The sequence below is a fragment of the Choloepus didactylus genome, chromosome 8, assembly GCF_015220235.1.
Source record: "Choloepus didactylus isolate mChoDid1 chromosome 8, mChoDid1.pri, whole genome shotgun sequence".
NCBI lineage: Eukaryota > Metazoa > Chordata > Mammalia > Pilosa > Megalonychidae > Choloepus > Choloepus didactylus.
In genome coordinates this window covers 18,122,736-18,244,631 of record NC_051314.1, presented here as the reverse complement: position 1 = coordinate 18,244,631, position 121,896 = coordinate 18,122,736, and the positions used below count along the sequence as shown (strand labels likewise).

Sequence of the window (121,896 nt, the reverse complement as noted above, 5' to 3'; positions counted from 1 at the left end):
CAAGGTATCCCTCGCCTCCCATTTGGGCTGCATGCAGTGTGCATCTTGGAGCAGGGAAACTGACATCAAACAGGAAGAGTCACATTAAAGCAGAGAGACAAAAGGCCCAGTGAGGATGTCAACCGCAGGACTGGGTGTGTACATAGGTCACAGGGCTGAAGGCTAAGACACTAAGAGCTCGTTGTGTAACTTCAACCAAGTCACTTTCCAGGTCTGGGACCCAGTTTTCCAAAAGTGTAAAGGGAGATGAATAGATCATGACCCCCCATTTAAAACCTTAAAAAATGTTTGAGGGCGTGGCTTTAAAAGGCCTACTCTTCCAGGCCTGCAGCTCTACGTCTGTGCGTGACGTCAGGCATGACGTCCCGCTGACGCCAAGTAAGCCGCAGTGAGGTCATCGCCTCGAGCGCTCGCGTCTCGCACGTCAGGGGCGGGGCCTATGGCCCTGCGCCCCGCCCCCCCGGCGCCTCCTCGCGGGCCGTCCGGCGCGTCACGTGGCCAGGTCGGCAGCGCTGGCGGTTGCTGTCAGCTGATTTCCCTGGGTTGATGGCAGCGGCAGCCGCGGCAATGGACTTTCTCCTGGGGAACCCGTTCAGCTCTCCGGTGGGACAGCGCATCGGTGAGTCCCAAGAGCCCCGCACTGTCCCGTCCCGGTGCTCCATACGCAGGACTGTCCCTCTGGGGCACCGCCAGGTCCCCAGTCATAGACTGGAGGGAGGGCAGGGAGGCGAACGAGGCTGGCGTGTCTCTCACAGACCTCCGCCCGCCCAGTATCCCGCCCACCCTTGATTGACAAAGGCCCTGGTCCTTTAAGAGGCCTGTGCTTGGGATGGATGTATACGGAAGCCAATAACTAAAGAGAGGGGGCGGGCCTGGGCAGCCGTGGCTCAACCTATATCCACTGGCTGGGGTCCCGAATCCAGGCAGGAAGTTTTCCGGGTTAAAGGGGCTTCTTGGTTTTGCAGTCCTTGAGCCCCTCGACTGTTTCCCTCATGGCTTGCCCAGCCTGGGCCCCACCGCCTGGCCTTCCTTCCTGGCCTTCTGGACTCTCCCGACACGGATACCTGAGAAGGGCTATAGGAGCCCTATCTCCCAGAACCTGAGAGGCTAGGGCTCGGGGTCTGGGCGGCGACTTGCGGGGTGCGGGGGAACCGGCAGCCCCACATCTTCCCGGGCTCCGAGCGCCGGCAGACTCAGAGCCTGACACACTTCCAGGCTCGGTGAAACCCGGTCGACAGGGAGGCGCGGCCTGAAAGACCAAGATTTCAGGACGCGTTTGCCTTGGCTGCTTTCACAAACCGGCGTCAGCTCGGTCCTCACGCGGTCGCAGCACCTCTGAGCGGAAAGTGATCTTAGAAACCCCCTGATTCCGCCTCCCTCACGTCTAAGTGGATGGGACAGCCGAGCCACTCGCGCCCGACTCCTGGCTGCTTGTCCATGATACTTTGCTCCCTGTTGACAGGAGATTTCCTAGTTCTGTGGCGTAACCTCTCTGTGCCCAGCTTTCCTCACCTGTAATATGCAGATAATGATGGTATCTACCTCCGTGGGGTTGTTGTGAAGATTAAATTCCTTAGTAAACATAAAGTACTTAGAAAGTGCCTGGCACGTGACCAGGCCTATATGAGGAAGTTGTTATAATTATTATCATTGTTATTGAAGTACAAGCAAGCCTGGGTCTGGAATTTCTGGAACTTGCTGGGCAGTATGTCTCCCAGGTACTTATTCCTGGGCACAGACTGGGGACCATCAGGAAGGCTCACAGGCCAGGGCCCAAACAGCTAAGGCTTCTCTCATGCAGCTAGTAGGGTGAAGTCCTCTCTTCATGTCTTTGATGTCTGTCAGCCTTAAATCCAGACTGGGAAAATTGAATCTTTTAGACAAGACATTCTTTCCATTCTCACTGTCTTGAAGCCAAACCTCACTAAAGTCAGTCAGCTCAGCTCTGTGTTGTAATCGCCCCTGTGGCTGTTTGTGGCTCTTCTGAGGTTTTGTAATCAATTCTCTCCAAGAGGGAGGTGGCAGTTGATTTACACACCAGGAAACTCCTGGACCAGGGAGGGGAAACTGCCCTCTCAGAGGACCACCACCCTCCTCTCAACACACACCCTCCACAGTGAGTCATTGTTTTGGAGCTCTCATCTTCATTTCTCCAACTGGGTACACCACTGCTTTTATCATATGCAACTTTGAGACTCCCTACTTTAAAAAAAAAAAAAAGAAAATCTGACCTTCCAAGTCAGCCATTTATTCCTAAGGCTTTCTGGAAAAGCTCACCTAGGCTATGGGCATTAGCTGGTCAAAGAAAACTTAGCTTCTCTGCATACCCTGAAGGGTTGCTTGTCTTTGGCAAGAAATACTTCTGTGGAAAGAGGATGCTAATAAATAATCATGCCGTAAGGCACAAACCAAATTTTACTACGGAAGGGGTCCTTACCTCCAGGATCGTCTCACCCAGCAATTTTCTTCAGAATTTCCTGGAGGTCTTGTTAAAGCACAGAGTGCCAAGTCCCACCCTCTGAGTGGGACCCTAGAATTGCGTTTCTAACCAGTTCCCAGGTAACAGTGATACTTGGAGGTTGGGAACCACTTATTAGAAACCTCTCTTTTCCTGCCCAACCCCTTCATTTTACACATGAGATAGGGGCCCAAAGAGGTGAAGGTGGAGACTATGACTCAACCAAGACCCCAACGAATTGAGAATAGAGCTGAAACTAACTCCCCAGAGCCTTTGAAATTTAAAATAAAGCTGAAGAGGCTCTAAAAATAGTTAAATGAAGAATATCTGTTAGTGGTTTCAGGATTCCATATTCTTTTAGATAAAGTGGTGGAGGTATCAGCCTAGATGTTGGACCTGGTATTTGCTGCTTGGTTTTCTGTAAACCAGGCCCCTCTTCACTGCAGGAGTAAAGTCATCTCTTCTCAAACCTGCCAACTCCCATCCCCTTGTTGGCTGAGAGCAGAGGCGACATCCCCAAGCACGGCGGGTTGATTCTCTCGTAGTGCTAATCAGGGATGAAGGTGACTTGTGTCTGACCGGATTCTTGAAGTTCTTGCCCACCCACACACATGCCTTTGTGCTTCCCCGTCCCTTTCTGGACTGCCTGCTCCTCTGTCCCCCACTGAGGAGTTCAGGTCATCCTTCAAGGCACAGGGCATCGTCACCTCCTCCCTGACCCCTTCAGGTCCAGCCACTGAAGCTCAGACCTTCCCTGACCCCTTCAGAGCCAACCATTGCTTTTTTGTACTCCTGTCATCCTAGTTTCTCGGGCCCCCTCACCACGTGCCTTTAGGCTCTAAGCCTGAGCCTCCTCGCCTTAGAACAGGATGATAACAGCATCCACCTCACGAGGTGGTTGTGAGAATGGAGAGAGAGAATCCCTGGAGAGTGCCTGGCCCATTGTGAGTGGGCAGTAAACATTAGCTCTCACTATCACCATCATCATCATTGTTATTATTTCCACCATATACACACGAATATAGCACTACCCCATGCTCTCAGTGGTTGTGCAGATCTGTCTCCTTAGCTATGCTAGACCCCTTGAGAGCAGTGACTATTCTTTATGCACCTAGCATGGTGCCTGGCACGTAGTAGGAGTAGATTTGAGGAAACACAATGTGCCAAGTATTATGCCAGCTAATGCTGGGTGCTATCTTTTCTAACCTTCACAGTGACCCGGTGGGGTTTAACTACCTTTTCTCATTTCACCAAAAGTAAGTCTGTGGGAAGGTTTGCACAGCCAGCCAGGGTCGGAGTCGAAATCCAGACCCAGGTTTCTCTGGTTGCAGAGCCCTGGCTTTCTTTTGCACTCACCACACCACCTCTGGCTGATCAATATCCATTGGTACGGAGCTTCCCAACGGCAACAGCCTGTGGCTGACAGGGTTCCAGACACAGTACTAGGTGATGTTGCCATGTTATACCAATAGTGTTACAATCCTCTTCTTTCAGGGATTTCAGAACCTTTTGCAGGTATCATCTGAGGACAGATCTTGCTGTTTTATAGACAGATGTCAGAGGCAACCCAAGAATCTCATCTTCCATTTCTGGCAGTCAGCTCACCCCTGGCACTTTGAGATAGAAATCCAGCTGACTCACAGAAGCAAGCTGCAAACCACAGAAACTGCAAATATGGGCAGTCACACGGGGCTAGTCCCCATTGTGGTGGGGATGCTGGTGGCTGGATGTGGGGCAGGAAGAGCTCAGTGCCTGACTAAGCCGTGAGGTGGAGGGAGAGGTGAAAAAGTCAGGGAGAGCTGTCCTTGGATCCACAGAGGAAGGAATCTTAGAGAAATGAGAGACCACCTGGGGTCATTTAGAGCATGGTGAGCTGGACATCAAACTGCAAAGTCAAGCAACACTGTTGAGAGGACACTGGCCTGGGAGGCAAGAGGCCTGCTACCAGCTCCAGTTCTACTCTGAACGGTGTCACATCCCCTCTCTATTGCCCATCCCTTATCTGTAAGTTAGAGGGAATACATTCTCTCTCTACTTCCAGAGAATTAGTGAGGAACAACTGAGGTGACAGGTGGGGACAAGGAAGGATTGATACTAGAGGGGAGAAAGAAACTGAAGGCTTTTGTGGAGCTGTGATAAAACTGATCCCACGAGGCTCCCAGAGCAGAATGTGATGTTTCAGGTAGAAAGAGTTCAATGCCAGAATAAATTGCTATCTCTAGTGCCTTTCAAAGATGGAACGGGCTGCCTTGTTTTGGTAGTGAGCTCCCCATCTCTGGAGGTGTGAAGGCGGAGGGATGCTGTAGAGAGGATTCCTGCATTGGCTGGCAGGGTGAACTAAACCAGCGGTCAGCAAACATTTTTGTTTTTTGGGTTTTTTTTGTTTTTGTTTTTGTTTTTGTTTTACTTTGCAGGCCATATGGACTGTATAACAACTGCTCAACTCTACTTTTACAGCATGAAAGCAGCCATAGACAATACATAAACAAATAGGTAGGGTTGTATTCCAATAAAACTGTATTTATGGACACTGAAATTTGAATTTCATGTAATTTTCACGTCATGAAATGTATTTTTCTTTTGATTTTTTTTCCCAACCATTTAAAATCATAAAAAACATTCTTAGCTCATGGGCCATACAAAACAGGCAGTGGGCTGAATGTGGCCCTTGAGTCCTAGTTTGCTGACCTGTGGCTCAAAGCAGCTGGCCGGAGGCAGAACGACGTAGGGCAGCATTCAGCAAAGTGGGGTCCCAGGGCACTCGGAGAAGTTGGAATCTGAGCTCTGGGCCCGCTGAGTTGGAATCCTTCCCACTTCCCAGCAGTGTGCCCTGGGGGGCCCTCACTTCCTGAAGCTTCGGTTTCCTGATCTGTATGTAAGTGCTGGAGCCAAGTTCGAGCCCAAGTCTCTGTCTTGAGGATGTCGGGGGACGATGTCTGGAAAGGGCTTTGCCGGCGCTGGAAAGGCATGAAGGGTGAGCTCTCCAGTCAGACCTGGCGGCCTGACTCCTGGGTCAGCCTTCACTGGCTTTGTTACCTGGAGCAAATTACTTAACCTGTCTGTTCCTCCGTTTCCTCGGCTGAATCAGATGGAGTTGCTGTGTTGTGAGGTGGCTGTGCTGCTGGGTGGTGAAGCACTTGGCCCTGTGCATGCAGTGTAGGAAGTATCCGTGACTGTCCGCTGGCATGGCTATTCCTTGGTGTGATCACCGTTTCCTGGGGTACAGAGTGAGTTGGCATGGGAGCCACGCCACCTGCGGCTTTGACTCCAGTGCAGTCTCTGTCGCGGGGAGTGAACAGTCCCTGGCTGGTGGCCGCCGTGTTCTCAGACAGGTCAGGTTTCAGGCTGTAGGGTGGAACCGATTCTCACTGGGGAATTAGCCCTTTGCCTGCCACTGTGGATGGAACTGGCAAACAGGTTTTGTTCTCTCACTGAGCTCAAAGAAATAAGAGTAAAGTCCCGGATTTCCGCTCTTCTGATTTTAGAGAAAAAAAAACAAAAACCCTCAGTGTCCTCTAATTAGCTCTGGGCCATCACCCTGTGAGAAGCAGGAGGGCTTAGGACACATTAACCCACTAAGAACGTCTCCATCTGTGCCAGTGTTTCCAAACTTCCGTCCTTCCCTTCCCGCACCACCTTTATGATTTTTATCTGACCACATGACACCTTTATTATTATTTTCATAGTGCTTCCCTTTAACTGGCTCACTTTTAAAAATGTGACCTCATCCTATGTAATTACTTGATGGGCTGCTTCTTCATTAAAATGAAGATGTAACTATAAAAAATGTTTCTAAGTTTGCCCACAAGCCCACCCAACAAGATCTCAGGTACCCACATTCTGGTCCCTCGGATTTAAAGCAGCCTGAAACAGGGTCAGAGCATGGACCCTGTTTCGGAAGAGCTGGGTCCCAGTGCCAGCTCTGCCCCTTCCCAGCTGTGTTCCTCAGGCACGTGAGGAAAACTCCTGGAGTCTCCGGGCCTTGCTGGACAGGAGGTGCGGCAATCTGTGGAGCACTGAGAAGTGCCATGGAGAGCGAAGCTGCTGTGTGAGCCCCAAGGAGAGGGCCTGGGCTTTGTTCCTGGGAGGGAAGGAAGGAGCCAGGGGAGAAGGAAGGGGAGAGGCTGAGACCCAGAGAGCTTAAGGAGGACAGAATTGTCTGCTATTTGATTTGAACTTGTTTGGGTTGGTGCAGTGTAAACCCCGTCTCCATTTCCACCACCCAGGCTGTCGGGAATGTCTTTTAGACTCACAAGTCAGGGGAAGAAAACAAAGTGCCAAGCACCCCTCAGCCAGCCACTTCAAGCCTCTGCTTTCTCAACCTTGCCCCCTCTTGCCTGTATAGTTTATAGTTTTTAAAAACCCTCTTCCATCCAGCCAAAATTTTCTTCAGTTAGTTGCTATAGTTAGTTAGATCAACTTTAAAATTGTGGGTTCAAGGAGTCACACCCACTGTGAAGTATTTTCGGGTTCCTCTTGTGGCCTGTGGTTAAATAATGGCTGGGTGAGGCAGCCAGGATTTTGTTCTGGGAAGAATGGTTCATTTGGAAAGTAGGCTTTAAGACAATTTGCTGGCTGCAAGATAAATGGCTTCTACATATACGTGATTTAAAATCTATTTTATGGGGGTATTTGAAATTCTCCAACAATTGAGCACCCGTTTTTCAGTTCATATTTTTGTAGTGGATAGCATTTGTTTCGGTGCTTACCATGTGCTGGGTAGGGTATGGTGTGCTTGAAATGCATCCTCTCAGTTCCTCCTCACACAGCCCTGGAAGGTGAGTATTTCCATTATCCCTTTTCTGCAGAGGAGGAGCTGAGGCACAGGGAGGTTAAGAAACTCACCCAGGGTCACACAGCCCAGGAGTACTCAAGTCAGAACTTAAACTGGGATTTGTTCATATCTGGATCACACTCTCCTAACTTCCACTCACTGCTTTCCCTAGAAATTAAAAGATGCCTACTGAATTTTGCTTTGAGTGAAAACACCAGTGTCCATTTGTGCCAGTTTGGGTGTATTATGTCCCCCAAAATGCTACTTTCTTTGATGCAGTTTTGTGGGGGCACACGTATTAGTGTCAGTTAGATTGGAATCCTTTGAATGTGTGTTTCCATGGAGATGTGACCCACCCAACTGTGATTGACACCTTTGATTAGGGTGTGACCTTGTGATTGAATGTTCCCATGGAAATGTGGCCCCGCCCATTCAGGGTGGGTCTTGATCAGTTCACTGGAGTCCTATAAAAAGAGCTCACAAACAGAGGAAACTCAGAGCAACTGACAGTGACATTTTGAAGAGGAGCTGTAGGGAAGAGAGGACTGAATGCCCCAAGAGCAACAATTTGGAGAACTCCGTATTGAAATGCAACCTGGAGGCGGGGCAAGATGGCAGACTGGTGAGCTGTATGTTTTAGTTACTCCTCCAGGAAAGTAGGTAAAAAGCCAGGAACTGCATGGACTGGACACCACAGAGCAATCTGTCTTTGGGCATACTTCATACAACACTCATGAAAACGTGGAACTGCTGAGATCAGCGAAATCTGTAAGTTTTTGCGGCCAGTGGACCCGCGCCCCTCCCTGCCAGGCTCAGTCCCGGGGGAGGAGGGGCTGTCAGCTCCAGGAAGGAGAAGGGAGAATTGCAGTGGCTGCTCTTATCGGAAACTCATTCTACTGATTCAAACTCCAACCATAGATAGACTGAGACCAGACACCAGAGACTCTGAGAGCAGCCAGCCCAGCAGAGAGGAGACAGGCATAGAAAAAAAACAACACGAAAAACTCCAGAATAAAAGCAGAGGATTTTTGGAGTTCTGGTGAACACAGAAAGGGGAAGGGCGGAGATCAGGCCTTGAGGCGCATATGCAAATCCCGAAGCAAGGCTGATCTCTCTGCCCTGTGCACCTTTCCTTAATGGCCCTGGTTGCTTTGTCTATTAGCATTTCAATAACCCATTAGATCTCTGAGGAGGGCCGTTTTTTTTTTTTTTTTTTTTTTTTAAATCCTTTTTGCTTTTTCTAAAACAATTACTCTAAGAAGCTCAATACAGAAAGCTTCAAAGAATTGAAATTTGGGCACGTCAAGTCAAGAGCAGAACTAAGAGAGCTCTGAGACAAAAGGCAATAATCCAGTGGCTGAGAAAATTCACTAAACAACACAACTTCCCAAGAAAAGGGGGGTGTCCGCTCACAGCCACCATCCTGGTGGACAGGAAACACTCCTGCCCATCGCCAGCCCCATAGCCCAGAGCTGCCCCAGACAACCCAGTGTGACGGAAGTGCTTCAAATAACAGGCACACACCACAAAACTGGGCGTGGACATTAGCCTTCCCTGCAACCTCAGCTGAATGTCCCAGAGCTGGGAAGGGGGAGCAGTGTGAATTAACAGAGCCCCATTCAGCCATCATTTGAGCAGACTGGGAGCCTCCCAACACAGCCCAGCAGCCCAGAACTGCCCTGGGGGGACGGCACTCACCTGTGACATAGCACAGTCATCCCTCAACAGAGGACCCGGGGTGCACAGCCTGGAAGAGGGGCCCACTTGCAAGTCTCAGGAGCCATACGCCAATACCAAGGACTTGTGGGTCAGTGGCAGAGACAAACTGTGGCAGGACTGAACTGAAGGATTAGACTATTGCAGTAGCTTTAAAACTCTAGGATCATCAGGGAGATTTGATTGTTAGGGCCACCCCCCCTCCCCGACTGCCCAGAAACACGCCCCACATACAGGGCAGGCAACACCAACTACACACGCAAGCTTGGGACACCAATTGGGCCCCACAAGACTCACTCCCCCACTCACCAAAAAGGCTAAGCAGGGGAGATCTGGCTTGTGGAGAACAGGTGGCTCGTGGACGCCACCTGCTGGTTAGTTAGAGAAAGTGTACTCCACGAAGCTGTAGATCTGATAAATTAGAGATAAGGACTTCAACTGGTCTACAAACCCTAAAAGAACCCTATCAAGGTCAGCAAATGCCACGAGGCCAAAAACAACAGAAAATTCTAAAGCATATGAAAAAACCAGACGATATGGATAACCCAAGCCCAAGCACCCAAATCAAAAGACCAGAAGAGACACACCTAGAGCAGCTACTCAAAGAACTAAAGATGAACAATGAGACCCTAGTACGGGATATGAAGGAAATCAAGAAGACCCTAGAAGAGCATAAAGAAGACATTGCAAGACTAAATAAAAAAATGGATGATCTTATGGAAATTAAAGAAACTGTTGACCAAATTAAAAAGATTCTGGACACTCATAGTACAAGACTAGAGGAAGTTGAACAACGAATCAGTGACCTGGAAGATGACAGAATGGAAAATGAAAACATAAAAGAAAGAATGGGGAAAAAAATTGAAAAACTCGAAATGGACCTCAGGGATATGATAGATAATATGAAACGTCCGAATATAAGACTCATTGGTGTCCCAGAAGGGGAAGAAAAGGGTAAAGGTCTAGGAAGAGTATTCAAAGAAATTGCTGGGGAAAACTTCCCAAATCTTCTAAACAACATAAATACACAAATCATAAATGCTCAGCGAACTCCAAATAGAATAAATCCAAAAAAACCCACTCCGAGACATATACTGATCACACTGTCAAACATAGAAGAGAAGGAGCAAGTTCTGAAAGCAGCAAGAGAAAAGCAATTCACCACATACAAAGGAAACAGCATAAGACTAAGTAGTGACTACTCAGCAGCCACCATGGAGGCGAGAAGGCAGTGGCACGATATATTTAAAATTCTGAGTGAGAGGAATTTCCAGCCAAGAATACTTTATCCAGCAAAGCTCTCCTTCAAATTTGAGGGAGAGCTTAAATTTTCACAGACAAAGAAATGCTGAGAGAATTTGCTAACAAGAGACCTGCCCTACTGGAGATACTAAAGGGAGCCCTACAGACAGAGAAACAAAGACAGGACAGAGAGACTTGGAGAAAGGTTCAGTACTAAAGAGATTCGGTATGGGTACAATAAAGGATATTAATAGAGAGAGGGAAAAATATGGCAAACATAATCCAAAGGATAAGATGGCCGATTCAAGAAATGCCTTCACGGTTTTAACGTTGAATGTAAATGGATTAAACTCCCCAATTAAAAGATATAGATTCGCAGAATGGATCAAAAAAAATGAACCATCAATATGTTGCATACAAGAGACTCATCTTAGACACAGGGACACAAAGAAACTGAAAGTGAAAGGATGGAAAAAAATATTTCATGCAAGCTACAGCCAAAAGAAAGCAGGTGTAGCAATATTAATCTCAGATAAAATAGACTTCAAATGCAGGGATGTTTTGAGAGACAAAGAAGGCCACTACATACTAATAAAAGGGGCAATTCAGCAAGAAGAAATAACAATCGTAAATGTCTATGCACCCAATCAAGGTGCCACAAAATACATGAGAGAAACATTGGCAAAACTAAAGGAAGCAATTGATGTTTCCACAATAATTGTGGGAGACTTCAACACATCACTCTCTCCTATAGATAGATCAACCAGACAGAAGACCAATAAGGAAATTGAAAACCTAAACAATCTGATAAATGAATTAGATTTAACAGACATCTACAGGACATTACATCCCAAATCACCAGGATACACATACTTTTCTAGTGCTCACGGAACTTTCTCCAGAATAGATCATATGCTGGGACATAAAACAAGCCTCAATAAATTTAAAAAGATTGAAATTATTCAAAGCACATTCTCTGACTACAATGGAATACAATTAGAAGTCAATAACCATCAGAGACTTAGAAAATTCACAAATACCTGGAGGTTAAACAACACACTCCTAAACAATCAGTGGGTTAAAGAAGAAATAGCAAGAGAAATTGCTAAATATATAGAAACGAATGAAAATGAGAACACAACATACCAAAACCTATGGGATGCAGCAAAAGCAGTGCTAAGGGGGAAATTTATAGCACTAAACGCATATATTAAAAAGGAAGAAAGAGCCAAAATCAAAGAACTAATGGATCAACTGAAGAAGCTAGAAAATGAACAGCAAACCAATCCTAAACCAAGTGGAAGAAAAGAAATAACAAGGATTAAAGCAGAAATAAATGACATAGAGAACAAAAAAACAATAGAAAGGATAAATATCACCAAAAGTTGGTTCTTTGAGAAGATCAACAAGATTGACAAGCCCCTAGCTAGACTGACAAAATCAAAAAGAGAGAAGACCCATATAAACAAAATAATGAATGAAAAAGGTGACATAACTGCAGATCCTGAAGAAATTAAAAAAATTATAAGGGGATATTATGAACAACTGTATGGCAACAAACTGGATAATGTAGAAGAAATGGACAATTTCCTGGAAACATATGAACAACCTAGACTGACCAGAGAAGAAATAGAAGACCTCAACCAACCCATCACAAGCAAAGAGATCCAATCAGTCATCAAAAATCTTCCCACAAATAAATGCCCAGGGCCAGATGGCTTCACAGGGGAATTCTACCAAACTTTCCAGAAAGAACTGACACCAATCTTACTCAAACTCTTTCAAAACATTGAAAAAAATGGAACACTACCTAACTCATTTTATGAAGCTAACATCAATCTAATACCAAAACCAGGCAAAGATGCTACAAAAAAGGAAAACTACCGGCCAATCTCCCTAATGAATATAGATGCAAAAATCCTCAACAAAATACTTGCAAATCGAATCCAAAGACACATTAAAAAAATCATACACCATGACCAAGTGGGGTTCATTCCAGGCATGCAAGGATGGTTCAACATAAGAAAAACAATCAATGTATTACAACACATTAACAAGTCAAAAGGGAAAAATCAATTGATCATCTCAATAGATGCTGAAAAAGCATTTGACAAAATCCAACATCCGTTTTTGATAAAAACACTTCAAAAGGTAGGAATTGAAGGAAACTTCCTCAACATGATAAAGAGCATATATGAAAAACCCACAGCCAGCATAGTACTCAATGGTGAGAGACTGAAAGCCTTCCCTCTAAGATCAGGAACAAGACAAGGATGCCCGCTGTCACCACTGTTATTCAACATTGTGCTGGAAGTGCTAGCCAGGGCAATCCGGCAAGACAAAGAAATAAAAGGCATCCAAATTGGAAAAGAAGAAGTAAAACTGTCATTGTTTGCAGATGATATGATCTTATATCTAGAAAACCCTGAGAAATCAACGATACACCTACTAGAGCTAATAAACAAATTTAGCAAAGTAGCGGGATACAAGATTAATGCACATAAGTCAGTAATGTTTCTATATGCTAGAAATGAACAAACTGAAGAGACACTCAAGAAAAAGATACCATTTTCAATAGCAACTAAAAAAATCAAGTACCTAGGAATAAACTTAACCAAAGATGTAAAAGACCTATACAAAGAAAACTACGTAACTCTACTAAAAGAAATAGAAGGGGACCTTAAAAGATGGAAAAATATTCCATGTTCATGGATAGGAAGGCTAAATGTCATTAAGATGTCAATTCTACCCAAACTCATCTACAGATTCAATGCAATCCCAATCAAAATTCCAACAACCTACTTTGCAGACTTGGAAAAGCTAGTTATCAAATTTATTTGGAAAGGGAAGATGCCTCGAATTGCTAAAGACACTCTAAAAAAGAAAAACGAAGTGGGAGGACTTACACTCCCTGACTTTGAAGCTTATTATAAAGCCACAGTTGCCAAAACAGCATGGTACTGGCACAAAGATAGACATATAGATCAATGGAATCGAATTGAGAATTCAGAGATAGACCCTCAGATCTATGGCCGACTGATCTTTGATAAGGCCCCCAAAGTCACCGAACTGAGCCATAATGGTCTTTTCAACAAATGGGGCTGGGAGAGTTGGATATCCATATCCAAAAGAATGAAAGAGGACCCCTACCTCACCCCCTACACAAAAATTAACTCAAAATGGACCAAAGATCTCAATATAAAAGAAAGTACCATAAAACTCCTAGAAGATAATGTAGGAAAACATCTTCAAGACCTTGTATTAGGAGGCCACTTCCTAGACTTTACACCCAAAGCACAAGCAACAAAAGAGAAAATAGATAAATGGGAACTCCTCAAGCTTAGAAGTTTCTGCACCTCAAAGGAATTTCTCAAAAAGGTAAAGAGGCAGCCAACTCAATGGGAAAAAATTTTTGGAAACCATGTATCTGACAAAAGACTGATATCTTGCATATACAAAGAAATCCTACAACTCAATGACAATAGTACAGACAGCCCAATTATAAAATGGGCAAAAGATATGAAAAGACAGTTCTCTGAAGAGGAAATACAAATGGCCAAGAAACACATGAAAAAATGTTCAGCTTCACTAGCTATTAGAGAGATGCAAATTAAGACCACAATGAGATACCATCTAACACCGGTTAGAATGGCTGCCATTAAACAAACAGGAAACTACAAATGCTGGAGGGGATGTGGAGAAATTGGAACTCTTATTCATTGTTGGTGGGACTGTATAATGGTTCAGCCACTCTGGAAGTCAGTCTGGCAGTTCCTTAGAAAACTAGATATAGAGCTACCATTCGATCCAGCGATTGCACTTCTCGGTATATACCCGGAAGATCGGAAAGCAGTGACACGAACAGATATCTGCACGCCAATGTTCATAGCAGCATTATTCACAATCGCCAAGAGATGGAAACAACCCAAATGTCCTTCAACAGATGAGTGGATAAATAAAATGTGGTATATACACACGATGGAATACTACGCGGCAGTAAGAAGGAACGATCTGGTGAAACATATGACAACATGGATGAACCTTGAAGACATAATGCTGAGCGAAATAAGCCAGGCACAAAAAGAGAAATATTATATGCTACCACTAATGTGAACTTTGAAAAATGTAAAACAAATGGTTTATAATGTAGAATGTAGGGGAACTAGCAGTAGGGAGCAATTAAGGAAGGGGGAACAATAATCCAAGAAGAACAGATAAGCTATTTAACGTTCTGGGGATGCCCAGAAATGACTATGGTCTGTTAATTTCTGATGGATGTAGTAGGAACAAGTTCACTGAAATGTTGCTATATTATGTAACTTTCTTGGGGTAAAGTAGGAACATGTTGGAAGTTAAGCAGTTATCTTAGGTTAGTTGTCTTTTTCTTACTCCCTTGCTATGGTCTCTTTGAAATGTTCTTTTATTGTATGTTTGTTTTCATTTTAACTTTTTTTTTCATACAGTTGATTTGAAAAAAGAAGGGAAAGTTAAAAAAAAAAAAAAGAAAGAAAAAAGACAAACAAGGAAAAAAAAAAAAAAAGATGTAGTGCCCCCTTGAGGAGCCTGTGGAGAATGCAGGGGTATTCACCTACCCCACCTCCATGGTTGCTAACATGACCACAGACATAGGGGACTGGTGGTTTGATGGGTTGAGCCCTCTACCATAAGTTTTACCCTTGGGAAGACGGTTGCTGCAAAGGAGAGGCTAGGCCTCCCTGTATTTGTGCCTAAGAGTCTCCTCCTGAATGCCTCTTTGTTGCTCAGATGTGGCCCTCTCTCTCTGGCTAAGCCAACTTGAAAGGTGAAATCACTGCCCTCCCCTCTACGTGGGATCAGACACCCAGGGAAGTGAATCTCCCTGGCAACGTGGAATATGACTCCCGGGGAGGAATGTAGACCCGGCATCGTGGGATGGAGAACATCTTCTTGACCAAAAGGGGGATGTGAAAGGAAATGAAATAAGCTTCAGTGGCAGAGAGATTCCAAACGAGCCGAGAGATCACTCTGGTGGGCACTCTTACGCACACTTTAGACAACCTTTTTTAGGTTCTAAAGAATTGGGGTAGCTGGTGGTGGATACCTGAAACTATTAAACTACAACCCAGAACCCATGAATCTCGAAGACAGTTGTATAAAAATGTAGCTTATGAGGGGTGACAGTGGGATTGGGAATGCCATAAGGACCAAACTCCACTTTGTCTAGTTTATGGATGGATGTGTAGAAAAGTAGGGGAAGCAAACAAACAGACAAAGGTACCTAGTGTTCTTTTTTACTTCAATTGCTCTTTTTCACTCTAATTATTATTCTTGTTATTTTTGTGTGTGTGCTAATGAAGGTGTCAGGGATTGATTTAGGTGATGAATGTACAACTATGTAATGGTACTGTAAACAATCGAAAGTACAATTTGTTTTGTATGACTGCGTGGTATGTGAATATATCTCAATAAAATGATGATTAAAAAAAAATTAAAAGAATGCATGTCTAAAAAAAAAAAAAAAAAAAAAGATATGCAACCTGGGAGCAAGCGGACACCAGTCACATGCCTTCTGAGCTAACAGAGGTTTTCCGGACGCCAGTGGCCTTTCTCCAGTGAAGGTACCTGTTGTTGATGCCTTACCTTGGACACTTTATGGCCTTAAGACTGTAACTTTGTAACCAAATAAGCCCCTTTATAAAAGCCAATCCATTTCTGGTATTTTGTGAAAAGGCATCATTAGCAGACAGGAACACCCTTTAGAATGAATTTGTTCAGTAATGGCTCTTTCTAAATTTCTGTGCCCTTACCCTGAGTATATTGGCTTCGTCCTTATGTGGGTCACCTCTGGCAGGAAGCACAGATGAAGGCACCAGCTGCCTCTCCCTCTGTTATCAGGAGAGAAAAACGTTTCCCTGGAGCGGCCCACGAACTCCAATTTATGTCTCAGTGGCCACAGCTGGGTCACAGGCCCACCTCCAGCTGCAAGGGAGGCTAGAAAAGCTAAATTCTGTGAACCAATGAAGAGTATCTGTCACAATAACAGACTTGGCTCTGTGTGATGAAGTTAATAAAAATCTGATGCATTAACAGATTAATTATCTATCAATCACAGTCTACGTTAATAGAAATACAGTGTCCAGCACAGGCAGGTGAGTGTGGCAAGTGAGTGCCCACACTGCGTTTCCAGATGGGCATCACAGCTGGCCGGCGTCCGGAGGGGACCGGTCAGAGTGGCGAAGGCTCCGGAGATCACATCCAGAATGGAGGGTGTAAGCTCAGAGGAAAGAGTAAGGAGAGACACGGTACTTTTAAAAAATATTCAAAGAGCTGTCAATTGGAAGAAAGATTAGGACTTCCACACAACAGCTGCGAAGGGATCAGTGAGAGCCAAAGGGTGCAAATATTTCATTTAAATTAAAGGGTGATGGTGATTTATTGTCCTGGTGAATATGACCATATCCTTCATTCAGTCATTCAGCAAACATGTACTGCAGGTTTATCAGGAGCCAGGGTCTGTCTGATGTAGAGACTTTGGGAATTCATAAACTCTAATCTCTGCTCTTGAGGAGCTCCTGGCCTAACAGGAGAGACAGACATAGGAACAAGGGAATCCCTGCCATAGAGTTGTTTTAACAACTCCAGAACTTACAGCCGGATGCTGTCGGTTCAGTGAGTGGAAGGAGCTGGCCTTCCGGCAGGATCAGGCAAGCTCCACCAGGAGACCTGGCTGTGGAGCTGGGCTTAGGAGCCCAAGTCAAGGTTAGGGAGGAGGGGAGGAGCACATTCCTGGAAGAAGGACAGCATGTTCAAAAGCACAGAAGCATGAAGGAGTGTGGCAGGCTGTGGGCAAGGGCATCGAGCCCTGAGCCGGGGTGAGAGGGAGGTAGAAGCTCAGCCAGGCCAGGCTTCAGTGCCGGCATCCTGAGGACTAAGCTCAGGGACACCCCATGTCGCTCTGGTTCCAGGCAGTGGTTATCCATAGCACAGCTTTCCATGGGAAAACCAGTGTACCTGGAAAGCTGTACACAAATCAGGGATGCTCTCAGTTGCCAATAAGGAGGAATCCAACCAGCAGTGGTGTAAACACCACAACAATGTACTTTATTTACCCCCAAGAAGTCTGAAGGTCAGCAGTTTCAGGGTTGGTTTGACAGCTCGGCAATGCCTTTAAACACCCATATTCTCCCTCTCTGTCTTTAGCATGTTGGCTTTTGTTCTCAGGTTTGCCACCTCAAAGTCTCAAACTCTAGGCGCCATGTTCTAGCCTCCCAAAAGGGAGGAAGGAAGGAGTGGAGGGCTGAGGTGGGGTGGATAGAGGGCAGTTAAAAAAGCTTTCTCCTCCTTAAGCTGTGCCTCTGTTTCCCAGAAGTGGAGCCCTCTTCCCCCACCGCAGCCCCAGCAGATGTGCCCCTACTTCTTGTTGATGAGAACCAGGTCATTTGCCCACTGCTGGGCCAGGCACTGGCATAAAGGGAATGGGGAGCAGTGGCTGTTGGGTAGGCTACAGTGTCCAGCACTGGAGGCCTTGGCACACTTTTGTGGTTGATTCCCCCTGGCCGGCCTTGAGGATTCATCTGTCCTGAGCCTTTGGCATCATTTCCCTCCACCTCAGCTTGGTCTCCTTTCTCTGCTGGTTGCCTCGTTCCCTCTGGGCCCTTCAGCTCCCCTCAGGCTTCTGGATCCACCCCAGTCTTGCAGCCCTGCCTCTTCTTCCTCTGTGTCAGTCACTATTCCCCAAGCCCTAAGACTGACCATGAAGCCACTTGCCTCTCTTCAGTCATCTCTCACGATTCTGCACCTTCACACATCATCAGTTACTTCATTCAGCAAATGCTGTTCTACTGGGACTGTCCCCCCACCTCCCTCCTCCACCTGGCAACTCAGGCTTCTGTGCTCAGCTCAGATGTCACCTCCTCATGGAACCTTCCCAGTTCCTTCAGCCGTTATGCACCCCCTCCTCTTGGCTCCCACAGCACCCTGGACTGACCTCCCTCATGTCACTTGTCATTTTGCACTCGAAATGTCTGTCGAGGTGTTTTCTATTTCTACTTTAGGAGCTCCTCAGGAGCAAGGATTATATCTTCTTCATCTTTGCCTGGCACAGGGCTAGACAACTGCTCAGAGAATGCTGGTGAGAGGCAGAACAGATGGGTGGGAAGGTGTGTAGAAGGCAATGAGAAGGGTGGGTGGGTGGGCTAAGCAGGCACCTGCGTGGATAGAGATGCGGTGGATGGGGGTTAGAATGAGAGGATACTTGAGTGGATGGATGGGGTCTGGGGAGGTAAATGGAGCAGTAGTTATTACAACAATTTCCAAACTTCATGTTGTTTAATTCATAAATATTTCAGCATGTCTCTAAAAGACTCATTTAAAAATAAACCAACAAACCATAACACGATAACATTACATACTGTTTAGGGTTTCCTCACTGCTAAAACAAATACCATACAAAGGGTTGTTTTAAGAACAGGAATTGATTGGCTCATGGATTCCGAGGCTGGAAGGCTTGCCTCCTACCAGGGTCAGCGTCTTCTGGCTGGCCGACAATCTTTGGGGTTCCTTGGCTTTTCCGTCACGTGGCAGTGCTCGTGGCAGTATCTTTCTCTTCCTGGTTCTCTTGACTTGTAGCTTTCTTGCTTCTGCCTGTAGCTTCTCTCTTTGTCCAATTTCCTTTGCTTATAAGGACTTAAGCCATATTGGGTTAAGGCCGACCCTTATTCATCTTAATTAATAATATCTTCAAAAGTCCAATTTACAAATGGGTTCACACCCACAGGACCAGGGGTTGGGACCCACACATGCCTTTGTTCAATCCCCAGCACACACTAAAAAAAAAATAGTAACAGTTACGCAGATGTGTTTTTGTGTGTGTGTGATGTGATTGCAGTGGTCTTATATTTGAAACTCAAAAAGGAAACAACTATGTTCCAAAACAGCTAAATATGCAGGTCCAAAAAATGAAGGTATTTTTTTAACTGCCACATTCACTCCGAAGCCCATCATCTCTTTTAGCATCCCAAAGATTAAGCACATGTTCTGCCTAGCTATATAATAAAGTGGCAAATACGCTGCACCACTGACATCACAGGACAGTTGCCTATAAAACTAGACTTCTGATGCTGGGCTCCAGCTTCATTTTGTCACAGGTTGTCATCCTCATCTGGCAGAGCAGTCATCTGAGCAGCCTCTAAGTCCTTGTACTGTGCTGCCAAAGCTGGGTCCATGACAACCCGGGACAACCATGGGACCATGGGGCAAAAGCAGGCATGGCAACAAGCTCCGAGTCAGGGTCTGCAGTCAGTTTTCTAGCAAGCCAAAGGGCGTTTCAAAGCTGTTACTTCCGGCAGAAATGTCACGGTACTGAAGCTTCTTCTTTCAGTGGAAGATGATGAATTTTGCCTTAACTTTCCTGTACTTAATATCCGCTTTGTTGCCACACAGCACGATGGGGATGTTTTCACACACCAGTACCAGATCTCTGTGCCCATTAGGCACATTCTTGTAAGCAACCCTCGATGAGCCATCAAACGTTATGATAGGGCACAGGCTATATATAATATAATATATATAATAGCCATCTCTCAGTCCACAAAATTCCTCCTAACAGCTGTATCCCACTCTGAATTTAGGAGGCCCTCTGTTGGTGTGGTGCACCAGGGCATGGGCCTCAGCATCCGGGGTGGCTGCATACATCTCAGATTCACTAGTCAAATGACATTTCACAATTGTAGTTTTCCCGGTACCGCCATCGCCAACCAATACTAGTTTAAACTGAACTGGGGGTTCTCCATGGGCAGCCATCGCGATGGTTCTTCCAGAGGCACCTCCATCCCACATCAGATTGAGCAGATGTATTTTTTTAAAGAATGGAAATAGTAAAGACCAGAAGGAAATCTCCACAAAGATTAACTGTGGTTAATTTCAGTAGTAAAACTGTGGGCATTTTTTTTCTTCTTTCTGAACTTTATGCATTTTCTAAAGGGTCAGTTATGTTTGTAATGAGTAGGTCACTTTTGTAATGGAATATCGTGTTAAGTAAGTTTGGTCTCAAAAGAAAATTGCTGTCATGAGCCGTTGCTGGGGTGCCGTGCCGACAGGAGGAGAGGCTCAAGGGAGGTTCTCAGAGGAGGTCCCAGGGGGCCACTCAGAGCGTCTGCCCTGGCTTCTGTTCGGCCTTGTCCTTCAAGTGTCTTAGTCAACTAATTCTTGTTGTAGCTCTGTCCCCTGGATGGGGGAACCCTGCCCTTGATTTGGTCACAGGATGGGGTGGGAATAGGTTTGCTAGGGTTGGCATTGGCCTTGAAAACAGTTCCTTACTATTTACAAACATATTTCATTGGCTCTAAGACACCAGGGAATGTAAAAAGAAAAACACCAGCAACTGAATTCTGACATTTATCAGGAACATCCCAATATCAGAAGTACTTAAGAATGGAAAAGACAGTGCTTAGAATCAATGAAGTACAGTAAATGTTACCCATTTTTACTGGCAGGGAAGCCATTACTCAGCCCTGAATTGGAGCAGCTGGGCGGGCTCAAGGCTCCGTCTGCCAGTCACTGAACAAACACTGAATGAACCTCTATGCTCTTCTCACCAGAGAGTGGGTCCTAGGGGGTAGCAATGAGTAGAAAACCACCGTGCCCTCTGGGAGCTGAGTCCCCCCAAGGCAGGTAAAGTCGACCTTAGAGGGGGCAGAGTAGAGAGGAGAGCGTGCAGGTTCTAGAGTCGCGCGGGCCAGGCTTTGCATCCAGACTCCTCCACTTCAGCGTGCCTCTCTGCATGGGGCGCCCACGCACACCAGGATGAGGGTGGAGGACTGTGGGTGAAACGGGAGACGTGCACTGAACATCATGCACAAGCTGATACTTAATCGGCATTCAGTGAATGGTGGTCGTTTTGTCATCGTTATTGTTACAGTGTATACGAGGAGTGACACAACCTGCTGGAATAGGCAGCACTGAGCAGCTGACAATGGGGAAGGGCCTTAAAAGACAAGCAGGGCTTAGCAGGCCCACCTCCTCTCCTGCATGGGCACAGCCACATCTCCACACCCCCAGCCCTGGCTCAGCTCCTGGCCTTCACCTCTGGCAATGCCTGAGTGGCCTCCGCCGGACTGTAAGCTTCCTGAGGGCAGGCCTTGTCAGTTTGGCTTGCTGATGTCTCCCCGAGGCCTAGACTACAGCATGTATGGTGAGATGCACACAACATACATGGTGGTTAAGAGTATAGACTTGGGACCCAGGCCCCTTTGGGTGCAGATCCCTGTTCTGCAACGTGTGTGGCCAAAGGCAAGTCACCGACCTCTCTGTACCTTGTCATCTATCTAAGGGTTGTAGGGGAGGAGCTGAGCTGGTGACCAGTGCTTGGACCGGTGCTTTGGACCATGCTCAGTGCCAAGTAGGTACGTGTATGTCATCATCATTGTCATTGTCATTGTTCATGGAATGGATGCCTGACTGATGGAGGGAGGGATTCCAGGCAGAAGCCAAGAGGCATGAAAGAGCAAGGCATATAAAGGCATCCTGAGGAAAGTGGGGAACCGAACAGATTGTGGCTGAGGAATCTACCTTTCTGTCCCCGAGAAGTTCAGGTTTTTGACCCTAGGCAATAAGGAGCCACAGACAATTTTAGACCAAGAAGAGTAGTGGTTAGATCACTGCTTGAAGAGAAGCAGCCAAGTGTGGAGGTGATGGTCCATGCCTGGGAGTGGCAGGGCCAAGCCGGGGCTGTCACGGTGACGAGAGGGGCGGGGGAACTTTGAGCTCTGCTTCAAAGCTGGAATCCATAGGACTTGGTGACTGTCTGAGTGTGCAGGGTGGTCAGGAGAAGGCTCCAGGCTGCTTCCCAAGGGCTGACTTGTGAAGGAACGGTGTTGCTCACGTGATGCTGGCCATAGTTCCATTGAGCACCTGCAGAAGTGGCCACTTCCAGAGTGGCTGGAGAGTGAGGTTCAGGAACGGGGACTGGCTGGGGAGCAGGGCTTCCCCTGTGTCAGTGAGGACAGCCCTTGCCAGTGAGGATGGCTCCTGCCAGGGATTCTGGGTCCACCTGGGGAAGAGTGGGCAGAGACCAGGGACCCAGCTGCCTTGAGTGTGTCTTGTGGCTGCTTGTTCCAGTTTGTTAATGCTGCCCTTTTGCAAACACCAGAAATTGGTTGGCTTTTATAAAGGGGGGTTATTTGGTTACAAAGTTATAGTCATAAGGCCATAAATTGTCCAAGGTAAGGCATAAGCAAAAGGGTACCTTCACTGGAGAAAGGCCATTGGTGTCTGGAAAACCTGTGTTAGCTGTGAAGGCACATGGCTGGTGACTGCTTGCTCCCAGGTGGCATTTCAAAATGGAATTCTCCAAAATGTCAGTGTCAGCTTCCAATGGCCATCTTCAAAATGTGTCTCTCAGCCGCTCTGATCCTTCTGTCTGTGAATTCCTTTATATGACTCCAGTGATCCAATAAACACCCACCCTGAATGGGTCGGGCAACACCTACATGGAAATTATCCAATCAAAACCATTTCACTCACAGTTGATTGAGTCACATCTCCACAGAAACACTCAAAGGATTCCAGTCTAATCAACACTAATGTATTTGCCCGCAAAAGATTGCATCAGGAGGAGGCGGGGCAAGATGGCGGACTGCTGAGCTGTATGTTTTAGTTACTCCTCCAGGAAAGTAGGTAGAAAGCCAGGAACTGCGTGGACTGGGCACCACAGAGCAATCTGACTTTGGGCATACTTCATACAACACTCATGAAAGCGTGGAACTGCTGAGATCAGCGAAATCTGTAAGTTTTTGTGGCCTGGGGACCCGCACCCCTCCCTGCCAGGCTCAGTCCCGTGGGAGGAGGGGCTGTCAGCTCCGGGAAGGAGAAGGGAGAACTGCAGTGGCAGCCCTTATCAGAAACTCATTCTACTGATCCAAACTCCAACCATAGATAGACTGTGACCAGACACCAGAGAATCTGAGAGCAGCCAGCCCAGCAGAGAGGAGACAGGCATAGAAAAAAACAACACTAAAAACTCCAAAATAAAAGCGGAGGATTTTTGGAGTTCTGGTGAACATAGAAAGGGGAAGGGCAGAGCTCAGGCCCTGAGGCTCATATGCAAATCCCAAAGAAAAGCTGATCTCTCTGCGCTGTGGACCTTCCCTTAATGGCCCTAATTGCTTTGTCTCTTAGCATTTCAATAACCCATTAGATCTCTGAGGAGGGCCATTTTTTTTAATCCTTTTTTCTTTTTCTAAAACAACTACTCTAAGAAGCCCAATACAGAAAGCTTCAAAGACTTGCAATTTGGGCAAGTCAAGACAAGAGCAGAACTAAGAGAGCTCTGAGACAAAAGGCAATAATCCAGTGGCTGAGAAAATTCACTAAACACCACAACTTCCCAAGAAAAGGGGGGTGTCTGCTCACAGCCATCATCCTGGTGGACAGGAAACACTCCTGCCCTTTGCCAGCACCATAGCCCAGACCTGCCCCAGACAACCCAGTGGGACGGAAGTGCTTCAAATAACAGGCACACACCACAAAACTGGGTGTGGACATTAGCCTTCCCTGCAACCTCAGCTGATTATCCCAGAGTTGGGAAGGTGGAGCAGTGTGAATTAACAAAGCCCCATTCAGCCATCATTTCAGCAGACTGGGAGCCTCCCTACACAGCCCAGCAGCCCAGAACTGCCCTGGGGGGATGACACTCACCTGTGACATAGCACAGTCGTCCCTCAACAGACGACCTGGGGTGCACAGCCTGGAAGAGGGGCCCACTTACAAGTCTCAGGAGCCATACGCCAATACCAAGGACTTGTGGGTCAGTGGCAGAGACAAACTGTGGCAGGACTGAACTGAAGGATTAGACTATTGCAGCAGCTTTAAAACTCTAGGATCACCAGGGAGATTTTATTGTTAGAGCCACCCCCCCTCCCTGACTGCCCAGAAACACGCCCCATATACAGGGCAGGCAACACCAACTACACACGCAAGCTTGGTACACCAACTGGACCCCACAAGACTCACTCCCCCACTCACCAAAAAGGCTAAGCAGGGGAGAACTGGCTTGTGGAGAACAGGTGGCTCGTGGACGCCACCTGCTGGTTAGTTAGAGAAAGTATACTCCACGAAGCTGTAGATCTGATAAATTAGAGATAAGGACTTCAATTGGTCTACACATCCTAAAAGAACCCTATCAAGTTCAGCAAATGCCAAGAGGCCAAAAACAACAGAAAATTCTAAAGCATATGAAAAAACCAGACGATATGGATAACCCAAGCCCAAGCACCCAAATCAAAAGATCAGAAGAGACACAGCACCTAGAGCAGCTACTCAAAGAACTAAAGATGAACAATGAGACCATAGTACGGGAGACAAAGGAGATCAAGAAGACCCTAGAAGAGCATAAAGAAGACATTGCAAGACTAAATAAAAAAATGGATGATCTTATGGAAATTAAAGAAACTGTTGACCAAATTAAAAAGATTCTGGACACTCATAAGACAAGACTAGAGGAAGTTGAACAACAAATCAGTGACCTGGAAGATGACAGAATGGAAAATGAAAGCATAAAAGAAAGAATGGGGAAAAAAATTGAAAAAATCGAAACGGACCTCAGGGATATGATAGATAATATGAAACGTCCAAATATAAGACTCATTGGTGTCCCAGAAGGGGAAGAAAAGGGTAAAGGTCTAGGAAGAGTATTCAAAGAAATTGTTGGGGAAAACTTCCCAAATCTTCTAAACAACATAAATACACAAATCATAAATGCTCAGCGAACTCCAAATAGAATAAATCCAAAAAAACCCACTCCGAGACATATACTGATCACACTGTCAAACATAGAAGAGAAGGAGCAAGTTCTGAAAGCAGCAAGAGAAAAGCAATTCACCACATACAAAGGAAACAGCATAAGACTAAGTAGTGACTACTCAGCAGCCACCATGGAGGCGAGAAGGCAGTGGCACGATATATTTAAAATTCTGAGTGAGAGGAATTTCCAGCCAAGAATACTTTATCCAGCAAAGCTCTCCTTCAAATTTGAGGGAGAGCTTAAATTTTTCACAGACAAAGAAATGCTGAGAGAATTTGCTAACAAGAGACCTGCCCTACTGGAGATACTAAAGGGAGCCCTACAGACAGGACAGAGAGACTTGGAGAAAGGTTCAGTACTAAAGAGATTCGGTATGGGTACAATAAAGGATATTAATAGAGAGAGGGGAAAAATATGACAAGCATAAACCAAAGGATAGGATGGCTGATTCAAGAAATGCCTTCACGGTTATAACGTTGAATGTAAATGGATTAAACTCCCCAATTAAAAGATATAGATTCGCAGAATGGATCAAAAAAAATGAACCATCAATATGTTGCATACAAGAGACTCATCTTAGACACAGGGACACAAAGAAACTGAAAGTGAAAGGATGGAAAAAATATTTCATGCAAGCTACAGCCAAAAGAAAGCAGGTGTAGCAATATTAATCTCAGATAAAATAGACTTTAAATGCAGGGATGTTTTGAGAGACAAAGAAGGCTACTACATACTAATATAAGGGGCAATTCAACAAGAAGAAATAACAATCGTAAATGTCTATGCACCCAATCAAGGTGCCACAAAATACATGAGAGAAACACTGGCAAAACTAAAGGAAGCAATTGATGTTTTCACAATAATTGTGGGAGACTTCAACACATCACTCTCTCCTATAGATAGATCAACCAGACAGAAGACCAATAAGGAAATTGAAAACCTAAACAATCTGATAAATGAATTAGATTTAACAGACATATACAGGACATTACACCCCAAATCACCAGGATACACATACTTTTCTAGTGCTCACGGAACTTTCTCCAGAATGGATCATATGCTGGGACATAAAACAAGCCTCAATAAATTTAAAAAGATTGAAATTATTCAAAGCACATTCTTTGACCACAATGGAATACAATTAGACGTCAATAACCATCAGAGACTTAGAAAATTCACAAATACCTGGAGGTTAAACAACACACTCCTAAACAATCAGTGGGTTAACAAAGAAATAGCAAGAGAAATTGCTAAATATATAGAGACAAATGAAAATGAGAACACAACATACCAAAACCTATGGGATGCAGCAAAAGCAGTGCTAAGGGAGAAATTTATAGCACTAAACGCATATATTAAAAAGGAAGAAAGAGCCAAAATCAAAGAACTAATGGATCAACTGAAGAAGCTAGAAAATGAACAGCAAACCAATCCTAAACCAAGTGGAAGAAAAGAAATAACAAGGATTAAAGCCAAAATAAATGACATAGAGAACAAAAAAACAATAGAGAGGATAAATATCACCAAAAGTTGGTTCTTTGAGAAGATCAACAAGATTGACAAGCCCCTAGCTAGACTGACAAAATCAAAAAGAGAGAAGACCCATATAAACAAAATAATGAATGAAAAAGGTGACATAACTGCAGATCCTGAAGAAATTAAAAAAATTATAAGAGGATACTATGAACAACTGTATGCCAACAAACTGGATAATGTAGAGGAAATGGACAATTTCCTGGAAACATATGAACAACCTAGACTGACCAGAGAAGAAATAGAAGACCTCAACCAACCCATCACAAGCAAAGAGATCCAATCAGTCATCAAAAATCTTCCCACAAATAAATGCCCAGGGCCAGATGGCTTCACAGGGGAATTCTACCAAACTTTCCAGAAAGAACTGACACCAATCTTACTCAAACTCTTTCAAAACATTGAAGAAAATGGAACACTACCTAACTCATTTTATGAAGCTAACATCAATCTAATACCAAAACCAGGCAAAGATGCTACAAAAAAGGAAAACTACCGGCCAATCTCCCTAATGAATATAGATGCAGAAATCCTCAACAAAATACTTGCAAATCGAATCCAAAGACACATTAAAAAAATCATACACCATGACCAAGTGGGGTTCATTCCAGGCATGCAAGGATGGTTCAACATAAGAAAATCAATCAATGTATTACAACACATTAACAAGTCAAAAGGGAAAAATCAATTGATCATCTCAATAGATGCTGAAAAAGCATTTGACAAAATCCAACATCCGTTTTTGATAAAAACACTTCAAAAGGTAGGAATTGAAGGAAACTTCCTCAACATGATAAAGAGCATATATGAAAAACCCACAGCCAGCATAGTACTCAATGGTGAGAGACTGAAAGCCTTCCCTCTAAGATCAGGAACAAGACAAGGATGCCCGCTGTCACCACTGTTATTCAACATTGTGCTGGAAGTGCTAGCCAGGGCAATCCGGCAAGACAAAGAAATAAAAGGCATCCAAATTGGAAAAGAAGAAGTAAAACTGTCATTGTTTGCAGATGATATGATCTTATATCTAGAAAACCCTGAGAAATCAACGATACACCTACTAGAGCTAATAAACAAATTTAGCAAAGTAGCGGGATACAAGATTAATGCACATAAGTCAGTAATGTTTCTATATGCTAGAAATGAACAAACTGAAGAGACACTCAAGAAAAAGATACCATTTTCAATAGCCACTAAAAAAATCAAGTACCTAGGAATAAACGTAACCAAAGATGTAAAAGACCTATACAAAGAAAACTACGTAACTCTACTAAAAGAAATAGAAGGGGACCTTAAAAGATGGAAAAATATTCCATGTTCATGGATAGGAAGGCTAAATGTCATTAAGATGTCAATTCTACCCAAACTCATCTACAGATTCAATGCAATCCCAATCAAAATTCCAACAACCTACTTTGCAGACTTGGAAAAGCTAGTTATCAAATTTATTTGGAAAGGGAAGATGCCTCGAATTGCTAAAGACACTCTAAAAAGGAAAAACGAAGTGGGAGGACTTACACTCCCTGACTTTGAAGCTTATTATAAAGCCACAGTTGCCAAAACAGCGTGGTACTGGCACAAAGATAGACATATAGATCAATGGAATCGAATTGAGAATTCAGAGATAGACCCTCAGATCTATGGCCAACTGATCTTTGATAAGGCCCCCAAAGTCACTGAACTGAGTCATAATGGTCTTTTCAACAAATGGGGCTGGGAGAGTTGGATATCCATATCCAAAAGAATGAAAGAGGACCCCTACCTTACCCCCTACACAAAAATTAATTCAAAATGGACCAAAGATCTCAATATAAAAGAAAGTACCATAAAACTCCTAGAAGATAATGTAGGAAAACATCTTCAAGACCTTGTATTAGGCGGCCACTTCCTAGACTTTACACCCAAAGCACAAGCAACAAAAGAAAAAATAGATAAATGGGAACTCCTCAAGCTTAGAAGTTTCTGCACCTCAAAGGAATTTCTCAAAAAGTTAAAGAGGCAGCCAACTCAATGGGAAAAAAATTTTTGGAAACCATGTATCTGACAAAAGACTGATATCTTGCATATATAAAGAAATCCTACAACTCAATGACAATAGTACAGACAGCCCAATTATAAAATGGGCAAAAGATATGAAAAGACAGTTCTCTGAAGAGGAAATACAAATGGCCAAGAAACACATGAAAAAATGTTCAGCTTCACTAGCTATTAGAGAGATGCAAATTAAGACCACAATGAGATACCATCTAACACCAATTAGAATGGCTGCCATTAAACAAACAGGAAACTACAAATGCTGGAGGGGATGTGGAGAAATTGGAACTCTTATTCATTGTTGGTGGGACTGTATAATGGTTCAGCCACTCTGGAAGTCAGTCTGGCAGTTCCTTAGAAAACTAGAAATAAAGTTACCATTCGATCCAGCGATTGCACTTCTCGGTATATACCCGGAAGATCGGAAAGCAGTGACACGAACAGATATCTGCATGCCAATGTTCATAGCAGCATTATTCACAATTGCCAAGAGATGTAAACAACCCAAATGTCCTTCAACAGATGAGTGGATAAATAAAATGTGGTATATACACACGATGGAATACTACACGGCAGTAAGAAGGAACGATCTCGTGAAACATATGACAACATGGATGAACCTTGAAGACATAATGCTGAGCGAAATAAGCCAGGCACAAAAAGAGAAATATTATATGCTACCACTAATGTGAACTTTGAAAAATGTAAAACAAATGGTTTATAATGTAGAATGTAGGGGAACTAGCAATAGAGAGCAATTAAGGAAGGGGGAACAATAATCCAAGAAGAACAGATAAGCTATTTAACGTTCTGGGGATGCCCAGGAATGACTATGGTCTGTTAATTTCTGATGGATATAGTAGGAACAAGTTCACAGAAATGTTGCTATATTAGGTAACTTTCTTGGGGTAAAGTAGGAACATGTTGGAAGTTAAGCAGTTATCTTAGGTTAGTTGTCTTTTTCTTACTCCCTTGTTACGGTCTCTTTGAAATGTTCTTTTATTGTATGTTTGTTTTCTTTTTAACTTTTTTTTCATACAGTTGATTTAAAAAAGAAGGGAAAGTTAAAAAAGAAAAACAAGGAAAAAAAAAAGATGTAGTGCCCCCTTGAGGAGCCTGTGGAGAATGCAGGGGTATTCGCCTACCCCACCTCCATGGTTGCTAACATGACCACAGACATAGGGGACTGGTGGTTTGATGGGTTGAGCCCTCTACCATAGGTTTTACCCTTGGGAAGACGGTTGCTGTAAAGGAGAGGCTAGGCCTCCCTATGGTTGTGCCTAAGAGCCTCCTCCCGAATGCCTCTTTGTTGCTCAGATGTGGCCCTCTCTCTCTGGCTAAGCCAACTTGAAAGGTGAAATCACTGCCCTCCCCCCTACGTGGGATCAGACACCCAGGGGAGTGAATCTCCCTGGCAACGTGGAATATGACTCCCGGGGAGGAATGTAGACCCGGCATCATGGGACGGAGAACATCTTCTTGACCAAAAGGGGGATGTGAAAGGAAATGAAATAAGCTTCAGTGGCAGAGAGATTCCTAAAGGAGCCGAGAGGTCACTCTGGTGGGCACTCTTATGCACAATTTAGACAACCCTTTTTCGGTTCCAAAGAATTGGAGTAGCTGGTGGTAGATACCTGAAACTATCAAACTACAACCCAGAACCCATGAATCTCAAAGACAGTTGTTTAAAAATGTAGCTTATGAGGGGTGACAATGGGATTGGGAAAGCCATAAGGACCACACTCCACTTTGTCTGGTTTATGGATGGATGAGTAGAAAAATAGGGGAAGGAAACAAACAGACAAAGGTACCCAGTGTTCTTTTTTACTTCAATTGCTCTTTTTCACTCTAATTATTATTGTTGTTATTTTTGTGTGCGTGCTAAGGAAGATGTCAGGGATTGATTTAGGTGATGAATGTACAACTATGTAATGGTACTGTGAACAATCGAAAGTGCGGTTTGTTTTGTATGACTGCGTGTTATGTGAATATATCTCAATAAAATGATTAAAAAAATAGATTGGGGTGATCAATGAACAACTTTATGATGATAATGTGATCAATTGTTTCTATATTTTGAATGATTGTATGGTATGTGAACAAATCTTGATAGAAACATAAATGAACAATGGAGGAGGAGGGAAATGGGATGTTTTGGATGTTCTTTTTTATTTTAATGTTTATTTTATTCTTTGGAGTAATGAAAATGTTCAATGTTTGTGGTGATGAAAGCACAACTGTATGATGATACTGTGAACAACTGATTGTATACTTTGAATGATTGTAAAAAAAAACAAAACAAAAAAAAGATTGCATCAAAGAATATGGCTTTTGGTAAGACATAATATATCCAAACTAGCACACTGCTCTTTCCTTCTTTTGGCCCAAGTTACAGTCATAGAACCTAAGAGTTATTCATCACCTGCCCTGGTGCTGTCTCATCAAAAGTCACCCCGCCCTGTGAGGCAGGTAGCCTTATCCCGAGCTTCCAAGTGACAAAACTGAGACTCCAAGGACTCGGATCCTTGTCAGAGGTCCCCAAGTTAGGCGGTGAGGCCGGGCCTAGCTGCCTCCAAAGCCTGTGCCCCTGACCGACCCTGATTCTCAGAGGGCCAGGGGGTCTTGCCATCATGCCCGGCAGATTACCTGGAGACTTCAGAAAGCCCAGCTCCAGAGGACAAACTGCTAAACAGACAGACAGGTGCCCAAAGAGCCAGCCCCACAGAATTGCCGGCACCAGGCGCCAGTGCCACAGCTGGGTGGCAGGTGGAAGCTCGCAGGGCCTGGTTCCCCTAAGAGCTGGGGGCAAGCACACAAGGGCAGGAGGCTTTGAGGACTGCCAATTGCAGCCCAGCAGCCAGGCAGACCGTCGTCACTTGGTCACTGGTCAGTGTTTTCATTCCCCTTCTTAAAATAGCAAGCTCAGTTACTTGTGTGGTTAAAAACAAAAACAAAACAAGTAGCACCAGATTCCTGTGGAGTTAAGTTTCTTCCTTTGATGCGCCTGGCCTTCCCCTTGGAAGTCTCTCTTCAGGAAGTCTTTTCAGGCTCCCCCACCTGTCGTTTACACCCAGACCTGAAGGGAGCTGGCAGGTGATGGTGGGTGGGCGGGGCCAGTCCTCACACCTGTCTTCTCCTTGAGTGGTCACGTGGGCCTTGACTCTCTTCTGCCTCTTCCTCCTCTTCCTCTCTCTCTCCCTCCCTGTTCAGGCTTCCCACCCCCACCCACAGGGTGCTCCCTCCTCTGAAGGCCTCTGCCCGCCACTGGCCCTCGGGGCCAAAGCACTCGCCAGCTCTGCACAGGTCGGCTCACACTCACGCTCCAGGGGTCCTTCTGCGCCCACCCTGGTCACCCCTAGCAGCCTGCTTGCTCTTCCAAGGTGACCACAAGCCCCTCTGAAGAAGAAGCCCCCCAGGAGAAGAAAGAGGCCCCTCATTTTCAGGGGCTGCTGGAGATCACAAGGGGATCCCCTTGGAGAACCACCGAGAGGCCTGCTGCTGGTGGAGCCAGGGGTCCCAGTGTCCAGGAGGAGAGGGCAGGTGGCCTGAGGGTCCCAAAGGCGACTCGTGAGGCAGCGCGGGCAGTGGTTGGGAGTCTGGGTGTGTGGCCTTGTCAAGTTCCTGGCCTGTCTAAACCTCAGCTTCCTCCTTAGTCAGATGAGGGCAATAATGTACACCTTATAGGGTTGGGGTATTAAATTGCTTTCTGTATGCCAGCAGGTGTAAGTGGCATTTCACGGGTGCTTGGGAAGTTAACAGAATGTTATTGTGGAAGAGCCTGTAGCCAGGCTGGTGTTTTGACACCTCACTAAGGAGCCCGTGAAGGATTTGGGGCATAGAAGAGATATGATCATTTTCATGTTTCAGAAAGTTCACTCTGGGGCAGCACAGAGAATGAAGCAAAGGGAGGAGGAAGATGAGAGGCAGGGGAATCAGAGGCAGTAAGCTAGGAGGGAGAAGAGTGGCCTGGGCCGGGCACTGGCAGAGAGGATGGCGAGAGGAGGAAGAAAGAAGGAGGAGAAATCCAAGAGCTAGGATTGGCAGGACTTCGTGACCAATGTGATGGAGGCCAGGAGTCAGGGACAGGGCCAGCAGATTCGATCAGCCCCTGCCCCCATCCCCAGTCCTCCGAGTCAGGCAAGGCCCCCTCTGCTCAGAGAACACTTGATCCACCCCCCTGGGTCTTCCTATGGGGTTCCGTAAGTGTGCGACTCCTCAAGGGAAGGGAGTGTGGCACCACGGAGCAGCTCAGTAAATGCTTGTGGGGTGAATGAGTCCCTCTTTTACCCTGTTCTAGTAGGCCCTTCTTCTTCTCCTTCCTACTGCTGTCGTCCTCTACCCAGCCATAATCCAGGGGGTAAAGCCCCCGTTCCTTGTTGTCTCAGCTGCCTGGCATGTTTCCGAGGCCACACATCCATCTGGCTGTAGGACTCAAGGTGGGACCCAGGGTGGAACTGAAGTCAGGCCAGTTTCAAAACAAAGGTCACAGCAGCCACTGTTTAAGGAGCTGACTGTGCCGGCCCAGCCCGGGCATTGCCCAACGGGCTAGGCCTGCCTGCCTGGCAGGAAGAGGGCCTTGCCCAGTCTGGTGGAGACAGTCCTCCTCTGTCCTCTGACCTGGAGGGACAGGAGCTTGGGGGCAGGCCAGCCTGGGTTCGGAGCAACCTCCTTTGCATGCCATTGTGCAGACACCATGTCCATCTTGCCCACCTTGGTATCCCTCATGCCCAGGACAGGCCTGGCATGTAACTTGCTGGGCAGCAGGGGAGGAGCCACCTGCCCTCTCTGAGCCTCAGTTGTCTCTTATGCACAGTGGTGATGTGAGAGCCTCCCTTGCAGGAAGGCTGGGACAATTAAGTGGCATAATGAGTACTATGTGCCAAGTCCCTTAGGGGCACTTGGTGAATGGTGGATAGCTGGCTAGCATCACTGTGCCCGCCTGTCACACAGTCCGGGCAGCAGGTGTGGCTGAGACCAGCAGGATGGCCGCAGAAGCCAGGAAGGTATGTGCATGCCTGGGGTCTGAGCCGGGGCCTGGAAGCCAGAGCAGACCAGACCACTGACAGCAGCGAAGGGGGGGCCTGGCTGGTGCCCTGGGGAGGGAAAGAGACCATGTCAGGACACGGGGGTGGGCCCAAGTTGCTCACTCCCTGAAGCCCAGAATGCTGATTGTGGGCAAGTCCCATCTTATCACACAGCCATGGTTGTAGTGAAGATACGTGCATGTGCCTCACACTCAGGCAGGGGGAAACGTGTGACAACATGGGGCCCGAAAGAATTGTTCATGTGTGCTGTGGTCAAACTTATGTTAAAACCTGGTCTGCAGGAGGGTGGAATCTAGAAGGGCACAGAGGAAGATGACAACAGGTGATGTGTTTGAGTGGAAGGACAGACTTCGTGGGTTTTTTTTTAAGGAACTTTTATGAATGCCCTGGCCCTGTCTATTTCTGCATTCATCATTCACCTAGCATTGATGGGTGCCACTCATGGTCTAGTACACAAAATGCTGCCAGCCCGGTTCTGCCACCCAGCAGATCCTCAGTAAACATGCTGACCCCAGCCTTGACAGGACTTGAGGATCTTGGAGCTGACCTCTGGCCTGAAAATCTTACCCTAAGAATCACCATGACATGAAAATGTGGTGGAACTAGATAGAATCCATCGCGGATGGACTAAATGCCACTTTAAAGTGGTTAATTTTATATTATGTGGATTTCACCTCAATTTGAACAAAATAAATTGCCACCACTTATCATTTTATGCCAAATCCCATGCTCGGCACCTTCTTTGAATGACTGCTACTCCTTGGGGCAGGTCTTCAAGGTGGGTCGGTTTTGTCCAAATTTATTGGCAGACCCCATGGCTGGAAAAGGGAGAAGAGAACTGCCAGGTCATTTGTTGATAACAGAGTCTGGATTTAAACTCCACTGTGTCCTTTGCTTCATAGGTAAAGACTGTATCTGGGTGATTAGAAGACACTGCTTCCACGGGTACCTCCAGGAAGTGGGAGCTGGGCGGCCAGGGAGGAAGAGAGATTTACTTTCCATTGCAGACCACTTTGGGAATTTTTACATTTTGAACCATGTAAATGGTTACCAATTCAAGAGATAATATATCTGTGCTTCATCTGCTGCGAGAAAGACCATTCTCACCAACCAGGCTGTCGATGTTCCAGAAAATGTCAGCATCACACTGAAGGGGTGCACAGTTATGGTGAAGGGCCCCAAGGACCCCTGCAGAGGGACTTCAGTCACATCAATGTAGAAAAAGAAGAGATTCCAGTTGACATAGAAATAGAAAGGAGCTAGCTACAGGGCGCACTATCTGTTATCACATACAGAACATGCTCAAGGGTGGTATGCTGGGCTTCGTTACTACACAAGGACTGCTTTCTTCCCCATTAGTGTCATTATTCAGGCGAGTGGGTCTCTGGTTGAAATCTGAAAAATACATCCGCAGGGTTCGTTTGAGCCCAAGTGTTCCTTGTTCAGTAGTTCAAGCCCAGAAAGATGAGTTAATTCTTGAAGGAAAGGACATTGAATTTGTATCAAGTTCAGTCACTTTGGTTCAGCAAGCCACGACAGTTCAAAACAAGGATATAAGAAAATTTGGGGAAGGTATCTATGTCTCTGAAAAAGGAACAGTTCGGCAGGCTGATGAATAAGATCTACAAGTTGTGCAGCAATGGAAACAAGATGCCATACCTATTTGTGATTTTCAAAATGTGATAAAATCATCTGTTAAAAATAATAATAATATAAAGTCAAGAAGGAACATTTATTTGCAAAAATCAGACAGAATACTGTCTCTGTATTGTCATGTAAACACAGGCCCCCTGAGGCCAGGCCCACCTGGGGGCCTATCCCTGCTCGGCTGTGTAGCAGGCTCCAGGCCACGGTTTCCTCATCTGTTCAGAGGAACCTCCCTCCTCCTGCAGCTCCTCCAAACAGGATGCCGTATGCAAAAGAGCATCCACTGTCTTCCCCCTCTCCCTACTCCTCCCTGCCCTGCACCCCTTCACCCCTACTCTGCTATTTGAGTTTGTCCACCTGGTTCCTTGGTGACTTGGGGTTTCTTTTCCTCAGAGAAAGCTACAGATGGCTCCCTGCAGAGCGAGGACTGGGCCCTCAACATGGAGATCTGCGACATCATCAACGAGACGGAGGAAGGGTAAGGACTGCTCAGGAAGCGGTACAGGGCGCAGCGGGGACAACTCACAGCACATGCCCGCCCAGGAGGGGCCACAGAGGTGGTCTGAGCCACAGGTCCTGAGCCCGACTGGTCAGCCCAGTCTCCTGGCAGCTTTTAAATACGATCCCCTGGCCCCACCCCGGACTGCCGAATCTAAACCTTTCCAGGCAGGGCTAGGAAGGCAGCATTTAAGAACACGTTGCAGCCTTGATCTAGTTCATCCCTCATATCAGATGGACGAGAGGCCCAGAGTTGTAAAGTTCAAAGTAAGTCACCCGGGTGTGCAGCCAACCAACTGGTGCCTGGGTGCTGCACCTAACTCAGCCAGCTGGATCTGAAAACCCAGCCTGTGTGCAGCATCTTCTTTGGACAAGGCGAGCTGGTGACTCTTGCAGTTAGGTGTGGGCCCCAAGCACCATCCTGCCCTGACCTAGGTGGCCTAGGTTATGTTTGAGGACTCCCAGCCCTCCTCAGAGAGCAAGAACAGACTTTTGTTTCTTTAAGATTTGCAACCAGCAGGGAGGGCAGGGGGTCACTGGGAGAAAAATGAAAGTGACGTGGAGCCAAGAGGCCAAGAATAGTTCACGCTGGTTGGCATTTCTCATTCGCAGGGCACTGTGTTCTCCTGCCAGGGCATGGGGTGTGGGGCAGTGGGGTCCTGGCTCCTGATCCCTAGCTAGCTGCCACTGGCTGTCGCTTTACCTCTCTAGGTCTTTGTCCTCAAAGACAAAGCTCTTTCAGATCCATGCAGCAATAAGCCCAAGTCCCTAGAGGGGAGCAGAAAGGGAGGTGAGGTTCCCTGTCCCTCTCCGGAAGAGCCCAGCAAATGCTGGGAGGGGGCTGTGGTGAGCATGGCCAGCAGGAAGTGTGGCCAGAGAGGATCTCCTTTCCCCCTCCATGTTTAACTGGCCTGAAAGTGTCCCTCTTGGCCAGATGGAGCTTTGTGTGTAGACAGGGGCAGGCTGGAAGCAGGCAGGAGGCCGGGGACATCCAGCTCAGCCTGGAGGGAGACTGTGGGCATCTGAGTCACAGTCAGGACTGAGCAGTGGCTGCCGGGCAGCTTCCAGTCTCTTCCTCAGCACTGCCCCATGGGCTTGCCGAGGCACTTGGGAGGGGACAGTCACACCTGTGTCTGGAGACCTAAGGGTCAGGGAGGGGTGTGGAAGCGGTGGGCAGATAGTGGAGCCACCAAGAGAAAAGACAGGAGGCAGAAAACCTCACCAAGCCTCCAGAAAGGCCTGGGGCTTCATGAACATCAGCCCTGGAAGTCACTGCCATCTCCTTGGAGACAGCAAGTCCCCGTCCTCTTGTAAGCACTGGAAGAACTGGGACTCAGTTGTTCAGATAGTTGCTGTTTATTTGACCACCTGTTCTGTTCCACTGTACAAGGTGCTCTGAGGACCCAGCAGTGAGTGGAAACAGACGTGACCTGGACTTCACTGAGATTGCAGTCAAAACTTTAAAGTCACTTTACTTGTCCGTGTCCCCATTGGGTCGTGGCCTCCTTATCTCACATTTTATAGTAGGCCCTCAGAAGTGGTACACACAGCAGAACTTCTGATTCCCAGTGGGGTTCCCCTGTCTCTAGACCACACTAGAAGAAGTGGAAACAAGTCCCTTGAGAGAGCTGACGTGGCCCACAGGTCAGTGGCCAAGCCTGGAAGGAGCCAGGGAAGGGCGCGGAGCAGGCTGGGCATTTGGTTGAGTTGCACTCACGCTTCTGGAACACGGTTCCAACCCTAGGAGTCCATGGCCCCTCACCCCACCATGACCTCTCCCTCACAGCCCTGACAGGCCTTCATTGCCCTGCCCTGTGCTAGCTCTTGACAGGGGTCAGCACTCACAGGAGACAGAGGTCCAGTCAGGCCCCACAGGCCACCCACTGGCCTAGGAAATGTTTCCTGTGCTCCTGCAGGGCCCTGGGAGCTTCTTTACCCAGGGCGGGCCCCCAGGTCAGTGTCACATGGCAGGGACGCTGGGAGACTGCTGGGCCTGGGAAGGTGTCTCAGAGGAGGTGGATTTTAGCTGGGCCTGCACCAGAAAAACAGGGAGTTTGGGAGCATGTGTTAGGGGAAGCCACCTGAGCAAAGGCTTTTAAGTGAAGGCATGCAGGGCCACCTTGACTGCACATTTACAGGGCTGCGGGGCGGGGAGCAGGGGTGAGGGCTGGGGGTGGCAGTGGTGTTACAGGGAAGGCAAGCCACCACCCAGGCCTCAGGGGCTCCCACAGCCTTAAGAGGTGCCTGCCTTCCCTGCCATAACCCTCCAGGCCTCTTCAGCTCCCCTTCTCCACTACATTCACGGCAGCCTCCCTGCGGTTCCTCCAAGGCCTCCAGGCCTTTGCCCAGGCTGTGGCCTCTACCTGAGCCACTCTGGCCCCCTCCACACGTAGCAGGGCCCTTCTCATCCTGAAATGCCACCTCCTTAGAGCCATCTTCCCTAGCCACAATTCCCCCATGCCCAGTCTCTCTCACCCAGGCCCTGCTGATATCCTCCCCCAGGAATGTTTGGTTCTTGAAAGCAGGGGCCATGTGGGTCTTGCTCACTGCTGTGTCCCCAGCATCTGGCCTGGGTGGCACACAGGAGGTGCTCTTGAGAGTTGGCTGGGAGGGAGGGTGGAGGAGGAATGGAGGAGGGGCTGGGATGAGGTCTTGGGGCTCCTCCTTTAGGTTATTGGTTCTCAAGCTTCATCGTGCACAAGCAGCCCCTGGCTGCATGGCAGGCTTGCAGATTCGGGGGCCCACTCCCAGTGGTTCTAGTGGTCTAGGGTAGGGCCTGAGGGAATCTGCATTTTTAACACTCACACACACACACACACACACACACACACACACGCACATACATACACATATACACACTTCTGCAAAAGGATTCTGCAGCAGGTGGTCCAGGGACCACACATTGAGAATCCCTATGAAGCTGTCAAGGTGTACCTAAGAGATTTGGATGGGGCCTGAAGACTCCAATGTGATTAGAACCCAGATACACAAAACAGAGGTGGGGTATGGGAGGATTGGTAAATGGAAGCCATTCCTAGCCAGTGCCCCCTGATTTTCCACAAGCATCCTCCTGTGTTGGATAAGGAGGTTCCATTCCTTCCCTTTGTCCTTCTTCCCAGTCCCAAAGATGCCTTCCGAGCAGTGAAGAAGAGGATTGTGGGGAATAAGAACTTCCACGAGGTGATGCTGGCTCTCACGGTGAGTGTTCTGCCCGTCTGTCCCATGGCAGGACCACAGTCTGCTGAGGGTGGCCTCCCTGGAGTCCAGCAGTCCTTCAGGCCACCCATGCGCTCCTCGTCCAAAGGCTGGGAAGGAAAGTTCCCTGGGCAAAACGCTGTCCTGTCTCCACTGCTGGTGGACCGCGAATGGCAAGCGACGCCCTTTGAAAGGGTTCTCCCCAGCCCACGGCCTAGGGAATAGACACACTGAGGTCCACACCTCTCGGGAACCACTGGCACAAGAGCCTGAACTGAAGAACCTGCTGAGTGGCGTAGATACTGGGTGAACCCAGGCCTCAAAGGGGCAGAAAGCCTGGCAGGCTGAGTTGGGCACAGCTGGGCACTCCAACACCCAGAAAAAGCACATAAAACACAGGCTGGTGGCTGACATGAGGGCAGTCCTTGCCCCAACAGTGAACCAGTCCAGACCACAGGACAGGACAGGCCTGAGAGGCCGCAGAGTAGAGAGGAGAACGTTCTGTTCCAGCCTCCCCCACAAGCGGAATTTATATCCAGGTGACTCAGGTTGAGCTGAAAAGCAAAGGAGGCTCCCTGGGAAGGGGACAGTCTGGGCCTTGCAGGGTCACCAGCTGATTGAAAGCTCAGGTTCTTTTTGCTCTCCACTTGGAAGACCACCTCCCCTCTAGAGCACATTCAGTTCAGGGACACCATCGGGACAGAGTTGTCTGGGCACTGATGCAGTCAGCAGGTGGACTCTAGCCAGCACGCTGCCCTGCTTCTCACCCCGGCCGTTCCCCAGTAAACCAACCCCAAATCCAGGAGGAGTCCCCAGGTCTCTGTGTTCCTGGGCTCACTTCAGGAAGGCCCCTCCTCTGCTCAGCCTCCCCCTTGGAGCGTGGGGTGGGACTGGCGGGGGAGGTCCTGAAGTGGCACCTTGTGCCGCTCCAGGTGCTGGAAACCTGCGTCAAGAACTGCGGGCACCGCTTCCACGTGCTGGTGGCCAGCCAGGACTTCGTGGAGGGGGTGCTGGTGAGGACCATCCTGCCCAAGAACAACCCTCCCACCATCGTGCACGACAAGGTGCTCAACCTCATCCAGGTGAGTGTGGGGGTGGGGCCAAGGGAGGAAGGTACCCCAACCCCAAGGGTTTTTTTTCTGTTTGCCTCAGTCTCTATTTCTCAATTTTGAGGTCTTGATTATCTGCTGATTGGATGTTTTGTGTGGGGGGTGGCTGTGGAGTGGGCTGGCCGGGCTGTCTGGGTGAATGTGAAAAAGAAGCGGCCAGTCAGGGAAAGGCTTTCCGTTCTCTGTCGAGGTAACGGGCAGGGGGGCTCGGGGGGAGGAAATGAGCAGTGGTTACTGCTATGTCCCCTTGTCCTCCTCTCAGTCCTGGGCTGACGCGTTCCGCAGCTCGCCCGATTTGACAGGCGTCGTCGCTGTCTACGAGGACCTGCGGAGAAAGGGCCTGGAGTTCCCAATGACCGACCTGGACATGCTCTCGCCCATCCACACGCCCCAGAGGGTGAGGAAAACGGTTGCCCCTGGGCCCTGGGTGTCTCCCCTCTTCACCACTTTCTGGAAACAGTGGGAAGGGAAGACCAGAGCTACTTTCCGGGTTCAGCAGTTGCTTCCTGTGGGCCCCTGACTTCCTGGGGTCCTTCTCTTCCTCAGAAGTCCTTGCTGATCCTGTTTTTTGCCCTCTAGAGTGTGTTCAGCTCGGAGACACCATCAGGACAGAATTCTGTGGGCACCAACAGCAGTCAGCAAGTGGACTCCAGCCAGCACACTGCCCCTCTGCCAACCCTGGCTGCTCCCCCCGGCGACACACCCATTGCTCCAACCCCTGAGCAGGTACACGGCAGGAGGGCTGGAACCCCTCTCCACACACCGCAGAGTGGGACCACCTGCCAGTGTGGAAATTGTATGTCGCGTCTCCACTTAATCCTCACAATGGACTAAAGGAGTTCATGGTATTCTTCCTGTTTTAGAGATGAGGAAACTGAGGCTCAGAGACAGAAACTGCTGAGAGCCACTCCTCTCATCAGAGACAGAGCTGGGATCCAAGCTCAAGTCCGCCTGGCTCCAAGCAGGCTCTGTCCTGAGCCTGCAGTTGTCACACTGTTCTCTCTCGGGGCAGCACCATGGAGAGAAAATGCCAGCAGGCAGCCCCCTCAGCCAGAGCAGCTCCACTTTGTGTGTGATTTGCTTGCCTGTTCACATAAGATCTCATCTGAACAGAGGTTCTGTTTGAAAACAGTTTAAAACATCTTCACAAAAAATTAAAAGCATAGAAAAGACGAAGAAGGTTTGAGGCTTAGTATAAGATTCTAGAAGGCAGGGCCTGACTAGCTTTGAAGGACTGCCCACCCCCCCTTCCCCACTAGGTGGGACAATGACTTATTCAGGCTGTTGGTGAGTTTCTCCCTCCTGAAGCTGGAGGTGAGGTGCCTCGCCCTGGACTGTTTGTGAAGTGCTGAAGCTGCTCCACCTCCTGGGTGCCCACTTGTTTCGCACTTGGCCATTGGGGTGTGGGTGGGGGGCTGCACACTGCAGTATCTAACAAACCTCAAACCCGTCATGCCAGCTAAATGTAAAAGTGCAAGTGAAAAAGACACGGGTATATAATGGGAATAAAAGTTTAACTTAACTTTCCAAGATGTGTACCCACTGATCCCTTGGCCAGCATCATTTGGACTTAAACCCATGGTCTTTTGCACCCTAATCTATCTGAAGAGAAATTTCTGTACTTTATTATCTCACCCCCCAGAGTCACAAACATTACTGGGAAAGTTGTGCTACCTAACAAAATAAAGGTGCATAAAAAATTATCAAACTACCCTGTGATCCAAAAAATTAACCAACCAGGTTGTGATTTTAACCAATTTGCCTGATGTCTAGCATTTGTGTGGATCAAGGCTCAGATTTGCTCCTAGCGTAAGAAGATTCTTGAACAAAACTGAGTAGTCTTTGTTCAATTTCAGCGTCCCCTTTCGTCTCCTGGGACATGTTAAGACAGTTAGGAACGCACTGATGTAACTCCCAGACTCCTTTGTAATTAAGTCCCATCTGACTTGGCTATGTTAGGTTTATGATCAGTAGTTTTTCCACTCCTACCAAGAGTGTTCATTAAATAGGCCAAATATACCAAACGTTTTGCAGGTTTTGGAAAGTGTCAGTGAACTGTAGTGGACACACCACCTGTCCCTGAGCTCCCAGTTCTTTGTCTGTAAAAGCTGGGTTGACAATATCCACCCTGTATGACTGGTGAAGGTTATACCAGAGATGGAAGTTAAGTGCTCAGTACTTTCGGGGAGCTGTCACAATCATCAATCATCATGAGTTTCTTTAGTGACACTCATATTCTGAAATCGGCTATAACTCAGGCACACCATTTAGAATGTACAAGCATTTCCCAAAAAGACTTTGCAACTTTATTTACAATATTTCCTCAAGTACCAGACCTTGAAACCCCTTGATTATTGAAAACCTGTTAACATCCTTCAAAGCAATTGTTCCATGGGGTGGGATTGGGGTCTCTTCCTTGGAAGAGCCTAGGACACCAAAGCTTACCAGGGAACAAGGCAAAATACAGGTATCCTAGGAGGAGAGAGCTGGCAAAATCCCAGCCATCCTAGGGGAAGATGGGGGAGAATCCCAGCCATCCTAGGAGGAGAGAGAGGCCTGCAACTCAGGAGCAAACCAAGGCTCAGTTTCCATCACTGAGACACTAAACAATGGTAGCAACATCCAGGCAACAGAAATTGCGATTTTGGGGTAGAAGGTGTCTGCTGTGGGAAGAGGAGGCCTGCAGAGGCCAAGGGCTGGGCTGAGCTGACTAGGAGTGAACAAACAGCTGCATCAGTTTCATACAAGCAAGCCCAAAGGCGTGGTAGTCAGCAAAAATATGACCAATGAGTATGTTTGTTTTTAACAGATTTATTGAGGTATAATTGACCTAGAACAAACTGCACATGTTTAAACTGTATGGAGAGATAAGCTTTGATATGGGTATACCTCCGTGAACCATCACCATGATCAAGATAATCAGCATCCATCACCCCAAAAGTTTCCTCAACAACCACTCGATTGTAACTGCAAAATGCGTGATTGTACGCAGGTCCCCTGCTTTCTTCCCATGTGCTGTCTGGAGCCCTCTTTCTCTCCCCACCCCACCCACCTTTCTTTCTTAATGCAGTGGGGTGTCCACCCCAGGCAGGAAAAATGCCCCTTTCTTCAGAGACTCCCCCAGCCCTTCAGCCTCAGAGCAGCCTTTTCTTCAGGCCTCCCTTAGAAAGCAGGGACCAGAAGGAGCTAAGCAGACGGCTCCCAGAGGGCCTTGGTCCAGACTCGTGGAGGGGGGCTGTCCTCTGGGCCTCGTTAGCTGCCACTCTGAGCCCAGGAGATGCTGGAGTCCTTCCATCCATACTCGGTGGTTTGCTCGCCCTCAGGTTGTTTCATTTTGGCTTCTCCCTGCACCAGGCTCCCAGTTTGGAGATGGTAACGGTTGGTAACACCTCTGGGGGTGCCTGTAAGGGGGTGGGGGCAAGCCCACCACATGCCTCTTAGTGCGGAGCTGTGGCCCAGGACCAGGAGTAAGAGAAGCTGCTGGCCGGTCAGCTCCTCTGGGTGCCACCCCCAGGGCTGGTGGTGCCAGGCTCTATCCCTGGGAGGGACAGCAGCCTCCGACCCCTGACTTCCCTCACCTGGACCAACGATGTGTTTCAGATTGGGAAGCTGCGCAGCGAGCTGGAGATGGTGAGTGGGAACGTGAGAGTGATGTCGGAGATGCTGACGGAACTGGTGCCCACCCAGGCGGAGCCCGCTGATCTGGAGCTGCTCCAGGTGAGTGACACCACTCCCTCCCACAGGTGAGTTCCACACACCTTCCTTCCCAGCTCACACTACACGTTTCCATGGCTTACTTTGAATACCTTTGTCACAGTGAGAGATGTTAAAGCCAGATTGGAATTCACATCTTGGCTCTACCACTTTCTGCTTTGAACAAAATAGCCCCCTTCCCTCAGTTTCCTCATCTGTAAGATTGCTCTAATGATAGATTTTATGAATAAGGTGGATGTGAGAATTGAATAAGGCATTGCATGTAAAACACCGTGCCCTCTGCCTGGTACGGAGTAAGCTCTTAATAACTGGTCAAGGTAAAGCTGAAGGCAGGATCTCAGCAAATACGAAGCCCAGCACGTGGAACGGTGGAGTGGGGTCAGCGTCAGGGAGCAGTGCCAGCTTTGAGAGGAGGGAGCAACTGCTGGTCTTGGGAAGCTGAGCAGGTGGGGAGCTGTTGGTTTGTACTCCCACAGTCCCACCCCCTGCTGGGAGGTCCACTGGAGCAGAAGGGTCTGTGTTTGGGGAAAGACACCCACCTCATGGAGGTCAATTCAAAGAGGCAGCACTGAGGAGCAGCCACTGAGTGAGGCCCCAGGAAAGTGGAACCCTGGACAACCCAGGAATTACCAGAATCCAGCAGGGAACAGAGTGCTTGCTGTGACTGATTTTGTGTTGGTCTCCCACTGGGCCTCTGACTCCTTGAGGGCAGAGCTCGAGCCTAACTCGTCTCTGTTTCCCTGATCCTAACCAAGCTGACTCAGCGTGCTTGCTCAGGGGTCCTTACACTGTGGGTGGGTGGTGGAGCTGGAAGTAGGAGTCTTGGAGTTGAGTGAATGAATGAATGAACACAGGAAGACCAAGTGAAGGCTTCTGAGAAAAGATGAGAGGGTTGGGAGCCACAGGACTGCTATAGTGCAGCTAACTCCATGGGGCCCAACTGAGGCCATGCAGGTGTGTGCGATTTCGGGCCTGTGAATACTGGAGCTGGTGAGCCAGGTTGACACAGGACCAGCTCACATGTGTTGAGCTCTTCTGTGTGCCAGGCTCTGACGTTGACACGTGACATCCATTCACTCATTTATTTACTCCTCACCACTCCCTTGAGGTAGCAATTGATGTATCCCCATTTCCCAGATCAGGAAACCAAGGCAAAAGAAGGTAAGATAATGTGCCCAAGTTCACACGGCTGGTAAAGAGCAGAGCTGGGCTCTGGGCCAAGGGCAGGCTCCAAGAGCAGCTCTTCTGCCCTTGGGAGGGGCCAGCAAGGAAGTGGCAAGAAAGCCACAGGTGTGCTTGGTCATCAGAGGAAGAGAGAGGCCTCAGGATGTTGCAAGTCACTCAGATCTTCCCTTTCCTCAAGCCAAAGGCAGATGGATGCATCCCCGGGAGGGGGCCTGGCCCAGGAGGGGGTGAAATAGCCATCAGGGAGGTGGCTGAGTAACAGGGTCTGAAAAAGAGCCACAATGATTATCGGGCCACCCCTCGTCTTAATGCTCCTTCCAGGAGACAAGTGTGCTTGCTGGCTGAGGACCGTGACCCAGGCACCCAAAGAAAGAAACTGCCGGGCTTACAAATCAAAAACCTCTGGTGCTGTGGTTGGGCTTTCCTTTTTTTCAATAGTAGAACTTCTATTTTCCCAAATCCATTTAAATATATGACACTTAACTGATTAAAAGTCAACCTAACTTATAATGCGGTAGCCTGGACTGCATCCTGGAACAGAACAAGAACAATTAATGGGAAAACTTTGAAATCTGAATAAAGTCTATAGATTAGTTAATAGTACTGTGCTAACATTAATTTCTTAGTTTTGAGAAATGTCAGACTAAGAGGAAACTGGGCAAAGGGTATTCAGGAACTCTCTGTACTATCTGAGTAACTTTTCTCTAAATCAAAATTGCTCCAAAATAAATTAATACCTATACTTTTATTAAGTCAGTCAGTGGGAATATAAGGCAAAAATTCAAACTCAGGGGTTACGGGTGAGAGTTGGAGTCATCCAGTTCATTTTTTAGTTGCAGGAAATCCCAGCACACCTGAGAAGGGGCAGTTGGTTTGGCCAGCCCACCTCAACTTCTTCAGCTAAGCAAAGATGGCAGCAGACAATTTATTCTGAAGTCTGCACAAAGCCAAGTTAAACCAGCAGCACAAAATATAGCATGTTGGTGACCTCCAGGGCATTAAGTTTTAGAAGTGAAATTCAAACGTATGTTTGTAGAACCCCAAAAGCTCTACCATGAAACCCTGAAGTCCGGTTTGGAAACCTCTCCCTCCTCTATCACATGCCCGGGCCCGAGCTTGTCCCGAGGTGGCCTGCTCTGAGCAGCTGTGGTTTTCTCCCTTCCTTCCTGGGCAGGAGCTCCACTGCACGTGCCGAGCCATGCAGCAGCGGGTGCTAGAGCTCATCCCCCGAATCACCAACGAGCAGCTGACAGAGGAGCTGCTCATCATCAACGACCATCTCAACAATGTGTTCCTGCGCCATGAACGGTAACCTCCCCACCTCCTCCAGCCTCTGGCCAAGTGCCCCCTTCTCCCTTCCCTTCCTCCTGCTTTCCTGGTCTCCTCACATGGGCTGAGCCTTCTCTCTTCTCGCTCTGGAACACAAGGCAGGCCGTCAAGTGGATTTTCCCTCAGCTGTCTTCTTCCAGCATGCACATGATTCCCCATCCTTCCTCCCACCACGTCTCCTTTCCAGAGTAGGCCCGGCCACCTGGGCCCCTGAGTCCATCCCTGGGAGAAGGCAGTGGGTGGGGGCCAAGAGCACAGGCCCTGGCACTGACAGGCCTGGCTGTCTTTGCTGTTCCGCCATTTACTAGCTTCACAAAGGGCTTCTGGCTAACTTAAGCAGAAAAAAGAATTTATGAGAAGAATAGCTTTTATTAATTGGGTAGCTTTTGGAATCCAAAGAAGCGTACAGCCTCCCAACAGGGCAGAAAGGACAGATCCCAGGGCAGCTCAGGGGTTTGAGGGCAAAAACTCCTGGACTATGTCCCCAGGGTGCCGGCATCAGTACATGAATCAGCTCCAAATTTTTTCCCATCCTTGCATCATTCTGCTCAAGTGTCGGATCCTCAAGAAAGACTCAGATTGGCTTAGCTTCCTTGTGCCCACCACTGAGGGAGGGGGAGGACCCCTTGATGACAGTCCCACAAGGATCATGTGAAGTGGGCGGAGAGCCATTCCCCAAAGGAACACTTAGGTGCTGTTACAAAAGAAGGGCGAAGAAATGCTCACTCCTGGGAGGCAGCATGCCTACCACGAGGCTCGTTATGGTACCTACCTCCTCAGGTAGCTGAGAGAGAAGGTGAAATGATGCCTGTGGAGCACTTAGCAGCCTGGGGTGTCCGGTACAGGATCCCAGTGGTTCCAGCTCCCCCGGTGCCTTGTTCATCTTTGTAAGTGTGTCCATCAGTGGCCCTCACTGAGGTTCCACTTCAGTCGAGAATGGGGTTGAGCTGCTGTGGACCACATCCACTGGCCTCTCCTGCTCATGAGCCCAGCGTGTCCACCCCTCTACACTGGGCTGACAGGTGCCGCCAACACTCACAGTCCTCAGGTCTGGCAGTCACTGGTGCTTTCAGTTTGCCCCGTGTCTTCACTTGATCCTCACAGTGACCGTGGAGGCAGGTCTATAGTTACCCCCTTTTTATAGGCGAGGATCTTGAAGCCCAGCAGTGAAATCATCTACTCCGAATCACCTAACTAGTGAGTGACAAGGCCAGGATCCCAGACCAGGCTCTTCTTGGTCCATTTCACCAGTTTCTTGGGCTGCCTGAGGGTAGTTTAAGGCCCCATAAAGCAGTGTAAGAAATATGGATCTTTCTTACACCACTCCAGAGACGCTAGAGTGTGCACACACATACATATATAGGTGTATAAAATAGCACTTACCTTTTTTGTGCACCATGTGTTCCAGTTTTCTTATTTGTTTCAGTCTGTGCTTGCATGTTTGTTTAATGCTGGTCATGAATAAGGTGGCCATATAAATGATAATCCAAACTGGGACACTTTTGCACGTGAAAGAGGGGCACTGTTAATAGTTCCCTGGGCACAGCAGGCATAAACTGTTTGTCTGTGGCAAACCAGGGTGCACTGTCACCCTCATCGTGACCCAGCACATTGATTTGGATACCCATGGTCTGGAAAGCACTGCCTGGCTGTGCCAAAGTGGCCTCTCTTAACCGTCTCCTTGACTCAGAGGTTTTCTGTCCTGTAGGTTTGAACGGTTCCGAACAGGCCAGATCGCCAAGGTAAGAGGCTTCTCCTTTCTGGAACTACATCATGCCCACGTTGATGGGAGCAAGTAGGGTTGTTCTCACCTCCCTCCCCAGAAATCCTAGGCAGGCTATGCCTTCTTATCCAGCTCATAGGGAAGTCCCCTTCTAACTCTGTGTCACTGTCCCTTTAAGGTAAAAAAAAGGCTGCACCACCAGCCTCCCAGAGGGTCCGGCTGAGAGGCAAAGGGGAGGAAGAAAAACTCCCTGACTCCTAACCATAGTTGCTGGGGCCTTGGTGACATCCTTGGGCAAGGAGGGTGGGGCCCAGTGCTGTGGGGTAGAAGGGACCGAGGCTACAGGTGGGAAGGATGATCGTGGCATCTTGTTCCCCCCCCAGGCCCCAAGCGAGGCCGAGCCGGCAACTGACCTGATCGACATGGGCCCTGACCCGGCAACCACCAGCAACCTCTCGTCTCAGCTGGCAGGAATGAGTAAGTGGCAGCTTGTGGGACCATGCCAGGGGCACTTTATGGTGCTCTGACACCCCTGCAGCTCTGGGGATGGCCAACAGCAGAATCCCAGCCACACCTAGCTGAGGTCCCAAATGAGTCATGCTTGCTGAAGCTGGCAGCAAGGTTGGGCACTTGGAACAAAACTCCCCGCTGCACAAATTCCTGAGCCCCCTTGGACCTCAGAAATCCCGCTGTGATTGCCCACCCCCACTGTAAATTCCCCAGGGCCTACATCACCTGGGCGACCTTGCACAAGATCAACAGGGTAGCACCAGGACCCTCCTCACAGGTCGTTATGAGGACTGAAGCAGTTACTAAATGCTCGGGCTCTGAATGAGTGCTAGCAACCACTACCACCATCCCTGGGATGGTTTTCAGTGTCACTGCTTGCCTGCTTCACACCGAGCTCTAGGAAAGAATTAAGATCCCATTTTGAATCACTAATACTACAGTTCTTGAGAAATTAAATATCTAATCACTATCCTACTGCTCAGCCCTGGGAGGAGATGACTGTATCTCCCCCTCTGAGATGCGTAAACTACAGCTAGAGAGAGGAAGTGACCTGCCCCCAGCCCCACATCCCCCCTCCTGGCTGCCTCACCAGCCCCAAACCCTGGCACCAGCTCAGCATTCCGGGACAGCCGGGCAGATCCTTCACGTGAGCCTCTCTGTCCCCCCAGGCCTGGGATCCAGCAGTGTGAGAACCGGCCTGCAGTCTCTGGGTACCTCCGGCCAGCTGGAAGACGAGTTTGACATGTTTGCGCTGACGCGGGGCAGCTCGCTGGCAGACCAACGGAAAGAGTGAGTGGCCTGGTCCCCTGCAGGTCAGGTTGCTCTGTGTCAGGGGAGAGCCTTTTGGAGTCCCCAAACCTGGCTTGCTGGTGGGCATACTGTGAGAAAGCACAGAGCCCCCTGCCCATACCCCCTCAGGCTGGAAAGAGCTTCTTTTCCCTCAGTCAGCCCAGCATGGACTGGAGAGCCACCAGCTGTGGGCCAGGCTGTTCATGTGGTATTAACCTCACCTCATCTGCTCAGATGAAGAAACTGAGGCACTGGGAAGCTGGGTCATCTGCCCCAGGTCAGGCAACTGACATTTGGCAGTGTTAGGTTGGGAGCCTGGGGCTTTCTGGTTCTAAAACATAGTGTCTCTGGCCCCATCCCATCTCTCCACTGTGCCCTACACCGTGAACCAAGGCCTCCAGGGGCAGGCAAGTTCCCGGTAAATCTCCAGGGTTTCACCAAGCCATTGTTGTTGCTCCGTAGTCGCCTATAATTTCCAGAGAAGTCCTGTTGCCCCACTCGGATCTACCCACTTGGCACCAGAGCTGGGTCTCTGTCCTTCCCTGGGGACTGTCCATTTTGAGGTGGTGCTCTTGACAGTGACAGGCATGTGGCCGGGGGTGTCCATCAGAGCCCAGCCCCTTCCCTGGACATCTCAGGGATTGGCCCCATCCAGGCTTGTCAGGAGAAGCAGTTAGCTTGGTGGTTTTTTTTTTTTTTCCTTCCTTCAGCCTTTTGCTTCTGACCCCCAGTGGACCACCAGGATTCTTATAGCCAAGAAAAGCTCTGGATTAAGAGGACCTATGCTAGGAGATCCCACCCAGCCCCGTACTGGGTCATTCTGGTGTCTGAACACTCCAGGAAACACCTCAGTTTTTCTGTGGACCTCAGGAGTTCCTGGAGAACCCTTCCCAGTTGGCACATCCAGGTCAGATCTGAAAGGCTGCAGCCAGCCTGGGCCAACGAGGATTCTCCTGCCCCAACCCACCTGCCCACTGGCCCAAGCCAGCCCAGGACTCCAGCCTGTATTTTTAGTCCAGGGCCAAGTCCTTACTCCCAAGCCCAGGCGCCTCGGGGACTAGCAGCTCACGGTTGCCATGGAGCAAGGGGCACTGCCTGTGACTCCTTTGCCGATGGCAGCTAATGAGTCTGGCGGGACTTGCAGCCAGGAGGGTGGTCTGTCCACCTAGGCCCCAGCAGGCAGCACCCTGGCCACACCAGAGAGCTCCTGGCACCAGCCTGGCTCAACTGCCTGGCTACAGGTTTGCTGTCCCACCCTCACTCCTTTGGTGAGCATTCATTCTGGACCCTAGTGGAAAAGAGAAAAAGCAAACCTGAAACTTGCTCTCTCGGGCCTGCAGTCTCAAAGGGAGAGTGATGTTTCTGTGCTGTGCTAAGTGCCATCCTGGAGGCATGTGCCAGGCACTGTGGACAGCTGGAGGAGGGGGACATGGAACTCTGCAGAGGGCAGTCAGGGCAGGACTAGGGGCAGGGGCCAAACCCACATGAATAGCACATGCAAAGGCTCAGGGGCAGGCGAGGCCTGTGATGCAGGCCAAGGGGGTGCGGCTGTTGTGTTACCCCCGTGCAGAGCGTGTGTGGGAAAAGTGAGCGGGATGCTGGGGGGAGCAGCAGGGGCCAGGGGGGCCACACAAAAGTAGTTAGATTTTATCCTAATGTTAGCAGTAAGGAGCATGGGAAGGAATTTTTTTTTTAATCAAGTTTGCATCTTTGAAACTGCCTTAGGCTGGCCACAGCTGAAATGGCATCCTGTACCCTCTCAGGTCCTTGGTGTTCTCTCAGGCCTACCTTGGGGATTGGTTTCCACCCCAGCAGCAAACTTCCAGCAGGGACAGCATTTTGCCTCAGCATCAAGTTCTTCTTTCCTTTGTTATCCTGCCCTCCACTTCAGGTGGCTCTCTAGCTCTCCTGGTTGCCTTTTGTCTCTCTGCCTTGTTTGTCCCTGGGGCTCTCAAATCCTCCAGGGTTTTTTCTGTGCTCCTGGTGTCTGGCACACACCTCACTCAGCCTGCCTGGCTCCCCACTTCACTCCCATCTGCACCCTCTCAGGCTGACCAGGCTCTTCCACCAGGGAGACTGGGGAGAGTGGCTGGGGTGGCCCGGCTGGCCGAGGCAGGGACACCAGAAGGGGGGGTGCTCCTCCTCACCTGCTTCCACACGCTGTCCTGGAGGACATGCCCCACTTCCTCCTCAGGACTGCTGTGACAGCGGCCTCCCCTCCATGATGCACTTTGATGAGTGTGACCCCAAGTGGCCCAGGTCCAGCCCCTGCCCGCACACAGCCACCTCCTGAGGACCATCTGAGCAACAGTCCCCGCCCCCTGCACTGGAAGTCTGCAGCCCTGTGCAGGCTGTGTGGCTTCCTCCAGAGGGGGTGCACAGCTCCACTGCAGGCAAGGCCCCAAGGGGGCTTTCAGCCTGAGTGTGGGTACATGAGAGAAAAGCAGAGATAGTGCAAGGAATTAGGAAAGAATGTGTAATTCTTTTGATTGAAAGGGAGGCATCGGTTTCTGCATATCCCTGAGACTGGCTATGCATTGCCCTGCCTTTTTCCACAAGGCGCCTGGCACATCTTAGAGCAAGACAACCACCTGGCTGCACCCACAACCTGAATTAGCAGCTCTTCTCTGGGTCAGAATGCGTTGCTAAGTCATTGGCACACTCCTCGTTGCCAGCTCCACCCCATCTACCCCCCCATTTAGCCAGAATATTAAGCTGTTCTCCTAGAGGTTATAGCACCCCCACCCTCCAGCGCGTGCACACACACACACACACACACACACACACACATCTCTGCCAGCCCTGGCTTTAAGGTTGGCTTCAGCATGGCCCTGTTGAGACCGAGAGGGGCTGGGGTGATTACTCTTCACGCTGGGGAGCCAGTGCACACTAGCTAGTGCAAATTGGTCTTCAGCAGCAGAATGGAATTCCCTATTCAAATGCAACCTTATACAGAATCACAATTTATAAAATTATTAAATGCAAGCTGCTCCAGAAAAGGGCTGTAGATGAGACTTCTGCATGAGCATGGGGTCACTGGAGCTGTTTCTCAGTCCCCTGGGGTTTGGCCAAATCTGGTTATAGCCATTGGTGATCTTGGTCTAGGTCTTTGGCCAGTAGCACCCCCCTGACATCTCCAGCCTCTGCAGACACCTGTCACACAGGGCATAGATCTGACCCCATTGTCCAGAGGCAGAAATGAGACCCTTTCTACCATTCCCAGGCAGGCCTGGAGAGCGGGAGTCCCCAGCCCGTGCCACCTGCTACCCAGGCATGAGGCATGACCCGAGCCCACAAGGGATGTGAGCCCAACTTGTCCCCACCCACACCCCCTCCCTCCTGCATCAGCTGGCATGCCAGGTAGGACAAGGGCAGCATCTAATGGCGGCGGCTGCCTCTGTGTTTCAGAGTAAAATATGAAGCTCCCCAAGCAACAGACGGCCTGGCTGGAGCCCTCGACGCCCGGCAGCAGAGCACTGGAGCGGTAAGCAGGGGCCCTCCTGCCACCGTGGGGCCTGTCCAGAGGCAGGCAAGGGACTACTCCCCGGCTAGGTCCACTGTGGGCCAGCTCTTTGAAACTGAGGTGGTTATTCCCATTTTACAGCTGAGGAAACTGTTGGAAGGGTAAGTCATTTGCCCAGGGTCACACAGCAAATCGGGGGTTGAGCAAGGGCTGTGATCTGAGTCTAAGTGAGGGAGCTGAGTCTAGCAGCTTTGGGTTCACATCCCAGCTCTACCTGGAACCAGCTGTGTGTCCTTGGGCAAATTATTAATCTTTCCAACCCTCAGTTTCTTCCTCAACAAGTTGGGGTTTATAGTAGTATCTATTTATAATAGTTTATAATAGTGTGCATGAGGGATGCACTTAAAGTGCTTGGCACAAGAGTTAGCGGCCAGTCGCTATTCTCCCTCACGGCCTCTCTAGAGGACCGTTTGTTTTGCCGGTGTGTCGGCAGAGGGACGAGACTGGAACTAGAGCCAGCCCTCTAGTTGCTGGCTCCTGCTCCGATGCTCTCACCACTCCATCACCTTGCAGTCAGGTCCCAGGGAGGGAAAGCACACACACAACTCCAATTGCAGAAAAGCAGAAGCTGGTAAATTTTCTCTCAGTCATCTCCCATAACTTGAGAGACTGAAGCAACTCCCAGGGTATAATTTTGTTATAACCATGTCTGCAAACACCTGCTCCCAAGGTACGTAAGTCTGGCTGGGTGGTAAAAGCTTTAGTCCACTAAATCATCAGAACATGATTCCAAGCAGCAAAGGAGAAGACTGAAATAAGTGCTCTGCCAACTCTGTGGGAGCCATCGTTGCCCCACAAGTCCTGTGCTGTTGGGCCGCACAGGCCAGTTTCTACGTCATTCCCAGAGCGCCTCCTGCATGCACAGCCCAAAGGCAGTCACGGAGGGATGGGTTGGGAGTAAGGCTCCAGTCCTCCCTCCACCTCCTCTGGGACATCTCTTTAAATGCTCACCGACACATATGCGTTGGAGAAACCAATGTTTCTAGAAACCTGGGTGCTTGACAGAATCCCCTGGGAGCCACCAGGACCAGCTAACGGCTGCAGCTCTGCCACCCTAGGCTGGTGCAGGCCCACCCTCTGGGATCATTTTGGAAAGAGCTGAGAATCTTTCTTAATTTTCTCCCAGCTTGGCCCAGGCTGCTCAGGGCCCTGGAGTCCCAGGAGTATTGTGGTTCAGCTCCAGTGAGAACCCTCTGCAGCCTCCTTCACTCCCTTTTACCTGCTGCCACTCCCACCGCACACACACACAAACACACCACACATACCCCACACACACACATACACACATATATACCACACACTCTATGCACAGAAACACCACATACCATAACACACACCACATAAGTACACAGAGATGCCACACATACCACACTCACATACCACGCACACATGCACACCACATACATATTACACACTCACACACACCACATAACCACATCCACACACATACACACTACATACACCATGCACACATACACACCTCATACTTACACCATGCTCACACATACACCAACCACATAACCACATACCACATACACACACCACACACACGTACACCTACCACATGCACCACACACACTATACACATACCACAAACACACCTACCACACACATACACACCATACACATACATACTACATATATACAACACACACACCACATAACCACATACCACATACACACAGCACATACACATCACATACCTCACATGTACCACACACACATACACACCACACACACCACGTACATATACCACACACACACACACACACACACACATACACACACCCCACAGCAGCTTCCCTGGGTGGCAGCAGGCCTCCTGAGCCAAGGAGCGTCCCTGTTGGAGAAGGCTGCCGCCCTCCAGGGGCCGGCCCTCCCTGGCCACCCACCCCAGTGTGCCTCTTTCCCACCCAGATGGCAGGCAGCAGCGAGAAGAGCCTCAGTGACTGGATGGTGAGACAAGGCATGGTGAGGAGGGGCCAGGCCCCATCCACACGGAGAGCTGGGGGCTGTTGCGCACAGGGGTCCCTACTCAGGGAAAACTGGGGCTGAGGCGGTGCTGTCTGAGGGAGTGGGACCTGAAAGGAGACCTGGAGCAGAAAGGAGGTGTGTGCCTGCCTGGGCTGCTGAGGGCCCCTGCCTCGTTCCCAGCTGGCCCAGCCCTGTCAGCCCAGCACTCAGTAGGGTCCCGCTCCCTCCACTCTCGCTTCTGCGGCCTCTCAGGGCTTGTTACTGCTCGGGACTCCACAGCAAGGCCCCTGCGGCCCTTCTGGCAGCCGAGAGGTGACCTGGAGCTCACCCACCTTGGGCAGAGTGCCCATCGAGAGCTGTGGGAGCTGGTGTGGGCCTTCCGGAGTACCTCATGCTCCTGCTGCTGCTGCCGCCGCCTGGGAAATCGGCTCCGCCTTTGTCTGGGCTCTGCTGCTGCCCAGAGGGCGTCCTCAGGGGCTGGGTCTTGGAGCTTGGGGACTGAACTCGTTTGGTTGGAGATAGACTGTCCTCCCTCTTTCCCAAAGTCACACCACAGTAACTGGCATTTCTTGAGCATCTGCCCTGCCGGCATTATGCTAAGCACTGTCTATCCATTATCTCATTTAATCCTCCCAGCAACCTGGACGGTAGGTACTGCTGTTATCCTTACTCCAAAGATGGGGGAAATGAGGCTCAAAGAAGTTAACAGCCTGCCCAGAGTCTGTGCCCAGAACCTCCATCTGGATTTTCCAGCCCCCATGCAGGAGCCTTTGCGGCCGAGCCCAGTCCATGTCTGTGTGGCCCAAAGTGTAGCAGCCCCTTCCACGGGGCAGCCTGGCCCCTCTGGCCAACTCAGCACCTCCTTCCTCTGGCTCTGTATCTATGCCTTTCCATCATGAACTCTGGAGACAGAACCTGGTGGCCCCTGGCCCGCCCCAACCACGGTGGTGGATAGAATGTCCCACCCTGGGCTTCACGTTTTCACCTGTCAGATGCTCCCTGTGCACCTGCGGTGGAGTTGGGCCTTTAGAGCCCAGGCTGGGGCCGCACTGTTGGGTGGGCCCAGTCCCTGCCCTGGGCCTTTGCAGTCCCTCTCCTCTAGCCCGGAACCCTCATCCCCTGCATCTGCTGCCAGCAGCTCCCTCTCCCTCAGCCTGGCACAGTGGTCAGAGTCGTGGGAAGCAGGCAGCTGGGCAGGAACATCTTCAGATTCTCCGGGCAACCCAGGAGCCATCTTGAGGAGGAGATGTCAGGGGTCTAGAAGGGGACAGGCGGCTGGCCCTATTTCATAAGTGAGGAGACGGAGGCAATGCTGGGGCCTTCCACTTGGTCCCCTAGTGCACTGCCCCTCCCTGCCTCACCCCCTGCCCCTCCTTCCAGATCCCGGTCACCCAGGCATGCCTCATGGAGGACATCGAGCAGTGGCTGTCCACTGATGTGGTAAGTGAGGCCCGCCCAGTGCCAGAGCAAAGGCTCAGCCTGTTCCTCGTCCCCCTGGCAGGTGGGGTGCAGCGCTGGGAAGGGGAAGTTTGAGGGATGGGGCCCATTTTTCTCATGAGGCAGTGAATGGCCAGAGAGCCAGGATACAGTGGTCCAGCACCCTGAAGGGAGCAGGGTGGAGAGCGGGGAAGGAGGGGAGAGCGTTAACAGGAGCATCTCAGCAGCTGGAAGGGGCCCCTCTCCTGCCACCTGCCTGCCTCCTCCTGGGCATGTCCCTCTAGAGAAGGGCAGCTGATTGCCCTTGGCCTGAGCCCGGCTCCCTTGCAGGGGCTCGCGCTCTCCCTTTCCCAGAGCACACTCCAATTGGGAGGTCCCGGTGAGTACTGGCTCACTGTGGGCAGGATTGGAAAGGTTTAGAGTGGGTAACGGATTACCCGGATTACCTGTGATGGCGCTAAGCTCTGAAGTCCCCCAGCCACTCCCAGAGGGCAATTCCATTATCAGCCTCCTTTTACAGATAAGGAGACTGATAAGTGATCCAAATTAGGGAAGTGTCCAGGAGGAGACAGGCAGGTGGCAGGAGATGGGGACCCTGAACCCAGGCAGTCTGGCTCCAAACCCCCATGCTCTGATACCACACCCACACCCACTCACCTGCCATGAGTGCAAGGGGCAGGAATCAGAGTCAGCTACTCCCCAAGCACCCGCCCTCATGCTCAGCCCATGCATGAGGGAGGATGCCAAAGGAGGAGAGAGGATGAGAGAACCCGGGCGCCCCCAGTCCCAGAGGCCGCCTTCTCAAGCGGTCAAGACTAGTTCTACCGCAGGTCAGGCCAGGCTGGCCCACACGGCAGCCCTGTGCCTTGAGCCAGGCCAGTCTCCTCTGGCAAAGCAGCAGGTGGCACATTCCAGGCAGAGGTCAGGTGGGGGCTGCACCCCCTGAAGAGCCCCCATTCCCAGCAGGGTCTCTGGCCACTTCTGTCTGGTGGCAGAAGCCTCACCCCAGCCCCCAGCTTGAGCGTGAATTGCCCTCTGTCCCCAGCTGTCAGCCTTGCCACTGTGCGGGTGAGATGTCCAACCCCCTTGATGCTGGGGGGAGGGAAGGAATTAACGTTTATGGAGAATCTCCTGGGCACCTGTCCTGAGCTTGGCACTCTATCGTATCATCCCATCTTAGCATCCCAGCCTCCCTGTAAGTTGGTGTGTTCATTCTCATTTTACTGAGGAGAAAACTGAGGCTTAGAGATGTTAGGCGACACCAGGGCCTCACAGCTAAGGACTGCAGAACCCGATTTGGAACCACCCAGGTTGGGCAGTGCTTGAGCTGTCACGCCCACCCCACCCCACCCCACCCGCCCTGCAGTGCCAGGCTGAGTCCTCGCACCCTGGGCCCCAGCTAACCTCCACCTCCTTTCCTTCTGCCTTCCCAGGGGAATGATGCTGAAGAGCCTAAGGGCGTCACCAGTGAAGGTAGTAGTACTCTGGCCTCTGCCCACCTGCCCCCTCCCAGGCTCTCACCTGGAGCCCACCCCTGCCTCTCTCTCCTTCCTCTAGAATTTGATAAGTTCCTGGAAGAACGGGCCAAGGTTGCCGACCGGTTACCCAACCTCTCCAGCCCCTCAGCCAAGGAGCCCCCCAGTGGCACCGCCCCTCGGAAGAAGGGCCAAGAGAAAGATGATGACATGCTGTTTGCCTTATGAGGGCCAGGCCTGGCACCTGCAGCCCCGGTCCCTGCTGCTCCCACACCCCTGGGCGGGGGCCTCTCTTCCCTCCTTTGGTGTTTAGGCTGCTTCAGGGGTGGCTTGTTCCCCCCTTTCTCTCCTCCAGGATGGAGCTGCCCCAGCTGCAGCTGGGCTGTGCTGCCTGGGGGTGTGGGGAGGCGGCTGGATGAGTGGGGGGTCAGGCCATTGCTATATTGGGGTCCTGGCCCCCCTTGCCTCCGTCCCTACCCTGATAGACCACTACAACTCTGCTGAGAATGGGGGGCCCCATGACAGACTGGCAGAGGGGTTGACCTAGTGTGACTCCACTGATGCCCCCCCCAATGGGCCCACCCTAGAGGAGCCTCCCTTAGTCGACACTGCCAGGCCAGGGCTTGCTGGAAGCAGGTGACAAAAGCCCCCTGCCGCAGCCACCTGTCCATTCCACACTATGGAGCCCCAAGGTGGGGGCTCACTATCAAGGGCAGGGGTGGTGGCCCTCCATGTGGCACCCTGGCCAGGTAGGAAGCTGCACATGGTAGGACAAGACCCCAGCAGTCCCCACTGCAGGGCGCCGCTTCAGGGGGATGCCTGGAGCATCTGTGGCCCCTGCCACCACCCCCACTGCCTCCTTCCTCCATTTTTCCTCTGTTCCACCTGGACAGGCTCCACTGGGCACTGGGGCCCACATGTTGGTTGATCCCCTTGTACTGGGAGAGATGCCTTTCATATCCCCAATTAAAGGTAGAAAGAGCATGCTAGCAGCGTTGTTCAGTCTTCAGGTGGGACGTGACTCCTCAGCCCCGCCAGTGGCAAGGGCTATCTGGAGCTGGGCTGGGGCCTGCCAGGAGATGAGCACCTGCAGGTGGTGTAGCTGGAGCAGCAGCACCTGAGCAGGCACAGCCCACTCCCCCTCACAGCGTATGCTCCGGCCATGCCTTCCCCTGCCGAGAGGCTCCTCACGCTCCATCTGAGTGATGTTGTTCCCTCTGTCCTGCGGGGACCAGCTCCTGCCCCACAACAGCTGCTCATGAGTCACGAGGAGGGAGCACATGGAGACGGGATTTGTGTGTTGCAGAAATGGATCTGCAGGGAGGGTGTCTGGCACTGTACCAGGCTAGATGCCATCTCATGGAATCTCCAACCCCAGAAGTTCATTTCCCATCCCCACTTCACAGGCACTGAGGCTGGGATTCATGGGTCGTGTGAGCTGCCCCAGAGGAAGGAGGACAGGCACAATTGTTCACTATGTGTAGGCAAGTTCTCTGTACCCATTTTTCAGACGACAGCACTGAGGCTCAGTTTAGATGACTTGCCCACACAGCTGAGGCACTGAGCAACACATCAGGCACAGCAAATTCCACAGGGAGTAAGTCCTTATCTTACTGCCACTGCAGGAAGAGTGGCAGCTTGAGAGTCTTGGGGTGCCACCGTCTTCTGGGAGCATGTTGGAGCTGCCTGGCCCAGCCCTTGGTGGTAGGAGGGAAGGCGGCTGGTGTGGAGCCATGACCTGCCTGAAAGGCCAGAGCAGGAGGAGCCGAGAAGTCTGCATGCCTGGGTCCCGAGGGGCCTGGGCTTCCAGGCCTTTGGCAGGGTTTGCCTCGGAGCAGGCATCCGGCTCCCACCAGGCCTTGGGCAGGTGGCACCACTTCTGAGGTATGGTCTAGAGCTAGGAGCCGGGGGACCAGGCCCGGCACCAGCCCTCCAGGGAAAGTGGGGGCAAGGGAAGGAGCTTGAGGGCAGGCCCAGAGGAGCCTGCTACAGGGTGGGGATGCTGCTACCCAAACGGGCCTGATGGTGGGGTGGGGGCACGGCTGCCCTCGGGATGGCTCATGGCCCAGGCTGCGCTTCCGAGCTTGCAGATGGGCCTCCTGGCAGAAGGCAGTGGCTGAACCTTGACTGTCCCCAGCCTAAAAGCCTCCCTTTTTAATTTTTTGTGGGTTTTTGCCTGCCCTTCAGCTGCTTCTGGCCCTGGCATGGTGGGGGAGTAGCTTCCCCTCTATCCCCTGGGCAGCAAGCAGCCTCCTGGTCTTTTAGGAGATGGGAGCTCTTGGCATCCATAACCCAGGCATTATACCCAGCGCAGCTGGTCCAAACTTAGTGGTCTCCTGGGTCCTGCATGAATTAACCATAGAATAGCCCAGATAAGGAAGACTCTGGAGCTCACAGGGCATTACGTCTCCTGGAGGTGATCCAGCCTTGCTCAGTCACTCTGTGCTGTGAGCCCCTCTGTTGCTGGGGATCCTGGCCAGCCCTGGCGGTGTCTGTTCCACCTCAAAATTGGGAAGAAGCTGAAGTGGGTGTACAATAACGTCAGTCTGCCACGTCTGCTCCCTGCCTCCTCAGGGCACTCAGCACCCCTCCATCTTACCCTGTTGTCTCAGTTTGCCAGGGCAGCCATGACAGGTGCCACCCAGTAGCTAGCAACTGGAATCGACCTCACGGTTTGGGAGGCAAATCCAACATCAACGTCTCGTCAGGCCATTCTTTCCCCAGAGCCTGTAGCATTCTGGTGTCGGTTTGCCATCATCCTTGCGGCTCCTCAGTTTGCATCTCTGCCTCCATCACATCCAAGCTGTCCCGTTGGTCTCCTCCTGTGGCTTTCTTGACTGCTTCCGATTTTCCTCTGCCTTATGATGACTCCAGCCATATGGTTTAAGGCCTAACCAGATTCAATTTGGCCTCATCTAAATAGGATCTTTGAAGATTCTATTCACCAATGAGCCTACACCTTAACTAATAAAAGGCCCTATTTATAAGTGGGTTCACACCCACCGGAACATGGGTTAAGACTCGAACATGTCTTGATGGGGGACCTGATTCAATCCCCACCATCAGCTTTGGATGACTCAAAGGGGCCAGGTGCTGAGGACCTTTGTCCCTTCACTGAATGACCCAGACTGCTTGGTCTTGCTGGCCCAGCTGCCGCTTCCCCTGTAAGCTCTCATGACAGCAGACCTGCCTTGGAGGTCCCCTCCTTGGCAATTTCTGGCCAGCAGCCCCCAACAACACCCCAAACCCCAGTGCCTGGAACAGCAAGCTGGATTTTGTACTTGACTCCAGGTGTTGAGTGTGGGCCCTTTAAGCACCTGGGTTTTGGAACCATCTTTTTCATAACATGCACCTTTTCCAGCGGGTTCTGCATGTCTGAGGTCGGCTGAATCTGGTGGTCAGATTAGAGGACAAATGACAATAATAGGTGAGATTAGACCCCCACTCCCCACAGAACACTCACACAGCACACACACACACACACACACACACACACACGAGTGCACACACGTCAGGCTGTCCTGGTGAATTCTGAGAAAGCCTCACAAAAGGCATGGACCTTTGTCCCAAAGTCTGACCTGGGGTCCTGTGAGACTTGGGGCCACAGGACCTGCCAGCAAATCTCTGGCCCCTCTGGCCACCTCCTAGGACAAGATCTGGGCTCCCTTCCCCTACGGTCCCCAGCCACATTCAGCACACATCTGTGAACTTCTGCTGTGTGCCACACCACAGCCAGGACCTTTTCACACCTCATAACAGCTGCTGCTTACAGGTGGGGAAACTGAGGCTCAGGGAAGCAGGGACTTCCCTACTCACATGGTAAGCAATGGAAAAGTGAGACCCGCAATCCTCTGTACTTACTACTGTCTCTCCCCTACCCGAGCCTGCTGTCATTCTCTCCAGCACCGATTTACTGGGGTCCCCTTTAAAGACCAGCCCTTTCCTCTTGCACTCAACCAGGGAACTTTACCCCTGATGGTCCTGCTGATGGCTTAAGGTGAAAATTTTCCAAGTCTTAGTGCTTTCCTGTGACAACATTCCCGGATCACCACTGCACACCAAGGCATGGTTCTAGGGTATGGGATAGAGGTACGGGTGGCAGTGGGGGTGGCAGTGCGTGCCCTGGGGCTCACGTGGGGGGAAGCAGGACAGACAGAAATCCCGGGTTACAGGCTTTTAAATGAATAAAAGGATAACTGACAACCAAGTGTTTGGAACTGGGAGGCCAGGGGGCGGGGCATCCGCGATAGCAGTCACCCCAGGGCCGTGGGAGGAGCGTCTCCTCCTCAAGGAGGGGCCGAGAGAGGAGGCGGGGAGAGGGCGGGGCCGGCAGGGAGCCCCTGGTGCTGGCCCGCGCCCCGGCTCGCTCTCCTGTGTCCGGGCCGCGCGCCCTCGGCCGGGTCCCTGGACGGCGGCAGGAAGTCGCAGCCCGGCGCAAACGAGGACCAGCTGCCTGGCGGGTGAGGGACCGCGGGCCTCCACATGGCGCCGCCGCGGGGCAGGATTAAGGAGGCGCCGGCGGCTCCGGCCCGGCCCAGCTGCTGGGGAAGGCGGCCCCGGCCCTGGGCTCGGGGCGGGAGGGCTGGAGCCGGGCCCAGGGGCGGGAGAAGGGCGCCTCGGCCGCGGCCCCTGGGGCCTTCGATCCCCCTCCGTTCCCTCCCGCCTTCCCGGGGCCACCAGAAACGCCCTCCCCCACCCCCCAGCATCAGCATCCAGCTCCCTGACCGGGAACAACCTCCAGTTGGCATAAAACGCAAAGCCTGGTTTGGCCATTTCTGAGCGGCCTTAGGCAAATATCTTAATCTCTCTGTGCGTCCATCTCCTCACTGGTAAAATGGGGGTAAAACAGTAGGTTGTTGTGAAGGTCAAATGGGAGGACCTGTCACATAGAAAATGCTCCATGTGTGTTGTTATTGTCTCGGATGGTCCCCAGGCTCCCTCCCCCATTCCAGTAGCCGGGTAGGCTCAGGACTCTCCTGCCAGCGAGGGCCGTGGCCCCGGTTTAGGGTCAGTGTCCCAAGGCGGCCACGAGATGGCAGCAGCGTTGCACGTACTGGGGCCCAACACTCCAAGTCACCATACTTGCTGAGTGCCACCAGAGAGGTGGGGTTGCTGCCAGCTCCAGCACTGCCCCTGTCCACCCTTGGTGTCCCCGCGAAGGGGCCTTTGTCCCCAGGCCCAAGCCCCACCAAACTCCTTTCCCTCCTTCACCCCTTCTCAGACTGGTGGAGCTGGGTGATGGTTAAAAGGCTGGGCCCTGGCATCATGGAGCTGGCTTCAAAGCCGGCCTCTGCTGTGTGCCTGGGCAACTGACAACCTCTGGGAGGCTCAGGTCTTCATCACACCTCCCTGTCCACAGGCCTGTGGGAGGATTTGATGAGACAAGCCAGCAGGGCCCAGCAAATGGTAGCTTTGGGAGAGAAAAACCCAGCCCTGTCCCCTCTGAGCTCCCTAAAGCTGTACTTCTCCAGCACAGCCACAGGTCATATTGTAGGACATGTTTATTTACACACCTGTCCGTGGCACACACACCACTCCCCAACACAAACACAAATCAGAACTCCCTAAGGTCTGGTCCTGGGCTGCCGCTGCACACGGCAGGACTCAGCAAAGGTTGAGCTGATAGAACAATGACTCACTGACCATGAGATGGGAAGGGCCTTAGCAACCATGAGGTCAGAAGTTTGCCAGCCTGATTTTTAGCAGAGAGTCCTTTCTTCAAAACAAATCAACCACAGAACATAAAGAGAAGACAGCTGCTCTGGTTGAAATGGGGTGTGGGCTACCCACTCCTCTTCCTCCTGGCAACCCCTGAAGAATGCCCACACAAGACCAAGTGCTCCAGGAACAACTCCAAGATCCACCGATTCTAATCCTGCCCCTTTGATTTACACGGGGGGAGACTGAGGACCAGAGAGAGGAAGCAACTTCCCCGAGGATGCACAGCACAGGGGAGCAGAGCAGCCAGCACCCAGTCTGAATGGCTGCTGACAAAGGGTCTGCATCACCGGATTTGCAGTTTGCAGGAGTGACTCTGTAACCCTAAGGAAATGCTCTAGCAATGGAAATCCTGCTGGGATTGGGATCTGGATTTGTCAGACCATCCAGATTCCAAACATTCAGCCCAACACACTTTTACCAAGCACTGGACTCTGTGCCAGGTTGTGTTCTGGGAATCCAAGCTGATTGAAGAGGCAGGGTGGCAGAGTGGGTAAGGGGACATGGTGCTGGCTGTGTGGCCCTGGGCAAGCCGCTTGATGTCTCTGTGAAATGGGCATTAATACTACAGATCTGGGGGGGGGGGTTGCCATGAGGGCTAAATGATTGCACCACCTGCCATGCAGTGAGTGCTTGATAAATATCAGCTATTGATATTAGCCATCCAAATCCCCCATGTGATCAGAGGCTCAAAGATGGGAACACTGCAGGCTGAAGGGACTCATGAAGTGCGGGCGGAGGAGCAATGTCCTGGAGGAGCTGCATTCATTCACTCATTCATTCATTCATTCTACAAATATTGGTTGAGATCTCTGCTCCAGGCACTGAGGATCAACAACAGAGGATCAATAAGTGATGGAACTTTCATAGTGGGGGAGACAGAGAGACAAGGAAAATAAAAGTTCAAAGGTGAAATGCACTATGGGCAAGGATGCAAGGAGTGGGTGCAATGGAGGGGACACCGTTTCTCTTTTTTTAATCTCAAATTTCCAGAAAAGCTGCAGGGACAAGACAAAGGACTTTTCATTCTGTACAATGTTATGAAGAACTAGGAAAATTCTAATCTTTAAAAAGGAAAGATTTCTTGCAATGTTATTAATGACCCTAAGCAGGTTGTGTTTTTTTTAACATATGTGTACACTGCATTCAAGATAATCAATATTTTCATCACACTCAGAAGTTTCCTTGGGCTCCCTTGTCAAGGAACTTTACTCCCTGAACTATTGGCAAGTAAGTTCCCAGCAGGATGCCCATCAACCTCCAAGCAAGGACACAACACAGCCATCCGAATCAGGAAATTAGTAGTGCATTTCTACCTTCTAAACCTCAGGTCCCATTTGGATTCCTTTAATTGTTCTAATAATGTTCTTTCTAGCCAAGGGATCCAGTTCAGGATCACATCCAGGTTAGTTGTCATGGTTCTTCAGCCTCCTTCAGTCTTTCCTCAATGCTCAGGGCCTTGACGCTTTGGAAGATCACGGGCCCCCATGATTTTATAGACAGTCCCTCAGTTTGGCATAGTCTGGTGTTTACTCACCATCAGGTTCAAGATATGCATCTCTAGCTGGAATATCACATCCTACCCGGCATGCAATTAAAATTTTTCCCGTTAGTGATAATGTTCGCTTTCATCATTTAAGTTGGTGTCCGTCCATCTTCTCCGTAGCAAAGTTCCTTCTTGTTCCTGCATAACTAATGAGTAATTTCTGGGGAGGGACTTTGAAACTATTAAATATCCAGCTCTCATCAACTCTATTCTTTAATTGGGGTGTGCCTCAGATTGCCACTGGAACGCAGTTCCTATTTTATTCAATAATCTGTTACTATCATTTGTTTTGATGCTCAAATTGGCCCAGATTTGGCCAGTGGGAGCCCCTTCAAGCTGACTTCTGTGTTCTTATGACGTGGCCCCAACATCCTTTGAGCACTTTTTAAAAATATTTTTTGGCTCAAGATATTCTGGGCTCATCTGCTTTCCCTGTCCCAGCCCTGGAATTAGCCATTTTGCGCAAGGAGGCCTGGCCCTTCATGGAGAACGGTATTTAGCAGTCACAGTCTGGGTGCTACTGCTCATAGTTAGGGTGGCAGCCCGCCTCCACGTCATCTCGGGGACACACATGCTTAGATCCATGTTGCATTTCTATTTATAGATGTAGAACATCATGCTTTCACCCCAATAACTCCAATTAACATCCAACACCACAGGATTCCTTCTGGTTCTCCTTTCCATAGGTATAACTCTTCCTGACAGGGAGAAATGTGGCTAGCTCCATTAATCCTTAATTTATTCACTTCTCTGCTCAATCCCCATCAGTACTCAGGCCCCCGTTGCTGCTGCCGCCCTCGCCCCTGCGGTGTCCTCCTGACCTGCTTGAGTCCCGACACTCCCTCAATGGGCGCCCCAAACCTTCCACAGCCTGTTTAGACCCCTCCTCAACCCAGCTCAGGCTCCAACGCCCACTCTGGGCACTGCCGCTCCCACGCCGACTTGGTGCAGACGGCTACCCTGCTGGCCTCACCTCCTGGCTTTTGGACCAAATTTTTTCAGGACAGGAAAGGAAGAAAAAGAGGAGAAAGAGGAGTTTGCAATTTGGAACAGGGAGGTCAAGATAAGCCTCTCTGGCATGATGTCTGAGCCCCACTGTCCCCCTCATCAAATGACCCAAATGTTTGTGCATTTCTGGAATTTATACCTCTAAAACTACCCCCTGCCCACCACCTGCATCAGGAAGCGCTTAGCCAGATGCCAGTCCCTTTAGACCCTGTGGCCCTTCTCCCAGGGCACACGTGGGCTCTGCTCCAGGCACAGTCCAGGCTATATCACCCTGAACCATTACCCCTGCCCCTGGTGGGGCCTGAGAGATCCATCCATGGGCCGGCCTGGCCTTGGGAGCCTGGGAGGGATAAGATGGCGGAAAAGGGAGCCTCAGGTGCAACGGCAGGCTTAGGGGCTGCTCCCTGGGCCTCTCTACTACCCATTTGTTTTTTTTTATTGCAGATCCGAGGCAATGAGCTGGCAGGTTTCACTTCCTGTCCACCCTGGGGCAAGACCAGACTGGGGAAGCAGCCTCATTGGGCCCCATCTCTCCCCTGTCTCTGACTTAGGACTCCTGTGGCCTCTCCCTGCTCCTGCCCTTGGCCTGCCTGCACCCCTCTTCCCCCGTGGTCAAGGCTGGCTTCCTGCTGAGGCTGCACCTCCAGGCTCGGCTGACAGAGCTGAGGAGCCCAGTGGGTCAGAGTTGGCAGGGTCCCTGGAGATATTGGGGCCACAGTGATCCAGTACAGGCAGGGAGACGGAGGCCCAGGGAAGGGCCACACAGCAGGCCAGTTCTAGAAATGGGGGTGCTGCCTTCCAGCCCAGTGCAGGGCGTATGTGGCTCCTTGTTCCAGCCTGAGAGCACAGGGAGGGCAAGGCAGCCCCAGACGGGTGGGCCAGTGGTGCGGAGGCCCCAGCACTGGACTGGAAGACCGGAAACCCAGCGTCTGGCCTGTACAACCGCTGACTTACTGTCTGGTTGGGGGCAAGCCCTTTCCTCTCTCTGGGCCTCGGTTTCCCTATCTGTCAACTGAAGGGGGTGAATTAAGTGATTCTAAGACCCCTTGTCACTCTGTTCTTCTGCCCAGTCAACCCCCAAATTCCACAATCCTCCCTCCAGAAAAGAAAGAAATGCAAGGAAGAAAATCCAAGTAGCAGATATGGAGAAATAGGGCACTTGCGTACTTCTCCTGCTGGAGGGCAAACGAGCGAGGGGAATGGGGAAAACACCGGGCAATTTGATGTGAGGCCTTGAGCAAGCGTCTGCAGGGCTCTGAGCCTGGGAAGGGGATGGAGGGCAGCCTGTGCTCTGGGGTCACCATCTCCACTCCACAGCACGCCCTGCCCTGCCCTGCCCAGCCTCCTGCCCGCAGGGTGAGCAGACAGCTTCTGTACCCACCAGGCTTAGGTCTAGTAGACACACACTGGTGCATGCACACGTGCGCACACACACACACTGGCTTTTCTAGCTCCAAAGCAGCCCTAGGCATAGCTCCAGCCCCCGAATAAAATGCAGTTCACCCGGAGTCCCACAGGAACCCTTTCTCCCCAGAAAAGAGGACTCAATGACTCAAGTCTCCAGCTGTGTGACCCGGGATGAGTCAGCTGACCTTTCAAAGCCTTACTTTTCTCCTCTGTGTAAGGGAGAACTATTTTCTTTCCTACTCAGGAGTGTTCCCATTGCTCAGTGAGAGCAGGGTCTCACACCCCCTGTGTAGCCAGAGGGAGAGGGCAGGGAGGAAGGGAAGGCCGCCCTCTTGCCCTTCTCTTCAGCTCGAACCACCTGCTTCCCCTTTCTGGGGTCTGCCTGGGGGCTGGGGCTGGGGGTGGGTGTTGGGTGGGGGAGAATGCACAGAGGTTCCCAGCGTGGGTTTCACTTCCCTCCTGCCCCCACGGACACCGAGCTCCCGGCAGGGGTCAGCACCCCGCATGGCATGGAGGAGGCCACCCAGGCCTCTGTCACCCCTGCCCCGGGCCCGCGAGCCGGCACCTGGGCCTCCCACGCCTGTTCCACGGAACCCGATGGCAGGAAGGGGGTGAACCGAGGGCAGCTGGGAAGTCCCTCTGCAGAAGCGCACCCAGCACCCTCCACCCTGCTCCAGTGTCTCAGCTGCTTTGGGGCATCTGTAGACTATTAAACCCACTATCCTTGTGGGCTGGAGAACTTCTCCCACCTAGGAACACCTTTATCATGGTTTTCCCTAGGACCCTGGATTTGGAAGGTTGTTCTTTGTGTTTCTTTTTGTCCACAAAGCATTTGGCGTTGCATTGGGTAATTATTATTTGCCGCTTTTATGCATCATAATCAGACTTTGTCTCCAGCATTAGTTTCTGAGTATCTCATTCGAGCCCAAAGTGCCCCACTTGCCAGGGCAGGCTCATCCCAGGGGACTAACTGCACAACCTCCATCTGTCCAGCCCCACTGGGTCCATCAGCAGTTTGGAACAGAACCCTCACCCAAAAGGGCAGGGGCTGAGGATGGGTGCACCCGCCACGGGCTCTGCCCTCATCCTGCCAGCAGGGCCACCCGTCCCAGCATGGCCGGGGCTGGACTCTCCCGACCCCAAACCCAGCCTTAGGATGTGCTCCTCGGCTTTAGGACGGGCTCCTCGGCTCTCTGACTGGCAACCTGTTTCCCTCCCTTTTTTTCTTCTCCCCACCCCCCCCCAAGTCCTTGCTGATATTGGGCTTTAGACCCCCACTCACCCCTCCCCAGTTACTCACCAACTAGATACTGAGCCCATTTCTCATCAGCTGAGGACTGAGGTTGCTCAACTATTGCAATACAGCTTGAAAACTCCCGGGGAGGTGGAAGGCCACCAGTGCTTTCTAGCCTTCTCGTCCGTCTGTCTGGTCATCTGTCCCTCCCATCCCTTCGGCACTGGTCCCTGCACCATCCTACCATCTGTTCATTCGCCACACCTGCCCGTACACCTATCCCTTCTTCCAGCATCCCCCCAGCCAGCGCCTGCCCGGACACCCTCCACGCAGACGCCTCCAGGGTCAGCTGCGACGGCCACAGACGCGGGGGCAGCACAGAGCGGGGACCACGGTGGCACCGGCCGAGGGAGAGAAGACGCCCTTTCTGCCTCCTTCTCCCCATGACAGCAGTCAAAGAAAGACACCTGGAAGACAGGGAAAGGGGGTGACAGCACAGGTGACACCCCGACCCCCTGCGGTTCCCTCCCAGCTAAGCCCCGCAGTGCTGAAGGGGAGGGTAGCAGGTGGCTGTTAAGTTGGCTGTTGAGACTGGACTTTTTCAGACTTGAAAGTAACGAAGTTAGCAAAACTGCCCGAGATATCAAAAAAGGTGAATTAGAGCCTGGGCAATATCCAAGGCAGTGATGGGAAAAAAATGAAATTGTTACGCTCAGTTCCATTCATGGGGATTTGGAGCTGTAAGGTCGGGGAGGGCACTGGGTGAGCTGAACTGCTCTGCCTATAAGACGGAGGTGAATCTTGCCAGTCAAATGCCATCTGGGAAGAGGGAGATGAGAAGGGAGAAGGGAGAAGAGAAGGGAGGGGAGGAGAGAGGAGCCAGGAGAGGGGGCGGGACTGGACAGAGGGTTGGGGGGGAGTCTGCAGATGAACTCCTGGGGCTGGGGGGGAGGGGTAGCCCCCCCCAAAATTGGAAGAGCAGATTCACCTAGGATGCCCCTTTAAATTATTTCCTGGGTGGTACCTGGTGTCACCCATTTGCATGACCCCCAGATTTCAGTAAACGGTCTGCCCACTGTATTTGTCAGGAGGAGGGTTTTTGTGGAAATGGAGAAGAGAAGAAGTTTCATGTCTGAGTCAGCACAGTACAGAGTAAAAATCACCCAGGAAGAGGCAGGAGGGCAGGGGAAGTGGTGAAAAACGCAGGCATCCATGGCTCTCTGAAGCCTGCAAGAGGTCTTTGGGTTTCTACTGGTCATGAAGTTAGAGGTCTGAGGTGTCTCCTCTGCCTTCCCCCCAATACCTTCCTCCCATGTGGACAGAATAAATTCAAAAGGCAAATCTGACCATGTTTTACAGCACCTTCCTCCTCCCTCCATCACCCTTTCTTTTACCCTGGGGTTAAAAGACCTATCTTCTGGCTGGGGCTCCAAGGCCCGTGGGGTCCAGCCCCTGCCACCCTCTCCAGATTCCCTGTACCCTAGAACACATCTCACAAGTCCCACATCCTGACTGCAGGACCTTTGGATCTGCCGTACCTTCCCTCTGTCTAGAGCACCCGCCCCCAGCCCAGCTCACTCACTCATCCTTCAGGGCTCGGCTAAAGTGGCACTTCAGACAAGTCAGCCCTGACCTCCTGACCAGGCCACTCCTCCGTACAGGAGTCATCCCTGCCATTGCATTGGCAAAGAGGAGTGGAGTGGCCGGGGGATGGCTGAGGCTGTAGACCTATCAGGGGTCACGCCCGGCCCTGCCCCACGGCCCAGAGTCGGTTCCATCTGAATCCCCAACAAATTGGACATCTGTTGCCAAGGGGGTGGGGGACTGCCTGTTAAGTAGACAGCCACCTGTGTCCCCATTTTACCATACACTGCGCCCTCTTGCAGAGGAGGAAGCGGGCTGGAAGACATTTCTGGAAGGTGGTGGCAAGGGCAGGAGAAAGAATGAACTCACCACACCTGGGGACTGGAACCAGATTGGCCCAGTGAGACTGGGGGCTGTGCGGACTATAGCAGAGTCTCAATACTGGATGGCTTGTTCCTGTTTTTATTGTTTTTTGTTTGTTTTTTAATTTTCTTTTTGCTTAGTTCTCTTTTTTTTGTAATTTATTTATTTGATCAGCTGTTTTTAAGACAGGTAAACTGCAAGTTAGGCCATGTCATGAAAATCATGACACAAAAAACCTACATGCTATGAACTCCCTGAACAATGTAAAATCAATGTCTTATAATGTAGAATATTAGGACCTAGTGATAGAAGCTAGTGAGGGGGAATGATAATCTATTATGTTCAGATATGTTAATGATGGTGAATTCAAAGGTATAGGAATGTATAGGGGTGATGATTATTAATGGGATTATAAATATCAGAGCTGTACTGAAGGCAATTAGGTTTGAAAGGGGTCGTTTAAAGGCATGTATCTCACATATCAGCACTACAAATACAGATAGGTGTTTGCACTTCTAAGGTATGACACCAGAAAAGAGAGTTGAGAACAGAACCGTCTATGGGAAAAATCTACCTATTGCATACTAGAGAGTATAATTAATAAAAATACCATATTAGTACCACACAAATACTAGGGACAAATAATTAAGAGCTCAAAAGAGCTACGAGGTGTTTTGGATCATGAGAATTGTTTACAATGGAGAGTCATGAGGATTATACAACTAAGTGATGATAATGTGAGATATTGGTGGATTATCACGGACATAACATACACTATGTGAACTTAGGAACCCCCTACTTTATTTGTTTATTTATTTATTTATTTATTTTAATCTTCATTTTATTGAGATATATTCACATACCATGCAGTCATACAAAACAAATCGTACATTCGATTGTTCACAGTACCATTACGTAGTTGTACATTCATCACCTAAATCAATCCCTGACACCTTCATTAGCACACACACAAAAATAACTAGAATAATAATTAAAGTGAAAAAGAGCAATTGAAGTAAAAAAGAACACTGGGTACCTTTGTCTGTTTGTTTGTTTGTTTCCTTCCCCTATTTTTCTACTCATCCATCCATAAACTAGACAAAGGGGAGTGTGGTCCTTATGGTTTTCCCAATCCCATTGTCACCCCTCATAAGCTACATTTTTATACAATTGTCTTTGAGATTCATGGGTTCTGGGTTGTAGTTTGATAGTTTCAGGCATCCACCACCAGCTACCCCAATTCTTTAGAACCTAAAAAGGGTTGTCTAAATTGTGCATAAGAGTGCCCACCAGAGTGACCTCTCGGCTCCTTTTGGAATCTCTCTGCCACTGAAGCTTATTTCATTTCCTTTCACATCCCCCTTTTGGTCAAGAAGATGTTCTCCATCCCACAATGCCAGGTCTACATTCCTCCCCGGGAGTCATATTCCACGTTGCCAGGGAGATTCACTCCCCTGGGTGTCTGATCCCACGTAGGGGGGCAGGGCAGGGAACCCCCTACTTTATAAGTCAAGTGCTCGATATTGAGGCTAGCTCAGGTGAAACTTATGGTTGTAAAGGGGAGGCTGAGCCCACCTATAATTATGCCTAGGAATCACCTCCAGAGACCCTCTTTTGTTGCTCAGATGTGGACTTTCTCTCTCTTAAGCCAAACTCTGCAAATAAATTCATCACCCTCCCCCTGACATGGGACAGGACCCCCAAGATGAATGAGTCTCCCTGGTGATGTGGGACATAGATTCCAGGAATGAGCCAGACCCTGGCATCGAGGGGTTTCAGATGCCTTTGACCAAAAGGGGGAAAAGAAAGGCAACAAAATAAGGTTTCAGTGGCTAAGAGAATTGAAATAGAGTCAAGAGGCTGTCCTGGAGGTTACTCCTAGGCAAGCTTCACCTAGATAAGCCAAATAATCACAGTTAGATAAGCCCAAGTCACCAGTAATCCCCCAAACCCTAAAGAATATCTGGATCCCTATCTGAGACTTTATAGAAGTTTCACTCACTAAGTTTATTCTTCAGAAACTTAAATTCTCCAGAGAACTCCTATGCCAGCTAAGTCCCAAAACCCAGAGGCAATAGTCTCTTCAAGAACATCAATAAGATGTGTCCCCTTTTCCCATAATGTTGACACCCCTTTTCAACATGAACAAGTTAGGGTGGTCAATGCCTAGACATACCTGAAGATTAGGAAAGTGATTAAAGTAGAGGAAGGGGTAGCAACAGACAAGACAGAATTAAACAAAGGATTATGAATACTGAATGTTTATATAATTTTCTTCTTCTTAGTTGCTAGGGTATCAGAATAGTCAAAAGGGAAGAACTGAAATGGTGGAACTGTAACCCATAGCATTCTTTGAAATTTGTTCTATAGCTACTCATTAAATTGTGATTTAAAAGTTAGCATCTTTTTGTATATATGTTATATTTCACAATAAAGAAGTAACTGAAACTATGATACTGTAACTCATAACAACTTTGGAAATTTCCTATATAACTACTTGTTAAATCATACTTTGAAAGATATTACCTTTTTGCATATATGTTATATTTCATAATAAGGAAATAACTGAAACTGCTGAAACTGGAACTGTAACCCATAATATTTTTTGAAATTTGCTAAGTACTTGTTAAATTGCACTTGGAAAGTTACCATTTTTATGTATATATGTTATATTCTACAATTAAAAAATATGAAAAAAACAATAATAATAAATACAAATAAAAAAAAAACCTACCTGTGACATGTAAGGCTTTTTGTCTCAGCCTCCAAAAGAAACCTGATAAAGATCAGCCCAGGGTCATAAACCAGTGGTGCCACCCAGCCAGCCTCTCCGTGTCTCACACCTGACCTTTGCCTGCACACATCCAGTGATGGGACTCTCACTATCTCCCATGGGGGGCAGCCCAATTCAGCTGGCCAGCCCCCAGCACTGACCCATGTATTAAGCCAGAAAATCTAATTGACATTTAAGGCAAACTCTTAGACCTTTGATCCTGATTTGCTTTCACTGGGTCTCATCTCCCCAGCTCAGAAATCTGGACTCAGTACCTCCAGGTCCAAATCCTGCCCGTTTCCCGGAGGGGCTCTAGCCACTGTGGCCCTCCCCTATAATGAACTCCGTTGTGTGCTCGGCTCTGAGGATACAGCAGGGAACAAGTCCCAGCTCTTGTCCTCCCGGACACATGGAACAATCCAGGAAAAACAGATTGGAGCAGAGGACAGAAACCTACAGGACTCCAGTCCCTGGAACCTGGCCCAGCAGTTAGACTCCAGTGGGACAGGCACATGGATGGTTCCATCCCCCAAAGCCCTCACTTTGCTGGGATGATGACAACAGCACAGGGTGATGCTGGTCCCTGAGCTCTTGGCACAAACAGAATGCTTATGAAGCCTGTGGCCTTCTCGGAATGTTGGATGACACAGGGCATGGGGCTGTGCCAAAGAGGAGGCAGGAATTTTCCTCTGAAATCCCACCCGGATCAATCCACCCAACCTCCCAAGGACCACAGACCCACTAAACTATCTGAGAACCAGCCATGGAGGAGGAAGGAATGGGAAAACCCAGCTAAGGCAAAGGTCTCAAACTGGCAGCTTGAAGACCATGGCAAGTCTTAGTGGGTGATTAAAAAAAAAGAGAGTTTATTCTCAATGTTTAAAAAAAACAATAAATTTCTCATTTCTCATTTAAAAATAAATAAGAGGATCTTCCGCATGGTAACGGTCAGCTAGTGCTCAGTTCCAACTGCACTCTTTAGATGGAACATGGCGGGGGGTCTAGCTCACCACGGTCCCCACCCCGATAGCTGCATTCACTGCCTGTCAGGTCCCTGGAGGCCCCTGGGTTTGGGATTTTGGGTCTAATCCAAAGTCCTTGGGTCACAGAGGAGGTCAGTGAGGCCTGAGGAGGGTGAGTGACTCTCCCAAGGTCACACAGCCAGTAGGTAACTCATCTGAGACCAGAAAGGTCTAGAATCTCAAGGGGCCACCAGCACTCACTTAAATCCTCCCAACAACCTCCTCAGTGACTCTGCTAATGGAAGCAGGGAGCGAGGGCTCACTGGCGAAACCGGTTCAGCCTCCGTCACCCTGGTGTATGCCAGGCGTGCAGAGCTAAAGGAGTTGCAGTCCTCACCCCTCTCCACCATGTGGGGCACTCCTGCGCTTTACCCTGCCTCTAGCTCTCCTCACCAGCTCTGGGGTCTCCATCTGTGAAATGGGGGTAACTGCTGCGGTAGGATGAATCACGGACCCCCCAGGGGTCTGTTTAGGGAAAAGCTGTGCCACTTCACTGAACAAGATGTGCAAGCTGAAAGGCATTTGGGGGGTGTGGTGGGGAGGGGGAAGCTCAGTGGGGCTGAGGAAGAGGAGAGAGAGAGAAAGGAGGCAGAGACAAGGCAGCTGTCAAGAAGAAAGCAACCTGGGGAGCAGAGCAGCAATGGTGAAAGGGGGGGATTAGTCAGGATGGGCTAGGTGATGCTGAGGTAACAAATAGCCCCTCCACTCAGTGAGTCCAAAAACAAAGGCTTGTTTCTTGCTCACGCCCATGTCCACTGGCAGGGGAGGCACTTAGGGACGCAGGTCGTTGGAATAGCCGCCATCTGGCACATTGTTGGTCTCAAGCCAGAGGGAAAGGAGCTTTGGAGAATCTCACATTGGCCACCAAATGCTTAAATCAGAAAAGTGACACGAATCCTTCCACCCTCCATCCACTGGTCACAACTGATCACATGGCCTCCCCTCCCACTATAGGAGCCAGGAAGTGCTATCCCATGAGTTGTCAGGGAGGCAGCTCCAGAGTCCCACAGAAGGGTTCTGGAGGAAGTCTGCTGCACATCATATGGTGCAGCCACCTCCTTAGATGCCCAGAAAACCTTCCGTCAAAGCCATGTTACTTGTCAATGCTTGGGTTGGATGTGCCCCACCTGAGTGCAGCAACATCCTGAGTAGCTTGGAGGTGGGCCATGGGCCAGACAGAAGAAGGGCCAAGGAGGCTCAGCTGCTGATGGGTCTTAGTTTTCATTCATTCATTCATGTATCCATTTGTCTGTTCAACAATTTGGGATCCCCCATGTGCCAGGTACAGAGCAATAAAGAAGTCACTGGTCCTACTTTGAAGGAGCTTACGTTCCAGTGAGTACTTGCCACAAGGCAGTGCTGGAAGGAGAAATGAAATAAGCCTCAAATGTGCACAGCACATGCCCCCAAAACAACAACAACAACAATAGCTAATGTATATTGAGCACTTTGCATGCTGTACAGATATCAGCTCACCTAATTCTCCCAGCAGTCCTAGGAGGCAGGCATGAGAATTGCCCTCATTTTACAGAAAAGAAGCATGAGGCACAGAGAGGCCACATTTTTTTCCCAAGGTCAAACAGAGCTGGAGTCAAATCTAAGCCATCTGCCTCCAGAGTCCAAGAGTTTGGCCAGTACACCAACCTGTCCCTTTGATGTTAGCTGTTATTATGATTGCTATTTATTCAACAGGTGTCAGCACTCCCTTTGGAAAGGGGAAGGGATCCGTCTGAGCCCTTGTACCACAAGCTCAGCCAAGCTCCTATACTCATGATCTCAGTTAACCCTGAAAAGTAGAGACTGTAGCTCCCATTTTTCAGATGATGAAACCGAGTCTCCATGGAATGAATGGCACAGCCTGGCACCCAGTTCTGTCTGATGCCAAAGGCCAGGTGCTTGCACTTTCAACCTCTTTGTGTTTCTTTTTATAATTTCTAGCTCTTTATTTTGTTCAGACAATATTTTCCTAGTTTCCTTTAGTTCTTCGTATTCTGAATCCTTTAGCTTTTTTAACATATTTAAGACAGATAATCTAAAGTCTTTGACTAACAGTTCCAGTGTCTGAACTTCCTTGGGGTGGTTTCTGGCAAATTTTATTGTTCCTGTGAATAGGACATATTTTCCTGTTTCTATGTGTGTTTTGTAATTTTTTGTTGAGAACTGGACATGTTGAGCATTATGTTGTTATAACTCTGGAAATCTAGTTCTCCCACTCCTCTGAAATTACTAGGTTTTTTGTTATTGTCGTTGAAGGCTGGAGCCATTAATGTGACTTTTCCAAACTATTTCTGCTCCTGAGTGGGGAATGGAAAGAGAAAAGAGGGAAAAATAGGTTCTGCCTCTTTAAGACTGAAGGAGATTGGAACAATGACCGCCCTCAGAGCTAGCCCCTCAAGGATCTGAAGTAGCTGACTAAAAGCAGTGGTGGGCTATCAGGCCACACAACCTGGATTTTAGAGAACTAGGTCCTTACAGCCCACCCTGACTTGAGCAAGCTGCTCCAGGCGGCCCAGGCTGCAGTCCCCACCACTGCGGGCCCTGGGGTTGGGGGCTGGGGGATGGTAGCTGCTGCAGGGAGGGTGAAATTCACCCATATTTACCACAGTTTACCAGCCTCTTCCTCCAGCTCTTCCCAGGATGCTGCACAGCATACACTAGACACCAGAGTTCCAAAATGGTTGCTTGAGACAGTTCCTGCCAGTTCAATAAGTTGTTTTGGTGGAGGGACTGGTTCCTGGAGCTCCCTGTTCCACCACCTTCCCACAGTCTCTCATAGTTTTTTGGTTATTTGTTTGTTTGTTTTTTAAACTCTAAGAAACACACTAGAATGTTAAGGATTGTTTGTAGATGTTGAGATTATAGATGTAAATGTACAGCAGCCATGCATCAGTTTCATAACTGGTGAATACGAATGCATTTTTTTAATTATATAAAAATTATAAGGATGATAATATACCCAAAGAATGTCATAAGTGGAAGGGAAATTACCTTGGTCCCTTATTTTTAAGATGGGAAAACTGAGGTTCTAGAGGGACAGCCAACTGTTTGTTGAATTGAGCTGAAGGAAATGGTCCAGGCACCCAGTCATCCCCACAACTTTGCCAGGCAGCTCTAGCATTTCCCACCTGACCGATGAGGCTATGGGAGGCAGAGTCACTTGCTCAAGGTCATTTTTGGGTATTTGCCAGGCACGTTCTCAGGGCTGGGCTCACTCAAGCCTCTCAATAGCCCTGCATGGGTGGTGCGGATGTTGGCGCCCTGTTAGAGCTTACGGAAGTGAAGACGCAGGGGTCAGGGCGAAAAGAGCAGCCAACCGTCTCCATCCAACAACAAGCCCCCCCGCACAATCACCATCAGGACCCCTCTAGCACCCGGTCACCCGATCACCCGACCTGCCCATCCGCTCTCTGCGTGGCTGCTCCGCCCTTGCTGAGTAATCCTTCAGGGCGCCTTTCTTGCAGAGTCACGGTTCCGAGCAGCTTTTCGCTGAGTCACGGTCCCGAGGTCTGTTTTCGCTGAGTCACGGTTCCAGCCGCTCCTGGCTCAATCCCTTCCGGCAAAGTAGAGGCGGCGACGCAACCGGCGGCGTTGGAAGCCGCCCTGTGTCCCGCACGTCCCAGCTGATGGCTGAATCCCAGCAAAGCACGGCCGCCCACCGTCTTCTCCCGCAGGTCTTCTAAACCTGTGGCTCCTCCCTGCGCCCCAGTGACAGGGGATTGATACTTCTCCACGGGTGGGCCAGGCGCTGTGTAAGAGGCTTCACCTGTGAATCACCGAGCTCAGCGGGGTGGCCTGTCAAGGTGGGCAGCTACTTAATGGAGAGACTTCTGCAAATGCCAAGGTCATGAAACACAAAGGCTGAGGAACTGTTCCATATTGAAGGAGACCACAGAAGCAGGACAACTGAATGCAAAGCAGGTTCCTGGACTGGGGGAGACCACTCTAAAGTACATTATTAGGCCATTGGTGAAATTTGAATATAGGCTTTAGATAATTAATTTGTATTGAGGTCAAATTTCCTGAGTTTTATAATGGTACTGCTGTTTCAAGAGACGGTCCTTGGGAGTAGAACATGCAAAATTTGGGGTAAAGAGTCATGATATCTGCGACTTACTCTCAAATGAGCCAGAAAAATATTTTATATACACACACACACACACACAAATAATAAATATATCTAAAGACACATCCAGTCGTGTGTTAACTATACAAAAAAAAAAGACATTATGAAGTTTAAAACCAAATCTCACTGAGCCTTACCTTTTCATTTTTTTCCTTAGAAGGAGTGAGTTGTGTACAGGGGGATTAAATAATTTATTGATGAGAAAAAGAAAAAAAAAAAAACTACACTAGAACCAACTTATTCAGTAGCATCATCTTCTTCATCTTCGTCTTCTTCATCTTCCTAACTTTTTTTCAGCCTGGCCATCTCCCTCTGCCACATCAGGCTTTCCTTTAGTCCAGCATGCAGCAATAACCTTTCCATATTTTTCTTTCAGCCTAGCAGCCTTCTTTTCAGCTGCAGTGGATTTATTTGCCTCTCCCAGTTTCTTTGCAACATCACCAGTGGGTGGGCCGGTTGTTCACCTTTGATTTGGAGGCAGTACTCAGAACAAAACAAGACTGGTATCCTTGAACTTCTTTTTTGTTTCCCCTCTGGGAGGGATTTAGAGTTTCATTTCTCTTTCATAACGAGCCCTGTCCACCTGTGCCATGTCTTCAAATTTTCCTTTGTGGAAAAGGAAAAGGTCTTCCACCTCTTTGTGCACGTCCTAGAGAACTCTGAAAAGTTGACCGAAGCACACAGGTGCTTCTCGTTCTTCTCCCAGCAAGTTTGCGGGAAGAATGCGTGTGATGACATTCTACCTCTCGGCTTCTTAGGGTCACCTTGGCCCAGGTCGAGTTATTTCGCCTCCACGGGGCACAGAGCCACCCAGCACCCACCTGGGTCGCACTTATCCTGGCACCGTCCCTGTGGAGCTCAAGGAACTGCAGTGGGGGCCGGCACAGTCTCCTCATGCTCTCCGCTCTGTAGCCTACATAAATTCTGTGTGCTATTCTGGCATCTTGTAAATTTGAAACTGTTGCAAATAAGTAGTTTACTTTTTGAGAAAAAAAATGATAACGATGAGGAACCTTAGGTTCAAAGCTCCTGACTGGGAACAAGATGCTAGTGTCCCCACCCTGGTGCAGAACTCACCAGAGACTGCTGTATAGGGGAAAAAAAGAATGCTCTGGCTGAATCCTGAAAGGGGAACGAGATGCTTCTTGTTGACCCAACATAACAGAACAGCAAGTGCTTATTGTGTGCTTCCCCTGGGCCAGGACCCCATCTAAGCTTCTTACATATAGTAAAAGATTTAATTTAATCTGTACCACAACCTCTTGAGTCGATGCTGTCACCATCATTTTGTCAGATGAGGAAACAAAAGCTTAGAGGAGTTAAGGTGTACATGGGTGATAAGTCAGGACTCCTAGATTTGATTCTAATCCTTCTGTTTAGATTCCATTGCTTTAACCAGTCCACACTGTACTAGAAGAAACTTGATTGAGTTGAAGCAAATAAAACCAGGTCCTGGGGCCTTATTAGCAAACCCATCCTAGCAGTCTCAGCTCTCCAAAGACTGGACAGGCTGCCTCAGGTGGCTGTGGATCTTCAGTCCCTAGACCTGTGCCAGTGGATCCCACAATGTGCAATAAAGATGTTCCTCTTACACCCCTCACTGCCTCTGCCCCAGGGCATCCTAGCCAGCTGGGTGGCCGTGGATTGCGGGTGCACTTTAGAGCCAGACACACCTGACCTCAAACCCCAGCTCTGATGCTTACCAGCTCTATGAATTTAATCTCACAGAGCCTCATCCGTCAAATATGTAGTGAAGGCCTGTCTTGTGCCAGGCTCTGCAACTAGGAAGGTGAACCCAATGTGGTCCTTGCTGCCTTCAAAAAGCTCACAGTCTAGTGGGGCCACTCGGGTACAGGACACTCATTGAAGAGGCCCCAGAAGGCGAAAGGAAGTCCTCCTGGAAAACCTGGGCTGATTCTGTTTTACAGCTTTCAGCATATAATTGACATACAATAAATTGTATGCATTTAAAGTATATAATTTGATGAGCTTTGACATAAGTATAGCCATGAAACCATCACCACAAGATAATGAACATTTTCATCACTCCCAAACATTCCTCATGGTCCTTTGTAATTCTCCTTCCCTCCCTTAACTAGGCAACCACTGATCTGTTTAGATTAGCTTGCATTTTCTAGAATTTTATAAAATTGTATATAAATTTTATAAAATATATATGTAACTTTATATAAATAGAATTATGCATATGCACTCTTTTTTTGGTCTGGCTTTTATTCAACATAATCATTTTGAAATTCATTCATGTTGTTGGGTGGATTCACAGTTTGTGCCTTTTTATTACTGCATATCCACTGTATGTTTATACGCAATTTGTTTACCCATTCACCTGTCAGATGAACAAGAGTTTGGGGCTACTACAAATAAAACCACTGTAAATATCTGCGTACAAGTCTTCGTGTGGATATATGCATTCATTTCTCTTGGGTAAATACCTAGGAATGGAATGATGGGTTTTATGGCAGACATTTAATTTTACAAGAAATTACTAAACTGTTTTTCAAAGTGGTTGTACCAGTTTACATTCCCGCCAGCAGTAGATGGCTCTACATCATGAACAATAGGAATCCTCAGGCTTTTTCATTTTTGCCATTCTAGTCGATGCATAGTGGTGCGTCCTTGTGGTTTTAGCTTGCATTTCCCTGATGACCCGTGAGCCTGCACACCTTTTCACGGGCTTATTTGCCACCCATCTCTCTTCTTTGGTGAATTGTCAGTTCAAATTTTTTACCCGTTTTTTTCACTTGCTTGTTTGTCTTATAATTGAATTGAATGGGTTCTTTGTACCTTCTAGATACAAGTCCTTTGTTGGATATCCATTTTACAAATCTTTTCCTCCCAGTCTATGGTTTGCCTCTTATGTTTTGTAAATTTGAATAGCAAAAGCTTTAAATTTCAACAAAGCCCAATTTATTGAATTTTTTCCTTTCATAGTTCATGGTTCTCGTATGGTATTTAAGAAATCTTTACCAAACCTAAGGTCACTAAGATTTTCTCTTATGACTTGGTCCATAAGTTTTATAGGTTTAGCACCTTCTTTTAGGACAACGATCCATTCCTGGGCTGGGTCTGGAAAGCTGAGTAGCCCGCAGAGGGACAAGAGAGGACATCCTAGGCAGGGGAGCCACCTGAGCAAAGGCTGAGCACCTCACCAATGCAGGTGTGGCCGAGGGTTCTCTGAGGCTGGCACACATGGTGAGAGGGGGCAGGTGGGGTGAGATCCTTCTGCTGCAGAGGTGGGCAGGGCGGGGTTGCCAAGGGCCGGGTGTGCCAGGCTCAGCAGCTTGCACTTTATCCCAAGGGCAATGGGGAGACATTGAAGGACGTCAACCAGTGGGGCTGTGCAGTTGCCAAGGTGACTTATCTGCAAAATGTGGGCAATTTGGAAAGTTATCAAGATAAGGAATGGAAAATTATTTGGTCAGGAACAGACTTCTTCTGCCCTTTTGAGTGAGGGTTCAGCAACCCCAGCTCTCCCAGGGGGAGACTGTTTCACGATAAGTAATGTGTTCAGAAGATTTCAGTGTTTTGCAGTCCTGTCTGCTGGGTCAAGGGCATGTCCTCTCTGCATCTGTGTGGGGCACGGGTGGGGTCAGGACACACTTGTTTATCTGAGATGTCCCCTGCTGAGGATACCCAGGCAACAGGACCCCCACCACCTACTACCTTCCCCCTCCCCCCCCTGGTGAAACCCCAGCCTCAGCTATGGTCTCGCCTTTGTTTTTCACTATTAGAGTCTTTGGAGCCACAGACTTGGCCCCCTCCCTGCAGCCCAGACTACTTCTGTTTTCCAGGCGGTGCCTGCAGAGTGCTGAGTCGAGATTTCCACATTCCCCTCGTGCAGATCAGTTTCTGCTGTGTCATGGCTGGGAGGGGGAACTGGCAGAGACAAAGGGAAGGCGTATTTTGCTGAGTCACCAGCTATGTCCTCAGCCTCTCTCTGGGTGGTCGGTGAAAGGGCAGCTTTAACAGCAGCCAAGAGGAAGTGAAACTTCTAGAAAAGGGCAGAAACCTCGTTTCTGTCTTTATTCATCGTTTGCAAAAAGCCCTGCCATCTCAAAATTAACATTCCAATACTGAACTGCTGAGCTTTCCTCAAACCTTCTCTTCCCCATCTCAGTAATCAGTCAACTCAATCTTCCCAGTTGCTTGGACCCAGAATTTGGGAGTTCTCCAAGTCTCCTCTTTCTTTCTCACCACCCCACGTACTTATCCATCTGAAAATCTTGGTGACGACCGTCTTTAAAATATGTAGGTCTGAGGCCACTTCTCACTTCCTCCTGGTGCAGTCACCATCCTCTGTCACCTGGATTATGGCAGTAGGTAGCCTCCTGCCCTTGGCCTTCCCTCAGCTATTCTCAGCCTCAGCAAAAGTCAGATCCTTTCAAGTCTCTGCTCAAAACCCTGCAACCCCACCATCTCACAAGAGGTCCCTGCAATACAAGGTCCCACAGGAGCCTCCAAGCCCACAGGGATCTGTCTCCCCATCTCTCCCCTGCCCCATCGCCTCACTCTTTCCGCCCCAGTCCCACCAACCTCTTTGCAGCTCCTTGTCCATGCCCGGTGTGCTCTACCCTGCGACCTCCTGCCTGTCCCTCTCTCCCCCCAGATGTCCATCAGGCCCCTGTTATGGATTGAATCTTGTCCTCCACAAAGATATGTTCAACCTGAAGTCCTGTGGGTGTGAATCCTTTGTAAATAGGCTCTTTGAAGGTGTTATTAGTTAAGGTGAGGCCAAACTGAGTCAGGGTGGGCCATAGTCCAGTGAGTCTGGAGTCCTGACCAGCAGGGAAAATACAGACACGGTCTGGAGACGGTTGGGGAGCGAGACGGCCACGTGACAGAGGCAGAGACTGCGTTTGGAACTGCCAGCAAGCCACCGTGAGGATGCTACAGACTGCAGGAAAAATCATGGCCTGCTGACACCTTGCTTTGGGACTTCTAGCCTCCCAAACTGTTAGACAATAAATTCCTATTGTTTAAGCCAACCAGTCCTTGGCACTTTGTTCCAGCAGCCCTGGCAAACTGAGACACCCTCCCTCCCCCAGCTCCCACCCTGTGAAATCCACCCTAACTACTTGATTTAAAATGGTAACCCATCTCTCCATGTACTCCTGATCCCCATTACCCTACTCTATTTTTTTCCATAGCACTTAAAGCCTTCTAACATTCTATATAATTCACTTACTGCATCTTTTGCTTATCGTCTACCTGTCCTGCCAGAATATAAACTCCACGAGGGCAAGTATCTTGGTCTGTTTTATTCACTCCTGTATCCCCAGTGCCTAGAACAGTGCCTGGTACTAGTAAAAGTGTTCAATAAATATTTGTGCCCTGGTAGCCTGGTCTATTAGCTGTACTTTTCAGATCTGGATCAACCGCCAGACTTCCTGGGTCCAAACCCCTAGCTCGATCTCTCTGCCTCAGCTTCCTCACCTGTAAAATGGAGATAGTAATAGTACCAGCCTTATGAAGTTATTGTGAGAATTGAGTGAGTTCATATATGTCACATGCTTAGAATGGTATCTGGCACACAGCAAGTGCTTGATAAATATTATCATCATTATTCACAGAAGCAGAAGTGGTTGTGTTCACAAATGCTCCATGGAGGTTCAAGGCCTCAGGGCCCAAGAAAGTGGAGGGATGGGTTGTGCTGCCTTGATCAGTTCTCCAACACCACCTGAATCCTTGATACGGCCCATCTTTCTAGGAGGCTCAGCAGCCTCCAGGTCACCAGGACCAATTGGTGACTGAAACTCAGGGAAGTGACTCTGGAAGAGAAGGGATCAAGGGCCAGAACCCTAGCTTCTTCTGATTGGATGGGCCCACTCCACTGCCCACCCGTCCCTGCCCCATTCTCCCAGAACGTCAGCCGGAATCAGAGATTCCTGGATGTGCATGGCTGTAAGGGATGGCCGGAATCCGCCATACCAGTGAGAATGCGTGCTTCACCGACCTGCCTTGCACCCCTTTGGAGGTGGGCACTTGGTTCTTCCATTTCATAAGCCAAAGTCATCTTTTTTTATGAGTTAGAGTCCAGAATTGATGGCATTGGGAAGGGATTTTAGGAATCACCCAGTCCATTTGTTTTGTCATCTGGGCCCACCCAGTGACCCTGCTCTCTCCTGGCCCTAATTCAAGCAGAATTAACTCAGTAGGGGCACCAGCTCCTTTCCAGGCCTGGCAAGGGCACTGGGGATAAGACGAGTCAGACCTGGACACTGCCCTGCCAGAGCACCCCAAGTATGCAAGCAGGGAGGCGGTTTGCATGCCAAGCATCCCAGCTCCAACCAAGGGCGAGGGGAGTCTGGAGGCCCAGGCAGAGAGCTGCACTCACTCCTGGTTTGGATCCCGGCTTCCTGCTTTCCTGTGTGATCCCATCCCCGAGCCTCCATTTCCCCATCTGTATAATGGGAGTCATCCGCCTCCCAGGACTGTGGTAGGCTTGAACCGTGAAAACTGTACCAACTCTAGCATTTAGTGGGTGCCCCAAACACAGGCTCTATATGCACATTCAAAGGAAGTGTGAGGAGGCAGGCTGTCCCCGGAGGTGACATTTTAGGGAGCAGGTTCCCAGGGCAGGGGAGGAGACTGCAGGGCCTGGGGTTGCTAAGTTCCTGAGGGTGCCTACAAATCTCTTACTCCGACCCTGCCGTCCAGCACTCTGGAACCTTCGAGATTCCTAGAAGTGCCTGACGTCCCATCCCTGGTTAGGGGGTGGCGGGTGTCTGGAATGTCTGGAAAGGGCAAAATCGCACCCGGAGCCCAGCAGCTGCTCAGAAATTTCCTGAAGAGTGTTTTCTTTTTAAACACATCCTGTGGTCCCGCTTTGTTTTCCAAGGGTCACATGACGGCTCCCGCCTCCCCCACCCCCGCGGGCCAGGGCCGGGAGGGGCGCGGGCCGCGCGCGGGTGTTGCAACTTCGGGCCAGAAAGTGGCGATCAGCTGTTTGGCCCGCGCGCCCACGTGACCCGCGCGGAGCATAAATCGGACGGCGCGGCCCGGGGCCGGCACACAGCTCCCTGCCTCCGCACGTCTCGGGACGCGTCCCTGCAGCCAGCACCGAGCGACCCGAGCGCCACCGGCCCGATGGAGCGCCCGCAGCCCGACAGGCAAGCGCGGGGCGGCGGGAGGGGCGCCCTTTGCCGGAGCGGGGCAGCGGAGCTCCCGCTTCCCTCGCCCCTTAGGGTCTCGTCTCCAACGCTACGCGGAGAGCGGGAGCTGGAGGGGGCTGAGTGGAGTTGCCCGGAGCTTGGGCTTTGGAGCCGGGGAGGGGGGGGGTGGAGCTGGGTTCCAGTCCTGCCAGCGCCCCTAGCTAGCTGTGCGGGTGGGGTAGCTGGAGGGGTAAAGGGTGGCCGCGGATGCCCCCGCTCCAAGACAGGGAGTCTCTCTGTGGAGGAGGGTGGGGGTGTCCAGCTTTCCAAGGCTTTGGAAGTGCCCCCTGATTAATCTAGGATTCCCAGGGCTACCCAAGCCTGGGTGAGAAGCATATGGTTTCCACCCACCTGCTGCTTGCGTTCCTCACCAGCTGCTGAGCCTCTGAGTAAGACATCACCTTGGCTACTATGCTAGTCTGCACAGAAGGAAGATGTGGTCTCCACCCGCAGCTAGCAGGCCGGGGACCTGGGATAGAACCTTGCTCTGTGCACCTCCAAATCTCTGTATATTTCCTACTCCCAAGCTGTGGAGAGATTAACCAACGTGGGTAGAACAGAGGATGATGTTGTGGGGGGCACATATGGACAGATGGCAGAGATACTCCTCAAGAGGGACTTTTCCGTGATTTACTCAGTTCTTAGTCTTTTTAAAACACTTGTATGATGATGAAGGTTGCAGTGATAATATTATAAGAGATCGTGAGACTTGTATCTGAAACTTCGACAAACTAAATGAATTTAATATTCGGTCTAAAAGCCAATCAAAGCAATTAAATGTTGAATATGAGTGGTCGCACTGTCCGCTGCTGCTCCTCCGTGGGTCGTGCTGTACCGTCCTCTCTCCTTCTTCAGTTACTGGTGACAGGAGTTCTGCTTTTGGGTAATGTTTACGGGCTGCACCCTCAGGAGCCTGGCCCGTGGGAAGAAGCCTGCCATCACCATCCCCTTGTTCACCCTCCCTTCCTCCCCTCTGCAGCATGCCCCAGGATTTATCAGAGGCCTTGAAGGAAGCCACCAAGGAGGTGCACACCCAGGCGGAGAATGCCGAGTTCATGAAAAACTTTCAGAAGGGCCAGGTATCCCCAGAGGGCTTTAAGGTATGTAGCCGCGGGGGCCCAGCCATGGGGCAGGGTGTGGCAGGCCTGTGGGGTCAGATCAGTGGTTTAAGTGGGGGTTAAGGCCAGCGATACAGAGGGACCAGGTGGGCATGTCCGAGGGAGTCATCTTACAGATGGTTGCAGTGAAGCTCAGAGAGGGGAAGTGACTCACCCAAGGTCACAGAGCTAGCTCATGGTCTGCTCGGCAGTGTTGTGAAGCGGCTGGCACAGCAGTGCCAACAACTGAGCACCTATTCTGTCCTGGGCATGTAACACACCTGATTTCTAACCTGTGCCTCGACCCTGATGGGGAAGATGGAGAAGAGAAGGCTCAGAGAGGCTAAGTAACTAATAGAAGGTCACACAGCCAGTGAGGAAATAGGAAAGATCAGAGTAAAACCAAGGCCGGCCTCATTGCAAAGCTTATGCCCTTGTTCTAATTGTGATCTGCCTCTGGCGGCAAGGGGTATGGGTTCGTGCCCTAGCATGACCATTTCCAAATAGTGAGACTTGCCTTGCACACCACTTAACCTCACTATGCTGCCTTTCCTCTTGGATCAAGACTTTGCTGGCAGGGTTTTCTAAAGCACCCACTGTGTGCTAGGCACTCACTTTTGTGATCTCCCAGCACTGTTGTAAAAATTCACGCCAAGAGAAGGAAAGCAGTTGGTGAAGAACCAGGCAGGTGTTGGGTGTTAAGACCTCAGTGTGGCAGCAGGCTCGTTTGCAATTAACTGAGAGTAGGGGGGCTGTATCCCACCACTCCTGCCCACCCCCTTGTGAAATCTGGATTTCCCCCACCCCACCATCCCCCACTGCCAACCCCCACCTCCAACACATGTGATGCTTCAGAAAAGGGAGAGCTCTCATCCAGTTTGGGGGTGGCTGGGGCTCTTGGGTGTGTCCCATGAGTGATGGTTCTGTTCTCTCTTTCTTCCTCATCCTCTTCCTCCCTCCTTCAAGAAAGCTGACATATACCCAGTTGCTGCTGTGTGACTGAGGCCAGGGAGGGGAGGGACCTCTGGAGTATCCCGTCCCCAGCCACCATGGACTTTGGGTCTTGCCGCTAAGCCGTCAAGTTGGAAATGGGTGCAAAGTTCCATGAGGGAACCCTGTGCTCGCCACGGGGACCTTGGATTATGGTGATGGAGGAGGCATTTATCCTGGCCTCTCTGGGTCCTAAGTGCTGGGCTGTGTCCAGTGCTTTCACTTATCATATCACTTGACCCTCACCCCAGCCCCTTTTGGTATGGGGTCTGATTATGCCCCTTCCCATGGGAGGGAACCGAGGCTCAACTTGCACGGAGTCACACAGACCTGGGCTCAGCTCTTTGCTCCAGGGCAGGGAAGCTGAGACTCAAGAGAGGGCAAGTAGCGCACCTGCTGTCACACAGGTGAAGACCGGCTGAGCCCAGGTTAGAACCAGCTCTGTCAGATCGGAAAGCCGAGGGTCTCGCGCCAGGCTGCCTGACTTTCTGCCTCCTCAAGGAATAGGGCTGCTGTAAATGTTTATGGCTCAGAAATAACTTGGAAGCCTCAACTGTAGCATCTCAACTTGGGTCTTCCTTCAAACTCTATAGAGCTATTAATGTGTGACGGGTGTTTCCCCAGCCAAGTTTCCCCCACCTGGCATCAGGTGGTCAGGGTCAGAGTGGACCGTCTGGAAGGAGAATGGTGCTTTGCAGATGGCTGGTCCTTCAAAGGTCAAAGGCGAGGGAGTCCAGACCATCGCCTTTAAACACTTTCTTGCTCCAGAACCATCATGACTCCTTAGCAACATCTGTGCTTGACTCCAAGTTCATTTCTAATACATGTGCTAGCCTCAAAGTCTCATCACCTCTCGGAGCCTTGCTTTCCTTTCTGTAAAACAGAGATAGTGACTCCTTAGTTGGATTTTTATAAGGATTAAGTTTAGGCCTTACACAGTGGGTAAAAGGGTTTTAGGCTGAGAAAATACCTGATCAAAATCGTCTCTTTTGCAAATTGGTTTGACTGCAGTGGGGAGAGGATTGGAGGGGCTGGCAGGTGGTGGGGAGCCCAGTCTGGGGGAGGTGCTGAGGGCCTCCCCGAAGGCAGCAGCAGTAGGTGGATGGGGGGGAGTCTGGTGTTCGTTGGCATCTTCTCCTGCCACGGCCGGGCAGCCTGACTTGCTCACTCTGGTTCTAGCTGGTGATGGCCTCCCTGTACCACATCTACGTGGCCCTGGAGGAGGAGATTGAGCGCAACAAGGAGAACCCAGTCTACGCCCCTCTCTACTTCCCCGAGGAGCTGCATCGCAGGGCTGCCCTGGAGCAGGACATGGCCTTCTGGTACGGGCCCCGCTGGCAGGAGGTCATCCCCTACACGCAGGCCACACGGCGCTACGTGAGGCGGCTCCACGAGGTGGGGCGCCTGGAGCCCGAGCTGCTGGTGGCCCACGCCTACACCCGCTACCTGGGCGACCTGTCGGGAGGCCAGGTCCTCAGGAAGATTGCTCAGAAGGCCCTGGACTTGCCCAGCTCCGGCGAGGGCCTGGCTTTCTTCAACTTCCCCAACATCGACAGTGCCACCAAGTTCAAGCAGCTCTACCGCTCCCGCATGAACTCACTGGAGATGACCCCTGAGGTCAGACAGAGGGTGATCGAAGAGGCCAAGACCGCATTCCTGCTCAACATCCAGGTGAGAGTCTGGCAGCCCAGGATGGCCACCACCTCCCAGCCACGCCTCCAATGGAGGCTGCTCTTATTGTGGGGAGGATTCTGAGGGTCGTGTTTAAGTGCGGGGACTGTGGGGCCAGGGTTCCAGTTCTGCCACTGACTAGCTAGGTGATCTCAGGGAAACCCCTCAGTCTCACTGAACCTCAGTTTCCTCATCTGTAAAACAGAGATAATCATAGTAGCTACCTCTGAGAGTTGGAAGGATTAAGTGAGTTTGTATCAATAAAGTCCCTATAGCAGTGCCTGGTGCAGTCAGCTGGCTGCCATTCTTATGGGGTGTGAGAATGACACTTGTAGTGCTTTGTGACACACATGCAACTGCACATGTGTGCACCTGTGTGTAGCCACGTAGGCACTGTGGGGGTTACAGGTGCTGGAGACAGGGCGTCTGCTTTCCAGGGACTCTTAGCTCAGCCAGGGCAACAGAGATATCTTTCCAAAAGTGCCTTGAATCCTGGGAGAAGGTGGGGATTGAGCAAGGCCTTCAAGGATGAATTCTTGGGCAGCGCTGGGGGTGGGGTTTCCTCTACCCCAGATGTTCCAGAATCCTGTGGCTCTCCCCACTGCGGGAGGCATCACGGGGACCAGGGTCTTAGCTCATAACCCTCCCTGCTCCCCGATCCCCAGCCTTGGATTGCTGGGGAAGAATGTCCCTTGTGTGCATCCCCCTAAAAATTAATCCAGTCCATCCTCCAAGAAAACCCGCATCTTTCAGAGAGGTATAGTAGAAAGAACAGGGGATCTGAAGTGAGAACCTATCTGAGGCTGGCTTTAATGCCTAACAGCTGGTTTAGCCTTGGGCCAGGCACTTAGTCACCTTGCCCAAGATAACTCTCAGAAATGTAAAGTTGAGTGAAGAGAGCAGTCTGCTTAAGAATACATATTCTGGGATACCACTTGTACATTGTGTCGGGACATGGGATAGGGCATGAATTCTAAATGCAGGATGGTTGTTACTGGGGTGTGGGGCGCGGAGGTGAGGGGAGCACAGTGAGGTGATGAGTCAGCAGGGAGTCCCGTCAACCCTGCTTGTAACATATGATCTCTCTTAAGCTGGGTGAAAGGTACATGACTGTTCGATATTTTTCTTAAGATTCCGTAATGTCCAAAATATTTCGTAATGAAACATCATAAAGTCCTACCTTCAGTGGGGACCTGGCACCCTCTCTTGCTGAGTCAAGCATGTGCGCCTTTTGTCTTTTAGCTGTTTGAGGAGTTGCAGGAGCTGCTGACCCAGGACGCCAAGGAACAGAGCCCCTCAAAGGCACCAGGGCTTCGCAGGCGGGGAGACGGCAGGGTGCAAGGTGAGGCTGCCAGGGAGGGTTGTTTGCTCTGGGCCCCTGATGGAGGGGACACGGCCCAGCTCTCTGTCTCCAGTATCTCCTCCTCTGCCTTGGAGGTTTATACGTCAGAAGCGGGGTGCAGGAGAAAGAGCATGGGGTCAGTCTGCTTCCAGTGTGTGCCTCAGGGCAAGCTGTGTCACCTTTCCAACTGTTTCCCCAACTCTAAAGTCAAGGGGGGATGCACGAGTTGCAGAGTTGATTGGTTCTGAAGTAGAGGTCCTGGGTAAAGCTCCCACTATCACTCAGGCCCCTCTCTAGGCCCTTTAATGCTTCCTGAGCACCCGCTTGATGTGAGGCAGGGGGTCGGGGCCTGCCTGCAGCTGTAACCTGCCGAGGGACACTAGGCAAGACACTTGTGCCCTGGGCCTTGCCTCGATAGCCTCAGAGCCGCCTCCTTGGCAGGTTGCCTTAGGTGCATTTGTCCTAACTCCCTGGCCCGTGGCTTTCCCACCTGTGCCAGGACCTCGTGGGCCCTGCTATTGTCAGGATTATCCCTGGGAGGGTTGGAATGTGGCCAGTCCTGGTGGAGTGACCAGCCTTGGCCCTAATGCAGTGGTTCTCAAAGTGTGGCCCAGGTACCCCTGGAGGTTCCAGAGACCCATGAGGCCACAGCTTTTTTTATAGTTACATCAAAATGGTTTTTGACTTTTTACTCTGATTTTCTCACCTGCGTGATGGGGTTTTCCAAAGGTTACGTGACGTGTGATGACATCGTCACAGACAGCTAATGACACATGTGCCTGTGTATTCTTGTGTGCTACAAATTTCTCAGTTTTAATTTTTAAATTGTTAGATAATGATAGCTATAATCCACTTTTTGGGATCCTCCATAAGTTTTAAGGGTGTGAAGTGTTTCTGAGACCAGAAAGTTTGAGAATTGCTACCTAGACCCATCAAAGGGAACCCTGAATATGACAAAAATATAAAAATGCTAAAGCGTGTCTGCTTGTCTGTTGGCATGTTTGTAAACCCGAGGTCAACTTTCTGCTAGGAAGCCTCTGCCATGGATTTCCACCTCACCTTTTCCTCTCAGTGTGCAGGGTAGAACTAGGATGCAAACCCAGCTGGCCTGGCTCCAAGGGCCCATCCTCAAGCCCCATCCTGCTCCAAAAGTCTAGAGAACACTCACAGACGTCCGGCCTACCCAGACCGCAGGGCTGGCCCCGGCTTGTCATGTGTGAATGATTGGGACTGGGGCTGAATTTTAATTTTGGCCTTAGAAGTCCCCTTTCTGGCTCCTGCTCCATGTGGCTTCCGCCCATTACCACCATTCCCCCCAAATGTGTAAGAATCCAAGACGAGGATTTATAGCTCAGACCTAATCACCGTGGAAGCTTTAGGAGAGGGCTTTCCTGACAAAACTCAGAAAACACGACCAGGGGCCACAAACTTTCTCCCAGGGTGGCCTGGCTGCAAATGGAATCATGGACCGCTGACAGAGGTAGTAAGCTCCCCATCTTTAAAGGTATTCAAGCAATGGCTAGAGGGCCACCTCTCTGTGCTCCAGCAGCATTCTGGCATTGAGCAGGTGTTGTACTAGAGACAGCTGAGGCCCCTCTGCTTTGTTTTTCTGGGACATCAGACACCCTGATCCCCATCAGCCTGTCGTTGACACCATCCCCACTTTCTCTTTCAGACTCCTCTCCCACGGAGACTCCCAGAGGGAAGCCCCAGCCGAACATTCTCTCCCGGGCTCCGCTCATCCCATGGGTCCTTACACTCAGCTTTCTGGTGGCAACAGTTGCTGTGGGGCTTTATGCCATGTGAGTGTGGACCCGTTGGCTCCCTTGAGCCATGAACTCTGACCGATGGAGGGCCCTCTCTCCAGAGAGGAAAGATCTCTAGACTGGCTTCTCGACCTTGGGTGTGGGGGGCTGTCAAGAGGCCCCCTGCCCTCTTTCTGCATCCCTCTCGCTCTGCAAAGGAAGGATCCCTGTGGCATCTTCTTCAACCCAAAGCACATCCAGCCCAATGACCTGAACTTCCAAACTGGGACAAGGAACCCAGCCCAGGCCCTCAGCATCCCCAGTTCCTGTAGCAGAGCTCAGAAGATGTAGCCTGAAGTGGCAACTGTCTTGAACCTCCTGATGCCCTGGGTTCGTGGTCTCCTGCTGACACAGCCGTGACCGCTTTCTCTTGGGGCCACGGCAATTTTTATATAAAGGTGTGAAGATGTTGTGTCTTGTGTTTCTTGTTTTTGTCGGAGCCACTTTTTGTTCCTAGCTCAGCCTGAACTGTGATATTTTGTTGTGTTCTGTTGTGTTCTATTATGTTTTTATAGTAGGGTTGAGAAAGGGGGTGTTTTAACAACACTGTGTCCTTGGTCTCTAACTGGTGTATGAAACAATAAACTACTTTGCTTGATAGTCACTTGGAGTGTTTTTCTTGGGCTTTGTTACCCTTGAGAAACTAACCTTTTCCTCACTTGTATATTAAATGCCTGGTGGGGAGCAGGGGTGACGGTGTGGATGGGTGGCAGGAGATGCTCCATGTGGCTTCCACCCTTACCACCATTCCCCCCAAATGTGTAAGAATCCAAGACGAGGATTGTGCTCTGTTCTGAAAATGTGGGAGTGGCTTCAAGCAGTTGGTGGGTGAATGATTGTGTTGAGCACTGTTTGGTGCAAGACTTCACTGAGGATAGGACTGCCCTGTTAGGCCGAGATGATCAGATTCTGGGGTAACATTTATGTATTCTGTATGATGAATCTTAGGGACTGGGGTGAGACTCCTGTGTTCGAACCCTGCCACTCCTCTTTGTAGCTATGACTTTGAGCTTAGTCACTTAACCTCCCTGGGGCTCAATTTTATCACCTCTAACGTGAATACAGTGATACGGCCTCAGCTGCCTGTCTTGAGAAGCAAATGAGATACATGTGAAGTGCCAACACCCTGGGACTTTAGCTCCTGTTATGGGGGGAGGGAGACCAATGTTTTATGACTCATCAAGTGATTGTTGCACTGTGTGAGTAACCTCACCTACAAACAATCATTGTCAATATTAGATGACACCTAATATATGTCTTCTCATCTAATCCTCCCAACAAACCTGCAAGGTGGGTATTAGGATTATCTCAGGGTCAGGAGAGTTTAAACCAGGTCTGTCCAGCTTTAAAACCCAAGCAAGCCCTTTTCATTGCCCTATGCTGGAAAAGCCACTTTGAAATGCTAATATGCAGCCTCCCAATGAAAGAGAAAATCCTTGACTGAAGGTATACTGGGCAGAGCAGGGGACAAGGTCCTTGTACAACCAGCGCACGAGGAATGCGAGTCAGGAGGCTAAAGTCCCTCATCCTGGCATTGTCATTAAGCCTGGGGTCTTGGACAAGTCACTCAAATGAGACTTGGATGAGTCTCATTTCATTCCATAGTGAAATGGGAGCAATGCACCCACTTCCCACAGCTGGTGGCAGGGTCCAGTGGTGTCCAAACAGTTTGTGGATGGTGGCATCAGAATCCCCTCAAGATATCAGAATCCCATGGAATCCAGGGCTCTACCCGGAGAGTTCTGATTCTGGAGATGTGGCCTGGAACTCTGGAATCTCTCTTTAAGGAGGGCTGCTCCCTGGGAGATTCCAATGTGCAAGCAGGCCTGGGAGCCAGTCTCAATGAGGTCACGTATGTAAGGGGTAGGCGTTCAAATAGGAGCTACAGCTTTTGCCTCCTGGGCCCAGTTTCTCATCTGTGAAAGGGGCATAAGTGTTTATTGTTTGTAGTGGGAACTAAAGAAGGAAAGAAAAACAGAGAAAGAAACCTTGAGTTTTACCTAACAGGAGTAGGGCTGAATGACTTTTGGTCTATCCATATGATGGAAAGTTAAGTAGCTATTTAAAAGACTGAATTAAATCTATGTCTGTTGACTCAGAAGGCTGTCCATGAAGTATTAATGAGAAAACAAGTTCCAGATTCACTTGATTTTTTTTTATTAAAACACTCCCCATATATGTGAATACATTCTTGCATGAACTTGGCAAGGGAGTGGAAGGCCCTTTCCAGTTGTTCTCGTTGAGGGGTGGTGTGGGGAACTGAGTCTTCCATGTTTCTTGAGGCATATCTGGGGTGGTGGCTTGGAATGCTGAGCCGCAGGCCTGCATAGAATGCCATGCAGGCCCGCCCTGTAAAGATGTGTGTCTTGTGACTATGATGACGGTGTTTACCATTGTCTTAAACCTAGATTGTATACACCTGATGTAAACATAGGTATCTGGTAGGCTCTCCCAAGCCTGAGGACCTGTAGCATGTACACCTGATCTTCTGAAATCAATAGCTGGAGCAAGGATGCACTGGCGTCCACCTAGCACGAGATGCAGTGAGCCCCCTGCTCCCTTAACTCTTAACTTTGTGTCCGTGTCTCATTCCTGCGCCGCCCTGTCAGCAATAGGGTGGGAATGGAAAAGAGTGGGGGGAGACTATGCATGTCTGTTTAATAAGAATATCTAACGTTGCAAGCAGCCACTCTGCATCAGGCATCCTTCTAATTCGCTGTCACTATCTCCTTTTTACAGATGAGGAAACAGAAGCACAGAGCATTCAAAGTAACTTGTGCAAAGTCACTTAATTAGAAAGTGGCAGAGTTGACATACAGGCATATATAACCTCAGTCATTAAGAAAGCTCTTAAAACATTTTTTAAAAGGTAACACGATAAAATGGTTGTGGGAGGGGTTGGTGGGAGTGAAGAGGACATTCCTAATTCACATGATTTCCAGGCATGCTGCAAGCCCCAAAGAGCATTATCTAGTTATACAGATTTCCACTGACCCCAAAGCAGTCATGAGACCAAACCCAAAAGCACCCAGGCTGGGGGCAGCTCCCTAGAATGAGTTCTCCAAATCTTGGGGCCACTGAGACTGCACCCCTGAGTTCTGGTAGCTGGAACGATTCTGAGTTCCTAATGCATCTTGGAGCTGACTCTTTGGCTGGGCTGCACAGGGGCAGGACAAGGAGCACAAGTGATGGCAAGATTGCATTGACAGGCTCAGTCCAGCCACTTCCTCTCCCAGCTTTGTATTTGACTTTGTTTGTCAGCAGCTGGCATGAGTCACCCGAGGATGGGGCAGGGCAGTGTGTCAGCCTGTTCTAGAGGCAGAGGAAACAAAGCTTCCTAAAAGGCCTGCTGAGGCTCACCATTTTGTAAAGCTTCGGATGGGGCAATGGGAAGGAAGCACAGGGGCAAGAGGTTGGGAGAATTTGGCTTTGGATACTAACTCACTTTGCTACTTTCAACTTGCCCTTCTGTGCCCTAGTTTTCCCATCTCACAATGAGGGAGTTGAAATAGGGCAAGGGTCACAATTCACATGGGACTCAGACTGGGTGGGGACCCTGGTGAATTGGGGGGCTTATGCCCATTTGAAGAATAAGGGGTCACCCAGCTCCATCTCCTGTTGCTACTTGAGAAGGCAGGCTCCTTTTTTGCCAAATCTTCCAATTTTCAAGTTAGGTTGGAGATCTGGTTGTGAATTTTCTCCATTTTTTGACATTACCAAATAACTAAACACTTTCTACAATTAAAAAAACAAACCAACCACCAATTGGGTCAAACCAGACATCCCCTATATCACAAGTTTGTACGATTTTGGTTCTAGAGGCATTCAGACCAAAGGTGATGTATTTCTGATTAATCTTCAACTTTGGAGGCGGTTAGTTAAGCGAGCAGGGAGAGACGCAGGCGTTGGAATCCTGACTCTCCCGGCCACCAGCTACGGGTTCTGCGGGTTGGATTACACCCCGGCAAGTGTTCTCCTCTCAGGGCCCGTGTCTCCTGTTGCAAAATGCGGCAACGGGACCAGATAATTTCTGAACTCGTAGTTCTTGCACTCCACGGCTCTGAAAGGGATCATTTCCCCATGAGACTTTTAAAAAGGCTTAAGAAAAGTACAGAAAAAAACCCTCAACGCTCCCGCCAGCTGGCGGGGTCTGTCCTTCTTCCCGAAGGCTAATCCCTCCGCCATCTTTGCCTCCGCCCCGCCCCGCTGCGGGTTCCTTCCCACTCAGAAGTTTCGCGCCAAATTGTCCCCCACACAAAATGGAGCCCGGAAGTAGGCGAAGCCTGACGTCATGCACCCCCGAAGCCAATCCGTTTCGGCAGCCAGCCCGGGAGGCGGGGCTCGGGAGACTCCGGATTCGATCGCGAGGGCGCAGAGCGGCCCAATCGCCGGCCGCGGGGACACGGCCAGCCAATCGGGGCGCAGCAATCTCGGCTGCCTAGGGCGCTGTCTCGGTTTTCCCGCGAAACTGGGCGGCGGAGCGTGGAGTTCTGGTGTCCCTGAGTCCGCGGAGCTCTTGGAGGGAGAGGTGAGGCCGGGGAGAGTGGTGCCGGCCCCACGGCGGGTCTGCTGCAGTTTCATTTGGGGGTGCAAGGGGGTAGGGCAGGGGTTTCTCCTGGGAGAACTGGGGTGGGACCTCCAGGGGGAGGGAACGACCAGGGCCACCCCCGCCCCCCACTCGGAGCCGGGAGCCCCCTGCCCCTCATTCGGAGGCGCACCGCCCCCAGCCTGCTCTAACTCTGCGTTCTCGCGCCAGGTGCTGTCATGTCGGGCTTCGATGATCCTGGCGTCTTCTACAGCGACAGCTTCGGGGGGGATCCCGGGGCCGATGAGGGGCAGGCCCGCAAGTCGCAGCTGCAGAGGCGCTTCAAGGAGTTCCTGCGGCAGTACCGAGTGGGCACCGACCGGACAGGCTTCACCTTCAAATACAGGTGTGGGCTCCAGGGGGCTGGAGGAGAGCTGCCCCTGCAAGCCACTCTGCTCGTGGAGCTGGGAACTGGGGAAATGGCCGTGTCTGGCGACACCTCTTCACTCAGACTCTGTGTCATAGAGCCCAGGAGACATGTGAAGGGGCCTGCCCTGGGTCTTGGGGATTTTGGTCCCAGCAAAGTGCTTTTCCCACTGTTAGAAGCCCCCCCCTCACCCCCCTGGTCCGTGGTTTTGCATGGGGTTAACTTTTGAGTGAGTCACCTGTTGAGTAGGCCACCAGCAACCCAGCTGGAGCAGGTGGGCAGAGATGGTCCTTTGGTTCTTTATCCAGGTCTTGTGCCCGGTTCATCCGCCTTTACTGTCCCTCCACACTATGTCTGTGCTATCTTGTGGTAAAGTCAGGTTCTCTACAGGTGTGAAAGGTGAAGGTAGTAGTTATGATTCACTTCATTCATTCAGTCTTGCAGCTTTTATTGACTGAGCACCTGATTTGTCAGACACTGTTCCAGGTGCTGGGCTACCGCTCCTAGTGCTTTGTACAACCTGAGGCATGTCAAATCCTTGTAGGCTCCGCCCCTTTCCTCCAGACCTTAAAATGCAGAGAACATATGGTTGTTAAAGTCGGGCTCAAGACTGGGCCTCACCAGTTGTTAGTCGAGTGACTTCTGAGTGATAATCTCACTAGACCTCAGTTTTCTGTAAAGTGGATACAGTCATTTTGCCTCCGTTTACTCATGCACCAGGTGACTTTGACCACCTGCTGTGTAACAGGCTCTGAGATACAAAATGATAATTACCCTTGAGAAGTTCATTAATCAGCAGGACGAAGCATAGACACCAACAAGGAGATAATTGCCTCAAAGGAGGAATGTGGAAGGCAGAAGGGTTAGGGAAGGCCTCCAGAGGAACTGATCTTTGAGTTGACTCTTGGCGGAAGGAAGAGTTTCAGTGTGGAAGGCATTCCAAGTAGGAGCGGTTGCCTGGTCAGAGGAATGGCCTGTTACAGCAAGGGGCTCACAGTAGTCCCTGGACATAGTGAAAGGGGGGTGGGCCCTGAGATGAGGCTGGGGAGCAGGCTGTGTATAGATCAGTGATCCCCAAAATGTGTTCTTGGAACACTAATCCTGTGGGATGCTCTGTGAGGAGTCTGGCTGTTGACAAGACAGACGAAGGCCCTGCTGCCTTAGATTCTTCCAATTTGTGGAGTGTGTGTTATTCTCCAGGAGTGAGTTAAAGGCTCTGAGGAGTCCTGCAGTGAAAGAACTCGTTTGCACCGAGTGTTTCCCAAACTGTCCTGTGCACAGAACCCTTTCTTTGCATATGTCAGTATCCTTCCAGTATCTCGTGGACTGCTTCCATAGAAGTTTCTTTGGAGAAACACCACTGTTGGCATTGGGGGCCACTGTAGGGGTAAATAATGGAATGACCCGGAATGAGATGTGAGTTTGGAAAGAGGAGTGATGTGTCAGTGGCTGCAGGGTGGGGAGATTCTGATCCACAGGGGTATCTCAGCCAGTGTTGGTGTCCCCCCGCCCCAACCCCATGCCCACCTGCCCACTCCAGGGATGAACTCAAACGGCATTACAACCTGGGGGAGTACTGGATTGAGGTGGAGATGGAGGATCTGGCCAGCTTTGATGAGGACCTGGCTGACTACCTGTATAAGCAGCCAGCTGAGCACCTACAGCTGGTGAGTGGAAGGAACCACATTCCTGAGCGCTCCCTCTGCCAAACTTGCCCTGCTCTGACCATTAACAGCGTGTCCTCTTTCTCCTCTCCAGCTGGAGGAAGCTGCCAAGGAGGTGGCTGATGAGGTGACCCGGCCCCGGCCCATGGGCGAGGAGGTGCTCCAGGACATCCAGGTCATGCTTAAGTCGGACGCCAGCCCGTCCAGCATTCGCAGCCTCAAGGTGGGTCCTCTAGAAGCCCGTCCCAGGGTGGTGGCTGCTGCTGCGTGGCAGAGAGGGGCTACAGATACAGGCCAAACTGGGCGCCAACTGTGTGACCCTGAGCAAGTCACGGCCTTTCTGAACCTGTTTCCTCCTCTGTAAAAGGGAACTCATTGGACAGAAATTTTCTGAGCTCCTTCTGTGGACAAGGCATTGAGTCAGTTTCTGGAGAAACGTGGTGAACTAAATGGGCAAACTCCTGACCTCCAGAGTTTATATCCAGTGGGGAAGCAGCAGGTTGGCTGGGAATTTGTTTGTTACTTACTTTTCAAACATTAATATGTGAAGAGAATAGTATAATGAATCCCCATGTACTCGTCATCCAGCTTGGTAATTAGCAACTTGTGGCCAATCTTGGGACTCTTTTGAAGCAACTTCCATAGATTATATAATTTTGTCTGACATACTTTTGGTGTGCATATCTAAAAGATAAGGAGTCATTTTTAAAACCGCCACCATAAGTTCATGCTTAAAAATTGTTACTGCCTTATCTGTTGTGAGAATGGTTATGAGATTGGGAAACTAAGGCTCAGTGACGAGTGGCTTGCCCAGGCTCCCAAAGCAGACCTTGAACTGGACTATGGGTCCTCTGCCTCCCAGGCTAGTGCTCATGAGGTCACGGGAAGGTACCATGGGGGCTTGGTTAGGCCTCTTGGTATCCACCACTTTATAGCCAACTGTGCTCTCTTGGTGCCTCCTTGCATTGTGCTGTGAGGTCCTTAAAAGTAGAGGCCACATCTGAGGCTCCTCCATCCCAGTGCAGCTTGGCCTTGGGTGGACATACAGAAAAGTTTTTCTGCTGAATAGTATAGCTGCCCGTCCCCCCACCTTCACCCCCTAGCTCCATGCCCGTCTTCCTCATACCCCACCCTGGGCATTTCCCAACACGTTTCAGGTCTCCCCTGGCTCCCTTTAACCAGCACCCCCCGATGACTCTGTTACAGTCGGACCTGATGTCACACCTGGTGAAGATCCCCGGCATTGTCATCGCAGCCTCTGGGGTCCGCGCCAAGGCCACCCGCATCTCCATCCAGTGCCGCAGCTGCCGCAACACCGTCACCAACATCGCCATGCGCCCCGGCCTGGAGGGCTACGCCCTGCCCCGAAAGTGCAACACGTGAGTTGGCCCCGAGCAGCCTGCGTGGTCCGGAGAGACTCAGGGCTCAGTGTGTAGCTGCTTCTTGGAGGCCCACTGGGGAGGGCTGGGCAGGCAGGTGCCAGTGGTATTGGCCTGGGACTTGGGGTGGTGAACGGGATGTGGTGTCCCTCGACTTTGGTGAGTTCTTCCCCTGCCAGGATGCCCAGCCAACCTGTGTGGGGAGCCCGGGGTTGACAGGGAAAAGCAGGGGTCAGCACCCTGCTCTCTGGTCAGGTCCACCCTGTCTCCTGCGTGGCCCACAGTCACAGCCTTGCATGAGGCCTATTGACTGCATGCGTGCTGCAGAAGCAGAGTGTGAGGCCTCTTGGCCCACACAACCTAAAATATTCACCATCTGACCCTTCATAGGAAAGGTTTGCCGACCCCCAGTCTAAAGGGCCCTGCCCTTGGGGTTCCCTCCCTGGCTGTTTTTTCTTGGCCTCCTGCTGGCGCCTTCTCAGCTTCCTGGCCTCCGTGTGACAGTGGCCCAGGGCCCAGCCGTCTGCATCTCTTTTCCACATTTCCGAGGGGATCTCAGGCTTTCAGTACCGTCTGTGTGCAGAAGACCTATGTACAGCTGCACTGGACTCCAGGCCGGTAGAGCCAGCAGCCTGCCAGGCGTCCCCCGTGGATGTCTCATGGCAAATCTGAACACCCCCAAACTGAACTGGTTTCCTTCCATGCCATCCCAGACCTGCGCCTCCTGCAGTTGCTCTCTCAGTAAACAGAAATGCCGTCTTTTCACGTGTGCAGGCCCCGATTGTTGGTCTCAATATATTTCTCCCCCATCTTGTATCCGCATTATCAGGAAATCCTTTGGGCTCTGCCTTGAAATGTGCACATAGAGAATCAGACCATTTCTTCCCCACCTTTGGCACACCTGCTTTGTTCTGTGCTGTTCCCCAATACCTGTCACCTGGATCTATAAGGGAGCCTCTTCCCTGGTCCCTTCCCACCCACCCTGCTCCCCACAGTGAAGTCCTACTATGGCCTGCTCCCAGTTCCCCCTGGCCTCACCTCCCTTCTCATCTCCCTCCACTGGCCCCCTTGCTGCTCCAGGAACACCAAGTACACCCTCGTCTCAGGACCTGCTTTGAACTTGCTGTTTCCTCTGTCTAGGACACTCTTCCTTCAGACTCCCATGCTCTCTGTCCTGACTTCCTTCCGGCATCTCAAATGTCACCTCATCAGAGGTGCCTCCCCCAGCCCTCTGAGATCTTACATTTGGCACACACATAGCTGGCCTATTTCTTTTCATGTAAGTTGTCCTTCCTGTCGTTATGTATATAGCTGTTTCCTGGTTTGTTTCTTTTTGTGTCCCTTGACTAGACTTTGAGCGCCATACAAGCCGGGACTTTGTTCCTGGCTGTGTCCCTGCACCTAGAACAGTGCCTGGTCCGTGGCAGGTGCTCACCCATGATGCTTGCTGGGTGTGTTTTGCTATAATGTTGAGCGATGAACAGAATGGTACATAGAAGCCCAGGCCCTCTGAACGGTCTAGAGGTGCCTAGAGTCTCACCGGAAGAGGTCTTGGGATCTGAGTGGGGGTTTAGTAAGGTTGTTGATAATCTAGCCTCACTCTACCTGCAGGGGCACCGAGGTCTGCAAGGGAACTGGGAGTGTGACTTGCCTGCCACCGCCCTGCAAGTTAGCAGGGGAGGCGGGCCTCAGTTCTCTAGCTCCTGATCTGGTGCCTGGTCCCCCCTTCCGGCCTGTCCCCGGCTCTTCTGGAGATACCACACACTGCTGCCAGTCTCATCCTGTGATTCCTGGGATGGATAAGCCCTAGCCCTTGGGATTCATGGGGTAGCTTTGGTGACCAGCTTCTGACCCTCTCCCCGTGCAGGGATCAGGCTGGTCGCCCCAAGTGCCCGCTGGACCCCTACTTCATCATGCCCGACAAGTGCAAGTGTGTGGACTTCCAGACCCTGAAGCTGCAGGAGTTGCCTGACGCGGTGCCCCACGGCGAGATGCCCAGACACATGCAGCTCTTCTGCAACAGGTAAGGTGCAGGGGCTGGGAGGTGTGTGTCCCTGGCTGCCCCTGCGTGGGTGCTGGGCGTGGCTCATGTGTATTGTCTGAAGCATGGTGGGTGGGTGGAGGACCGGGGAGGGGGAGGGACAGTGGTTCACAGAGCACTTGCTCTGGGCCTGTCACTTCCTTTAGGTTTCATCTCATACTCCCTGTGATCCCCGGGTCAGGGCACATCAGCCCCCATTTTGCAGATGAGGAAATGTAACTTTGGAGGTTAAATGGCTTAGTGAGTGGAGGAGCGGGGCTTGGAGCCTACATCTGTGGTTTCTAAATCCATGTTTTAAGAGCATCTCCCCAACCTTTTAGAAATGGGAGGCCCAGGGAAATGTTCTAACATGCCCAGACAACAACGCTAGAAAATCAGCCACTGGAAAAATCCTCTTCCCAGCCTGGTACCCCTACACCCTCCTCCCCCTGGGATTTCCTGTTAAGATTCTGCCTTCAGAAATTGCCAAGCAAACTGGAGAGAGGGCGGAGGGAGCTAGGCCTGGGCCTGGCCCCCAGTGGTGACCTGGGTGGGAACTTTAGAGAGGTTTCCTAACCCTGTCTCAGATGCTCCGAAATTGTGTGTGAACGTTCTGTATGTGTAAATTCTTCTGAGGAGTGGATCCCCAGCTTTCATCAACTTCCATCAGTGGCAGTAGAGTGTGTCAGACTCTTGAGCAAGTTACATGAGTTTGGTGACCCTCAGTTTCCCCGTCAGTAAAATGGGGGTAATGACAGTCCTTAAATCTCTCATAGGGCTGCTGTGAGATATAAATTGGAAAATGCAGGTCAAGTGCTTAGCACAATTCCTGGCATAATTTAAGTGTTCAGTATATACTAGATTATTCTCCAAAGGGCAGGTATATGTAGTCCTAAAAGCTTATGCTGGAGGGCATGGAAGAGAGGAGGCGGAGGCGCTCGGAACGTTGAAGAGGACAGTGGTGGTCCTCTATGGAGATGTGACTGTGCTTTAGAAACAACTTTTGTATCTGTTGCCTCACTGGATGCCATAGCAGTTGAGGCAGGTGAGGTCATTTTATCATCCCCATCTTAGAGATAACCAGGCTTAGAGAGGTGCAGTGATTTCCTTGAGGTCACACAGCTACAGAGTGGCAGAGTGTAGATAACAGGTCCAAGTCCCCTCCATGCCACTCTGGCTCTGGTTAAAAGGGACTTAGAGACTTCCTTGTTCCATTATCTTATTTAAAGAGGAAATGAAAGCCCAGAGGCACAAGGATTGGCTGAGATCGTGGAGCCAGGAAGAGCAGAAATGGGGAGGGCCCGGGCAAGGAGGCTAGGAGGGAATGAAGAGGAATGAGGAGCTGGCAAAAGGGGGTCACCTGAGGAGTCTGATGGCAGAGGTGATGGGGATGGGGCTCTAGCCCCGAGTGGAGAGGGCTAGGCCGCTGCCTGCCTTCCTGCTTGGCTGCCACCCGACCAGGGCCTGTCAACACCTCCAAGCAGCAAAACCATCCAAACATGGACTGGGCTGTGAGGAGGGGGAGCACCCTATTTTCTGGGCCTCACAGTGGTGCTGCTCCAGTTCAGTGCCTTTGGTGGAAATGCCAAGGTGGACATGAGTGAGACTGGTGGGTGGAGCCAGGGACCTGCTGTCCCCCACCAGGATCTCACCTTTTCTCCTTCCTCTGTCCTCTGCTCTCAGGTACCTGTGCGACAAGGTCGTGCCCGGGAACAGGGTCACCATCATGGGCATCTACTCCATTAAGAAGTTTGGCCTGACCTCCAGCAGAGGCCGCGACAGGGTGGGCGTGGGCATCCGGAGCTCCTACATCCGTGTCCTGGGCATCCAGGTGGACACAGATGGCTCTGGTGAGTTGGCTTGGGGTCCTGGCATGGCTTTACCCAAAGGCTGTGCTTGCACACCTCTCTGGACAGGTGGCTCATTATCTTGGGATGTAGCCCAGGATGTCCTTGCAGTGCTCATACTGTCAGAATGTCCATTTTTACATTAAGCAAAATCTTGTCTCCCTAGAACTTCAACCTGTCAGTCCCAGCCGGGGGCCCCAGGGCTGAGGGTATTTGCCTAAATGCATGGCTAAAGGACTGGAGGCTGTGCTTCTCTATCACCAAACAAATACAAGAGAAGTGAAATGCACCAGGCTCCATGCAGGAAGGAGCTTAGAGTCTGGTTGGAGAAATAAGACAACTGGGGTCAGTACAGGATGGGGCTGAGGCTTCCAAGTCCGAGAAGGAGAAGGCGAGAGCGGCCAGTGCCTGGTGGGGCGGCTCCCTGGCAGAGGGGTGTGTGGGCCGGGCCTTGAAAACTGGCAGGACAAGGAGGATATTCCAGGTGGGAGAGGAATGTCTTGAGCTGGTGAAACCCCTGGCCTGCCCGGGGTGCTGCGTGGGTGCAGGTATGTGTGGGTCGGGCCACGTAAAGGGCGTTGAATGCTCAGATGAAGAGCCTGTGCTTTAACTTGAGGGCGTGGGGAGCTGCTGCAAGGGTTTTAGATTTCAGGGCCTTGACCTGGAGGGGCGGGTCCCCCAGGGCTCACTCTCTGGTCCTCTTGGATAGAGCTCATTTCATCTCACAGATGTAAAAAGCCCCTATATGCACTTTGCAGATTTCTATCTGTAGCCTCATGTCTCCTCATACTCCAGATTTTTATATCCAGTTGTTGATTTGACGTGTCCTTTGCCGTCTGGAAGGCATCTCTGCAGCAGCATCACCAGAGCTGAGGGCTTTACCACCCACCCTCTCAGACTGGCTTCTCCCCATCTGTCTTCCCATCTCAGCCAGTGGCAGCTCCACCCTCTCTTTCTCTCACCCCCACGTCTAATCTTTCAGCAAATCTTACCTGCTCCACCTTCAGGGATTGTTCTGGATCCGATCACTCCTCTGCCCTGGCCCACGCCCCCTGTCAGCTCTCCCTGGATTGTCCCTTCTCACCATCACCGTCTCCATCTTGCCCCTGCATCCTCTCTGCACAGCAGCCAGAGCGATCGACGCTGTATAACCTCTGGCATCATGTCACTCCTCAGCTGAGATGGCTTTCTGTCCCTCTCAGTAGAGTGAAGACTCTCTGGGGGTCCCCGAGGACCCACCTGATCCGGCCTTCTGATACCTCCAATCCCCCTACTCCTGCCCCGCTTCCCTCACTCATGGGCTCTGGAGCAGCAGGCCCACTCCTGGGGAATGAGGCGCTAGGGGGTGGTGGGTAGGACGGGGGCGGGAAGGCGGGGCTGTCTCCGTCTTTTCTCAGGCCAAGGCTGAGAGCTGTGTCCAGGCCCCTCACCCAGCGCCCGCCCCCTTCTCGCCTGCCCAGGCCGCAGCTTTGCCGGGGCCGTGACCCCGCAAGAGGAGGAGGAGTTTCGCCGCCTGGCCGCCCTGCCCAACGTCTACGAGGTCATCTCCAAGAGCATTGCCCCCTCCATCTTTGGGGGCACAGACATGAAGAAGGCCATTGCCTGCCTGCTCTTTGGGGGCTCCCGCAAGAGGTGGGGTGTCCAGGCCCACTGACCACGGGGGCTGGGGAGGGGGTTGCCAGATGGTCAGGACTGTGGTGCTCTCTATGGTCTTCCTGGAACCCTCAGCCCTGCCTCCGACCCCCAGGCACCTTTCCTAGCCCACCTCACCCCCAGTCTTGCTGTCAGCTTTGGGGGGGCTAATGTGTGCACCCCTGTTTGGAGAGATCCCTGACCCTGGCTGGAGGCTGGGCTGGGGGAACCCCGTAAGTGCAGTGGGGAGAGCACTGGGCTCGGAGCCAGGAGACCTGGGACTAAATCGCCGCTCTGCTCCTCATTCACCGGGACCTTGGGGAGATGCCACCTCCCTGACCCCGAGTTTCCACCTGAGTAAAACAGCTGACAAACCTGACACCCAAAGGCCATCAGGTGCTTTTCTGAAATAAGATAGTAGAAACATAGAAAACGACAGTCCTAGCCTTATTAAGTAGCATTTACTGAGTTCTTGTTAGGTGCCAGGCGATCTCTTTATGTGCCTTTTTGTGTCTGAAACCCAGTTCCTCACAGCAGTCCTGTGAGAAGGATCCTCTTCTGCCCATTTTATAGATGAGAATATTGAGGTATAAGGAGCCAGAAAGACTTGCTCGCAGTCACTTGGGTGGAGCCAGGAGCTGGCCCTCCTGGGACCCTTCCCCTGGACTGTGCACAGCCCACTGAAGGCTCCCCTTCTTTTCTTCCCAGCTGAGAGGGATGTTTGTCAAATGCTTACCCAGTTGGGATGGGGTCACTGTGTAAGTGTCATTTCCTTTGACCCTGTCATTTCCTTTTCTCTGGGAGGCAGGCTTTATCCTCCATCTTTAGGCCAGGCTTGCTGTGGCTAGGGAACCTCAGAGCTGGTCATGGACATGGGCCGTGGGCTAGAGGCCCTGCTCCCTCCGCCCACTCCAAGGCCCCTGACAGGTTGGCAGTGACTGCAGTCCTGCCGTCCTAGCCACTGGCCTGTGTCCCAGCCCTCGGACTCTCACCTGGCTCCTCTCGCCACCCTCCCCAGGCTCCCCGATGGACTCACTCGCCGTGGAGACATCAACCTGCTGATGCTGGGAGACCCTGGGACGGCCAAGTCCCAGCTGCTGAAGTTTGTGGAGAAGTGTTCTCCCATTGGGGTAAGTGGCCTGGGACAGCCCTTCTCTCCCCCTTGGCTGCCCCAGCGGGGAGGGTAGATGAGGCTACTGGGTTCTGAACACCTTTGGTGGGCCGGTTCGCCCAGAATTTCTTCCTCATTCCTCTTGGCTGAGGTCAGGATGGCAGAGAGAAGAGGAAAGGAACCAATAGGGGGTTTTGGGGTGGGGGATGTGGGAGCACTGGACTGAGAGTCAGGATGGGGTTTATTTATCAGCTTGGCCAGGAATTAGCTGTGGACCTTGAGAAAGTCCCCTAAATTTCCCTGAGCCTCAGTTTACCCATCTGCTAAAGGGTAACACTGATGACATTAGTAACCCAGACCACAGGCTGGGCCTGTGGTAAGTGCTTCATGTGCATTAACTCATTTAGTCCTCACCCCACCTCTGTGGTTGGTGCTAGTGCCCTCACCTTATGGATGAGGAAACTGAGGCACAGGATGGTCAAGTGTCTTACCCAAGACCATGTAACCACTAAGTGCTAGAACAGTGATCTCACCCCAAGTGTCTGATAGCTGTGTCCTCTGGGGGCTGATAAGCAGGGTCTGGGAGGGTCAGCAGAGGGGGAGGAAGTGCCCACCTTTGTCAGTGCAGGGGGATTGTGCCGGCAGGAGGTGTGGTCTTTGGCTATGAAGTATGCCAGGTTATCTATAACGATACCATCTATGGGCATAAAAAGAAACAGGTATATTTTAATAATATATTCTGTTTAACCCAGTATATCTAAAATATTGTCTTGACTTGTAATTCCATATAAAAGTGATTGAGATATTTTGCAACTTTTTTTAGTGCTGTCTTTGAAGTCACATGTGCTTTATACTTCACCTCAGCCAGTTGGCACCAGCTACGTTTTCAGGTGCTCGGTGGCAGCATGTGGTGTGTGGTTACTGTGTCGGGCAGGGCGGGTCTTTACAAGGGGGGCATGCATTGCAGGGAATCAGGAGACCCCCTTCTAGCTTCAAGTCTGACTTGAAGTGTGTCACTCTCCTTGGACCTCAGTTTTCTCATCCGTGAGCTGGGCCTCTGGCAGTCCTTGCGCAGGGCTGGGGTGAGGCTCGGGTGAGGCTATAGAGGTGAGCACCCTGGAGGGGGCAGCATCTAGCCAGACCAGGTGCGGCCTCCCCATTCCAGAGGGAGGAGTGTTGAGTTGAAGCCTTGAGTTCCAGGCTCTGCCGGCAGCTCTGAGGTGTGACCCTCCGACCCACTGGGGTCAACAATGGAGCTGTGGCTAGGCCCCGACACCTCCTGCCTCCCTCAGGTGTACACGTCTGGGAAGGGCAGCAGTGCAGCCGGCCTGACGGCCTCGGTCATGAGGGACCCCTCGTCCCGGAACTTCATCATGGAGGGCGGAGCCATGGTCCTGGCTGACGGTGGGGTTGTCTGCATTGATGAGTTTGACAAGGTGAGCCTGCCAGCTTGTGTTGACTGAGAGGTGGTGGCACCTAGTGACCATGGGGCTGGGGTGTGTGACCTGAGCTTGGGCAGCAGAAACATCTTTGGCTTGCTCCAGGAGACCTGGACTCAATCCCTGTCACTCCAGGGCACTTTAGGGAAGTTGCTTAACCTCTCTGAGCCTTGGTTTCCACTCCTGGAAAACGGGGAGAGGAGAGCCAGGCCCACTCAGTTGTCACCATGATTAGAGGTGACACAGTTCTTATTATCACCCAGGCATGGAGTTGACACTCAGGAATGTTGGCCGCTGTTAGTTTTCCTGACTCCGTTGCTCCCCCCTGCCCCCTCACTCACGTGGGTCTGATGGGCTTTCTCTCCACCCAACCAGATGCGAGAAGACGACCGCGTGGCAATCCACGAAGCCATGGAGCAGCAGACCATCTCGATTGCCAAGGTAGGCAAGCCTCCCTGGTGAGACCCAGCTGAACTCGGTCAGCCCTGATGGCCGAACTGAGGCCCCCTCTGCAGGCAGCTGCCAGGCCAGAATCGGAGTGGGGTGACATGTCCTGGGGTTGTCTGTCATCTCCTCCCCCTCCTCCTCTGTCCCCTCTCAGGCCGGGATCACAACCACCCTGAACTCCCGCTGCTCCGTCCTGGCTGCAGCCAACTCTGTGTTCGGCCGCTGGGATGAGACGAAGGGGGAGGACAACATCGACTTCATGCCCACCATTCTGTCCCGCTTCGACATGATCTTCATTGTCAAGGACGAGCACAACGAGGAGAGGGATGTGGTGCGTCCAGGGGCACGCTGGGGGCCACGGGTTGCTCAGGGCCTGGCTGCTGGGCAGGCGAGGGTGGGGCCCGGCCTGGTCAGCTGTGGACTGCGGGGAGCAGTGGACAGGGAGGGGTCTGGAGCCCTGCAGCCGGGCCCTGCCACTGCTGTGGATGACCTGCTGTGTGAGTTGGGGTAATTCATTCTTTGGGCCTCAGTCCCTTGTGTGAGAAATGGAGGACTTGACATTTTGTTGCAACTAACAGACCCCCAGTTCTGATTAGCAAATTTCTGAAAGAAAAGAGCTTTTAGGCTTCTGTAGCTGGCAAGTCCTGAGGAAGCTCTGGTTTAAGGCCCCTCTGGATTCAGGCTCCCAGAGATTGTTCTCAAGGCACCCTCCTGCTCTCTGCTCCACTCTCCTTGGTGGAGGTTTGTTCTCAGGCCTCCTTTATGGTGGCAAAGACAGCCCCTGGTAGCTCCAAGATTTTGTCTTGTCAACACCCTCCAAGGAAAGAGGAGAGGGGCCTCCTCTTTTCAGTTATTCCTATCAAAAGTCCCAGGTCAGACTCTCATTGCCTTGGATTCCATCAAATGCCCACCCCTGGGGCAGAGGCTTTGGTTCTCCTCGGCTGGGCCTGGCCATGTACATGCAGAGTGTGGGTGGGTGGGCAGGAGGGACAAGAAACCTAAAGGTCTCTTTAAAGGAAAACCAGGCGCCCTCCTCAGAAGGGCCTGGTATGTGCAAGCACGTGTCTGAACCTCCCTCAGCCTGCGTGGTCCTGGGGCCCTAACCATCAGCTGCCCCGCCCTGCCTGCTTGACCTCTGCGTTGGGACCAGGCTTGGGAGGGCCTGGAGTCCGACTCGGTTTCCCCTCCACCCCCTGCCCCAGATGCTGGCCAAACATGTCATCACGCTGCACGTGAGCGCGCTGACCCAGACTCAGGCTGTGGAGGGCGAGATTGACCTGGCCAAGCTGAAGAAGTTCATCGCCTACTGCCGAGTGTGAGTCCTGGATGCAGGCCCGCGGGCGTGGGGCTGCCCGGCCGTCCCTGTCCTCACACAGGACAGCTGGGGTGATGCTAATCCTCAGGCCCTGCTCTGCTCCTTTTCCGACCTGCACAAGTCACCCAGTGGCTCTCTGCCTCAGTTTCCCCATCTCTATGACGAAGAGGTAGGATTTAGATGGCCTTGAAGACACCCTGGTCTCTGACGTGCAGTGTGGTGCTTGTGGACCCCAACTCTGGGTAGCCCCAGCCCTCTGGCTGTGTGACCTTGGCCAAGTCCGTAGACCTTTCAGCCGTATTTTCACCAGGTTGATGTAAGATAATGAGGAAGTGCTTGGCATAAGCTTGACACCCAGTAGGCACTCAGTAAATGACTACTGCAAATTTATGACTTATTCTCACTGAATCTCAGTAATGGCGATCAGCATAAACAGTGGACACTTACATAGTACCCATTTTTTGCCAGGCATTATTCTGAGCATTTTATATACATAAATGAACTTTAACCTTTCCTCAAAGGTAGGTATACCATCGTTCCATTTTACAGATAGGGAAGGTGAGGCAAAAGAATTAACTTGTCCAAGGTCATGTGTAGGAGGTGGTAGAGTCAGGACTTGAACCTGGGTGTCTGCTTGCCGAAGCTTTGCTGAGCTTCTTAACACACAAACCCCAGTTGTCTTCAGATTGAGTTAACCCCCTGGGGCTCAGGGATCTTCAGGTGCCCTCCACTGGGTGGGTGGAGCCCTGCAGGCAGTGGCTCCTTGACTCGCCACCTGCCACCGGGCCGCGGGGATGGGTGCAGCAGCCTAGCAGCTCCCAGGGCTCCATTGTGGGTCTGTGCCCTTTGTCGCCCAGTCCCTGGAGGATTGGGCCTGCAGTGTGAGTCAGCCCTGGATTCCAAGCTCCCCTCCCCACCCAGTCTGTCCTGCTGGGCCTCTTGGGGTATCATCATAGGTTGGGGTGGAGGAGATGGGGCTGCTGTGTAAGCCCGTGGTTCAGGGGCTCTGGTGACCTGTGTGACACTGCTGTGGTCACGACGGTACCCAGTGCTGGTTCCTGGGGGGGTTACTAGTGGTAGAATGTCACACCCCATCTAATGGCAAGGATGGGGCAGCTCTCTCCTCTGTAGGCATTCCTGCCTTTCTTCCACCATTTGCTGACAAAGGTGGCTGTTTTTCCCTCCCTACATCGATCCCTGTGGCTCCTGCCCATAGCCCAGATATCATTTAAATATGAGCTCTGACGGTGCCCCAGCCCGTGCAAGAAAGCACCTGTGGTGTGGTGGGAAAGCACGTGCCTGCAAGCTGGCAGAGGGTCGGGTACAGGCTGGGCACCCCAAGATGCCCTCCTGGCATCACACCACCTGTTCCTTATCGACCTGCAGGAAGTGTGGCCCCCGGCTGTCGGCAGAGGCTGCGGAGAAGCTCAAGAACAGGTACATCATCATGCGGAGCGGGGCCCGTCAGCACGAGAGGGACAGTGACCGCCGCTCCAGCATCCCCATCACTGTGCGGTGAGCACGGCCCGGGGCTGGGCGGGCAGGCGGGCCTCCCTTCACCCAGCAGGACGTGCTGCCCAGGGCAGTGGCCATCGTGAACCAAGGTCTGCTGGGCAGAGAGGAGTCCTTTGCGGTGTGAACAGTGGTCTCTGTCATGTCTGTTTCTTGGTGTGTTCAGGGCTGGGGAGACCTGGGACCTTTTGCTCTGAAATGGGTGTGGCTTCCCCCATTGGGTCTGTGAGGCCGCCTGAGGGTGAGGGAAGGACCCAGGCCTGAGTCGCCAGTCCTGGGTCCTGGCCTCGACCAGTGAGTGGGTGAGGGCAGGGAAACTGCTTTCCTTCTCCGGGCCTCAGTTTTCTTAGTTCTTAACTCTCCTAGTTCTTATCAGCCCATCACTGATTAGTCAGAAGTGATTTGGTTATACCTGATGGAAAACCCAAATAAAGCAGCTTAAATAAATTAGAAGTTTATTTCTTATGTCAAAAAGTCCTGAGGTGGGTGGTGCAGGACTGGCATGAGGTTCCTCAGAGCTGTCAGGCCTCCTGCAGGCTCATTCTTGTCTCATATCCCAATGGGCTGCAGGACCTCTAGCCATCACCTCTATACTCCAGTCAGGAGGGGAGAAAGGAAGCAAAGGGCTCACCTTTTAAGGACACTCCTTAAATTCCGCCGGCCACCATGCAGTCAACCCAGACATGCCCAGCTGCAAGTGAGGCTGGGTGGCACGTGCTGGAATGAAATTGGGGATCCGTCAATAAGGAGGAGAGGGAAATAGGTTAAGGGGGACAAAGCTGGCAGCCTCCTCTGCAGTCTCCTGGCTGGGGCACACCCCCCCCATGGGGTGGGTGAGTGGAGAGAGAGCTCCGAGGCCCCCTGAGCACCCCGCCGCTCCCCTGCAGGCAGCTGGAGGCCATTGTGCGCATCGCTGAGGCTCTCAGCAAGATGAAGCTGCAGCCCTTCGCCACCGAGGCAGACGTGGAGGAGGCCCTGAGGCTCTTCCAGGTGTCCACGCTGGATGCTGCCTTGTCCGGCACCCTGTCAGGTGAGCAGGCGCTGGGCCCGGTCCCCTGGGGTCTCGTGGGTTCCCCAGCCTAGAGCTTCTGCTGGGGCCCGCAGTGCTCGGTGCTTGGTGCTTCTCCTCGGTTGCTGAGCTTCTCTGAGCTTCCTTCTGGCAGTAAGGCCCCTCCCCATTTTCTCTCCTGACCCTTGAACTCTGTCATCTTGACCCAGCTTATTAATGACAATGATATGTTTATTGTTGGTTAAGAACTGTTGGTCCCTCTGTTTGTTGCACTCTTTATAACTGTTTTCAGTGCTTCTAAAGGTATTTCCCTCATTTTACTTTCCGCAGCCCTTCCTGTCTTAAAGACGAGGAAACTGACACTCAGACATGCATCTACATGGTACTCGAGGCCACTTAGCTAGAAAGCGGATTCCGACCCCCAGGCCAGCATTTTTCCTGTCGGAACCCTAACTCTTAGTGTCTGCCCCCTTTGGGCTCTGCCCTTCAGCAGACGTTTCCTGAGCTCTGATTCTGTGCCAGGCTCCCCTGGGGTCACCCAGCAGATACTGCCGGGTGCATTTAAATGCCAGGCCCTGTTCTAGGTGCTGGGAATAAAAGAGCGGGCAAATCACAAAGTCCCTGCCCTGCCGGGGAGAGGCAGGCAGTAAAGAGACACATGCTTGTGAGGCCGGTGGTGGGAAGTGAGGCCGGGTGTGGGAGGAGGGTGACAGGGCTGTTTTAGGGCCCACCTAAAGTGAGGAGGAGCACCCTAGGCAGAGGGAACGGAAGTGCCAAGAGGCTGAGGAGGGAGCAGGCCTGGTGAGTTCATGGAACCTCCCGGAGGCCTGTGTGACTGGAATGGGATGGGGGGTGGAGAAGAGGAGATGAGGGTGCGGGGCAGGTCATGACCTTGCACAGCCCAGGTGAGGACTCAGTCTCTGCCCTGGAGGGGCTTTCTGTCACACGAAGTACTTGCTAAGGGAGCTCTGCAGGAGCCTGAGGGCGTCATCTTTAGAGGTTCCCTGCTATTCCCTCTGCCTGGAACAAAAGTGATTTGGGGCAGTGATACTTAAGTCGGGCTTTGCAGGCTGTATAGGAGTTTGCCTTGCAGGCTCCTGATTTCATCCCTGCTCATGGCCTTTCCCACCCACAGCCCCACCCACTCCTCAAGCTGGGACACCCAGGGGAGACCCTGCAGCTGTCCTTGCAAGTTGTGAGCCGCCTGCTTGCTGAGGGCTACTTGGGTGCCTTGTAGATGCCCCATGGCAGCCTGCCCTCCCTCCTCGGGGCCCCTCTGGCTCAACTTGGGGGCCTACTACCTTAGGAAGCTAGATGGAATCCCTGTTAGGATTAGCATGATTTTCTTTACCTTTACTGGTTTTCTCAGAAAAGCCAGCTCATGTGCCTCCCTCAGAGCCCTCCAGTGGCTCCTCATCTCTCCAGGACTAAAGTGCAGCTCCTGTCACGGCTGACGGGGACCCACAGGTGCCCACAGGACGTGCCCCTTGTTGCTCCTCTGGCCGTGTCTCTGTCCGCCCTCCTGAACGGCATTTTGAAGGAGTCAGGTGTGCTTCAAGCTCCGGGCCTTTGCACCTGCTGTTCACTTTGCCTGGAACATTTCCCCAAACATTTGCTTTGGCTTTGTCCTCCATCTCTCCCAGCCACCCTGCCATTGGCAGATGGAGGTCCTGGCCTCCCTGATCCCACCCCTACCTCCCTTCTCATGCTGCAGGGGTGGAAGGCTTCACCAGCCACGAGGACCAGGAGATGCTGAGTCGCATCGAGAAGCAGCTCAAGCGCCGCTTTGCCATTGGCTCCCAGGTGTCGGAGCACAGCATCATCCAGGACTTCACCAAGCAGGTGGGCCTCCCCTGGGGCTCAGGGTGGCAGGGGTGAGGGGGTCTCTTCTTGGGTTCCCAAGACCTGCCCCCCACATCACCTTGTCCTGTTGCTCAGCAGAGAGGCTCCAGGGTGGGGGCAGGAGGGGTGGGGCAGCTGCACACCTGCCGCCCCTTGTCCCAGACCTGCCCCTGCCCATTACTCTTCTCCTGGGGACCACTACTGCCTTGGCTGGGGATGGGTGGGTGTTTATCCCGCAAGGGGCAGGGGAGAGGAGAAGTAGTGGGTCCTAGTGGAACACCCAGGCCCCCCGAAGCCCTTCCCATCTGTCCCTTCCCTGTTGCCTGACTTTTCAGGGGGTGGGTGCCCAGAGCCAAGAGGACAAGCCTCCCAGCTCATTGGGGTGGGAGCTGTTGCCCTCACAGGGGGAGACAGGACATTCCGGATGCTGGGCAGAACCTGTCATCTTTAGACGACCTGGGTGACTGGTCTCAGCTCCTTTTCATTCCCATCCTAGAGCAGCCTTACGCAGTGGGTGGTGTCCTCCCCATCCTGCAGGTGGGCAGACTGGGGCATAGAGGTTTAGGGATGGCAAGAGCCAGTGAGGCTGGAATGAGTTAATATACGTAGAGACGTTGCTGTGGAGTAGCGGTCTGTGCAGCAGTGTGCTCAGGACGTGTGCACTGTTGTTATTACCAAAGGGCACGAAAGCCTTTTATAACTGTCAAGTTCCTGGTGAGCAGAGGGTGCTGGGGCTCCGTGGGGCCTGTGGGCAGGCCAGTGGCGTGTCCTGGGGTGGAGTCCCTGCATCTAGCCCTGTGCTCCCACAGAAATACCCGGAGCATGCCATCCACAAGGTCCTGCAGCTCATGCTGCGGCGGGGCGAGATCCAGCATCGCTTGCAGCGCAAGGTCCTCTACCGCCTCAAGTGAGCCCCCTGGCCCTGCCACCGTCGCTGTCACTCTGCCTTCCCGGCTGCATCATCTCGAGCCCACCTGCCCTCCTCTTAGTCCCTGGGACACAGGGACCCCGCCCTGGAGGGAGGAGCAGCCATCCGCCTCTGCCTCTGCGATTCCAGGAGGATGTGCCTTTGCAGTTTGTTGAGATAATAAAGTGAGGCTGTGTTTAGTCATCTGTTGGCTTCTGCACCTAATGGCCTGACCTCCTCCATCCTGCCCTCAACAGGCCTGGGCCAGGCAGACCTGGGTTCTAGTCTGGACCTGCCACTTGGGCTCTCGACCTCCAGTTTCTTCAGCTGTTCAGCTCTTTTCTCACTGGTGCTGGTGAGAATTCAGCCTGATCTAGCAGGTGTGAACGTGCTTTGAGGCCCTCCTGCCTCAGCTGTTCCCAGCAGCGTAGCGGGTATGCAGGGGCCGTGGTTTTGCAGCCAGACTGCCTGTCTGCTTGGGTTTCCTAATCAGAAACAGGGAAGCCTCTAGTACGTGCCGCACGGGGTTGTACTTGGAACAAATGAGCTACTGTTTGTGAAGGGCCAGGCAGGGCCCAGCAGTGTGGCAAGAGCTTCCGGATTCACACAGGCGTTCCAGCAACAAAGAGCAGAAGTGCTGGAATTCCACGGACTTTCTCCTGTAGGGCCACCTGTGAGCTGTGGGCCCTGAGTGAGGCCCCTCATGTCTGAGCCTCAGGTTATCGTCAGTAACCTGGAGGTCACTGGATTCACTACTACAAGTCGTGAAGATGGCACCATAGAAGGCACTGGTGATGGCAATACTGGAAAAAGCAAAACGGCTAATATTTTGGTAATTATTTTGCCTGATATCAAAGTATCAACATCAATATTTTCTTAAGAAAGAGAATTCACTAAACTAAAGAAAAATCAGCAAACTATTTGGTTTTTAAAATACATGGTTTGAGAAATATAAAGCATCAAGCAAAACACAAATTTAGAAATACATTAAACATTTTTTATTAGCAACTGATATATTAAAAAGTAACTGCTACATAAAAATGAAGATAATTCAGTCACAAATAACTCAAAGTAAAATTACTTTATCTTCTAAAAATACACAAAAGCTCCGTTCGTCTCTGTTGTCATTGTTGACTCACAAGTACATTTGTGCACAAAAGTTTCCAGCCCCTTAAAGCCCTTTCCAACTCCATGCCGTAAGGAGAAATGGAAAGATGAAATTTATGAGCTAAGTCAGTTTTCCTCTGACTCATTCTTCAAAGCCCATTTCTTTTTTTGGTAATTTTAAGAATTTTTGAACTGCTTTTTGTTTTTGTGCTTGGATAGTGGTCTTCTTGACAGCATTGTAGTATACTTCTGAAAAAGCGTTTCCTGCCCTTCACCTTTCCTGCTTTCATCTTGTTCAGGTGGTGACTGAGCGTTGGCTGCATCTATTTCAGTACTGAAATCTGTCCCGGTTGTGGTGTGTTCCAACTAGAGTACGCACTGATCCGACCACAGTGGCTTTGCGTCACTGGCGGCCACTTCCTCCCCGCCTGAGGGTAATGGGGGCAGTGGGCTGTCTTTCTCCAGTGAGTGTACTAACTGCAAAGCTCTCCCATTCCCCTTTGTAAGCTGGAATGAACATCTCCCAGCAGCCGTGGGTGAGCATTGGTGCTGTGGTCCCCTTCGTTTTGCAGACTGGGAAACTGAGGCCGGGAAAGGCAAACATCTGTCACAGCAAGTGAATGCAGGGTCAGGATTCCACCCGGCTCCCCCTCGCCCCATCATTCCACACTGCCTTCCATCTCATCCTCACTGGGTGGGCAGCCCTGTGCCAAACCCAGGCCAGGCATGTGGGGTAGACAGTCGTGGGGCCCAGAGGAGGTGCCGGTCAAGTGTGGGGGACTGACCTGGGGTAGATGGCACGACTGGCAAGGATGGAGCTGGGAGATGAGGGGGTCACAACTAGCTTTGCCGGGAGTGTACAACGTTCCAGGTGCAGGTGCAGGGAAGAACATTCTGCAGGGGGAACAGCATGGCGAAGGCCTGGGGAAGCAGACCGAGCCTCATGCGGCAGAAGCTCTTGCAAAGGCTGAGGAGGAGAGGAGCCTCTCACCAGCCCCACCCTTTCTGAGAGGTACCATTGATGGGAGGCTGGGTGGCCAGGAGAGGAGTGTACTCAGACTGGGACGGTGGGTCTGGGGTCTGAGTTTCAGTGGAATCAAGAGAAAGGATCAACCCAGGCAGGCCTTGGAGACTGGATTGAGACATGCTGAGCTGGGGTTTGATTCACAGGCTGATCCAGGTGTGGCTACAACCTCCCTTCTGTCCCGTCTTCTCAGCTTTCCTTTCCCCTCAACTCGCCTGCCTCACGCTGGGCAAGCTGCTTAATCTCAGCCTCCAAATTCTCACCTGTAAAAAGCAGGTAACAACAGTACTTCCTGCCTGGGGTGGCTGTGAGGGTTGGTCAAGGCCATACACGTTAAGAGCTACCCAGTGCTTGGCTCCAGGGGCTGCTCGGAGGAGGCTGGGTTTTCTCCATATTCACCTTTACACCTTCTGGTGCTCGGGCCTCTCCTGGCATCAGCCCCTCCTCCGCCTCCACCCACCCTGGCTTCTGTGGGTCTTTTCACTTCTTTTTCCACCAGTAGAGCCACCCTGTTCCCCCATCTCCAGTTTACAATCCAGAGGGGGAAAGAGTGATCAGATGAATTTGCTCATGATACAGTCCCTTTACCTGGCTTATTTTAAAGTGGAGGAAATAAAGCCCACCTCGGGGGTCAGGGTCAGATGACACGTGTGGAAAGCACTCAGCACAGCACCCCATCATGGGCGCTGCGCTTGATAAATGGGAATAAAATTGCTGATCCTCACAAGTACAGCGAATGGTGAGGAGCTTGGGTTGCAAGGGCGGCTGGCCCGAGTTTCAGTCCTCGTCCCACACCTCCTGACCCTTTACCCGGAGTCCGTTTCTTTACCTCCCTGGGCCTCCATTTCCCCGGGTTCTAGGTGGAGCTAGTGCAGGCTGAGCGGCTGGGGAGGCGGAGCCAGGTCGCGCGGGCAGAGCGCTTCCTGCAGAGGGGAGGGCCAGGCACTGGCTCCGCGAGCGGCAGCTGCTTCCGCACATTTGCAAGGCACACCGCGCTGGCCCCAAAGCAGCCAGTGGGCCTCTTACCTTGTCCCCTGTCGTTCCCACCACCCTCCTCCCCCACCCAACCCCAAGCAATCCGGAGATTTTGCTGTCCAAGCGGGCTCCCCTGCTCTTCCGGGGGTGCGAGGAGGGCCGTGGCCACGAGGGGGCGCCAGAGCCCCGGGCAGCGGGCGGCTGCCGGCCGGGTGGGACCCGCCGCCCTCGCCGCTGGGCGCGCTCCTACCGCGGCTCCCGGGGACCTCCCAGCCCCTGGCCCTGGGAAGCCGGAAACTTCCTGTCTTGGAGTCAGCAACCCACACCGCCCGGAGGATCCTCCGCGGCTCTGGATAGTCACCGCCAGCTCTAGACAAAGGCCAGACCTTAGCCTTCGATCATTTTATCTTTGCAATCTTCCCGGGGAAGCCTATCGTAATCTCTGATTACAAGCAAGGAAACTGAGGCCCAGCGTGCAGCCGGGCTTCATACTAGGGGCGTCTGACTCTGCGATCTTTGCCAACTGCCTCTGAGAATCTCACAATCTTAGTCTTAGAAAGATATCACACTTTACAGTCTTGCAATCTGAGGGGCTTAGAAGGCTAGACCCATAGGAATTTTTATTCCAAAAATTTTGCATGGATGAAAGGAGACAAAGAACCAGTGTCTTTCTCCCCTGCCACTGAACTTCCCTCCTGAGAGGTGACCTCAGTTACAGTGTCTTGGATCTCTGCAGATGTTGACACATGCAAGCCTAGAATTAGGATTTCCAGGTGGGCTGGTCTCCAGGGACCCCGCTCTTCCCAGCCCCCAGCCCCGAGGCTCCCGCTGGTCTCGCTGTCCCAGCCTGGAGGAGGGGGCTGGAGGGTTTTCATTGGTTTCACGCCCACCAGCCTTTTCCACACCCCCTCCTGGGTGTCCTGGGCGGAGAAAGGCCCAGCTGCTGCTGGGGAGAACCCACTGGAGTGTGCCCCTAAGGGGGGCAAGGGGGAGTGCCAAGTCAAGGGCAGGTTGGGAAAGCTGTGGGCGAGACCCCTTCCCCATGAGGTCCCCCTGCAAGGGCTTGGGACTGGGGGGTCCACCAAGGCTGCCTCAAGCCGGCCCCTCTCCGCTGAGAGGGCAGAGGCCCCGGACCTGATGTCAGGAGGTGTGGTTTGAGGGGTGTGCTCGGCTTGGACATCTTCTTCGGAAGCCCTCTCTGCTCTCCAGGTGCCCCTTTCCAGTCAGAACACTAATCCGGAATCATGGATTGAAATTTTCCGTTTATCTTTTTCCCCAGTCAGCAGGTGGGCTCGGGGAGGGGAGGGCTCTGCTGAGTTTGGCATCTCTTCCCAGCCTTCAGCCCAGAGAAGACACTTAATAAATGATTCACTTAACCCAACACCTTTCACCAAATTTTAGCTCTCCTCCACTTCTGGGCCTGTGGAGGGGGCCTGTCCTGCCCCCTGAGTTAGCCACATGACTCAGTGGCTGATGAAAGAGGAGCCATTAAGAACTAGTCCATGTTTTTTCCAACTCCATCTCCTCTGGAGCGGCGACTGGCGAAGTTCCGGGTGGGTCTCTCAGATAGGACAGATGGGAGCAGAGCCCTGCCCCCACCCCTGCAATGGACAGGTTGCGAAGAGAAATAAACCTTTGTTGTTTTAAGCCACTGAGACTTGGCGGTTGTTTGTTACACGGCTTAACCTCGCCCATCCTGACAGACACACATCAGGAACACAGGCATTGTTACAGTATCTTTGCCCTTTACACCTCCCTGGGGTTGTTCTGATAATGAAAAGAGGTGTGTATCACACACCCTCACACCCTTTTGGGCTTTGTGCCTGGCAGTGGGTCTGCTCTCTCTTGGGTCCGTGCCTTCCACTGAAAGAATATGGCATTCATTTATTCATTCATCCATCCATCTATCCATCCAGTCATGCCATGAGGATCATAAGAGTCCCTGCAACATAAGGTTATCGTGAGGTGTGGTCGGGGTTACTGCTTCTGGGGGGAGGGGCGGCCGGTAGCTGAGCCCTCAGCTCTCGGGGCTGCTTGAAGGGTACCGGCGGCGGGGGCTCTTTCCCGGAGGCGAGGGCGAGGCGGAGGACTTGGCCGGGTCCTCGGCGAGAGGCGTGCAAGGTGTGGAGGGCGGCGATAAGGACAAGACACTCTTCATCCAGTAGGAGTATGCGCCAAAGAGGCTTTATTCAGGGGTGATCACAGGTTATATAGGCTGGTAAGAAGGGCAGGGCTGGAAAGGAGGTGAAGTAGCCTAAAATGGCAATATTGAAGGGAGAGGGGCTAGGATTGGTTCTGAGAGGACGCAGGAGCCGTTGCAGCGGGCGGGGGTTGTTCTGGCCACGGTGCATGCGCGCTGGCGGTGGCAGGAGTGGCCTTGGCACAAGGGAGTGTGTGGGTAAGATAGGGAAGTGAGGAAAGGGCGGTTGGGAGAAAGGCGGTTTCCTCCGGCAAGCCTCCCCTGCCCGTGACATTTTGGGTGAGGAAAAGGGAGCTGCCTTGACCTCGCTCCCCAGGCTCGGGGGGGCTGCAGAGGGCACTCACGCCCGTACCTACTACCCTCCCCAGGGGGTGATATCAGGTCCCCTGGCCCAGGCCTGGCAAGCCGAGGTACAAGCTCAGCTACCCGCAGTGAGGCTCGAATGCGTTAACATATGTAGCCTTTTTAGACCCGTGTCTGGCACATGGTACACATTACATAACTGTTTCTATTATTAATAATAATATTTTAAATTTATTCAACAAAATTTACTGCACATCCACTATGTTTCTGGACTAGGGATACAGAGAACAAAGCATGTTTCTTCTTGCCTTGGGATCCAAAGACCCAGAAAAGAATAGTGTCAGTGGCGTGTCAACCACCTGGTGAGAGAGTACAAGCACTCTGGGCTCTGCAGAGAGGAAGGGACCCCAAGAAGTCCTGGTGTCAGGTCAGGGACTTTGTCCTGGGGGTACTGGGGTGGCCTGGTGCTTTGAGATGGAGCCAAGGGGGCTGGCTGGGGGTGGAGGTGACAGGCTCTGGTTATATAAGCCCCCCCAACCTGGGAGTCAGAATGATGCCTTGACAGTTCTGTTTGCAGCTCCCACATAGAGCGCACGCCTTAGCAGAGCCGGGGGCTGGGGGTGGCGGTGGTAGGGGAGCACCCAAGGTAGGGGGGAGCATCTGAGAG

The 121,896-nt window shown here is 51.1% G+C and overlaps 4 protein-coding genes across 11 annotated transcripts; all 4 read left to right on the top strand.

Moving 5' to 3' along the window:
• The first annotated feature begins 478 nt into the window (after nt 1–478).
• On the top strand, nt 479–58,678 carry TOM1 (target of myb1 membrane trafficking protein). Of its 7 annotated transcripts, XM_037846000.1 has the most exons (17): nt 499–619; nt 21,499–21,571; nt 35,622–35,706; nt 38,846–38,924; nt 39,854–40,003; nt 40,293–40,427; nt 40,610–40,756; nt 43,631–43,747; nt 46,104–46,237; nt 47,967–48,000; nt 48,365–48,458; nt 49,160–49,280; nt 52,689–52,764; nt 54,721–54,774; nt 56,158–56,217; nt 57,648–57,690; nt 57,772–58,678. In XM_037846000.1, the coding sequence occupies exons 3-17, from the start codon at nt 35,669–35,671 to the stop codon at nt 57,915–57,917; spliced, it is 1,428 nt and encodes a 475-aa protein (XP_037701928.1). In that variant the 5' UTR covers nt 499–619; nt 21,499–21,571; nt 35,622–35,668; the 3' UTR covers nt 57,918–58,678. The 7 variants fall into 7 exon arrangements, with proteins under 7 accessions (XP_037701925.1, XP_037701924.1, XP_037701923.1 ...); XM_037845997.1 differs by lacking the exon at nt 21,499–21,571 and having other exon boundaries at nt 479–619; nt 54,721–54,759; nt 57,648–57,687; XM_037845996.1 differs by lacking the exon at nt 21,499–21,571 and having other exon boundaries at nt 479–619; nt 54,721–54,759.
• Nucleotides 58,679–61,127: 2,449 nt separating this feature from the next.
• Nucleotides 61,128–69,425, top strand: LOC119541993 (translation initiation factor IF-2-like). Of its 2 annotated transcripts, XM_037846439.1 has the most exons (3): nt 61,128–62,149; nt 66,513–66,621; nt 68,893–69,425. In XM_037846439.1, the coding sequence occupies exons 1-3, from the start codon at nt 61,870–61,872 to the stop codon at nt 69,047–69,049; spliced, it is 546 nt and encodes a 181-aa protein (XP_037702367.1). In that variant the 5' UTR covers nt 61,128–61,869; the 3' UTR covers nt 69,050–69,425. The 2 variants fall into 2 exon arrangements, 1 of the variants encoding a protein (XP_037702367.1); XR_005218395.1 differs by lacking the exon at nt 68,893–69,425 and having other exon boundaries at nt 66,406–67,000.
• Nucleotides 69,426–85,472: 16,047 nt separating this feature from the next.
• Nucleotides 85,473–93,148, top strand: HMOX1 (heme oxygenase 1). Its single transcript, XM_037847589.1, has 5 exons — nt 85,473–85,597; nt 86,619–86,739; nt 88,906–89,397; nt 90,640–90,739; nt 92,415–93,148. The coding sequence occupies exons 1-5, from the start codon at nt 85,575–85,577 to the stop codon at nt 92,543–92,545; spliced, it is 867 nt and encodes a 288-aa protein (XP_037703517.1). The 5' UTR covers nt 85,473–85,574; the 3' UTR covers nt 92,546–93,148.
• Nucleotides 93,149–96,939: 3,791 nt separating this feature from the next.
• MCM5 (minichromosome maintenance complex component 5) lies at nt 96,940–115,824 on the top strand. Its single transcript, XM_037847938.1, has 17 exons — nt 96,940–97,072; nt 97,301–97,475; nt 99,037–99,163; nt 99,255–99,383; nt 100,367–100,539; nt 102,407–102,562; nt 104,243–104,409; nt 105,867–106,038; nt 107,057–107,168; nt 108,442–108,585; nt 108,964–109,029; nt 109,190–109,366; nt 110,238–110,350; nt 111,737–111,865; nt 112,750–112,892; nt 114,586–114,713; nt 115,523–115,824. Exons 2-17 carry the CDS (start codon nt 97,309–97,311, stop codon nt 115,622–115,624), a joined length of 2,205 nt encoding a protein of 734 aa, XP_037703866.1. The 5' UTR covers nt 96,940–97,072; nt 97,301–97,308; the 3' UTR covers nt 115,625–115,824.
• Nucleotides 115,825–121,896: the final 6,072 nt, after the last annotated feature.

Excerpts from the sequence above, each read along its gene's own strand:
- TOM1 (XM_037845994.1), top strand. The coding sequence starts at position 547 with ATGGCAGCGGCAGCCGCGGCAATGGACTTTCTCCTGGGGAACCCGTTC. Across the intron at positions 49,281-52,688 it reads CTGGCAGACCAACGGAAAGA|AGTAAAATATGAAGCTCCCC; the intron begins GTGAGTGGCCTG and ends TCTGTGTTTCAG. Across the intron at positions 57,691-57,771 it reads GGGCGTCACCAGTGAAGGTA|AATTTGATAAGTTCCTGGAA; the intron begins GTAGTACTCTGG and ends TCCTTCCTCTAG.
- LOC119541993 (XM_037846439.1), top strand. The coding sequence starts at position 61,870 with ATGAATAAAAGGATAACTGACAACCAAGTGTTTGGAACTGGGAGGCCA. Across the intron at positions 62,150-66,512 it reads GAGGACCAGCTGCCTGGCGG|GACTCCTGTGGCCTCTCCCT; the intron begins GTGAGGGACCGC and ends TCTCTGACTTAG. Across the intron at positions 66,622-68,892 it reads CCTCCAGGCTCGGCTGACAG|AGCATCCCCCCAGCCAGCGC; the intron begins AGCTGAGGAGCC and ends ATCCCTTCTTCC.
- HMOX1 (XM_037847589.1), top strand. The coding sequence starts at position 85,575 with ATGGAGCGCCCGCAGCCCGACAG. Across the intron at positions 85,598-86,618 it reads GAGCGCCCGCAGCCCGACAG|CATGCCCCAGGATTTATCAG; the intron begins GCAAGCGCGGGG and ends TCCCCTCTGCAG. Across the intron at positions 86,740-88,905 it reads TATCCCCAGAGGGCTTTAAG|CTGGTGATGGCCTCCCTGTA; the intron begins GTATGTAGCCGC and ends CTCTGGTTCTAG.
- MCM5 (XM_037847938.1), top strand. The coding sequence starts at position 97,309 with ATGTCGGGCTTCGATGATCCTGGCGTCTTCTACAGCGACAGCTTCGGG. Across the intron at positions 99,164-99,254 it reads CAGCTGAGCACCTACAGCTG|CTGGAGGAAGCTGCCAAGGA; the intron begins GTGAGTGGAAGG and ends TCTCCTCTCCAG. Across the intron at positions 102,563-104,242 it reads ATGCAGCTCTTCTGCAACAG|GTACCTGTGCGACAAGGTCG; the intron begins GTAAGGTGCAGG and ends CTCTGCTCTCAG.